General features: G+C 34.5%; 10 protein-coding genes, 2 long non-coding RNA genes and 4 pseudogenes across 32 annotated transcripts; 9 read left to right on the top strand and 7 right to left on the bottom strand.

The window, feature by feature from the left end:
- Positions 1 to 5,079: 5,079 nt before the first annotated feature.
- LOC104728394 (F-box protein At3g49450 pseudogene) lies at positions 5,080 to 6,175 on the bottom strand (annotated as a pseudogene).
- Positions 6,176 to 17,214: 11,039 nt separating this feature from the next.
- LOC104724392 (putative cytochrome c oxidase subunit 5C-4) lies at positions 17,215 to 18,673 on the top strand. Of its 7 annotated transcripts, none has more exons than XR_002033978.2 (4): positions 17,215 to 17,345; positions 17,831 to 18,044; positions 18,170 to 18,216; positions 18,431 to 18,673. XR_002033978.2 is itself a non-coding variant. In XM_019231693.2 (4 exons), exon 2 carries the CDS (start codon positions 17,840 to 17,842, stop codon positions 18,035 to 18,037), a length of 198 nt encoding a protein of 65 aa, XP_019087238.1. In that variant the 5' UTR covers positions 17,215 to 17,345; positions 17,831 to 17,839; the 3' UTR covers positions 18,038 to 18,044; positions 18,175 to 18,216; positions 18,431 to 18,673. The 7 variants fall into 7 exon arrangements, 5 of the variants coding, with proteins under 5 accessions (XP_019087238.1, XP_010441175.1, XP_010441174.1 ...); XR_002033977.2 differs by having other exon boundaries at positions 18,363 to 18,673; XM_019231693.2 differs by having other exon boundaries at positions 18,175 to 18,216.
- Positions 18,674 to 23,561: 4,888 nt separating this feature from the next.
- LOC104724391 (cysteine-rich receptor-like protein kinase 42) lies at positions 23,562 to 26,526 on the bottom strand. Of its 2 annotated transcripts, XM_010442871.3 has the most exons (6): positions 25,548 to 26,526; positions 25,326 to 25,439; positions 24,803 to 25,153; positions 24,467 to 24,701; positions 24,216 to 24,360; positions 23,562 to 24,126 (listed from the first exon to the last, which is right to left on the bottom strand). In XM_010442871.3, the coding sequence occupies exons 1-5, from the start codon at positions 26,284 to 26,286 to the stop codon at positions 24,264 to 24,266; spliced, it is 1,536 nt and encodes a 511-aa protein (XP_010441173.2). In that variant the 5' UTR covers positions 26,287 to 26,526; the 3' UTR covers positions 23,562 to 24,126; positions 24,216 to 24,263. The 2 variants fall into 2 exon arrangements, with proteins under 2 accessions (XP_010441173.2, XP_087326951.1); XM_087470825.1 differs by lacking the exons at positions 23,562 to 24,126; positions 24,216 to 24,360 and having other exon boundaries at positions 24,463 to 24,701; positions 25,548 to 26,512.
- Positions 26,527 to 28,351: 1,825 nt separating this feature from the next.
- Positions 28,352 to 30,316, top strand: LOC104724390 (glutaredoxin-C2). 2 transcript variants are annotated; one of them, XM_010442870.3, is made up of 4 exons: positions 28,352 to 28,793; positions 29,046 to 29,134; positions 29,733 to 29,831; positions 30,001 to 30,316. In XM_010442870.3, exons 1-4 carry the CDS (start codon positions 28,738 to 28,740, stop codon positions 30,090 to 30,092), a joined length of 336 nt encoding a protein of 111 aa, XP_010441172.1. In that variant the 5' UTR covers positions 28,352 to 28,737; the 3' UTR covers positions 30,093 to 30,316. The 2 variants fall into 2 exon arrangements, with proteins under 2 accessions (XP_010441172.1, XP_087326950.1); XM_087470824.1 differs by having other exon boundaries at positions 28,604 to 28,793; positions 29,046 to 29,184.
- Positions 30,317 to 31,469: 1,153 nt separating this feature from the next.
- LOC104774003 (transcription factor MYB115-like) lies at positions 31,470 to 33,483 on the bottom strand (annotated as a pseudogene). The gene is made up of 3 exons (XR_015570314.1): positions 32,669 to 33,483; positions 32,347 to 32,473; positions 31,470 to 32,182 (listed from the first exon to the last, which is right to left on the bottom strand). The product of XR_015570314.1 is annotated as a transcription factor MYB115-like (transcript).
- A 9,498-nt stretch (positions 33,484 to 42,981) lies between these two features.
- On the top strand, positions 42,982 to 45,250 carry LOC104724389 (dnaJ protein ERDJ2A). 10 transcript variants are annotated; one of them, XR_757646.3, is made up of 8 exons: positions 42,982 to 43,440; positions 43,540 to 43,720; positions 43,811 to 43,858; positions 43,934 to 44,081; positions 44,204 to 44,219; positions 44,313 to 44,434; positions 44,796 to 44,894; positions 44,972 to 45,250. XR_757646.3 is itself a non-coding variant. In XM_087470821.1 (7 exons), the coding sequence occupies exons 4-7, from the start codon at positions 44,149 to 44,151 to the stop codon at positions 44,975 to 44,977; spliced, it is 366 nt and encodes a 121-aa protein (XP_087326947.1). In that variant the 5' UTR covers positions 43,005 to 43,440; positions 43,540 to 43,720; positions 43,811 to 43,858; positions 43,934 to 44,148; the 3' UTR covers positions 44,978 to 45,250. The 10 variants fall into 10 exon arrangements, 3 of the variants coding, with proteins under 3 accessions (XP_010441169.1, XP_087326947.1, XP_087326948.1); XR_757643.3 differs by having other exon boundaries at positions 44,723 to 44,894; XR_015570311.1 differs by having other exon boundaries at positions 42,992 to 43,440; positions 44,728 to 44,894.
- A 13,506-nt stretch (positions 45,251 to 58,756) lies between these two features.
- LOC104724388 (transcription factor MYB24-like) lies at positions 58,757 to 63,610 on the top strand. Its single transcript, XM_010442865.3, has 3 exons — positions 58,757 to 60,520; positions 61,480 to 61,609; positions 62,714 to 63,610. Exons 1-3 carry the CDS (start codon positions 60,370 to 60,372, stop codon positions 63,066 to 63,068), a joined length of 636 nt encoding a protein of 211 aa, XP_010441167.1. The 5' UTR covers positions 58,757 to 60,369; the 3' UTR covers positions 63,069 to 63,610.
- Positions 63,611 to 63,801: 191 nt separating this feature from the next.
- LOC147934587 (uncharacterized) lies at positions 63,802 to 65,252 on the bottom strand. Its single transcript, XR_015570310.1, has 2 exons — positions 65,031 to 65,252; positions 63,802 to 64,165 (listed from the first exon to the last, which is right to left on the bottom strand). It is a non-coding gene; the product is annotated as an uncharacterized LOC147934587 (long non-coding RNA).
- Positions 65,253 to 65,476: 224 nt separating this feature from the next.
- On the top strand, positions 65,477 to 67,808 carry LOC104724387 (uncharacterized). 2 transcript variants are annotated; one of them, XR_015570309.1, is made up of 4 exons: positions 65,477 to 65,527; positions 65,752 to 66,108; positions 67,243 to 67,294; positions 67,404 to 67,808. It is a non-coding gene; the product is annotated as an uncharacterized LOC104724387 (long non-coding RNA). The 2 variants fall into 2 exon arrangements; XR_757642.3 differs by lacking the exon at positions 65,477 to 65,527 and having other exon boundaries at positions 65,590 to 66,108.
- A 922-nt stretch (positions 67,809 to 68,730) lies between these two features.
- Positions 68,731 to 70,961, bottom strand: LOC104724386 (E3 ubiquitin-protein ligase RSL1-like). The gene is made up of 3 exons (XM_010442864.3): positions 70,370 to 70,961; positions 69,195 to 69,943; positions 68,731 to 69,103 (listed from the first exon to the last, which is right to left on the bottom strand). Exons 1-3 carry the CDS (start codon positions 70,691 to 70,693, stop codon positions 68,872 to 68,874), a joined length of 1,305 nt encoding a protein of 434 aa, XP_010441166.1. The 5' UTR covers positions 70,694 to 70,961; the 3' UTR covers positions 68,731 to 68,871.
- A 3,061-nt stretch (positions 70,962 to 74,022) lies between these two features.
- Positions 74,023 to 78,077, top strand: LOC104724385 (PWWP domain-containing protein 3). Its single transcript, XM_010442863.3, has 2 exons — positions 74,023 to 74,543; positions 74,726 to 78,077. Exon 2 carries the CDS (start codon positions 74,751 to 74,753, stop codon positions 77,811 to 77,813), a length of 3,063 nt encoding a protein of 1,020 aa, XP_010441165.1. The 5' UTR covers positions 74,023 to 74,543; positions 74,726 to 74,750; the 3' UTR covers positions 77,814 to 78,077.
- Positions 78,078 to 83,193: 5,116 nt separating this feature from the next.
- LOC147934586 (uncharacterized) lies at positions 83,194 to 83,927 on the top strand (annotated as a pseudogene). Its single transcript, XR_015571057.1, has one exon. The product of XR_015571057.1 is annotated as an uncharacterized LOC147934586 (transcript).
- A 4,247-nt stretch (positions 83,928 to 88,174) lies between these two features.
- LOC104724384 (transcription factor MYB23-like) lies at positions 88,175 to 90,152 on the bottom strand. The gene is made up of 3 exons (XM_010442862.2): positions 89,944 to 90,152; positions 89,695 to 89,824; positions 88,175 to 88,853 (listed from the first exon to the last, which is right to left on the bottom strand). Exons 1-3 carry the CDS (start codon positions 90,074 to 90,076, stop codon positions 88,457 to 88,459), a joined length of 660 nt encoding a protein of 219 aa, XP_010441164.1. The 5' UTR covers positions 90,077 to 90,152; the 3' UTR covers positions 88,175 to 88,456.
- Positions 90,153 to 102,783: 12,631 nt separating this feature from the next.
- On the bottom strand, positions 102,784 to 104,223 carry LOC109127652 (uncharacterized; annotated as a pseudogene).
- A 4,584-nt stretch (positions 104,224 to 108,807) lies between these two features.
- Positions 108,808 to 109,275, top strand: LOC147934585 (uncharacterized). Its single transcript, XM_087472687.1, has one exon. It carries the CDS (start codon positions 108,808 to 108,810, stop codon positions 109,273 to 109,275), a length of 468 nt encoding a protein of 155 aa, XP_087328813.1.
- An 841-nt stretch (positions 109,276 to 110,116) lies between these two features.
- LOC104719656 (RNA exonuclease 4-like) lies at positions 110,117 to 112,878 on the top strand. The gene is made up of 6 exons (XM_087470835.1): positions 110,117 to 110,157; positions 110,423 to 110,574; positions 110,676 to 110,806; positions 111,151 to 111,578; positions 111,702 to 111,782; positions 112,638 to 112,878. The coding sequence occupies exons 1-6, from the start codon at positions 110,117 to 110,119 to the stop codon at positions 112,876 to 112,878; spliced, it is 1,074 nt and encodes a 357-aa protein (XP_087326961.1).
- Positions 112,879 to 113,552: the final 674 nt, after the last annotated feature.

The following is a 113,552-nucleotide window of genomic DNA, read 5'->3' as shown; positions in this document are numbered from 1 at the left end:
TCACTCGCTCAGGGTTTGGTCTTTGTCGATACTCGATCAGCTGCTTTACCGTACTTCTTTGTCCTCTATATTATACCACCAGTCTAAACCTACTATAAAAACTGGAATCCCTAAATAATCTCGCTCACGCTTTGTCGTTCCAGGTCTCTTCGTCTTCGCCACCATCTGCGTTGTCGAGAACCAATCAGAGGTATGTTTTCGATCTGACCCTTACTCAGCTTTGTTTTGTTTCTCTCTTTCTACAGATAATATTATTTACTTGCTTTACTCTTATACTCCAGTAATCTTCAGATGAGATAGTTAGATCTTCAACATTCTTCTGGTATGGTTTGTAAGCTTTAGGTTTATCATGTTGGTCTATAAGCTTCAGGTTTTTGTTGTTTTGCCTTTAAAGCTTTTGATTTAGGCTGTAATTTGTTTTTTTGTTTTCTCTCTAAAGTCTAAGCTTTAGGTTTCAATGTTTTGGATGGTGTGTAAGCTTTAGGTTTTATCATTTTGGTCTTAAATCTAACCGTTTGTCATCTGCTAATCTGCTATCGTCTGTAAGCTTCAGGTTTTTGTTGTTTTGCCTTTAAAGCTTTTGCTTTAGGTTGTAATTTGTGTATAAGCTTTAGGTTGTAATTTGTTTATAAGAGTATCGTATATAAGCTTTAGGTTGTAACTTGTTTTTTTGCTTTTGATTAAGGTTGTAATTTGTTTCTTTTCTAAATGGTGCAGATGGCGTCTTCTGATCATCCTCCACCTCCACCAAACAATCAGTCAATGGGTGATGAAGATGACAGTGGAACAGACGATGAAGTTGTTGGACCTAACAACAAGAGGAGGCAATGTGAGGAAGGTGCTGATTCTGGTACTAGAAAGAAATCAACAACATCGTAGGTTTGGAAACACTTCACTAAACAAAAGGCCAATAATGACTTATGCAATTGTCATTATTGTGGGAAACAGATGAAATGTCCAAGCAAGTCGGGTACCTCCAATTTATCTAAGCATCTGAAAATGGCATGCAAGACATTCAAGGTATGGCAAGTTGCTAATCTAGAAAAGAGTCAGAATGTATTTTCCTGATGGTGTTGGTGGTGAGCTTAGGTTGAGTAAAGTCTCTGAATATGTGGTTAGGGAAGCTTAAAATGAGTTGTTAGTTTTAGCTGAACTGCCATTATCTTTATAGAGTGCCTAGCTTGGAGACATTTCTGTGCTAAAGTCCAGTTGTATAAACCTCACTCTCAGAGAACAACAACAAGAGATATTGTGGATATGTTTGTTAAGAGGAAAGCAACTAAGAAGGTTCTTGGGGAGAATAAACATAGGTTGTCATTGACAACTGATATTTGGGTTGCTCCATATACTGAAAATAGTTATATGGTCATAACAACTCATTATATCGATGCTTGGTGGAAGTTAAAGAAGCTCATCATTGGTTTCAAGAATGTTTCGGATCATAAAGGGTCAACAATTTCAAAGGTTCTTATGGGTTGTATGGAAGAGTGGGACATCAAGAAAGTCTTCTGCATCATAGTAGACAATGCCACTGCTAACAGTTCAGCAATATGGAGATTCAAGGAAGCATTTAAACAACTTAATGGGAATGATGCATTTATTCTGAAAGGTGATTATTTGCATCTAAGGTGTGCCACCCATATATTGAACTTGATTGTTAAGAAAGGTCTGCAAGAGGTAGATGACAGTGTGGCTTCTATCAGGAATGGAATTAATTTTCTGAGAGCTTCAACGGACAGATTGAAAGCATTTGATCTTCGAGTGGAAACAACAAAAGTTAAATGAGGAAGCATACCTTTAGATGTCAAGACCAGATGGAACTCCACTTACCTCATGTTAGAACAAGCTTTAAGGTTTAGAGTGGCATTTGAAAAGATGGAGGCTGAAGATAAAGTTTATAATGACTACTTTGCGGAAAAAGTGGATGGGACAAAAAGGGTTGGACCAGCAATCAAAAAGGATTTCGATGCAGTTGAGAGGTTGGTTCAGTTTCTTGTCATCTTTTACAAGTCTACACTATTACTTTCAGCTTCAACTTCTGTGTGCTCCCATAAGATATACAATGAGATAGTTACCATCCTAAAAAACATTACTGCGCTAACTACAAGTACGGGGTCCTGATCCAAACTTAAGATGGGAAGCATTGGTTATGTTAGAGAAATTAGAGAAGTATTGGGATCCATTTGGAGAGAAGGTTGAAATGAATTAACTTTAATAGTAGCAAGTATATTCGACCCAAGAAAGAAGATGAAGTTTGCTCAGCTTTGTTTTGACACACTTTATGGTAAAAAATAGTGTTGAGGCTACTCATCTTCATGATTCAGTCTTGCAGATCCTCAAGGATATGTTTGCAGAGTACAGTGTTTTAGTGAATAGAAGTGGCAGTGGTGAATTAGAGACATATACTCAGTCCCAAAGAGCAATTTCTCAGTCTCAAGAGCAAGTTGGAAGTGATTATTGTGAGAGAACCGTTGGTTATGAAAGCATGGAGAGTATCTACAAAGAGGTGGTTAAAGAACTAGGAATTCAAGATTCATCAAATGAGCTGGATTTGTATTTGAAAGAAACTGTGGAGAATCCAAACCTTCTAAATGGTGTTGAGTATGATGTGTTATCTTGGTGGAGGATCAATAGCTCAAAGTTCCCGGTTCTATCACTTATTGCTAGAGATGTAATTGCAATGCAAGTGTCTTCAGTAGCATTGGAATCTGCATTTATCCCTAGTGGGAGAATATTAAACCCACAAAGAAGCTGCTTAACCCACTACATAATTGAAGTCTTGATGTGCACAGAGCAATGGATGATTTGTGAGATTCATGTCAATGAAAAGGGAGTGATAACAATCCAACAAATGCTTGCAGATGTGGAGTTGCAAGATGATCTCATGAGAGTTAATATCTTCTCTTAATCTCTTTTAACTCAAATGTGCTCTATACTTTCTATTTCTGAAAATTGATCTTTTGTTTTGTTAAGTAGAGTTTGATCCTGAGTTCAACTTGCAAGGACTGTAGAGTGAGTTCCAATTTCAAATCAAATTTTAAGTTACATGTCTCTTTCATGAAACACGTTCGATTTCTTACTACTGATTATAGAACTAATTGTCTTCTGTTTTGTTAGAGTTTGATATCCTGAAATGAATTCAACTCGCAAGGAGCCAAGCCAAGGATGGTTTCAAGTAGCATTCAAGTTTTAAATTTTAAGTTTCAAGTTTGAGTGTTTGACCTTTGATGTCTGAATTTTATCTGTCTTGTTGTTAGGAGAGTGTGACTTTTGTTTGTTGGTACTTGATAGGAAATAAGTTTGCACTTTGAAGTTTTGTTATCCGGTTCTTCTCAGGTTTTTGTTTTCTTTTTCGGGTATTTTGCTACATTTTCGGGTACAAATGGGTCCATTTTACCCGAACCAAAGGTTGGATATTCGAGTTTCGGATATGATCTGTGTCCAAAAATTATAGAACCCAACCTATCTGGAACCGAGAAGAACCGAACCGATATCCGAACCGAATCTTATCGTTTCTTAATTCTTAAATGGATAAAAAAACCCGAACCCGATCGGTTCCTACCCGGATCCGACCCGAGGAAAACACACGTGACGATTGAAGGCTATAAGAGAAAAGTCCACGTCTAGATTAGAGGCTGAAGTGAAGAGAAGAAGAGCCAATTACCGTTGAGTTTGAAGGTGAACAAGAGTTGCGGATGAGCCGAAGATATTTTCAGAAATTTGTCAATAAAATCTGGATGGCGGAGAATGGAAGACCAGAGCTTCGACACGCAACGACTCCTCAGTATAGTTTTCGCCGATAGTCTCGAGAATATTTCATCAAAAAGATCAAAGGGTAGAGTGTGACCATTCTCCTCCTCGGGGACGTGCTTCTGCCGTAGTTTCATGGCGTAAACATTACCACACCGGTTACGTCGCTTCTAACACGATTTTTCACTTCTTTTTTTAAATAGTGAAATATAAGATGCAAAATATATCTTTCTTATAATTAAACTATATGTAAGATTAAAAAAATATAAGATTCAAAATTTATCTTCCTAGCTAGAAGTTGTGAATTAATCCGAATACTTGAGACTGAGAGAGGGAACCAAAAGAACCAATCAGATTTCCAAAATACGAGATAGCAACCAAAAAACACATGTCATACTTATCAATGATTGATATTAGCATCTTCGATTATTAAGTGAATTATATTAACTACATGACAATTCTCGTAAATACCATGAAACATGGTTTTATCGCCTTATAAATACTATACATTCCGTTAATGTTCTTGACCCTAACGAGCCAAAATTATAAGGAGGTAGAGAAACACATTCCTTCTAAACATGTTGCCCCCAGCATATCATTGAGATGTATATATGTATATACAGTATTTTATTCCTCAAGCCTAATCACAAAACAAAATTTATTGCGATGTTTTCGCTTTAAGAGCATTCTTTACACACAGATCAAGTATGAGTACTAAACAGAGAGAAAAGGAATAAGGGTTCATAGATTTTGGATTGAAGGTGGAGTATGAGCTAAAGAAGATGAATCAGTGCACATGTATGAAATAGGCATTGTGAGACACAGAGACAACACAAGAAGCATTGGTGGAAAAGGACATAAGTTTTTAAGCAAGTGAGCAATTTAATGTTTAAGGTTAAGGTGATTCAAGAACAAAAAAGTTTCAAGATGCCGATATAGAAGGTCCAGATCATCAAACAAAGGATGAGAAACATGTCAATAACACAGAATGACAGAAGTAGAGGATTAAAATAATAAGCATTACGAAATAGTTAGAGAATATTGTACTAAACCGTAAAGACGACGACTATAGGTAGTTTAACTATAACAAAAGAGAAATGCAAGTGATTATTGTTTGTGTAGAAAAAAGGGTTTCATATGGATGATATCCATGTATAAATAATATTAAATCCTAGAACAAAGTTGAAATAAAATATAAAGAAACCCAGGGATATTTGGTCTTTTAAAATTTATTATCCAGAATAAATTATATTTTGATAAGCAAAGGATTACAAACCACAATTTTGCAAGACCATAAAGCGACTAAGAGTCTTATGAAATCCTAAGCACTCACGTTATAAGCTTCACATCTTCAACGTGGTCTACAAAAGTGTAGATGTCTTGACCACTAACGGGTCCAATTCCTTGGATTTTAACTCTTACGACAGTATTCTTATCCATATTGTAGTAGAAAATGTAGAAAGGATCAGATAAACCGAGCGGAGAAAACACAATTTCACCATTACTAGTCATGCCGACAAATTTCAACCTTGTATCCGCAACAAGATTCTTCCACAAAGGAGGCAATAGATTTTCCTCAACCATTTGTGTTTCTCAACATCATCTAGAACCCACAACTCAAGACTTGTAGTTGTTCCACCTAACTTATTAGTGTAATTTATCATAGTTGGGCACCACTTTGTTTTGTTGTCGAGAGCATAGTCAGTATATGTGAACTTCTCAGACATAACATCAAAGCAAACTATGGTGTAAGGTTTTACAAACCTACGTTCTGGAAAGTTGTTGTTTGGATCCGCTATATAGTACAAGACTCCGTTGATACAAATCTCAATATTTAAAGGGTGATGAGGTAAGGAGCATTCAATCATCCTCCAAGACAGTTCTCCTATTCCTAATGTCAGAACTTGATATGCCTGCCCTACCAAGGGTTTTTAGAAAGTGATACGCACAGTACCTTGACTTGCTTGTTGATTGGATCATACCCTAATTGGGCTCTCGCATGATTCCAACTTGTTATCAAGTTGGGTAATGTTATGGTCTGTCCTGTGCTAGGGTTATAAACCATTGCCTTGAAATCATTATATCTATCTTTGAGCCACATAGATGTAGTACATAGCAAGCCACGAATAGGGACATTGATCCGACATGAACCCGGTCTAGTGCGGAAACACATATGATGATTGGTGGCTAAAAGAGACGAGTTCTCGTCTAGATTTTGAGGTTGAGGTGACGAGAAGAAGAGCCACTTACCGTTGAGTTTGAAGGCGAACAAGAGATGCCGACAAGCCGAATACTTTTTCAAGAACAAATCACTGAAATCTGAACGGCCGAGAATGGAAGACCACAGCTTCGACACGCAACGACACCTCGCTATGGTTTTCCTCGATAATGTCCAGAATATTTCATCAAAGACATCAATTGGCATCAGCCCTGAATTATCAAGTAATGTCGAAGAAAATCGACGGTGGCGATTCTCCTCCTCGGAGACGTGCTTCTGACGTTATCTCATGGTATTGATAAACCCTATAGACAAAAAGCACAATGTTTGTTTTTTTTGTTTACTATGTTTTGTTTCTATATATCTTCTATCTAATTGTAAATTCCCATACAGTCCAATAACAACACCTACCTTCCTACACGGTTTTAGATACTTCCTTTTTTGTATGATGTATACTAGGTTTTACCCCGTAGTACACCACACGGCTATTATTTTGTTGATATATATACTGTTAACAGTTGTAGGTAGAGTTTTGTAGAAACTCTTGATTCGAAAGTTGAGAATATATATTTTACGATTTGTTAGTTATGATTTAGGAATGAATGATCTGATATATTCTTAATATGATTCTCAATTGATATTATTGGATTAATAGTGTACATTTAAAGCTAATAAGATCTTACCAAATATGTAATCGTTTATTAAACGCAAATTAGATATTTTCTAAGATGTATTCATCTTGAATTAGTTGCTATATTATAGGGATGTGATTACATAAATTGGGTTATCAATTCTTTTTGTCAAACTCGGTCCTAAAAATTCGGCATGCAAATTAGATATTTCCTAAGATACAATGGGCATTAATTGGCATTAATTGGATGTAAATAAGTATATTATGGATTAAAAACCGGCCAAAAATATTCGGCAATTTTAAGGATGATCCGGATAATTGAATCGGTTATAATTTTAGTTAAAAACCCGACCCGAAGTTGGCAAAAAGTGATGGCACCCCATTGTACTCCAAAAATGTATTCCAAGCTCTATATGTGGATATACTTGTTTGGTTACAAATATCCTAAGATAATTTTTAATATATATCCGTTTATAAAAATTCAAATCACATTATATGCTAAAAAAAATCTAAAATTTTATTAACTTTATGTATTGAATAGTAATTAAAATAATTAAATATAAGATTAAATATAAATGAAAGGAGAATTATATTTTAATCTAACATATTTATTTAAATTAGATAGATATATTTTAGGAAATTAATATTATCAAATAAAGAAATGATTGTGTTTGGTTGTAAGGATTGTAGATAATTTAGTTGAGACTTGTTTGGATACAAAGATAAAAGAGGATGACACAAAAATGTACTTCAAAAATGTTAAGATGGATAACACATGCAAATTTATCTTTGTAGTATTATATATGATTATGTATCTTTGCTATCTTTAAAACATTATATATATATATATTTGTATGGAGGATTCTAGAATTTAACCCGAGGTATACCGCGTGTATATAATTTTTATTATTATTTATATTTTATATTGTATTTGTTTGTTAAATATTGGATGCATGTTTTCCAAATATATGAATAACTAAATTTCTCGACCATTTGTGCGACTAAATGTTTATATTAATTTTTAACCCGCAATATACTTCATGACCATTGTTTGTTATATTTAGTTTGTTTTGATTGGTGTTTGAGATTCTATTTTGATTTTTAATTATTATAACAAAAACAAAGGATCTAAATACATAATAAGTCATTTCTACGCTATGATTAAGTCACATTTTTCGTAACGATTTAATTATTTTACACAATCTTAGTTAAATCAACTTAATTTTTATATGTCAAATATTCTAATATTAATAGTGTTGACAAATAATAAAATGAGGATTTAACCAGTGTTAGCACAAATTTAATAATATTTTATTAATTCCAACATGTTCTTTTTATAACACATCTACTATATAACCATATTATATAGTATTTTTAAAAATTTTAATTTTACATATTCGTAATATTTTAAAATTTTATTAGGTTTATAGATATTAATTCTAATATTTAAATAAATGTGAATCGAAGTTCTTCTTACGTTAAGAATCAAAGCTTACAAGTTTTGGAAAACAAAACCTGAATCAAATTGTTTTTTTCTTTGCTTGCAAAGGATTCAGAGATAAAATATCTTCAATACACAATAGAAGTGTGATTAAATATATCATGGTTTCTCTTTTCATATTGATTCTGTTGTATTTATTTAGTTGGAATGGTATGTAAAATATTTAGATTACAAAATCTGAAGTAATGTTATTTTTGGAAATATTTTAGGGATTAACTTTATAAATAAGTTTTTAAATAAGTATAAATATAAGGGTAGAACCAAAAATGTACTTAAAAAATGTATATCTTATATAATATGAGAAAGTTTTTCACAACTTTTACTAAGGAGATGACACTTGGCTTACTATATTTTTGACACCTGTATTTTTTTGTTTGGACCTAATTAACCACAAGCCCAAAAAGAAATAAATAAATAAAACATCAACATTTCCTTCCTTCCTTCTTTAATTAGAAACATATGCAGCCCCCAAGAATCTAGAGCCACCTTATATCAATATGTGGTTGGTTTCATCTTGGAACTATACAAACATTAAATTAAATTTATAGGTTTGAATTCTTTGGTTTAATTTCTGTGTTTATATCTTATATAATTTTCACAGACACAAACGAAATCAAATTTAAGTAAGATGGTGGGATGGTATTATTTATGTAAATTAGTTTAATTTTTAAAATATTGTTTATATAAAATTAAATTATTGTGGAAAATTACGTAAGATTGTGAGATGGTTTTGATCTAATTCTATAAATCTTTTGTTCGATTCACACTTATTGTTTCAAACGTTATGGTAGTTTTGAATTACATAAAATTTATAAATTTTCATATTAGGAATTTTAGAATAAATTATGAACATAATCAGTTATATTTTGATTTGAAATAATACCATCATTTTATGCATTGCCTTCTATCTACCACTATTTTCCTCAATTTTCATTTTTGTTTATATTACTTCTCATTTTGAACTTATTATTTTGAAACACTTGAGAATTTATGATCATTAATATTTGATTTCAATCCCTTCTCTCTCTTAAAGGCTCAAACATTCTATAAAGTTTAGTTTTCGAAAAACAACCTATTACCATACAAACACATCCTCTATCAGACTATTGTGAAAACTAAAACATTTACTTTCTATTCTATCCTCGATTCAATCTCAAACGAACAACAAAACACCGGTAACAATAGAATCGTTGTTCGGATCATCCGTTTTTGGAAAGTTCCTAACTTAAAAAAAAATATTATCTTACTAAGTCTTGAATATTTTTTCCAAAAATGTAAATTATTTTAACTATTATTCATCTTTTGATGATTTATGCAATCATTTTAAAATATTTATAAAAGAAAATAATTAATTTCATGTGTATTTGATTTTAAAAGAATTTAATATATAATGATGTTGGGCGTCAGATTCTTAAAGTAAGAGTTGAAAGAAACCTTACTATATTATATCATCTAATAATAATAAAGTAAAATTTTCTTTTGGAAAGCTCTAAAAGATTGCCATTCGATACTCTATTCTTTCACAAATGTCATTTTGTTTCTTTTAATTTTTAGTGTAACAAATTTATTCAATTGAATTTACATAATAAAATTTTCGCTTAACAAATAATTTGATGATTAAATAGTTTAAAAATATAAGATTATAATATATATATTTGGGTTGTATAAGATATTTCAGAGTAGTGAAGTGACTTTAGTGCAGTGGCAAATAGTAAGTCTTTAATGCACAAGGCACCATCATACCCGGGATCGAGTCTCGCTCCCTACGAATGTAGGTATTTGGTTAATGGGCCGGCCAGTTGTGGTTCAATGGTTGGTAAAAAAAAAAAAGATATTGCAGAGTAATAATTGGCTTTTTTATTTCCACACTTTAATATAAATAATTCACATGATCTTGATATCACATTATTTTAATCATTTTCAATCCATTTAAAATAAACTTAAGTATATTTTAATATATTATTCTAAATAACTAAATGAGAATTGAATATTTTTTTTTTGATAAAGAGATAACTGTATATATTTCTGTTTAAAGAGAGAATTGAATATATATTCAAATTCATGATTTGATCATCTTAGCATAGATGCCCTTTCATAGATCTATATTTATAATATATAACTCTTGAATATATATTTAAAACAATAGACAATTTTAGTCATTAATTCACTATAATATATTTTTATAAACTTGACACATTTTTTATTAATTTTTCTATTCCATCTCATCAATTCCATATTTTGTACTAACTCTCATTTTTGTAACTTTCATAATATTTATAGTACTGCAATGAATGATTAATAATAGTATTTAAAAATATTACATATAAGAAATATATTAATATGTAATGATTGCATATCTATAACTCTCACAGATTTTATGTGACTCCTATAACAATGAAATACTCCCTCTGTTTTAATTTTGTTGTCGTTTTAGGTTTTCAATAAAAATATTTGGTAAATATTCCTGTTTTATCACTGATGTTTTAAAGTTTTGACCAATGAAATATTTATAAAATATATTAATAAAAGGTGAAACAGACAATTCAATAGACTTTTTGTAATTTGTGTGAGAAAACCTTAAACGACAAGTAAAAAACGGAAGAAAATATAAATTACATTTACCTAATTGATATAAAGATTATTGTATTTATTATCCAATTAAATAATAAATTTTCTATATGCTATTAACTACAATTTCTCTTATAAATAGACAGATACATATTTTACTAACTCTCATATCTCAAATCTGACATAATATTTTTATTTAATTAATATTATCTCCAAAATTTAAAAAAATATCTATAAACAATGTAAACTAAATCCGTGCGTAATACAAAATGACTATCAATATAGATATACGATTATATATTTTTGTTATCGTGTTTATTTAGAGGAAATAAACAAAAATCCTCCAAACAATATGTAAAACAAGATAAATAAACGAAAAACCAGGAAACTAAATTCTAAATATATACGTCATGGTCCAGTGCTGAACCAAACTCATACTTCCACACACGTGGCTCTCACCGGCGCTTACTTGTGTTACACTTGTCAAACAACATACATGAACTCGCAAACAAACCACCGTTAATTTTCAAATCTTTAATCTTAACCGTTGTTCACGTCCTGTAAAAGTGATCACTAGCTACAAAGTCCGTAGCACTGGATTATGCCTCAGCCTTTATACTACATGTGAGATCTTTCTAGTCTCATGAGAGTCTTGAAGCTTCTTTGTGTAACTTCGATCACTGATTTAAATCTACAGGTATGGGTTCTAAAAATATTTCCTACTATTTTTCTGCAAAACTTATACAAATTTTCTCGCATCATTGTCGCTCTCGCTTGTTAGTAATTTGTATCATATTATCATATTTCTTGCTTTGCCTCTCTGTTTGTTGAATATCATAATATATTTTATACGGTGTAAAAACCTATACTTGCTTCAGTTTTTGACATCTTTATCAATTTTGTGTAATCTAGTAGTAATTATATATAATATAAGAAGGTTTTTCACAACTTTTACTAAGGAGATAATACTTGGCTTACTATATTTTTGATATCTGTATTTTTTTGTTTGGATCTAATTAACCACAAACCCAAAAATAAAAAAAAATAAAACATCAACATTTTTTCCTTCTTTCTTTAATTAGAAATATATGCAGCCCCCAAGAATCTAGAGCCACTTTATATCAATTTGTGGTTGATTTCATCTCGGAACTATACCAACATTAAATTAAATTTATAAGTTTGAATTCGTTGGTTTAATTTCTGTGTTTATATCTTATATAATTTTCACGGGCACAAACGGAATCAAATTTAAGTAAGATGGTGGGATGGTATTATTTATGTAAATTAGTTTAATTTTTAAAATATTGTTTATATAAAATTAAATTTTTGAGTCCCCGAGCCATCCTCGCGTTAGTGTCGACCGACACCATATTGGTGTCGACCGACACCACTACCGCGCAGTGATTTCCTTCGAACAGAACCTCTGAATCTCGCCTCCAAACTTCTCATTTTCATTCCACGCGATTCAGGAAACGAATCCAAACCTCATGAGCTACGAAAAACTCACAAACAACCAAAAGAAACAACCAAACAACACACAATATCACAAAAACAGAGATCTTAGCTTAGATAAGCCATGGTCATGCACTCACTTTTCTGTAGAAAGATTCTGACCAACAATGAATGAATCTCACACTCCCAGCAAGCTTCCCACACGTTCCTAGCCTTGAATCCTCACTCCCACAGCAAGATCTCACCCACAAAGCCTTGAAATCTCACAATCTCTCTCTAGAACCTCATGAACAATTTTCTCTCTTTGTTTTCTCTAAAAACGGCGAGACAAACACCAAAACACGACCTAGGTCGGTTTCCCCACTTAATAGTTCGGTTATGTCGTTTTCCCTAAACCAAACCGACCAAAATCGACGATTAAATCAATATGATCGAACCAGATAACATTGGTGTCGACCGACACCACTATGGTATCGATCGACACCCATCCCATAAAACCAATAATTGGTTTGCGGACGTTACAATTCTCCCCCATCAACATAGATTTGTCCTCGAATCTCGAACAACCATCAGCCAAAGACTCTTGTGCAACCGTCTCCACGGCCCGCACTCTTCCGACCGATCTACGGAAAGTCACCTATAGGCGATAGACTCACGCTCCATGCATTATTTGCTCTCGACTTTTGGACTTTCTTTTACTCATAGGCCTAAACCTTGAGTTTTTATTGACTTCTCATCAGACCTAAGTCTGCATGCCACAATATTGGCTCCTCATCAGACCTAAGTCTGCATGCTATAATATTGGCTCCTCATCGGGCCTAAGCCCGCATGCCATAATATATAAGGAAATCCAATACTCATCTCTCGGGTTGCCACCCTACAGTGTGTCCCCGGATCATCATCCGAAGTCGATATACCAACCATACTCTCAAGCCACAAAATCTCAGAATATGAGGGTACTAGGAGAACAAAAGTCCCCCAAGAGTCACGAGCAAACAATTCTGAACACGTCTGAGTCCTATCCCTATCTTGGTTTCCTTCCCGTAGCTCGCGTAAAACATCACAATGTCCTACCAACCACATATTCCTCTCTCTGGAATACCTCATGACCATACATGGATCATCTGACTGCCACTAGGACCAAACAAATGTCCTAAACAGGACCACCACAAAGGCCAAACAAATGTCCTAAACAGGACCGCCACCAAGACCATACAAATGTCCTAAACAGGACCGCCACAAAGGCCAAACAAATGTCCTAAACAGGACCACCACAAAGACCAAACAAATGTCCTAAACAGGACCGCCACCAAAGCCACTCGTCCCAAAGGACCGTCATGAAGACCACATGTCCCGAAGGACCGCCTAAACAGGCAACTCTGGCTAAACAGCCCGCCACAAAAGCCACACATCTGGCTAAACAGGACGCCACAAAGGCCACACATCTGGCTTAACAGCCCGCCACAAAGGCCACACATCTGGCTATACAGCCCGCCACAAAGGCCACACCTCTGGCTAAACAGCCCGTCACAAAGGCCACACATCTGGCTATACAGCCCGCCACAAAGACCACACATTTGGCTAAATAGCCCGCCACAAAGGTCACACATCTGGCTATACATCCCGCCACAAAGGCCACACATCTGGCTAAACAGCCCGCTACAAAGGCCACACAATGTCTCAAAAGATCGCCCACAGGGGCACATTGTCTCAAAAGACCGCCACACATGGGCATAATGACTCAAAAGTCCGCAACGAAGGCCACACTAGCCCCTCCAAGGCTCACAACCACTAAAAATGGACAATTCTTACTCACATAAAACCTTCCATTTTTAGAACTTTCCACTTTTGGAATCTTTCCTCTTTTAGAAACTTCTATTTCAGAAAACTTTTCCCCAAAACCCCGCCTCACGGAAATTTTGTACCCCGAGCACCACCTCATCTTGTTACTTAGTTACACAACCAACCATCCCAAGCGACCAAGTAAACAAGAGAGATGGGCTGGAATACTCCATTCCCGCTCCAGCCACGGATTATAGATGGGACCAGGCTAGACAAGCTCAAGTCGCGGCTTGCTTCTCATACCACTTCTGAAACCTTGCCTTCATCCTCGCCTCAGGCTCCCAAGACTGCTCCTCAACACCATCACAGTCCCAAAGGACCCTCATCAAAGGAATCTTCTTCCTCCGAAGTTTCTTGATCCTCCTCTCGAGAACCCTCACTGGTCTCGCCTCCAAAGTCATGTTAGGCTGAAGATCCTAAGGAATCTTAGCTAACAACTGATCATCCTCACGGAGACAGTTCCTCAACATAGAAACATGGAAAACTTTATGGAATGCACGCATAACCTCAGGTAACTCCAGTTTATAAGCCACTGGTCCAACACACTCAATCACTCTGAACGGACCCATATACCTCGGACTCAACTTAGTCTCAGTCAATGACCTTTTCGGACCCTGCAACATGGCCATCTTGAGGTATACTCTATCACCAACCTGCAACTCAAGATCTCTCCTCCTTCTATCAGCATAACTCCTCTGCCGATCCTGAGCTTCTTTCATGTTCAGCTTGAGAACCCGAATCTTCTCTGAGATCTCCTGAACAAAATCTGCCCCGTACATAACAGTGTACCCCACCTGAGTCCAGCATAACAGTGTACGACACGACCTCCTATACAAAGTCTCATAAGGAGCCATCTTAATACTTGTCTAATAATTGTTATTGTAAGCAAACTCTACCAAGCTCAAGTGATCTGCCCAATGGCCTCCCCAATCCAACACACACATCTTCAGCAAATCCTCCAGCGTCTGGATCGTCCTCTCTGACTGTCTATCTGTCTGGGGATGATAATCTGTACTCATAAGCACCTTAGTGCCCATCTCTGCTTGAAACGCTCTCCAGAACACTAAAGTGAACTTGGAATCCCTATCAGACACAATGCTTGCTGGCACCCCATGCAACATGACTATCTCCTTCACATACTTCTTAGCCAAGACCGCTGCTCCATCAGTCTTCTTAATGGCCTGAAAATGTGCTGACTTAGTTAACCGGTCATCAATGACCCAAAAAGCATCAAACGTCCTGGACACTGGCAAACCTACCACGTAATCCATAGTAATCATATCCCACTTCCACTCTAGAATGGGAAGACTCTTTAGTAACCCTCTTGGAACCTCCATTTTTGGAAAGTTCCTAACTTTTAAAAAAATATTATCTTACTAAGTCTTGATATTTTTTCCAAAAATATAAATTATTTTAACTATTGTTCATCTTTTGATGATTTATGCAATCATTTTAAAATATTTATAAAAGAAAATAATTAATTTCATGTGTATTTGATTTTAAAAGAATTTAATATATAATGATGTTAGACGTCAGATTCTTAAAGTAAGAGTTGAAAGAAACCTTAATATATTATATCATCTAATAATAATAAAGTAAAATTTTCTTTTGGAAAACTTTAAAATATTGTCATTCGATGCTCTATTCTTTCACAAATGTCATTTTGTTTCTTTTAATTTTTAGTGTAACAAATCTATTCAATTGAATTTACATAATAAAATTTTCGTTTAACAAATAATTTGATGATTAAATAGTTTAAGGATATAAGATTATAATATATATATTTGGGTTATATAAGATACTGCAGAGTAGTGAAGTGACTTTAGTGCAGTGGCAAATAGTAAGTCTTTAATGCACAAGGCACCATCACATCCGGGATCGAGTTCCACTCCCTACAAATATAGGTATTTGGCTAATGGGCCGGCCAGTTGTGATTCAATGGTTGATAAAAAAAAAGATATTGCAGAGTAATAATTGGCTTTTTTATTTCCACAATTTAATATAAATATTCACATGATCTTGATATCATACTATTTTAATCATTTTCAATCCATTTAAAATAAACTTAAATATATTTTAATATATTATTCTAAATAACTAAATGAGAATTGAATATATTTTTTTTGATAAAGAGATAATTGTATATATTTCTGTTTAAAGAGAGAATTGAATATATATTCAAATTCATGATTTGATTATCTTAGCTTAGATGCCCTTTCATAGATCTATATTTATAATATATAACTCTTGAATATATATTTAAAACAATAGACAATTTTAGTTATTAATTCACTATAATATATTTTTATAAACCTGACACATTTTTTATTAATTTTTCTATTCTATCTCATCAATCCTATATTTTGTACTAACTCTCATTTTTGTAACTTTCATAATATTTATAGTACTGCAATGAATGATTAATAATAGTATTTAAAAATATTACATATAAGAAATATATTAATATGTAATGATTGTATATCTATAACTCTCACATAGTTTATGTGAACTCCTATAACAATGAAATACTCCCTCTGTTTTAATTTTGTTGTCGTTTTAGGTTTTCAATGAAAATGTTTGGTAAATATTCCAGTTTTATCTCTGATGTTTTAAAGTTTTGACCAATGAAATTTTTATAAAATATATTAATAAAGGGTGAAATAGACAATTTAATAGACTTTTTTAATTTGTGTAAGAAAACCTTAAATGACAAGTAAAAAACGGAAGAAAGTATAAATTACATTTACCTAATTGATATAAAAATTATTGCATTTATTATCCAATTAAAAAATAAATTTTTTATATGCTCTTAATTACAATTTCTGTTAGAGATAGACAGATACACATTTTATTAACTCTCATATCTAAAATCTGACATAATATTTTTATTTAACTAATATTATTTCCAAAATTACAAAAAATATTCACTAATGTAAACTAAATCCGTACATAGCATAAAATGACTACTAGTATAAATATACGATTATGTATCTTTGTTATCGTATTTATTTAGAGGAAATAAACTAAAATCTTCCAAGTAATATGTAAAACAAAATAAATAAACGAAAAACCAGGAAACTAAATTCTAAATATATACGTCATGGTCTAGTGCTGAACCAAACTCATACTTCCACACACGTGGCTCTCACCGGCGCTTACTTGTGTTACACTTGTCAAACAACATACATGAACTCGCAAACAAACCACCATTGATCTTCAAATCTTTAATCTTAACCGTTGTTTACGTCCTGTAAAAGTGATCACTACAAAGTCCGTAGCACTGGATTATGCCTCAGCCTTTATACTACATGTGAGATCTTTCTAGTCTCATGAGAGTCTTGAAGCTTCTCTGTGTAACTTCGATCACTGATTTAAATCTACAGGTATGGGTTCTAAGAAAATTTCCTACTATTTTCCTGCAAAACTTATACAAATTTTCTCGCATCATTGTCGCTCTCGCTTGTTAGTAATTTGTATCATATTATCATATTTCTTGCTTTGCCTCTCTGTTTGTTGAATATCATAATATATTTTATACGGTGCAAAAACCTATACTTGCTTCAGTTTTTGACATCTTTATCAATATTGTGTAACCTAGTAGTAATATCAGTTTGCTTTTGCGGTTTGCTGATATTTGCTAATGTATTTGAATATCCAAAAACAGAACACTTTTATACTCCACCATGTCAATCATTTTTTTTTCTTTTCACAAATGCAAAATTGGAGTTGGAACGATGTGATAGTATTAGTATACACAAACATAAAATTAAATTGATGCCGTATTGTATATTAATGTGATAAAATTCAATTTTACTATGTTAAAACATTGCAGAAGGAACTTATGAATATGTACACTATATTATATTAGGCGACGTAAATGGCAAATGTTCCGAAGATCGGGAAGGCTATCTATAAAGGACCAAGCATAGTCAAAGAGATATTATATGGAATAGCACTAGGCATTGCGGTTGGAGGGCTGTGGAAAATGCATCATTGGAACAACCAACGACGAACGAAGGAGTTCTATGATTTGCTCGAGAAGGGAGAGATCAGTGTTGTCGCGGAAGATGAGTAGTATTCGTGTACGTTTCTCGGTTTTAGTCTTGCACTATATTTAAATCTGGATAGTAAGCAATTTTGGCGGCATGTAATGAAAGTGTGTCGTGTGCTTAACTGATCTGATTGTGTAATTGTTTTCTTGATGTAGGATAGCATTTGTTATACTACCAAATATGAATTCAAGATCAAGAACCAGTAAGGAATCTATCTTAGTTTGTTGCGTAGGGTATGAACTTTTGTAAAAAATGTTTGGAGAACAATGGGAGTTATTATAAAATGTTGGATATGTTACGTTGAAAGGGTTAGTGTTTTGCTAATAAAAGGATATATTGTTAAATCAGTTTGTGAAATTCATATTTGTGCTACCGCGGTATTCACTGATAAGCCCCATCGGGTCTATGTGAGGAAGAAGCAAAGGGAGATTGGAGCGCGTGTGGAAGAAGAGTAGAGCACGTGAGTGATAAATAAATGTATATAAGCCTGTAAATAAGAAAGAGTCGGGCATATCGTAAGAGTGGTGTGAGAAGAGAGTCGTATGTGATCTCTGAGGAGTGAGAATATGGCTTAGCTGCGTCTAAGGCTCTTACGGTTACAGTTCCGATAACATTGTATCTTCATTCATAAATACAAAAGAGTGTTTCTATTCTATCAACTGGTGCGCTTGTGATCTGCGATCGAATCGAATGCAAGAGAAAATTAGGTTTTCACACAAATTGGGGATTTTCTTAAATCGGAGAAATTAGAAGATCAAGATGGTGATGGAGCAAGTTTTGACACCGGTGAAGGAGTTTTTGATATCGGAGCAAGCATCCGTAGAGATCTTTGATCAGTTAGCTGCTTTGGGAACCAAGATTCGTGAATCTGAGAATCGCACAAGTGAGAAATTCGCGGAGCGCGAGATGAAAGAGATTCTTCGCAAGCTTGATTTCTTGATTGCTTCTGGTCCTGCGACAGAGACGGTTCGTGAAGTTGGTGGTTCGAGTCAATCCGGAGCCGCAAGACCTCAAGATCGCCGCAACCAGGTATCTTTCTATCCTCTGGAACCTTGCCTTAGTCAAATTAGGCCTGGGCTTAGAGAGAATTTATTCCGCAACGTGGAAATGGCTATATTCGAAGGCGTTGGAATATATGGTTGGATTGCTCGAGTTGAAAGATTTTTCAGAATGGGAGGTTACAACGAAGCGGAGAAGCTGGCTTTAGTGTCAGTAAGCTTACAAGGAGAAGCTCTGAGCTGGTTTAATTGGGAGGCTAACAGAAGACAATTCGAGAATTGAGAACAGTTTAAAGCTGCTCTGATGTTACGGTTTGGCAATCTGAAGATTCGAGGACCGAGTCAAAGCTTGTTTTGTATCAAACAAACAGGTTCGATTTCAGATTATGTGCAGAGGTTTGAAGATTTATCCTCACAAGTAACAGGATTAGATGATCAGAAATTGGAGGGTATCTTTCTGAATGGGTTGACGAGGGAAATGCAAGAATTGGTTCATATGCAGAAGCCTTGAGATCTTCCTGAAATGATAGCGGAAGCAAGAGCTATGGAAGATAGTTTAATGCGCATGGTGGTTTAGCGAGAGTTACAAATAGTTGATAAGGAACTTAAAGAGTCAAATGCTTCTGATTACAAGAGTAACTACAGCCACTTCAATAATACTTGGAAGTCGAAGATGATAACTACCGACGTAACACAAGGTCATGACAGACAAGTAAACAGAAATGAGCAGAGACCAAAGAGACACAATACTGGTGCAGAGTTAGATGAGAAGAGAAGGAAGGGTATATGTTTTAAGTGTGATGGACCTTACTCTAAAGATCACAAATGTCCGAATAAGGAGCTTAGGGTTCTCACAATATTAAATGGTTTTGAAGTAGAGGTATTGGAGGATAACAAAGTGGATACGGGGAATATGTGCATCTCAGAGCCAGTTGGAGAATGCATGGCCTTATCATTCACCTCGTACAGAGGAATATCATCTCCTTCAACAACTAAAACAAGAGGTACGGTGGGTACATCGGATGTGATCATCATGTTGGATAGTGGTGCCACTCACAACTATATCTCACCTGCGGCAGTCCAGAAGCTCAAACTGAAGTGTAGAGAAGACCCCAATTTGACAGTTAAGCTGGGAACAAGCATATTGGTTCAAGGATTAGAAGTTTGTGAGAAGGTTTGTTTTTCAATCCAGAACTTAGAGTTCACTACGGAGTTTGTTGTGCTGGAGCTTGGACAAGTTGACATTATTTTGGGAGTGTATTGGCTACGTACACTGGGAGATTGCCAAGTCAACTGGGAGAAGAATGAGATGTCATTCTTATATGAAAACAAGATAGTTACGATCAGAGGAGAGTCAGAGTTGGAAATCTCTAAGATGTCTCTGAAATCTCTATCTAGTGGTTATATAGTGAACACGAAAGGAGTGCAAGTTGCTCTGTATAATCAACACGTTGTTCAGGTAACACAACCTGTGGAGGGCGCTATTCAGGAGGTATTAGCAAGGTTCGATATGGTGTTTGCTATTCCAACAGATTTGCCCCCGATTAGAGGCAGAGAACATGCGATTAATCTTCTGCCTGGGAATAACGCAATCAGTGTCAGACCATACTGATATCCTCATGCGCAGAAAGAGATAATGGAGAAAATGGTGAAAGAGATGCTAGATTCTGGAATTATACGACCAAGTCAAAGCCCTTTTTCAAGCCCTGTTCTGTTAGTAAAGAAAAAGGATGGCAGTTGGCGATTTTGTATTGACTACAGAGCGTTAAACCTAGTCACAGTGCCTGATAAATTCCCTATTCCCATGATTGATCAGCTATTGGATGAGTTAAATGGTGCAGTAATATTTTCCAAATTAGACCTTCGCGCTGGTTATCACCAAATCAGGATGAAAGAAGAAGATGTAGTAAAGACAGCATTCAGGACTCATGACGGGCATTATGAATTTCGAGTCATGCCTTTTGGCTTAACAAACGCACCAGCCACTTTTCAGGCTTTAATGAATGAGTTGTTTCGACCTTACCTCAGGAAGTTCATACTGGTATTTTTCGATGATATCCTGATATACAGCTCGTCCTTGGCAAAGCATATCGAGCATTTGGAGGTAGTTATGCGAATATTGGAAGAGAACCAGTTATTTGCCAATAAGAAGAAGTGTCTGTTTGGCCAAAAACAAGTTGACTATCTAGGCCATATTATTTCGAATGAAGGGGTATCGACTGATCCAGAGAAGACAAAGGCAATGACTCAGTGGGTTACGCCTAAATCAGTGAAAGAGTTAAGAGGTTTTCTTGGGCTCACTGGATATTATCAAAGATTTATTATAGGGTATGGTGTCCTTGCGAGACCTTTAACAGACTTACTAAGAAAGGATAGCTTTGAGTGGAGTAGTGAGGCACAAATGGCTTTTGACAAGTTGTAGAGTGCAATGTCATCAGCTCCGGTACTAGCTTTACCAAATTTCGAAGAAGTTTTTACAGTAGAAGCAGATGCATCGGGCTATGGTCTGGGAGCAGTTCTTATGCAGAATAAAAGACCAATTGCATACTTTAGCCATGGCTTGTCAGCTAAAGAACAACTTAAACCGGTGTATGAGAGGGAATTGATGGCCATCGTTTTGTCCATTCAAAAGTGGAAGCACTATTTGTTTGGTCGACATTTTGTGGTGGATACAGATCAGAAAAGTCTGAAATTCTTATTGAAGCAGAGAGAAGTAACCATGGACTATCAAAAATGGTTGGTCAAACTTCTGAACTATTATTTTGACATACTATATAAACCAGGAGTGGAGAATACAGCTGCAGATGGTTTGTCTAGAATGATTCAACCCCAGGGAACATTGTCATCGATGCTACTATTGGCTCTGACAGTACCTACTGCGTTACAACTCCAAGAGATTTACGAGGAGATCGAGAGAGATGCACAGATACAAGCAGAGATAAAAGCTTGTGTGGATAACCCTTCACGTTATACGAAATACGCTGTCAGGAACGACAAGCTATGGGTGAAACATAGGCTGGTGATTCCTCGAACGTCTTCATCGATAAAGCTGATATTGGAGGAATGTCATTCTGGACTTTTTGGAGGACATTCTGGTGTTCTTAAAACATTGAAGAGAGTTCAACAATCCTTCCACTGGGATGGTCTGTTGAAAGATGTACAACAGTTTGTTGCTGAATGTGAAGTATGCCAGAGGCATAAATATTCAACACTTTCTCCTGCAGGTCTAATGCAACCATTACCGATACCACAACATGTTTGGGAGGATATATCAATGGATTTTGTTGAGGGTTTGCCAACTTCCCAAGGAAAGAATGTCATTTTGGTGGTAGTGGACAGACTCAACAAGTATGGTCACTTCTTGAGCTTGAAACATCCGTTTAATGCTTCGGACGTGACTAGTTTGTTCACACGCGAGATAATCAAATTACATGGCTATCCAGCATCTATTGTTTCGGACAGAGGAAGTACATTCTTGAGTGCGTTCTGGAAGGATTGCTTCAAGCTAGCTGGAACTAAACTGAAGTATAGTACTGCATTCCATCCGCAAACTGACGGACAAACGGAGGTTTTAAACAGGTGCCTAGAGACTTATCTTCGATGTTTTGCCTCAACTCATCCTCGAACGTGGCATCAGTATTTGTCGTGGGCTGAGCTTTGGTATAATTCATCATATCACACGGCTTTGAAGACAACTTCGTTTAGGGTGCTGTATGGACGAGACCCTCCTGCTATAGTCCGTTTTGAAGAACATTCTACTAAGGTGTTAGAGTTGGAGCGTGTGTTGAAAGAAAGAGACTCGATGCTAATCCAGATTAAGAACCATTTGCTTCACGCACAACAACTAATGAAAAACAATGCCGATAAGCACAGACGTGATGTGGAATATGAAGTGGGAACGTGGGTATTTTTGAAGTTGAGACCATATCGTCAACAGTCTGTCTCCAAACGAGCCTGCCAGAAGTTAGCAGCCAAGTATTTCGGTCCATATGAAATCATGGAGAGGATTGGGAAGGCCGCATACAGACTGAAACTACCGGATGGTTCCAAAATACATCCTGTTTTTCATGTGTCTCAGATTAAGAAGGTGTTGGGAGTTCATCATCAGGTCATTCCCTTGCCTGACATGTTTAACGACACAGAAGAGTTGATCATTGAACCAGAAGAAGTGTTGGAGACTCGTTATAATGATACCGGAGTATTGGAGGCTTTAGTACGTTGGAAAGGCTTGCCAGAGTACGAGAACACTTGGGAAGTGGTTAAGGAGCTACAGAAGCAATACCCGACACTAGCGCTTGAGGACAAGCTGCGTTTTGAAGGGGGGGGGGGTATTGATAAGCCCCATCGGGTCTATGTGAGAAAGAGGCAAAGGGAGGTTGGAGCACGTGTGGAAGAAGAGTAGAGCACGTGAGTGATAAACAAATGTATATAAGCCTGTAAATAAGAAAGAGTCCGGCATGTCGTAAGAGTGGTGTGAGAAGAGAGTCGTATGTGACCTCTGAGGAGTGAGAGTATGGCTTAGCTGCGTCTAAGGCTCTTACGGTTACAGTTCCGATAACATTGTATCTTCATTCATAAATACAAAAGAGTGTTTCTATTCTATCATTCACATGTATATCCCGCTTAGAAAATCAGATTACCCCAAAAAAAAAGGCTCGATGTAATGCACTCGTATGCAATCAAATGAATTTTGTGTACACCTACCTCACGAAATTTGTAAAATATGCTAGGGGAAAAAAGCATTAGCTTCTATGAGTAGTAGAAGATTCTGAAGAGGTATATGAAGCTTGATCCGTTTTGACCATCGTGTTAAACGTCGTAGTACTATTGGTACTATGAGATATAGTACTACTGTTATCTAGATCTGTAGTTAGAGGGCTAGTCCTCAAGAATGGAGGATTGGTTGGAGATGGAATCAGGTATTCACTCTCGGTTAACATGCGGATGACTTCTTCCATCGACGGTCTTAGTGATGGAGAAGCTTGCGTGCATAACAATCCCACGCGAAGAACTCTACAAGCTTCTGCTTCGCGGCCTTGTTCTTGACGAACCTCATCTTTTAGACATGATTCAAGAGCTTCAACCAATCTATTCAGTGTATAGAGGTTCCAGACCTAGAGAGACAGCAAACAATAGTGAATTTTAAATATCTTTCAATCTTAAAACTTTGTTAACGATGAATATGGTTTTTTGGGATTCTTACTCTTTGTAGGAGATGACCTGTCACTGGTACGAAAGCGTTGTTTCTTGTTCAACAAGAAATCTCGAGAACAAGAACTCCAAAGCTATAAATGTCTGCTTTTTCCGTTAACTGTCCTCTTACAACATACTCTGGAGCCATGTAACCTCTGTATAAAGTGACAAGTTAAACTCAGTTTTGAAATATTTACTTCGAGCTTAACACATAAAATTAGATAGGGATCCGAAGGTTCTAGTGTTTTTTGAGTCACTTACAGAGTTCCTGCGATGCCGGTACTAAGATGAGTTTTGTCCGGACCAAAACATCGAGCCAAACCGAAATCAGCGATCTTCGGATTGAGCTGTTCGTCTAGAAGAACATTACTAGTTTTGATGTCACGATGAATAATCCTCACTGGAGATCCACCGTGTAGGTAAGCCAGTCCCTCTGCTGTTCCCAAGATTATATTTAGCCTCTGGCTCCAGTTTAAGACCTTGCTTTTACATTCATCTGAAAATCACAAAGAAGTCACTTATTAGACTCTACTCTGTTTTCAAAACATTTTAAGATTCTTTTTCTTCCAGAGATCAACTTAAGGAGAATTTATTTACCAAAGAGAAAGTGGTCGAGGCTTTTGTTGGGCACGTACTCGTAGACCAAGAGACTCTCGGGTCCTTCAATGCTACAACCAAGAAGCTTGACGAGGTTTTTATGTTGGATTCCACTAATGAGATTCACTTCGTTGAAGAATTCTTCTACCCATTCTCTTGTGTTGAACACTAATCTCTTCACGGCCACGTTCTTACCATTTGGAAGAGTTCCTAAGAAAACGGTGCCGTTTCCTCCTTCTCCTAGTTTTTTCTTGGAGTTGAAGTAATCTGTTGCCTTCTCTAGTGTCTCATACTTGAACTTCGTCTTTGAATTGTTGAATTTTCTCGAAATTAAACCCAGGTTTTTCTGTTCTGTTCTCGAGGAGATGAGTGAGATAAATCAATCAAAAATTAGGCCGCCATATGCATTTCGGGTATGTGAGAGGTGACATGCCTAATCAAAATAATGTTCTAAACTAGAAAACTAATGTTTCTATATATGGATTCAACATATCACATATGTGCATTTAATTGAATGTTTTACCTTGTTTTGTCTTTGATACTTTTATCATAATGGCATACGTTGCCAAGAGAATGACCATGACAAACGCTGACGTTGTCAAGACAATAGCCACAATGACTCCTTTGTTAAAAATCACTACAAGCAAAACAAAACACACCATTAGTTTGGTTCATAATGTAGTTATTTTTTCAATCCATCTATCAAAAATTGGAAAATATGACATAATAAGTAGTAAAATCTTACCATGAATTTTATGATGCCCATCACCGTTGTAAAACTTGTGATCAGAGTATCTGAGATAACACCCTGTGTTCATAGCTCTTCCTTCTCGCCTCGAAACGCACCGTTTCACTTCTTTAACAGCTTTCTCCAAACAAACCCTACAATCTTCCTTCCCCAAACTCTCCCAACACTGAGCAAGCGCGTGCACACCACTCTCTCCGGCGACTCCGAATCCTCTCTGTGTAACCGCGACTCTCGCCGCCGTCTCCGAAACTCGAGACCCGAACTGAGGATCCAAAACGGTGTCGTTGCTGCAAGAAAATCTATCAGAAGTCGCGGAGACTGATTCGCCGTAGAACTCGTAAGTCTCGTAACGGAGGAAACAACCGTCGAGGAAGATTCTTGCCGAGGAGGAAGGGAGACAACGAGGGAGGCGCGTGCGTGCGATCGCGTAACAGAGCTGGCAATCAGACGGTGAGAGATCGTTGTGGCATTGGATCAGTGCGAAGACAGACGGCGTGGTGTTTAGAGATTGAGTTGCGAAACGTCGTGTGGTTAGTTTTAGAGAGAGTGAATGCATATCTTCGACGAACGTTGGGATGAAGTTTGGATCTGCGGAGGATCTGCTACGTCCGCCGCAGAAAAGACCGGATACGGTGGTTCTTTGGTCGTCGGTTGAGGAAGACAAGAACGGTAAAACGAAGAAGGAATATAAAAAGATGATGTAATGAAACGGTATTGTTTTTGTGAGGCAATGCATTTTTTTAATGTTTTCTTTTGTTTACTTATGTTGTGATGTTGGTGTTTAGATATAGGACTGCATTCGAATGCATTATACTAATCACTTAACTGACTAAAAAACATCTATTTGATTGAATTTTCACTAATCTATGATGTAGTAAACGAATGGATACAGATAAACGATATAGAGACATCATGTATCACAATAGAGGATTATGGATTTAAAGCGATAGGAAAACGTGTACAGTTGTAAGAGTCTGACTAGGTCCAAATTAAAAGTAGTGATAGATACGTCAGACATTCATACTGCTTTAATAATTGAGTATAAATTTTTAAAATTTTAATGGTTTTATCCTCGAAAATTTCAGGAAAAAGAAACCCATTAATAGATTTTTTTTTTTTTTTTTTTTCATTTTTTCTTAAAGGTGTAAGTAAGATTCTAAATATTATTGCGATTTGTGTGTGAACTATGTAACCAAGAGAATACTACACAAAGGATAATTTCAAATTGAGAAGTATCGTTTTCAGAAATTAAAAAACGGGACGTCCTAATTTATGCGTCGGTGGCTAACTCGTCAAGTGGGTGGGGTAGGGTTAGGTTTGGGTGCAGCTAAATTCAATAATCTTCGCCTCAGTATACTGACTCGAGCCGTACTCACCGGAATACAACGTTGCGTATTAATATTGGAGTCAGGTATATAAATATTGTCTAGAGTTTTGGGACACAAATATTGAAAAAAAAAAATATAAGACTTAATCAATCTAAGTTGATTCTTTACAATTGTTCTAGTTTGATATGTAAAAAAGTTAGATCTTAGTTCATTTTTAATATAACATTAACTTCTTGTTATGTGTATCAGTGTACGAGTGTATCTATCAAAATTTCATGAAAAAAAATATCGTATCTACAAATCCGTTGTAAAGTTTAGCAATAGAAGGTTAAAACTTGCAATGCAACTTAAGCCACATGATAAAAGTTATTTGTTGAGGGCCACAATTTCCAAACCTGTCTTAACGTTGGAAATAGTTGCACACATGAATCATTTCTATAGGTTTAGGCAGAAGCATTTAAAATCAAACTTGATTAATTAGTTCTAGTAATGATGGATAACTTTGTTCTTTAGTAGATATATATCCTCAAGGTGTGGTGTAGAAGTTCATTGAGCTACATCTGCTTGAAATTTATTTGTAGTTGGGTGCGTTGATTTGTTGTCCAAATTATTGTTGTGATCGAATTTATTGTTGCACCAAGAGGCCTAAAGCCGTAGGCCCGTAGAATATTGCGACCCTGCTTACATGTTAAGGAACACAGATTGATGTAAAAAAGAAAATAGAAATAAAGGAAAACAGATGAAATATTAGTTTATGTTGATTATTATTTCTCCACAACTCAGCAAATCAAATTAGAAAATATATAATAAAATAATGATTTCCTAAAATTTATATTACATTAAATTAGATTATGACTCGCGGTGGTAAATCTTTTTTTGAATTTTTTTGAATGTACTATGTTAATACTAATTTTGCTAATTTTGCTTATTTAAGAAGTACAAACGCTATTTTCACCAATTACATATTTATAGAAATTAAAATATAATAAAACGAAATCATGTGATAAACTTTTTATAATTAGTTTTTTTTTACTATTTTGTAATGCTCGGACTGTCACCTTTTAATGGGTTCCAAGTCCAATCCCACTCCATTTGTCTACTTTTCTTAATGAGTCTTACGTCCTCTCAGTGAGTCTATCCATATCCGACGGTCGGTTTGCTACGTTTAGGAGACTTTAAAGATTTGTTATCGTCCCTACAAATCAGCACATTTTTTTCTGTGTTTTGTCCTTACTCGTACAGTTTCGACAATCACTTCCCAGAAAGCCATTCATATTAAGACTACTCCAGCTCAAACACACTTAACTCTGGAGTTCTCTCAGGATTCTTGACCAAAAAGATAGATATATTTTAGTGATATAGATAACCAAATCAATTATTTTAAATTTCTCCCCGTGTCTCTAAAACCAGAGTTTCACAAATTTCTCTTTTCTTATAAAAAGAATAAATGATCATTACAAAAATGAAAAATCCAATTGTTTCTTGATTATTATTAACTCAGCAATGAAGAAAAAATAGAACGAAGGCTCAGTACTAAGCGCAATAACATAAAATGTAAATGAAAACATCGTTAAGTTGGTCAAAAGAAAACAGTTTCCCGTTTCGGAGTCGGACGGCTGATATCAAATAATAAAATCACCGTTTCAAAATCGACGGCTGATATCGAATAAAATCTTGCTTTGTTTTATTTTATTTTGAACGTCGTTTTGACTGATTCTACGAAGAAAAATATCTACCATCCAAATTGCGTTTTTTATAAAGCCTAAACTGATTCTTCTTTGATATATTTTCATTTCCTTCTTCTCCTCAAAAGATCAGATCGATAACCAAAACTCAAAGGTTTCTTAATCTCGACGAAGATGGCGACGCAGAAGGCTAAGGACATCGTTAACAGCGACTCAGTCGTTGTTTTCAGGTCCCGCTTCTCTTCTCTTTTCTCAATTTGCGCGATTCTCTCTGTTTTTTTTTTTTGTATTTTTGTTTGTGAATCTTCGAATCTGTGGTCTGTGCTTTCTTTATACAGCTTCGATTGTGTTGTTTTCATTGGAAATTTTATACGATTAGGAATCCACGGATGTATCTAGACGCTTTTGTGTACCAAAAGGGAGTAATCTGATCGGTAATTTTGTGTGGCTGTGGTTTTTTTTTTTTCTTTTGGAAATTGCAGCAAGACGTTTTGTCCTTACTGCGTGAGGGTGAAGGAGCTTCTGCAACAATTGGGAGCTAAGTTCAAGGCCGTTGAGCTCGACACCGAGAGTAATTTTTTGGTTTTATTGTGTCTTTTAGGATTGTGTTTGATGATCCAAGTAAGTATAGGTTTAGGAATAGTTCTATTGCTTGTGTATTGAGATTTGAGTTTTAGTTTATCGATCCAAGTATAGATTGTGTTCATAAATCTAACCTTGGAAATTTTCTCTGTTTTCTCTTGGATACTCATGATCATGTGGTTCTATGTTCCATGAGTCAAGATGGTTTCACAAAGCTTATGATCAATTCACCTTAAAAGCACTTTTAGAAGCAATGAGTTATGTGTATTACATTGATCAAAGTATAGGTTTTGTTCATTAACCCATCATATAAATGTTACGGGCTTTCTCTGGAGATTGGAGTTTGTGTTTTTTTTTATTCTAGTAGAGGTTTTTTTTTTTCCATGTTCCTTTGTTTCTCTGGGATCTCATGATCATGTGTTTCTTATGTCCTTGAGTCAAATTAGTTTCAGAAAGCATGATCTCATTTACCCTTAAGCAATCTTACAAGCAAGAGCTATGAGTTTTTACATTTACTCACTAGAGAATCCACACTCAAGCATTGTAGTGCTATTTTCTGAATTATTCACTGCTGTTGTTGAATACAGGTGATGGTAGCCAAATTCAATCAGCTCTTGGAGAATGGACTGGACAACGCACTGTGCCTAATGTCTTTATTGGAGGAAATCACATCGGTGGCTGCGATGGTAAGACATTTAGAACTTTTTTTTTTTTTTTTGAATGAAAAGACATTTTAGATATTTAGAACTATTCCCTTCAAAACTTTTGCTTTTTTTTTGTTTTTTTTGTTTGCGGTTGCGGAACTCTAGTTTTGTTATCCTAAACCAAATTTTCTGAATTTCATTGCAATTGTAGCAACATCAAACTTGCATAAAGATGGGAAGTTGGTTCCTCTGCTAACTGAAGCTGGAGCTATCGCTGGAAAGACTGCAACAACTTCTGCTTAAGAAGCACATCCATTTGTGATTGCTTCATCAGGAATAAAATGGTTTGAGTCGGGCAATAAGAACTTGTTTCGTTGTCAAGTTAATAAGTATTCTGAAATGTTTTATGATTGTGGTTATGTCGAAGTCGGTTTTGAACTTCTGATGCATTATGTTATCATCTTATGGATATGCGTTTGGTAACATTTTGTTATAAATAGAAATTCGAGTTTATGCTCTCAGGTAAATCAATTGAAGCGTCTAGTATATATATATTTTTTTTGGTAAGGATTGAAGAGTCTAGTATTTTGGTATATCATTAAAATATATTTCATAAAACCAATGAGCTATTTTAGTTAAAATAAATCATTTAAATAACATTTAAAATAACATATGGTGTTCCCGTAAACATGTACATCCACCTTTATAAAACAAATCGTATGTACATTATATCCAAGTCAATTTTTCTTTTACCAATAATAATATTTTTTTACCATAATAACTTTCTTACATGTCTCTGAACATTTGAAGAAATTTAGTGGTTAAATCTAAAAAATTCTTTACAAAAAGAAAACTTTTACAGTTAAAAACTTGCTTACATATCTAGCACGTGTTCGAATTCGAACACGCAAAATTCCTATAATGAGTTTAAAATTCTTATTATTTCCAACTCATAAATAAAAATAACTATTTTATCTTTGAAAGACAATTACTTTTAAAATCTTAATTGATAAGAATTATTGAATATTATTTATTGCGTGTAAATGTTTTTTGTTGCATTACTTTTAAATAAATTTATCAAAATTTACCAAAAATATATTTTTCAATGAAGTAATTTATTAATCTAGTTGACTACCAGTTTTATGAATGGCTACATGTTTGGTTGTTCACATAAACATTTTATCTTTTAAGACTAGTTTTTTCATTTTGCCATTTTAGTCAACTTTAAGGAGTGCATTACTTTTATGGATTCATCTTTGTAAAATCTCAAGTTCCGGTTCTGCAATTTTAATGTTTCGATTGGCCCAGTGGCGGAACCATGTTGTGTAAGAGGGCGGCATATGCCTAAATTATTTTTTTAGATTTTAATGCAAAATTTTAAAATTTTCAATTATTTTCCTTGATATTTGCAGTTCTGCCCCTTCCATTCTTTGAACAATTTTTTGATGTTGGCACTCCTGAAACTTGACATCACCACATGAAGGATTTGGACCAGTTGATGTAAAACGCTTTTATATGACGTGATGTGAACACATTTGTTGCGTTGCATGTTTCTGTAAAGGATCGGATGTAATTTTCAGTGGTTAACTTTATATTAAGAAAAGCTATTGTTCTGAGGGCTACAATTTCGTTGTATACAAATACAACAAAACCAAAAAAACAGTACTTGGTCACTTCTGATTTTAAAAACATACTCTACATATCATATATGTCTTGTCCAAATAAAACAGAAATAGCCTTTCATTAAGATAGATAGATGATCGATGATAGATGATGCTTAAAAAAAAAACGAAGATATAAAGATAGCTAGCTAGTTAGATAGATAGATGATAGATATGACTTAAACATGAGGTGATAATGAGAAAACATCTTGACCAGAGCAATCTCCTTCATCAGAAATTAGCTAGTTCCAGCCATTCATGAGCATCCATGCATGTATCATCCATGGGTTCATAAACTCTTGCAAAATCATTACCCCATGTAAACGTTGTTTTCTCCGGAACATAAACTGCGGTTGTTGACGCATCCATCGCCATTGCGGCAGTCTGCCTTCTAGCAACCAGATTCAGATTCACCCCATCGACAACATGCTCACATTTGTCATTCTCCATTTCAGCGTTTGCAATTATAGTATCAGCTCCTCTGTTCATGTGGACATTGTTGTTGATTGTAATAGACCATATATAATTTTCGAGGGCTTTGTTGCCAAGGGGGAGGGCATCGCTTCTCCTGTTCCTCATCGAGAGTAGCCGACGCTTTGTGGCGTTCCAATGGTTTTTCACCATATTTTCACTTCTTCCAGGGAGTCTCTTGGCGATTTCGGTCCATTTGTTGCCAACTAGCTTGTGGACTTCAACAAGTATTTGATCTTCTTTTTCACTCCAAGAATTTTTCTGAAAACACACATATATTCATTTCATATATAAATGGGTCCATATACAATTCTTTCAAGTTAGAAGCCAATGATAGTTTAACATAGTTTCTAACCTAGCTTATATAACCATATGTGAGTCGTTACTATGCATATATATACAGAAGATTATTAGAAGAGAAGTACCTTGATGTCCGGATGGAGATGGTTGTGCCACCTCTCTCTACACTGTTTACCAATTCGTCCTTGGAACATTTTTGCGATTGCTGTCCATTTTTTCATTCCATTACGTTTCACCAATTTCATCAACATCCTATATACGGCCCACCACACATATATATTAATTGTAATACAAAATCCTCAGCAATAATAATGATGTGCCATAAAACAATTATAATATTTTTGTAAGAATTTTAGAAAAGGATCGTCAAAAAAAAAATCATAGTAACTGAATTACCAATTAATTTTTCCATGATACAAAAATAAAATAAAATAAAATAAAACTTACTCGTCCTCGGTAGGAGTCCATTGTCCTTTGATACTGATGCCTTTCCTCTTCTTCTGATCGGTTTTGATAATCACCTGCTTCTCCTGACGCCTGTTAGATGTCTCTTTTGTTATGCTCTTATTGATATCCTCTGGCTCTGACACATTAAATTGTTGAGACTCAACCATGAAATGACCAAGGGCCGGCTCGTGACTACCGATGAAAAACCCTTGATTGTGAGAAACATCATCCAACCTAGTGTTCCCTTGAAAATCATGCATATTGTATGATGTACCTTCTGATATTACAGGGAACGAGGTGTAATAGGTCACTGGGAATTTTAGGTCGCTAGTTATGTTATTTTGAAATTCCTCAAAAGCATCGGTGTTTGAGTAGGAAGGATTACCCATACATGGATATTTTGAGGATATTTGAGCTGAAGGAAATTTGGGAAATAAATGATTTTGATGATCAGAATTTTGGTTTGGAATCGATGAAATAAGATTTTGGTGATAGATGTTAGGAACAACAGTCAAAAGAGAAGGTTGAGCCCATTCATTACCAGAAGAAAGAGTTAAACTATCACCAAGAGATTTAAGATGATCTTTTTGTACATAAGATACATCATCAATATGAAATTGGTGAGAGTTAATGAAATTATCATCGTAGATGTTCGTCGGCAATCCCATTTTCAACACCAATTTGAATTTTAAGACAATCGAAAAGTTGATTAGTTCTAGATACGAAATCTAGAAATATTTTGGTTGAAATAAAAAATTCAAGAGAAAAAATAGATAAAAAGAAAAATCATTGATAGGAAACTATATATAAATGTAGAAAGGGAAAACCGGAACTTGAGACTCTACAAAGATGAATCCATAAAAGTAATGCACTCCTTAAAGGTGACAAAATCTTAAAGATAAAATGTTTATGTTGAATAACAAAATCTTTAGCCATTCATAAGAATTGTAGTCAACAAGATTTTTAAATTTATTTCATTGAAAATATATTTTTGGTAAATACCGATAAAGTTTCTTAAAAGCTATAATGCAACAAAAAAACATTTACGTGCAATAAATAAAATTCGACAATTAAGGTACTCTTATAAATTAGGATTATACAAGTAATTGTCTTAAGAATAAAATAATCATTTTTTATGAGTGAGAAGAATGAAAAATCTTGAAATCATTATGGCTTATTAGGAATTTTGGGTGTTCGAGAAGAATTCTTTGAATTTTTAGACACGTGTTAGACATGTAAATAAGTTTTTAATGGTATAAGTATATTTTCATAAAAGATTTTTTGGATTTGAACAGTTATATATGCTTTATTAATTTTAGCAATGATGTCTATATATATAAGATGATTTATGTTGTAAATATCTTTTTTTGAATGTTCTGACACGTGCTAGACATGTAAGAAAGTTTTTTTTTTTTGTTCAACTGATTTATATTATATTAGTAGTTATGATCAAAGGAAATCCTTTGCTTGTCCTTACAAAGCCTTGGTAAACCTCTCATACCAACACCAAAAGGAAAGACCCTTCCCCAAATTAGTCTACTACTTACAAACCACAAGCCCAGTTAAGAGAACCTGGTTTTCACAAAAAGAATGGTTAAAACTACCTAACCACCGCATTCCCCAAGATAACAGCTATACAGAGGATCCTACTCTCTCATCTTCGAAAACCTGTTGTAGCCACAATGGGTACCCATACGCTACATACGACTGAATTCGACACTCACTTGTGACACTATGTGCAATGAGATGAGCTCCTCTATTAGCTTTTGGTCTTTCCACTTCCACTTTCCAAAAACCAAACAACTTTAGCAACCTCAATAACTCTCCTGATTCGTACGCATAAGAAGGCCAAGCTTTTGGTCTCAACACCCATCGTACTAAAGACACATCCTCCATAGCAAAAATAACCTTAGTCCTTCTATGACTGATCAAACTTTCCATAGCCCATTGTGTAACTAGAAAGCTTGCCTGATCTTTGTTTGGAACATTAGTGAACGCTCTGCGACTATGCATCAACACCAAACCGTTCTCATCCCTCAGGACCCACGCACCTCCTGCAAGTTGATTTCTTTTCGACCATGACACTCCCACATTACACTTTAAGCATAAACTCGGTGGAGCTGACCAAACTTATTCCTTTTCTGCAATTCTTGATGCCCGTACACTTGTTTCTGGGACCCTTGCTTCTTCGCTCTGTATCTCTACCCTCTTTTCTTTCCCTTCAGAATCCAGTCTCTGAGCTACAAACCATTCCTCCACATCCTCTCTAATCTTTTCTACCGATTTGAGCGGAGAAAATTGTTTTCCTTCGAAGCAAAGGATGTTTCTGTTTTTCCAAATCCTCCAAATGATCCACGGGAAGCTTCTTCTAAGCAGAAGTGGCCACATTTTATTTCCTCTGTTGACCAATAAATGATGCATATTTGAATATACCGATCCTTTATCAAAGCCAAACTCAGGGGAAGGATAATCCGATAAGGCCCATACATGTCTTGCTCCAATGCACTCAAACAGTACATGATTTATTGATTCCCCTTCCTGACCACACGTCTGACATCTCTCATCCAGCCTCAAGCCCCTCCGGTTTAGCTTAGATAACACTGGCAACGCTCCACTCAACACTTTCCAGAAAAATACTTTAAGCTTTGGGTCCGTTTGAAGCTTCCACACCTGTTCTTTCAATAAGTTAAGTGAAGGCTGGATATTTGCTTCTTGATAAGCAGATTGCCTATTCATTTGCCCTGCTAACCAATAAGCTGAATTAACCGTAAAATCTCCACTTTTATTAAACTTCCATACCAAAAATTCCTCATTATCCACCACCGGTTTTTGCTTTTTGATCTTTACTATGTCCATTGGCAGGAAATGATACTCCAATTTGTGAGCATTCCAATCTCTTCTTTCAAAGTCGATAAGATCCTTCACCCTGATGTTTATATCTATCAGCGAGTTTTTGATCCAAGGCGGTCGCATTACCTCATCTTCTACCCAAGGATCCATCCACACCTTTAACGAAGCACCGTTACCAACTCTGACTTTGAGCCCTTTTTTAAGAAAGTTATTATGGTAAAAGTTTTCTACTTGAAAACATACATTTTGTCCAAAAAACAAAGAACCCTTACATACACTTTGTTTCATAAAGGTAGATGTACATGTTTAAGGTTAGCACCAATATCTACAAGATGGTTTGTGTAGTATATAATATTAATTCTTTTATTTTAAAATTTCAGATTGTTATTTTTAATGTTATATAAATGATTTAATTTAACTAGAATGGCTGCTTGATTTTATGAGATATATTTTAATTAAATACCAAAATATTAAATTTTAGTTCCTTCAAAATAAATTTTTTATTTCAAATTTTTTATGAGCTGTAGGTCCTGTTTTAAAACGCGGCCGCCGAGGCGCCGGTTAATCGCTCGGCGAAGCACCGCCGCCGGGATTTTATCCAAATCGGTTTTAAAATCGGAAAAACAGAAAAATCAACTTTTTTGCTAAAAATATGACGTTATATGTTGGATCTAACATTTGGGTTATTAAAACAGTTGAATTAAACAAGAAATCGATGAAAAACATGTTTTAAATGACTTGGCGGCCATAAACTAGGGTTGCAGGACAAAAAATCGGGTTGGAGAAGATGATATGGAAAAAAACTATTTTGCCCTTCATTAATAAAATGACGAAAAATACATAAAATGGAATTTCAGGGGGTCGAACCCGTGATATGCAAGAGAGGTATATAACCAACTCTGCTACACCAAAATCTATTAATTCACACGCAAGAGAGATATATAACCACCAAACGTTTTAATATGTAATATTAATAATAAAAATATTTAAAATACCTTAAAACTAGTTCCCGATTAATCCCCGTATAATCTCCAATTGATCAATTAATCGCTAGGCCCTCTTCGACCGCCCGACTAGCGCCTAGCGATTTTTAAAACATGGGCTGTAGGTTAGCAAATGTTTTTTCTTTTTCTGTTTTAGATAACAAAATAGTACTAATTTAATACTTTTATATACCTAAAATTTGTAGTATGTTTCGGTTGTGATAAGTTTTTAAAGCAACAGATAAAATATGGTGTAAGTGTGAGTGAGGCAAATAAAAGTGCAGAAAATAAACGAGACAAGAAGTTTGTTAACGAGGTTTGGTTTTTCCTACCCCTTCTCCCTGTCCCCGAGAATAAGTTCAGATTTCGATTTCACTAGAACAAGAAAACATAGACAACTAATTTGCAAATGCGTAAATCAAGTCCACCCGTTTTGAACTACCACCCTTTTTCTATAACCTGAAATCTTTAGGATAAACTAATCCTAAGCTGAACCCCCCCCTGAGTCTAGCATTCACCAAGATAACCTTATCATGGGTTAAATTTGTAACATCCGTGTTCCATTTTCGAGATTCTAGAAACCATAGGTCTCGGGTATTTAAGTGGAAAACTCGACGACCTGGCTTTGGTCAGCCATTTTCACCTTGTGCAAAAGAGGGAAAACATCCAGAGAGTTTTCTGAGAGTTTATGAGCTTGTTCTTGAGAGATTGTTCCTGTGGTTGGAGATCTGAGTCTGTGAACGTGTTAGGAGCGTGCTGTTGTACTGTCTCTGGTCTTGTGTGATATATTTCTCTCTGTTTTGCAAAGGTGAGTACATGACCATGGTTGATCTAAGCTAAGATCTCTAGTTTTGGTGTTTTCTGTGAGTTGTGGATTGATTCCTTGCTTGTCTAAGTGATTTCTATTGCTTGGTGAGACTTCTGGGGGAACCTTGGCTGAGCTTGGTGCGGTTAGAGGCGGAAATCAGAGCTAGAGATCGATGGAGATCATTGTTGGGCATCGGTGTTGGTCAACACCAAGGTGAGGACGGCGCGAGGGTTTTGGTAAGTGTTGGACGACACCATGTGAAGGTGTTGGTCAACACTGCTAGGGTTTTCAAGGATGTCGAGCAGGTGTTGGTCAACACCAGTTGACCAGTGTCGGTCGACACGATCCTCAACAGGCAATGAAAAGGAGGGTGGGAAGGTTGCCTCACTGAGTTTTTGTGATAATATTGATGCATCTCAATTGTTGTTTGTGGTGCAAGTAAAGGCAAAGTGTGATAGTAGAATAAGGAAATGAAAAGAAAGATGTTCTAGCGGCTCGGTTATGTGTTTTATGCTTCTGTTAGGTTGCTAGAAAGGAATAATGTTGTCTAGAATGAATGTTAGTGTAACATCCGCGAACCAACTTTGTGATTTCGGGATGGGTATCGATCGAGACCATAGGTGTAATGCCCCGCACCAAGACTATGCGCAGACAATAAACCTGGCTCGGTAATGTTCGACCCAACTTCATTACAATTTAGCGCCAAGGAGTTCAGCCAACCTTCAGTCAAGTTTCCAAGTGTGACTGGTGACTTAGACATCCTTAGGTAATTAGAACTAGACTTTGACCGTTAGATTTAGGATCAGTTCGTTAAGGATCGAAAAGGTATGTTCGATGGTCAGAAAATCATTCGGTACGGCGACGACCGTGGGACAGCCAAGTAAGCTGCTTAAGGGGGCAAACCACGTCATCTACTGGATAAGGATGGCCTCTTTATTGTGTCCGACCGTGATTGGTCTGCGTCCTTAAGCTTATCCATCCGTCCGTGTTTATCCGATGTTGTTGTTATCTTATCCATCCGCCCATGCTTTTACTTTCCCAAACCGACCATATATATACCCCTACCCCCTCCTCCCTCATTCCTCACTTCTTACCTAAAACCTCTAGAGCCCCCTAGAAGCGGTAGCCCGCGAAGGAAGCTCCCAGAGAACCTTAAGCCACCCGCCTAAGCTCTGTGAGTTTGGTCACGTGTGGTAGCACACGAATAGGTTTTTAGTTTATTATTTTAGTATTTTAAGCTTGAGGATTGTAGAGGAGATCATCTAATAAAGAATAGAGATCATTTGATAAAAGATAAGCCTTTGGAGGATGATGTTTTCGTAATGGAAACACAGATTGCTGAGATGAGTTGTGGAATCATCGAAGAAACAAGAGCTGCAGACTCAGTATTGATCGATGCAGCTGTTGCATTGATCGACACACATCCGCGAGTCAACCCAAATTTGTACCAAAGATTCTCGAGTTGATTTCTTAGCTGCAATTCCTAGACCGATTGTGAAGCTCACATCTCATCATTCCACACTCCAGAGTCTGCAGGTAAAGCAAAGGTATGCATCTTCTAAACCCAAACCTCCTCCTATCATCAATAAGTCTTTCAAAGGTATAAAAACTGTTTTGTAGTTAACCAAGCCACAAGATTATCGTAGAGCTCTTGTTTCTTCTGTTGATTATTTTGCATGCCATAAAAGAAGACAATCCATACCTAAGTCCCGCCCTGCTATTGTTCCCCGAGTACTTGGTAGATCTCATGTACCTAACGCTTATACACCACCTTGGATGATGAGACATTCTCGGAGGCATTCACTGCCACTTTCCGATCCACCGGATGCCTGAACTCTAGCATAGTCTAGCTAATGACTGAAAATAAGCGCTTAGTGGAAGGCAACCCACTTATAGTTTTTTCTTTTCCACTTTGAGTCATTTTTATTTTTGATTTGAGTCAGTTTGAATTTGTATTGACTTATGAACTTCTATTTTTCATATTACATTGAATCTTGTGTTTAAGTGATTCTTAGCAGTCCGAACATCCAAGAAATGCGAGAAACATAATTTTATCGCAGCTAACTCAGGAGTTATGTTTGAACTCTCTGCATCAAACCAGTGAAACAGAGACATCCAAATTTCCGAGAATCCACCAATCCCTAAGCCAATTTCTGCGCTTTTCTTTTTACCTCACCAAGGAGACTGATGTTCATAGGGCTTGACTCCTCGTTCATACCTGACAATTAAGATTTCGGAAAAATTGGTACTCCTCTCCCTTATTCAAGTTTGAAAGATTTTCCTGAGAGCTTGGTTTAAAAAAAAATAATAATAAATAAAAGATGAGATAATTTTGATCAGTTTAGAGGGGTAGGTAAATTACCTGTAACCCCATTATTCTACTCTTGAGTCAGATGATCACACAAAGCTTGGAACCGAAGGGTAGGTAAATTACCGATGACCCCATTATACGTCTACACCTTTGATAAAATAAAAAAAAATAAAAAAATAAACCAAAGCTCAATGGAAGATAAGAATACAATAAGTCTGGGCGAGAGAAAGAGTACTTCAGGTTGTAATAAAAATTGTCTTGATTGTTATGATATTGTACGAAAATGAGTATAGAAGGTTCTTGGCATTGATCAAATTGATGAGACCTAGTGATGAAGGCTTAATGGAGGAAGTTGTGGAATTTGGGATGCTATGAATGTCTATAGAGAAGTACATGGTGGTTCGATTCAGATTTGTTTGCTAAGCATATGGATTATGGTTTGGATGATCATGACATTATTTTAAAAAGAAAAGGAGTTTCCCCGTTTTCAAATCTTTTCCACATTAAGTTCTTGATTTTCTTGAGGGCAACCAAAAGCTAAGTCTGGGGGAATGGATATGTCATGGTTTTTAGGTGTAGCCATGATATAAGTTCTTATTTATAGAGTCTTTTTGAGTCTTTGCAGAACTATGTACCTATTGGCATGGACTGGAGCATAATGGAGTAAAATAGGTGGATTTGGAGCACATTCGAGCATTGAGACTGATGCGGACATCAATCCTATAACCCATACCATTGAACCAGATCCTATACTAGAAGTACGAGAAGGCCCTATGACACGATCAAAGGCTAAACAGGTAAGGAAGAGGTTTAACCTAGCCGTTCAAGACATCGTAAGCTCCCTAGAGCTGAAGGACGTCAACTGGTCTGTACCACCATCATGCTGCCACAACATGTATGATCACATTGCCGAGGAAGAGCTTGCTGAAGCCTTCACCCAAATGAGCCTTGATCAACCCAGTTACCCAGGTATGAAACCTCTTTTGGCAGGTCAAGGAACTTCAAGAAGCCAAGAGAAGACATTGGAGCTGCAAGAGACATCTGATACAAGCTACACCTCTGAAAGCGATCAAGATAGTGAAGATCAAGACCAAGACATAGAGGAGATGGACGAGCATCAAGAGACTGATCAAGATACTCTAGAGGAACTCCAGGAAGACCCCTACTTCAAGAAACAAGCCAACAAACAAATACAAGACAAGACTCCTGAAGTAGTTCATCGAGTAGTACAAGAAGTGGTTCAGAGAACATCTATTGGGCATAGATCGCATCCAGGTAAGTTCTATTCAATATTTTTGATCCTTGCAGGTTCCACCAACCCCAACAACGGCTAGAAGGCATGCTCATCAAGAGAGATCAAGTCTACTTTAGTATTTTCTTTAATTAGTTTATTTACTTTCCAAAAACAATGGTTTTGTGTTTGATTTTATTTGCTTTCCTTTGTTGCATTATTTTGCATTTATTTTCGGCCTTAGGGCTAGCTGAAGGACTCTTATAATGTCCCCCTGCAGTAGTTGTATGATTTTTCACCTTTAATATTAATAAAACGCTGAATTTTCTTACTTTTTCTCTTTAAGTGCTCTTAAGAGAATAAGCTTGTTCTTTGTCTTGTGTGTGAGATTCCACAAGGCTAAGTTCGTGTACTGTATGAGAGACCAATCATATCTCTGTGGTGTACTTCGCTACGCCAACACTTCCCTTTACCGATCCCACACGAGAGAAGCGACCGCCATCGTGTCAGATCTACATCATCGACCATCTTTCCTTCACAAGAGAGAAGTGACCGCCAGCTTGTGAAGCCGTCATCTCTATCCCGGAACAAGTCTCACCACCAAGTCTTGTATCAGAGACTGAAGCTTGGATATGAGTTTAGAAGACTGCATTGATCGATGTAGATGTTGGCATCGATCTACGCACTATGCAATGCAATACAAGTCCGAGTTTCTCAAGTCTGAAGTTTTGCAAAGTTGCCCCAAAGTTTTTCCTATTTGCAATATTGAGTCACTGACGTGTCTTAGATATATAAGATTTTAGGGTCTTAGAAATCCTTAAGCTTATCAATTGGTGACAGCTTGTCCTGTGGGAAGGTTGTTAGAGGGTGGGGACCAGGGTTCGAGGAACAATTTTTATGTGACAACCCGTCCCTCAGACCCCACTAGCCCCCCCCTCCCCCGCCCGGCTAGCCGCCCCAACGGACCCCAAGCTGGCCCTGCAGGGCATCGATCCTAACCCCTCACCATGGATTGAAACTACTCATCCAAATCCACCAGTAAGTTATTGGTGCGCCAGGCGTTCCTCGAACCTTGGTCCCCACCCTTTAACAACCTTCCCACAAGACAAGTTGTCACTACTAGTGGATTTGGATGAGTAGTTCCATTCCACGGTGAGGGGTTAAGATCGATGCCCTGCACGGCCAGCTTGGGGTCCGCTGGAGCGGCTGACGGGGGGGACTAGTGGGGTCCGCAGGACGGGTTGTCACATGTAAACTTTTGAGAGAGAGATTTTTAAAGAGCTTTTGGAGAGACAAGTCAGAACTCAACCCTGCCGAGAGAGATTTCGAACTCCTTTACTTTACTATTCTATTTTTTAATGCAATTTATTCAGATTTTGATTTGTGTTTTTGCAATGATACTTGAGTAATTCACTTGTTAGGGTTAGAGATTCTCATTAGGGATTTTATGGTTTATTAGATCTGTTGATTTCTCTGGATTTATATTTTTTTTGTGTTCTTGATCTTTGGTTGCTCTTCATACTAATTCTTGATTGATCACCTAGAATTAATAACCTAGGAAAAATAATTGATATGAGAATAGAATTGATTCCTGAAAAAAACCTTTGATGAGCAAAAGTACTTTTTACAAAGAGATTTGATTTTGTAAATTTGTAAACAAACTAAACTTGTTTTCAAAAGCTGCTTTTTAACTTGAATTTTACAAAGATATTTGGATTTTCTGGTTTTAAACTTAGATAATATTTGTAGTGAGAACTGATTTATTTTACAATTGAGTTTGCAGTTCAAGAACGGTTTTTAATTGATTGAATCTTGTTTGATTGATTGATTTGATATTCCATAATTTTATGAGATCATTCCCTAGGCCTAACTTTTATTCTATTTAATTTTTAAAACTTTAATTACGTTATTGTATTGATATTTAAATTATTATTTCTGTTTAGCATAATTGAAAGATTATTAAGTCTATTTTGTGCATCTAGAGTCTCTGTGGATTCGCACTACAAGAAATATAAGTATTGATAGCACAAAAACATAGCGTAGATTTCGCAAATGCTATCGCTGATAAAAATTTTAAAATAAATATATATAATAACACTTATAAAACGCTACACCCCAAAATAAAGAAGCGGGAACCAAAAATCACTCTTTCCGCCAACACTTACTAAAAATTGACTAAAAATCAGTCTTTCCCCACTTTACTTAGAAATTGTAGACTCGAAAAGAACAAAAGAAAAAAAAAAAATTTCTCTTTCAAAATCCATGGAGAACCCTAAAAAAATCTAAATCTTATTTTCTCTTCTTCTTCTCTTCTTCATCTCCTTCACATCTTCTTCTTCTTTCTCCCTAGGGTTAAGAGTAGCGAGAAGCTAAGATTTTGGCTAAGAAGTCATAAGTGAGATGAGAGAGAACGAATTGAAGCTGCGATGAAGTGTTTGAGCTTGTCGACGACGGTGATAAAGGGTGGGTACGATCGACCAGGTACGGTGCGACAGATGAAGATGGAGGGGAAAGGTACGGTGCGACAGATGAAGATCTCGTGACTCTTCAAGGCATGGCGGAGGCGTCTCTTTCTATTAATCTTGCCGAGTAAGTTTATGAAAGGGGATCTAGGGTTTTTATTTAATTTTGGTTGATTTGACTTTAAGATCTAGCATTCCGATTATATTCCCAATCTGATGGTGATAGGCAGCCGAGATTTCCAATTCGATTTGTCCATGCTCGATTTCCGCAGAGATTCTCGTTAAGGCTTCGCTAAAGGCAAAAAAATCACAATCAAAAAGTCGACACTTCTCCAGATATCGGGCCTAGCGTGAAAGCAGCTGCCTCTTCTCAAATGGAGGCAGTCATCAATGCCTTGCAGCTCCTGGTTTCGTTCTTCTTTCTCTCCTCTTTATCTATTCATATCTGGCTTAATCAATCAAAGGTTACTTGATATTACCACTGTGTTTTCTTAAAGGGATCACGTTGCTGCTCAGGTATATTGTGTCCAACTCCCTATGTACAGGTATGAAGCGTTTAACTTGGATTTTAAGATTGATATATGTGGGATTTATATTTTGAACTTTGGCTGTTACTTCAGATTTAAGAAACTAATGATGGTAATTAGAATCGTTGATGTGGTGCCGGTGTCGTTTTGGTGTCTTTGCTGGTGAGGATTTGAGGAGGACTTTGTTTGTTTCCATGGTGTTTCTTCTACTCTCATCTGATTTGACGGCCAAGTAATAAAGGTATAAAGTTCTTTGGGTTTATTTATGGTTTGCCGGTGAGGATCTGAGGAAGACTTTGTTTGTTTCCATGGTGTTTCTTATATGGGTTCTTGTTTTTGGTTTCCATGGTGTTTTTTACTTAGACAGCAAAAGCAGCAGGTAATTTATTCTCCTCAATCTCATTACCTGCTGCTCTCTTGTCTTTTTCTCCCTCTGTATCCACTTTCTCATTTACCTTATTGGCTGCTACAGACTCAAGTTATTGACCCATTCAGTATTCTTGGACTGGAACTTGGAGTTACCGATTTTGAAATTAAGAAAGCATATAGAAGGCTCTCCATTCAATACCATCCCGACAAAAAATCCAGATCCAGGTCAAATTACTTTCTGTTCTCGCCTTTTTTCTTTTCTTCATTATGGTTGCAACTCTTACTCCTGATAGTGTTTCTTCTATTTTCATATTGTTGATTCATCTGTGTATTGATGAACTCTGCGGAGGCCAAGAAATAATTTGTGGAGTTCATATTATTATCTAATGAAACCCTCTTTGGCCCCTACGTATATTCACTCATACCCATATACATCCGAGTGATGCTATAGGTGCATGGCAAATCGATTTTTTGTTTGTTTGTATGACATGTTTTAAAATCTTTGTTCTTTAGCAAAGTTATGGAAGTTTTCACCAAGGCAGCTATGGAGATTCTAGTTCGTAGAACTGATGATAAACCTTTGCAGAAGCTCTTTATGTGTGTTAGGAGTGAGCTAAATTTGGATCTGAAGAACATGAAGCAAGATCAAGCTAAGTTTTGGAAACAGCATCCTGCCGTAGTGAAGGTGAATTTCAAATTAACGCAACCGTAACCTAGATATTTAATAAACTGAAATACTCACTTCCTATGTTTTATATATAGACGTAGTTGTTGATACATGCCCAGCTAACTCGTGAATCAAGAGTCTTGTCTCCAGCCCTTCAGGGCGATTTCATGCGTGTGCTAGAGCTTGCACCTCGCCTCTTTGAGGAGTTGTTGAAGGTCTAGAAAAGTCTCTAGGTTCATGTTTTTGTTGATTCTGGCACTTGTAATGTTAGGTTAAGACTTGGTTTGAGACTTGTAATATATGTAGTGTATTGTGGTTGAAATGTTTAAAATGTATATGTACGGTATTTCATTTTATAAAGTTTTTCTTATATATTGAATTTTTTGCAAAAGCTGTAGATAAATAATAATATAAATAAATCATAGATATTAAGCAAAATTTGGCTGCCTTGAAAATATATTATAACAATAATAAATATAGCTACAGTTGACAAAACTATAATACAAATATTTTGCTAGAATTTATTGTAATATAGCAAATAAAAACCGCTACTAATAATCTTAATATAACTATAACATAGTACTATTATAGAGAAAGAATTAATAGCATAGGAAAAAAACGCTATTGTTTGTGACCCCTCTAAGATGGTACCGACAAAAACAGCGTTTACGAAATCGCTATCAAAACGTTATTATAGTGTTTATCGTGTGTTAAGAATACGCATATTTCTTGTAGTGTCGACCCCTAAAGTAGTACAACATGCAAGACTGTTAGTACCATTAGCGTATTACAATATGAGCATACCAACACCCGTGTTCCATTTTTGGGATTCTGCAGTGAGTTTCGATCGACACCAAGCTAGTATCAAAAGATTTTGATCGACCGGTTCAAAAAAAGTTTGTTTGACCGGTCCAAAAAGAGTTTGATCTAACAGTGCGATTATGGAGGATTGCTTTAGTGCGATCAAAAGATTTTGATTCGACCGGTCCAAAAAGAGTTTGATCGACTGGTCCCAGGATCTACCAGTACAAAATAGTTTGATCGTACCGGAGCAATCCTTTTTTGGACCGGTCGATCATGGATGCTTCTTCTGCGTCTGTTCCATCTGCTCGGCAGACTGATCAGTCTTCACCGTATTGCTCATAACTATTGATCGCACAGTTGGATCTTCAACAACCCACATGGAAATAACCGATGACATCTTCATGAAGCTTGTGTCCAAAATTGATAAGGATCTAACGGTGGAAAATTCTTCGTATGAGGCCAAACTTCTGACACTTCAACTCGTCTTTTAGCTCCAAATGCATATTTTCATCTTAAAACGTCCAATTTCCCTCCAAAGCTACCTAACACCTACAAAAATTCACAAAGGACTAAAAAGACTCTAAAAGCACTCTTTGACTCAATAAAAGACTCAAAACAAATGTAACAACAATAGTTAAACTCTATAAAACACAGACACATCATCCGTCGACACCAGTTGGGTGTCGGTCAACACGAGGTGGCTAGTGTCAACTGACACCAGCAGGCGGCTGATGCTTTGTTTCCTTTGGTGTGTTTCCTGGTTTATTTTGTTGTTTGTTGATTGTGGAGATCTTATTGTTTGTGTGTATAGCCGAATAGATGGGAGATTGCCTTACTGAGTATTTGTGATAATACTCATGCATCTCAATTGTTATTTTTGGTGTAGGTAAAGGTAAAGTGTGATGGTGGAATCAATGCAATGAAGAGGAGGATTTTCTAGCTGCTCGGTTGTGTGTTTTATGCTTCTGTTAGGTTGATAGAAATGAATAATATTGTCTAGAACGAATCTTAGGTTGCTGGTTCTATGACTTTAGTTACATTATTAGCATTGATATAATGTTGTGATTCATTTAGTTATTATTAGATAAATGATATTGGTTGTTATCCGCTGGTTGTATTGATTGGGTTAGGCTGTTAGTGAGTATGAAATCACTAGTTATTATTTTATTAAGTAAAAAACCGGATCGGGTTGTTTCAAAACTTTCCGTTAGCCTAGACTTCAATTCTAACGAGTACGTTAACGGCAACGCACAAACACACTTGATTACACATACAAAATAATATAACAACTATACATTTTTCTTTTGTAAATTTGTAGGTTGGTTTTCGATTATTTTTGAAATATACGCTTTTTAAGCACTACACCGTGATACTTCATCACACAAACTTTCCAAAAGCTCTTTAAGATTTTTCTTTGTGCCTTAGCTTTCTTACCTCTACACCTCCTTATATAATCATTATGATTTCCTAATCACATAAGAGAAATTTTCCAAATTCCATAAAGAAAAGTTTTTTTTTCTTTTTTACTCTTTTTCTTTTCCTTGTCAAACTCCAATTTTATTAAATATAAAATAGTCCTTTTTCCAATTGATTCATCCTCCAAACCATCTCTTGTCTTGTCTTCAGAAACTTTCTAGAAACTAGACACATACACAAAACATCAACATCTTGTATAACTTCTTGTGTCACACAGAAGGTGCATCAGAAAAACAATTACATCTTCATTCTCCCCTTTTTGACAAATGGTTGTGAACTCAACAATTATAGCTCCAAAACAATATCACCAAGAACATCATCATTCTCCCCTTACTTGAGTCAAAACATGGTCAAAACACTTGAAAATTTTTCCCGCTTTTCAAAACGAGATCAATAGCCTATTGCACCATCTCCACACAAATCATCTTTCCTAATACAAATCTTCTTGCACATTATACCTTCATGACTGAATTCTCGAATGCATCTGAAACAGTTACGTTTAGTATGTCCTTAAAATTCATAATGATAACATGTTGGAACATGAAATCTCACATCATAAACCTTCTCCATTTGATTTATCTCCCTCAAAAAAATGTAACACTTTGGCCTAATATGCCTAACAACCCCACAATGATGATAAGTGAGACGAAAAATTTGGAGGTTGACTCTCCTATTCATAATTTTAGGTTTCAATTTCTTTCAGTGGGAATTTTAGGTCGCTAGTTATGTTATTTTGAGATTCCTCAAAACCATCGGTGTTTGAGTAGGAAGGGTTACCCATAGATGGATATTTTAAGGACATTTCAGTTGAAGGAAATTTGGGAAATAAATGATTTTGATGATCAGAATTTTTGTTTGGAATCGATGGAAATAATATTTTGGTGATAGATGTTAGGAACAACAGTCAAAGGAGAAGGTTGAGCCCATCCATTACCAGAAGAAAGAGTTAAACTATCAACAAGAGATTTGAAATGATCTTTTTGTTCATAAGATATATCATCAATATGAAATCAGTGAGAGTTAATGAAATTTAATCATAGATGTTCATCGGCAACCCCATTTTCAACACCAACTCGAACTTTAAGACAATCGAAAAGTTGATTAGTTCTAGATATGAGATCAAGAAATATTTTGGTTGAGATCAGAAATACAAAAGGACGAAAAGAGATAATAAGAAAAAACATTGAACGGAAACTATACATAAATGTAAAAAAAATACTTCATTGAAAGTGTATTTTTTTGTAGCTATAATGCAACCAAAAAATATTTACATGCAATAAATAAAATTCGTCAATTAGGCTACTCTTATAATTTAGGATTTTTAAAGTAATAGTCAAATTAATTGTTCAAGGATAAAATAGTCATTTTTACTTATGAGTTGGAAGAAATGAGAATCTTGAAATCATTATGGTTTGTTAGGAATTTTTTTCAGACACGTGCTAGACATTTAAGTAAGTTTTTCTCGAAATTTTCAGACACGTGCTAGACATTTAAGTAAGTTTTTAATGGTAAAAATTTTCTTTTTGTAAATTTTTTTTTTTGGATTTGAAATGTTAAATATGCTTTATGAATTTTAGCATTGATGTCTATAAGATGATTTGTGTTGTAAATATTTTTGTTAGAAATGTTCAGACACGTGCTAGACATGTAAGAAAGTTCTTCCTCTCTCTATATCTATGGTTCAACTCTCCCTTCCATGTATTACTACTTAAACACCTCCAGAATCTCCAAGGAAACAGTTCCATTGTTTGTCTCTCATCAAAGTACCATGGAGGCAACTTAAACCTATACTAGATTATGTTCGGCGCCCTCAGTCCTAGCCCTAGATTTTGCTCCTTTCAAGTGGTTTTGCGCACTACTGCATGCTCTCAACCCTGCGCCATGTGCTGTGTCTTGCACTGCGCTCTGCAGCTTTAGCCTTCTACTGTTCTACATACATTATACATGTTTCTTCAATCCTACCTTTCCTTTTATATATATTGAAACCCTAGTGCATATATTGGTTTACTTTTGCAATATACAAAACTTGGATCTTGTATGGGTCACACCTTAATATAAAATCAGTTTATAATTCAGACCAAATTATCTCATATGAACCAAACAGATACAACAATTTTAAATAAATACCAAAATATTAAATTTTAGTTTTTTCTTATTTTTATTTCAAAATTTTCATGATACGTAGATTAGCAAAACAAAAAAAATCTTCTTAAGTTAATAGAATGGTACTAATTTAGTACCTTTTATATTTTTAAAATTTGTAGTATGTTTGGGTTGTGATAATTTTCTAAAGCAATACATAAAATATGGTATATGTGAATACATATCAATAAGAAGGTCGTAGGAGCTTATATCTCTTGGATACAAAATGAGAGTAGAAAAGAAGATATATTTTTTGACTAATTCCTTCGCCAATTGGGTAAAAAAACAGTACATAAGAGCTTGTAAGGACAATGCGTTAGAGAATGTCACTTGCTGAGAGAGGTTATTTTTTCTTCCAAGCACGAGTTCCTAGGTCAACCGAAAGAAGCATGGAGTTTAAAAAAAAAAACGGATTTCACCTACTCTTTCGTCCTAAAAGAAGTATTATCACGCGGTCCGTTTGAATGTTGCACAATATCGCTGGATACTCACGTTCTTCTGGCAGCTCCCCCTCCACAAAACACCGGCCTCAACTTTCCAATTCTAAATTTTGGTAAGGCTATTCCCCTCCTCCGCTAACAACCTGTTTTTTCTGCTCGTTTAATCATGTTTAAGTCTTAATCCATTACTAAAAATCTCACCACCCTGTGAGTAACCCAAACCCTAGTCCTGTGATATGTCTATATTTTGTCTCTTCTTAACATATATTTATCATTCATTTAGCTAGGATAACTCATTGGTTTGCATCATTTTCTAGTCTTTTCTTTGCATTTTGCATGTCTAGGTAGTTCTTGCATCATCCTTGCATACATTGTGCATTTTGGAGTATTTTAGGTATTGAGGAGACGTTGGAAGCACATCCGTCTGAGCCATGCTTCCCAGCGCATCCGTCCGAGCCATGCTCCCCAGCGCGTCCGTCCGAGCCATGCTCCCCAGCGCGTCCATCCGAGCCATGCTCCCCAGCGCATCCGTCCGAGCCATGCTCCCCAGCGGATCCGTCCGAGCCATGCTCCCCAGCGTGTCCATCCGAGCCATGCTCCCCAGCGCGTCCGTCCGAGCCATGCTCCCCAGCGTCCGTCCGAGCCATGATGACATTGCATTCCATTCGACGCGGACGGACTCGATCGCACATGTCAGGAAGAAAGACGTTTGGTTTCACACGCTTCAGGAGATTACCGAACCGACGCTTTACCTTGTCGTTTTAAGTTTTAGGGCTTTCCATGTTGGACTAATATATATACATTTTGTTAAGTCTTTGCTGAGACATCTTATCTTTTATCTCTTATTGTTTTCTTTTCCTTAAGGTTAACCTAGCCACCAAATACGTTCTGAGACTTTGTATTCCGATATCTTTGAGATTATTCAGTTTTTGCATTGTATTCCTTCTACAAAGTCGTTCATCTTATTTTTATCTACCTAATAATGCTTGTTTCAATGTTTTCTATGTTTGCATCCTTGATGATGATTTTCGGATCTGAGTAGTGTGGTAGTTCTTAAGGATGGGATAGATTAGGTGGAGGATCTTAGGATGTAGAGTGTTTAGGCTTTGATTGTATGATTCCCTTCTGGACTAGAGTTAGAAATACTAGTTTTTCTCTGATCAATTGGAACTGGGTTTTAGACATTTCCGCATCCAAAAGGTGTTCGATGAAATGACTGACCAACTAGTGCCAGAGACTTACGTTCCTAGCCTAAGAGATTAATTGTCTAGGATGTTTGTTGACGTAAATGAACTTGTTTTTCATGCCATGTTTGATCATGTTTCTCTAGCGAGAGCTAGGTTTGGAAGTGGTTGAGTTTGAGTAGCTTCTGTTAAGAGATTAGATTAGCTAAGAAGTGATGTTCATTGTTTAGGGATGGTTTGCTTGTGGCATGTTAAATACTCTATAGACTAGGATACTCCACCGACATCAATTACTCCCATCCTTAGGAACTCTTTCTTTCTGATTTTTATTACATTCCTGAGACTGTTTCGTTTCTTGCTTTTTAGTTCATGCTTAGACTCGTTTATGTTTTTATTCATTTTCGCTTCTTGTCATGCATTCTCGTTTCTAGTTCTGTGACTCATTTCCGTTTTGTATTGTCATTATTCTAGGACTGTTAGACAAACACTCTCTTTGAATTGGCTTGACTTGTGATTTCTTGATTGCATCTTAATTGTTAGTAAATTTTCCCAACTGGATTGACACCTTAAGTAGTACAACTGCATAAGGTTAATTGAACTTGCTAGGATAGACACACAAAAATCCTAGTATCAACCTGCTACCCCTTGTTTGAGAACTCTTGTCTCACTATGAACAATGGATGGTAATCTTGCAGAGATGGGAACCAATCATCTCATAATCTTTCTCTTTGCAAATGCCTTTCTGGATCGAGATTCAAGGACTACCAAAACATTTATGGCAACCAGCTATTCTACAACTAATCAGAGAAGCTTTAGGTGAAATCATCGATATGGAGATTACCACCTCATCCCTCAAACTCAAAGTCATGATAAATGGTGGTCTACAACCTCGGAGAAAGGAAACAATTGTTGAATTCCTAGATGGTAGCTGAGCTCTAGTGACGCTAGAATATAAAAACCTAAAAAACCATTGCACGTACTGCTTTAGACTATCACATAAGAAGAGAAACTGCCCTGGCTATATAGCAGAAAGAGAGTCAAAGGAAGTATCTAACCCCTAAGAACCGACGCGGGATCAGAGGCAACAAAAAAGAAGCGTCTAATTCAGAATCTTCATTATGTGCTTTAGTAATACGTACTTGCTCTGCATCACTGTCTGAATCATCATCATCTCCTATAGATACAGAGTGATCATCAAAAACCACATTAACGGATTCCATAATAAGACTTGTACGTCTGTTGTACTACTATCAGCATAACCAAGAAACATGCGTTCATCGCTTCTAGAATCAAATTTGCCAAGATAATCCTTGTCATTCAAAGTGTAGCATTTACACCCAAAGACATGAAAGTAGCTCAGATTTGGTGTTTTTCCTTTCCATAATTCATAGGGAGTCTTTGTTGTATCTCTTCGCACATAGACTCTGTTAGCTATGTAGCATGTTGTGTTCAATCCTTCAGCCCAAATTTTCTTAGGAACCTTGTTTCAATGGATCATTGCTCTCGCCATTTCCAGAAGAGTTCTGTTATTTATTTTTACCACTATGTTCTGTTGTGGAGTTCTTGGTGTCGAGAATTGATGTGCAATCTCATGTTGTTCACAAAATTCCTTCATGGACTCATTTTGAATTTCTCCAACATGATCACTTCGTATTTTCTTGATTCCACCTCTTTCATTAAGCAACTGTAGAGCTAAGATCTTGAAACTGTCAACTGTATCTGACTTCTCACGAATAAAGCGAACATAAGTGTATCTGGAATAATCATCTACTAGCACAAACACATATTTCTTCCCTGCTAAGCTTTCAACCTGCATTGGTCCCATCAGATCCATATGAACCAGATTTAAAACTGACTTTGACTGTACCTCTGGAATCTTTTTTGTTGAATCTTGACTTGTTTTTCCTGATTACAAGGTCCACAAATCATATTGTCTTCTCCTTTAAGCTTTGGTACTCCTCGAATTATCTATTTGTTCACAAGAATAGTTAGGTTCCTTATATTCATATGACTAAGTCGTTGATGTCGAAGGTTAATACTTCCTTTAGCACTGTAACATTTGATTGAATGTTTATCCCACATGTAACAATTGTTTCCTCATCTCACACCATACAACTTGATATTGCTTGATTCATCCAGTGCTTTGCAATCTACTTTCGTGAATAAAACTGACAATCTTTCGTCACAGAGTTGACTAATACTTATCATATTAGCTTGCAACCCTTGAACTAGATAAACATTCACAAGTTGTGGAAGCTCTGTATCATGTATTGCACATTTACCTTGTATGACTCCCATCTCCAAATGTTACTTTACCACCTATTAATTTCTTAATATATTGTAAGTTACCTTTTGTTCCAGTCATATGTCTTGAGCACCCGCTTTCGAAGAACCAAGGATCCGAGTCTTCTTGTTCTTTTGTAATCATGGCCATATTGCACCTAAATCCTGATCCAATAGTTCGCATCGCTCCTTATTGATATAGATCAACTTTCTTCATCCAAACTTTCCAAAAGCATCTTCCTTGACGCTTTAAGCTATAAGCATTTTCCCAAACTTTGTAGCAATAACGTTTGTAGTGCCCAATTTTTCCACAAAAATAGCAGCTTAAGGACTTATTAGAGACAATTTTAGGTGTTTCTATCTCAGAATGACATACTCTGGCAGATACAAATTTGGTTAACCGTGGTTTGACTCCTCTGTTTTCAGTAAAACCTAAACCTCTATGAGTTTTCTCAGTTCTTCCATAGCTCAAACTCTTGTCAAGTTGCTTTGTACCTGCAAACATGTGAATCTTTCTGTGTTGTTGATCTAATTCAGACTGCAATTCTGAAGATTTTTTTCTTTCTTTACATAGTTCTTCTTCAAGCTTGTCTGCTTTTGCAGATAAGACTAGCTTTTCCTTTATCAAATCTATCGAGTCTTTAGCAATTTTCTTCTCATCCACCAGCTCATTCTGTAAAGATACAATTACTGTCTCAAGATGAAGCTTTTCTTTGATCAATCCTTGATTTTCCTTTCTTAGAGCAATAAGTGTCTCTCGTACTTCCTTGTAGCTTTGAAAAATATCGAGAACTTCTTCATCTTCTGATTCTGAGTCAATTACCTCTTCTCCGTTCTCAAATTCAATAATTCCCACCATAGCCACTAGATTTATGAGCTCTTAATCACTACTACTGTTATCATCTGATTCGTCCTCAATGTTCATCATAGATTTTTCTTTCTTGGTTTTAGGATTATTCACACACTCGTCATGTGTATGTCCTGTGCCTCTGCAAATTGTGCACTTTGCCTCTCGTAGCTTGATTGTTGGACACTCACGAATAAAATGTCCAAACTCTTTACATTCATGACACTGCATATCAGCTTTCTTGTCTTCACTAGTTTTTTTGAATGAACCGGTCTTCCTTTGTCCTTGACCCTGTTCTATCTTTTTTAATGCTCGATCAAATCTCCTCACCAATAAACTCACAACATTTTCCTCTCCTTGATCAGATGCGTCTCTACTAACTGTTAATGATATCCTCTTCGGTTTCTTAACACCGTTAAGCTCCATCTCTTGTGCTTGTAGCATTCCAACCACCTCGACATAACTGAGACTATCAATATTTTGAGATACAGTGACGGCTGTTTTGCATGCCATGAACCTTGAGGGAAGACATCTAAGAAACTTCTTGACTATCTTCTAATCCTTGAACTAAAGTCTGAAATTGATTTATGGTCCACCATCCTTAGATTCTCGAATCTAGAAGCTAGCATATCTTTCCTTGAGCTCTGCACTTTCGTTGTTCCTTCGTAATGAACTTGAAGAATATCCCATGCTTCTTTAGTAGTTTCACATCCCTGAATTAATTCAAACTGCTTTCTGCCAAACACTACAATGAATAGCACTTAATGCTCTGGAATTTTACTTTGATCTCTTTTGTTCTTCATCCGTCCAGTCTGCCTCAGTTTTTGGTATTTGTTTCCCTGTTACATCTTTGATTGTCGGTTCCTCCCACTGTTCTAGGGCAGTCTTCCAGGCGAGACGATCAATTCCTCCTATTATCGATTTTATCCACGATTTCCAAAAACCATAGTTTCCATCATCCAACACAACCTTATTGTTGTTGATCAGATCTTCGTAGCTCTCCATCTTGTCCGCAGAATATCACTTGTAGTATTATGAACAAATGCCGCTCTGATACCAATTGAAAGTGTGAGAACTAATATATTATGAATGATCAAAACAATAAGATAGAGATTTCTTTGAACTCTCCTTTGATTAATAGAAAATCTGTTTACAAGTTTATTCTAAACAATTTTCTAATCTCTCAAAGCTCTCTTTCTAAGACTATTCACCAAATCTTAGAACCCTAGAGAAACCTCACAACCCTCTTTAAGTTCTTCTTAGCTCTTCTTTATTTATAAGCTAAAACTTATCGGCTAGGTAAACTTTTCTTGTTTGTGTTGAAGCTTACAATCAGCCTTCACACCCTATTTATGGAACTAGGACTACGCTATACAACAAGCAAACTGCCTATTCTATTTCTAATAGGAATTGGACAATTTCCTTTTTCTTTAAAGTTAAGGAAATTTTCCTCTTTCTTCATGGTTACATTCCTAATGTAAACATGAAGCACTTTGATCTTCTAGAAGCATTGAGTGTCTTCTAAGCCTTCGTGAAATCTCCTGCTTCTGGATCCTTTCTTACTAATAGCTGACATAGATATCTTAATACTCTGTTCTTGTAGAAGTGCTCTGTCCTTTTGAAATAGTTCATCCACTTGTTTAAATGCTGCATTTTCACAATTGGCTCTTATAAAAAAATTAATAACTCAATTGATCCCTTGAAATTTTTTTTGACATTGATGAACTGATTTCTTAGCTCAACCATTGGATGTCACAAGACACTTGTGCCTTATTTAATCATGAAATACATGCTTTACTTCGATGAATGTGATGTGTTCACATGATTAGCTATCTTGCCAAGCCAGGAATACTAATGTTATGTTCCATATGTCAAAAACATGATTTAGTTGACGGCCTCAACTATTTGACAATCGGTCAAAGAATATGTATTCCATATAGTAAAAGAGGATGGGCTAGTGGAATGAATTCTCGATCTCACACCCACATACATCTACAATACTGAAAGAGATTTAAACTGACATCAAAAAGTTTCTCACTATTATGTTCTTCATTACGCATAAAAAATTGTGCGAATTCTAGTCCATCCGCTCATTTCTCCATCTCGGAGCAACTAGATCTTTTTCCAATTAAACTAATCCTACATCCTAAGTATCTACATAGTCTACTTGAAGAGTTGAAGACAACTCTCATTTGCCCTGTCTTTTACGTTAGCGCTAGAAAAAAGAGTGGACATAAAAACTAACCTTAATTCGATAATCCCCAAGTACCGAAAAGTATCATATCAAAATCTGCGGCTCCTGAGTTTGAAAAAATTCATTCCCTTATGTATTGGATTATTTTTTATTTTGTTTTTATTTAATTATTTTAAAGATAATTTTTATAAGTAATTTGCAATAATAATAATAAAAAATCAAACCGTGTGTTGACTGATTATCATTTTTTATTTTTTATTTGTCTTAACAACATGATTTGTCAACATTAAAAAAAATATAATATTTAAATAATAAAAAATTCTAGGATCGCAAAAGGCCAAAACATACCAAATAAATCTCGTAATGAAATTCTCTGAAACATAATCCGGCTCAAACCCAAAACCAAAAAATATTTCAATATCCACCTCTGTCCCATATTCAAAATCACATCATAGTTATGCTTATGTAGCATTAAAACTACGAGTAAATAAAAAAGAAGAAAAATGTTTCACATATTGGTTCCTAATTTCAATCTCTTCATCAAAGAAACATCTTCATTATTCTTGCTCCATCGTGAAGCATTTCGAACAAAGATATGTATTTTACTCTTGTGGTCTTTTAGTTTGCAGTTTAGTATTTGTAAAACTCTAACATCTCTTCTTCCAAAACAAAGATATATACTTTACTCTAGTGGTCTTTTAGTCTGCAGTTTAGTATTTGTAAAACTGTAACATCTCTTCTTCTAAAAGATGAGTCTTGCCTACAATCACAAGTTAACCTCTGACTCTTTATCTTCCATCACAGCTTTTTCAGTCTCAGCATTGTCTCCATTTGTCTAAACCTCTGACTCTTTATCTTCCATCACAGCTTTTTCATCATCTTTTTTTTTTTTTTTTTTTTTTTATCTCAGCATCTATCTCAATTTCTTTGGTTCAGACACATCCTCATCTTTCATAACTTCTTGTGTTTCATTATCTCGAGAATTATCCTCCTCCTTTGCCACTTAAATGTTGAAACTCATTTCTTCTTTCCCATGTGAGACCCAATATTCAAGAACACTCATAAAAAGCTTCAGCTCCATCCAACCTCATTTGTCAAACCAAACATTAAAATGTTACTATTTACTCTATACAAATGTCTCAAAACACACCAGTGAAAAACCACAACTAACCGTTAAAATCACAATCCCACCGTTGAATCTGTAGCCAGTAGTACCCTGAAGCTCCCCACCAAATCTCAGCTCGATCGGGTAAGTTTTGGATTACAAAACACTGTTCCAAGGAGACAACCTCGAATCTGATTTCTAGGGCTTCTGGTTTGGACAGTTCCAATATTTTTTTGCGTAGGAAGCAACCCATAGAACTTCTTGAATATAACTCTGATCGGACTTCTATCAGTTGCTACGAGCTATGGCTTGATGGTGATCACGGAGGTGTTTTTTACTTTCTAATCTGATGTCACATCCGGCGCTGATGAGCCTCCAAAGGTACCTCTCCAAACTGCTTTATTTTCTTATTCCTCTTTCTCGTTCTTCTCTTCTCCAGCTCCTATCTATTATGTCTTTTCTCTTCCACCACCACCACTGTGGCCTGTCATAGTAATGACTACCAGATCCACCACTCCGCAAGGTATTCTTCTCCGTTGATTGTCATCTGGTTCGCCGCTTCCCACCTCCATCTCTTGGCACCATCTTTTCTTCTTCCTTTTTCTCTATTTTTTATACGATCTTTCTTGCTCTCCCATACTCTGTCTCATGGCTACCTCTCTTCTCCTCTCTCCTTCTTGCGGTGATGATAGGGTTCAACACCAACTCTCTCTCTCCCTCCTTGTTGAACGAAGTCGGCGATACAAGTGTTTTTCACAAGATCACACAAACCTTTTCGTTACACCAGCGAAAATAACGTTGAATCCGCAATGTTGGTGATCTCATGGCTCTCTTTGTACCGATTAGATCAGAACCAACGGTGAAAGCTAATTAGAAAGAAGAAGAAATCGAATCATCCAAGAGAACAAATATGTGTCCATCTAGACAAAAAAAGCTGATATGTATTAATGTTTTAATTTGATAGGTTAGTGAATGGTTATTATTGGAATAGAATGATGAGCTGTATTAATTAAAATGTTTTCATTGGTTACCTGTTTTAATTGATGTGTCATATCTAGAATGTTTCACAATACTAATGTGTCATGCTCTGGAGAGAAACATTCAAGTTTTATTGTATTGATTCATATTCTTATTCATAAACTATATATTATTTAACTTTTGTTTCAACAAAAAAAACTGTACAGTTATATAAAAGACTCAGTAATTTATAAACCATAACTATGCGAGTAAATGCACTTAAAATGAGGTGTACATTAGGATCTAGCGTGTTCAATTTGGTTTTAGGTTATTCGTTTTTTTTCTTTAAGATTTTCAGTATATATATATATATATATGATGGTATCCAAATAAAAATCGAATATGTTATAGAGGGGTTGGTATAATTTTGTTAGTTTGGGAATTTTTTTTTTTTGAATTACTAAGAGGTTTCGGGCCTAGGCCCGTACAGCCCCTCATGCCAGGTACCAAAGCATTTTATATGGTCCCCTCCCAAACGCCGTTCTTGAACTGGCGACCTCTAGACTTTGCCAGAGAGTCTTTACCCATTGAGCTATCGACGCTTGGTAAAACTGTTAGGGTAAACTTTTTATAGTGACTAGTCCCACCGCAAAGCAGCCCCATATCCAGGAAAAACTTCACCTCCGACTTGGACCTATGGATTAGTGTACACCGCTTGCCCCTACTCGTATGGAGAAGTTTTTATTTGGAGAAGCTAAGTACCACCGTGGTGGCAGAGAGACTTGAACTCAAGACCTCTGACACTCATCTAGGGCCGGGCATTCGGGTAACCCGTTCAGGTTCGGGTATTACCCATTCGGGTTCGGGTAAACGGGTTTAGAAAAATAGAATCCATTGGGTATTTTTAGATATATGGGTTCGGTTCGGTTTGGGTACTATCGGGTTCGGGTCAGTTTGGATTACAAATTTTAGAACCCGATTAGTACCCGAACTACCAGGTACCCGAAAAAATATAATTAAATTTAAATAAATTTAGTTAAATTTTGACTTACATAACAAAATATTTGAGATATTTTGATTATTTTTGATATTTAGGTATAAAACTAAATGAAATATTCAAAATTATAATCATAATTTTGGGGTAATTGCATTATATTAATGATAAATATTATAAATATGTTTATATGTTCGGGTTTAATGGGTACCAAACGGGTACTGGATATTACCTGACTGTAACCCGAACCCACGGGTATTAGAAAATAAAACCCAATAGGGTTTTATAGGCAAACCCGTACCCAACCCGAACCCGGTTTTTTGGATCGGGTTCCAAATTGGGTATTTGGATACGGTTTTTATGCCCAGGCCTACACTCATCTGTAAGAAGGAAGTACCACTGACATACAATCACTTCTCAGTTATCAAATAGATCATCAGTTATCAAGAAAAAATGGTTTTAGATAAATTTTTTTTTGTTTTTTACCGTTTGGCTAGGATTGTGATACTCATAAATAAAACAAATTATTTTTAAACTGTGCTATTAGATATGGTCCGATGTCCGGATTAAGTATTTGAGTTCGATTCACAATATTGGTTTATTTGGATTGTACTTGTACATCGAAAAATGAAATTGAATATTATATATACATATGCAAAAATCATTATATACATATATACATGCATATATGTGCATGTAGGGTGAAGAGATATTGATAGATATCATACAATATGATCATACACTATCATAATTAGGTCGTGAGGCTATATATCTTCCCATGTGATATTACAATTTCTGTAAAATAAAATAAAAAAACGACAAGAAATGTGGCTAATTAGTACTATATCTAAAGTCATTTAAGATTTTAATTTGGACTTAAAAGTAACAACGCCTTAAATTTAGAAACCCTCTCTCTATAAAAGCAGTGGCTAGCCCACCACTATATTACCTCAAAATATCAACTCTCTCCCAGACTTTCAGAACTCTCCTTTTCTATTTCTCTTTCTAGAAATTATCTTCATCTCTATCAATTATATAGTAGAGTTATTAAGAGTAACTTCATAGATATGGAGAAAAGAGTAGGTGGTACTGGTGGGTCGGGATCAGGAGATGCAGATGTGAGAAAAGGGCCATGGACCATGGAAGAAGATTTGATTCTCATCAATTGTATCGCCAATCATGGTGAAGGTGTTTGGAACTCTCTCGCCAAATCTGCAGGTCAAATTCTTATATAAATTACAATTGATCACCAATATTTGTTAGTTATGCATGTGTGTATGTGTGTGTTGATGAACTAGGGTTTTGAGCTTCACATGCGAAGATTTTATATTTCAATCTCTAAAATATGTTTCCATAGGATTATATAAGTTTGTGACATCCTCTAATATATATATATGAATTGGGAATTTTCGTTCATATTTTATTTTATTTTTTTTTTGTTTTTGAACAAAGGGAATTTTCGTTCATATATTTTAAAAAACATGTAAGCAAAAATCTATCTCAAACTATTTGAAATTCAAGGATAATATTAATTTTAGTAAGTTTCCCAAATTTGTACACTTATAAGCAAACTCAATAAGAAAATAAAGTTTTGAATCCGGATCTTAAATTGAATGAATCAATTGAATTCTCTAAAGACGTGGTCTTTGACGGGAACTAATCATCACTTTTTTTTTTCTGAACAACCACTTTAAAATCTCTGTTATATGTATGAACTTAATTTAGAAATTATTTTTTTGGCTGTGGAGAAAAATATTGTCTTCCATAGATCGACAGACCTTGTTTGATTGGAACTCTTTAGTTTTATCTTGCTAGGGTTTTAAAGTTTTGACCTTAATTTCTTCTCACACTCTCGATGTATATAAACAAAATTATCCTAAATAATTCGATATAAAACACTTAATATCAACGTTTGTTAGACCTGACCTAATCTGTCTGGTTAGAATTTTTACTGCAGTCCAGTAAAGCTGATATTATGGTTTAAAAATCCGAATAATACTATTAATTATATTAAATAGCTGAAACACACTAATAGAAAATGACAAAAAAAATGATATATTTTACCTAAGTAGTACATATATGTACGATATATATATATATATATACACACATGCATGCACACAATCGATAGTCTATTTCTTGGTAATTGATTGTAATTATAATTTATGTAAATATAGGCCTAAAACGCACCGGAAAAAGTTGCCGGCTCCGGTGGCTGAACTACCTCCGACCAGATGTGCGACGGGGAAATATCACAGCAGAAGAACAGCTCACCATCATGGAACTTCATTCCAAATGGGGAAATAGGTTAGTAATTTGTTCATATATATACCTCAATATACATATATAAAACTCAAAACTTAATAATATATAAGGTTATATATATGTATAAAACGAGAGAAGCAAAGCTAATTTTTCGAACTTTGAATCGGTTTTATATATTCTTGAGGCTAAAGACTGAAAGGATCTTTAAAAAGACATCAAAGCAAGACATTAGGTGAAGAGGCGAAACATATTGGTGGGTATAACAAAACTTACAATTCTTTTCAACCATTTGTTTGAGTTTTCCACACGTGTCGAAATTTCTTCACCACTAGTATTAAACCTCGTGCCAATTCTTCCACGTACTAGTTGTTATGATTAATTCTTTTATACGACCATGTACAAAGACAAGTACCAAATTTATATACATCTTTTTTTTCCACACGAAAATACTTATTGATAGGGAATCGTATATACACGCGCATAAAAGTGATGTATACCGAAAGTTAGATATTTCATAGATATCGTCTTATGATTGAAATTTTGATTTAAATACTGAATGTTCGGGTCTAGCTCTCAATTTTGTTTTAAAAAAAAAAACTCATTCACACCGTACCATGCATATGTAACAGTAGCAATATTTGGCTAATGTTGTTCTGATATGGAAGCTTTAAAAGTCTCAATGCAAACCTTATTTTGGTCAACGTATGTAGCTGTTTCCTTGCAGCCACAACTTAGATCTAACCTTAATATAATCATTTGTGTTAGTGGAAAATATCCCACGTCGGAAATATGTGAAGGGATTTAAATAATATATATATATATAGGTTTTAGAGCTTCTCCATTCATTGCCAATTGGTTTTGAGTTGGAAGCCCACAGTAAAACCTAAATTTAGTATAGTATCAGAAATTGTTGGACTACCTCGTAGATGTTGTTCCCACATATGCCCACACTTCAGATGGTCATGCCTAAGCATGAGGTGTGAAGGAATTTAAATAATATATAACGGGTTAGGATCTTTCCACTTATTGCCAATTGGGTTTTAGTTGGCCGCCCAAGATAAACCTAAATTTAATAATTTGGTAAGTTTTAACACAAATACATAATTATTAAATTATTGATGATAAATCATTATTGATTATGATTAGGTGGTCGAAGATTGCAAAGCATTTACCAGGAAGAACCGACAACGAGATCAAGAATTTTTGGAGGACCAAGATCCAGAAATACATCATCAAGAACGGAGAAACGACGACCGCTGGATCACAAAGCTCTGAGATCATAAACCATCATGCCACAAGCACAGGCCAAGTCTTGAATGATACTCAAGAACCCATGGATATGTATTCTCAACATGCCAACAATATTGATCATCAGCTTAGTTACAACACTTATGTGCCTGAATCGGATTCGACCATGATACCATTATCAGTTGATCAATCCGAACAAAACTATTGGAGCGTCGATGATCTTTGGCCCATGCATTTATATAATGGTAATTAATTAATAAGTTATTTAAATTGCGGTCCAAAGAGGGATATAAATATTTTATATACAACTATACGAGTAAATAAACGTCGATCGGTTATTTCTTGGCCTGATATGCTTAATATAAAGGTAAAACAGATATGAGAGTACTATATGGGTTTGTCTCATATCGTTTAGAGGTAGGTACTCAAGATCAGGTTGGAGACTTTTATGGTATCCATTCGAGGTTATACCTAAATTAAATAAAACTACGGAAATGGATCATATATATACGTATTTTGAAAATAATTGGTCAGTGCTTTATTGTTGATGTACAAGAACACCCTTCAATTTATATTATGTTTGTGTCAACATACGATTATCTTTTTTAATGTATGTGTGTTTTTTTGTTTAAGTAAGTGTGTTGAATATGTTTTTTTTTGTTTTTTTTTTTGTTTTTGGGTAAGAAATGGGATCTAATCGGGAGTTCATTGTGTACGTACTTATGTTACCGAATAACTCTATTTATAGTACTTCTGTTAGAAGAAAGTTATGGGAAATAATAATTTCTGACCTTATCTATCTTTTCAATAATATGCATTATGTATGTTTTAAAACGACTAACGATACAACGACAAAACTAATACAAACAGTTATGTTACATATGGAGATAAAATGGAGTTCTGTATTTCTATTGCAACGACTTAAAATGGAGTTATTTCTATTACAAACAGTTATGTTACATAGTATAGAGAAAAAAATGGAGTTATTTCTATTGCAACGACTTAAAGGAGATATATCTCTTCGTCACTTATATATTTATTTAATTTTTAAAACTTACATAAATAAGCTATTTAAACAGTTAAATGGAAACGAAATCAGGGTAAGATAATTTAAGAGTACATCAAACGTTTTTTACAATATTTGAATTTCTAAAAAACGTAGACCCGACTTTGATACCGATTTATTGGGTGGATATACATGTACATGTGGATGAATGAAAGCACATGGCACACATGATGACATTTATCAACATGCATAACCTAATCCAACATATATATAGTCATAGAACATGCATCACAGCTATACACTTGCGCCACTTCTTATTACCCTTATTTCCATTGTATTCAATTCTGTGCAACATGTAGAACCCGACGTTAGCCTAACTCTTTGAACCGAACTTTCAAAAACTCAAATATTTCTAAGAAATTTCCATTATAGAGTAAGGCTCTATGAATGAAACAACTGTTTATAATAATCGATCCAAAGATACTGTTGATGTAGAATAAACAAAGTGGCTAAATTTTCTGTTAGTATATTAGAATGCTATACCAGTTAACGTCTAGACTAACTTGAGTTTTAGCATGACGAGATCATATTCAGGATGATTGACTTAAAATTTTTAATCCAAAATAAATCTGATTATGAAAAAAAGAATAATCGGACCGACAAGGATATTATTCGTGGACGACAAGAAGTTCGGTAAGGGAGTGAGTTCACTATAGTAAGACGGCATAAGTATTTAAGGTTTACCAAACTTTTTGCTTTATACAATGAAGCCTTTTGTCCAAATTGCCATTAATACTTGCATACATATATAACCAAATATATGTATATATCAAACTAAATATAATCCATATCAAATGTTAGGTTTGCATATACACAAATAATTTCACATATGACGTAGTGGAGTCGTGGAGATTATCATCTTAACTGAGTATAAATCAAGTTTGCTATTGCAATATGGTTTCGCTCTTCTTCTTTTACCTGTTTATTGAAATCATATCTTTCTGAACTGGTCCAAATGAAAAGATATACTCCATAATTTAAGTTACACAATCAAGATTTGGATGAGTAGAAATGGAACTAAGAGTAGATGCATTGGTTTTATGGTGATCATATGTTTTCATCACACGATTCACACCAAAGAGACTTGGATCTCATCTCAATCCATATTTCCATATTGACAAATAAAAAAAAACTTATAAGATGACAAACCGTTGATGTAAGATTTCACGTCCAAAGAGAATAGATCACCTCAGGACCAAGTTGCTTATAGTGTTTCGGTTGTATAGCATTCACCTCATGACCAAAGTTGTTTATTATATAGTGTTTAGATTGTATTGCGTACATATTCTAACTGAATCTAGAACATACGCTCAAATCATATTTGTTTTGACACATCTTCAATCGTAATTTATAGATATAGGCATTAGATGCAAGTACTCTAAAACATAAAATTTATTGAATTAGGTTGCGTATCCTTTTAGTTTTTTGCCCACATGTTTTTCGTGTGAAAAATGTGAATCTCCCATGTGAATCATAAATGAAAACATGACATGGTGGGTCGTGCAGCACAACTTACAATTAGGTATTATAGAAAACGTGCATGGATTTGAGTTTCATCTACTTATTTATATTGTCTCTTCTATTTTCACTGTAATGGTCCGTCAATCACGTAACCTTGGGTCTTGGACTTTTGAGATTGATTGATGGTATACCCAAAGTTGGGTTCAAGTTTATTAAGCTTTCTTTTAGGGCCTGTTTGTTTCCTTATGGCATCGTCAAAATGAATTCAAGAGCACTATATATCGACAGTTATATAACATTAGAGCATCTCCACTGGTGTTGCTCAATGGGTTGCTCAGTATTTTTGTGGTTCAAAAATAAATCAAAAACTTTTAAAATAATGCTATTTAACATAGAACCGTTGCTGCAGGAGGAATCAGAAGCAACCCGGAAGCAATCCGGAAGCAACCCAGAAAACTCATACGTGTCAAGCTCTGGTTGGGTAATGAGAAAATAGAAAAGATAAATTTTGTTCTTCCCGTTTTCTTCTGTTTTTTGCGACTCTCTTGACGGAAACAACGACTCTCTTCCCTTGAATCGATTGATTTTTGACACCAATTTTACACTTTCCCCTCTTTGAGTTGTTTCGTCGTCTTCAGCTCTTCATCGGCCGTTGTACTTTCCAGTGACAAGAAAGAGAGAGTTCGGAGAGAGAGAGCAAGACAGATCCTCATCGTCTTGGTTCTTGTTTCTTCCTCGATCTCTCGATCTTCTCCTCTGATTTAAGGTAAATAAACCCTCGGATCTACTACTTGCTCTTGTGTTGGATCTCGATTACTATTCGGATTTGATTTTGGTTGGATTTATATCCGTCAAACTATTGGAAATTGTTTCGATCTTGGCTCCGATTAGCTCAAGGATTGGTGTTCGACTTGATCTTAGTTGATTTACACTTGTGATCTCATTGTATTTTTTGAGGTAGCTGCTCTCTGTTAACAAGAATCACCATGTTTGATGGAACACGCGGTTAAGATTGACCTGAACATTGATACAGATTTGGCGGCTCTGTTATCTTGAGTGAATGCATGTTATCTTGTGGGTTGAGATGGATTGCTTTGTTGTTTGTGTATAGATACTTTTAATGTTGTGAGTTTTGAAGATTAGTACTTTGATCGTTGTGTTGGTTATCTTGGAGAACTTGATAGCTATTGGTCTGTTTGAGTGTCGGAGTTCTCTATTGTCATGGAGCTTAAGTTTGTTTGGATGGTTCAACATTGTGTTGATTGTTCGAAAATTTGATTACTTTTTTGACATTTAGCTCTCTGGGTTTTTGCATTTGTTGTTGAATTTGTCTAATAATGTTAAGGTTTTTATTTATTTATTTCAGGTGTGGCAAACGGCTTCTCTTTACCATTTGGTTCACATTGCTGCTCTTGTTTCTTTATAGTTGAAGTAGTCGAGACCAGAATCTATAGGAGAATTATATAATCTTGATTAGTTGATTGGGTGATTAGTTCCATTTGCGTTTACTGAACCATCATGATTTTGATTTTGAATTCCCTTTGACCATTGAGTTTCCTTGAGCAAAGAAACTTGTCATGTCTCAGTATCTGACTTTTATTTAGACCTTTCACATGATGATGATGATGATCTTGTGTCAAGTAAAAGGCAGTTTCTTTAACAATTCTATATATATTTTTTGAAGCAATCATACATATTTGATGACTCTTATTTAGACCTTTCACATGATGATGATGATGATCTTGCACAAGTCATCTGTATTGATATATGATGATGTTTTGCTTCTGTGCTTAGTCGATGCCCTGCAGCAAATCGCTACCACATTAGGCTGTTTTTTATAATTTAGACTTAAAAGAAAATATATTAAGAAAGCTTCTTCTAATTTCTCTATTTTGTGCAGACTGGAGATATGATATGGGTTTGAAGAATGAAGAAGATTCATAACCAAAAAGGTAAAACATCAAACTGATTCTTCTTGTTATAGGTGTCTTTGACTCAATACATCTTCTGTTCTCGTCCACTTTGAAGCTAAGTGTAAGGTATGAAAAAAACATTTTGCAGTAAAATTGTGTATAATACTGATGATGAAGATGATTATAATGATCTTGATGATGAGCTTGTACCAAGGAGCGTGAGCAAGAAGCTTAAAAGACAGAGGATTCGGAAATTGGGAAAGAGATGTTCGTATTTGCAGTTGAAACCTGGGTGTGCTCATCAGCTCATGACAAGCATGGGTTTGGCATCAATTTCAGATGCTGATTCAATTTCTTGAAAATTTTCATCAATGAAACGGTTTTGATTACTCATGTGTTTTGTGTGTAAATGGTAGTGTTGGATCTTTGCTTATTGATTTGTTCTTGGATAGTTCAGTTTATGCAATCTTGTAAAAATAGATCTTTAGGTGCTATATGAATTGTGTTAACTTCAACTAACACTCTTTAGTCCATGAATAGTTTCTTCAACCAACCCTCATCGAGTGATGATGATCAATTCATTCATTCATCTTATAAAGCAAAGAATCAAATTGTGTAATATGGCATTTTGGTTTTAATGATTAAGCAACTTGATAGGGGTTCTTTAGTGGAAGGGTGATTTTGTTAAAGTTGTTAGTGGATTGCTTTGATTAATTTAATATAAATTATATAATTAGTTTAATTATGAGCAACTCATATGAGTTGCTCTAGTGGAGATGTCTTACAATGTCAAATTTCTCTTCGTCGTTTGTTATATTCTCCGGTGTAGCTCTATTTTATCGCTACGTTGAGGACACGAACATGGCCTTAAACGATGGTTAAGTGTGGAATTATTGATTTATAAGTTTTAGTTTGTAAAAGTTAAAAAAAACTCTTAGGTCAAGTGCGATACGCAAGATAAGTGTAATGTGTTTACTCTAGACTGCTCGTGCCCCATACTAAATGAAGAAGTATTAATAAACTCTTGGTTAACCATCGGAGCAAAAGAACTTCTATAGTATAATGTATTATTTTAATTTAGAACTGTGAGAAAATTGCATCATTAATTATTTAAAAATATATATTTTACAAAGAGATAATGGGCCGAAACGAACGAATATTACCCACCGTTACCAACACCTAAATACTTGATTAACGATCCACTAAGACATGGAAGCAGAGAGTATCAATATCATTGGTTAATCAATCAGCCAGAATTGGTTAGTAGGCCTAAGATGGATCTGGATATCCGGGTTTTTCGGAGGTATCCAGATATGGATCTGTATCCGGCGGATTTATTAAATTAGTTTCCAGATCCGTATCCGCCGATCCCAGATATCTTGTGTTTTTTTTAACACTTAAATATATTATTATAATTAAAAAACTAAAAAAAAAAAAGGTCTGTCTCTTCGAGATCTTCTCCCTTCCATCTATACTTTCATCACCAAAATCATCTTTGCCCTCTTCCAATAGCAAAAGAAAAAGAAAACAGAGCAATTCAGTTTACTTCAGAAATGATCAGAGCAAATCCAGTTGCTCTTATCTTTCTGCTCATTTGACATATCAAGGTAAATAGCCTAATAGATTTGGTAAACAGCAAACTCTTCGAAGTCAACATCTCCGTCATCAGGCTCACCACCGTCATCGCCATCATCATCATCATCATCATCATCTTCATCATCATCATCATTATCATCATCTTCTTCATCAACATCATAATCATCATAGTCATCTACGCAACCAGAAGGGCATTCTCGTTGAAAATCCATCCATTCGACCCCACAATCGTAGCAAAACTCATAATGACATCTACAAAACAAAAACAAAAAAAAAGACATTGTTAAATAATAGTGTATATATATGAAGTAGCTAATTAATCGGATTTGATTTATATCTATACTTGCACTTGATTTGTATGCAGCCCCCAACGCGTTCAATAAAGAGCCTGCACTTGACACATTGACGCCACATATTCTCCTTTGCTAGAGACGTGAGCTTCATCTCATTAACAAGAGTTTCACGGGGAAGGTTCTTGTAATCAGCACATGACAAACCAGAATGAGATGGTACTTTGCAATCAATGCAAAAGAGTCCAGAGCATTTAACACAAGCACGGACATTGAACGGGTGGCCTTGAATGGGAACAAGATTGGCTCTGGACATCACCGTTGAGCAGCTTGGGTATGGGCAACAGATTCTTTCTACAGCGGGAATCAAGTCTTCTTTCATCCTTTGTTTCCACAGCCCCTTCAGCTTTGGTTTGAAAAGCATGAGCCAGCTTCCAAGGGTGAGCTTAGACATGCATCCATGCTCAAGGCATGTTGGAAAGACTCCGCTGAGCAGCTTCACTTCCACATACCTTTTCACACAGGTAAAGCAGTGACGGTGACCACAGTTGTTAGTAAATAACATGTGGTCGTCAGCATCGTCATAACAAATGGGACAAGTTACTACTCCCTGTGTTGCCTCCACATCAGTGTTGCTGTTGATTTGAGAAGCTATCACATCTCTTGCAAGTCTATAAGCAAACTTAACATCATTTGGTGCAACCAAGACAATCTCACTTGAAGCCAGTTTCTCTTTATAGTGTATGAATTCTCCAACGAGATCCTCCATCATTTGCGTAGAAGGATCCCCTCTACCATTTATCTGCAGTGAAAATAATTAGAAACCAAAGCCAATAATTTAGTTTATTCTAGTTCTCATTTACAATCAAATTGTTTGGAACTATATATAAACTCTACCAATCTCTCCAAATGCAATTACTAAACCTAAGTTAGTGGTAGGAAAGTTAGTTGTACCAAAAAAAAAATTGGTAAACGAGAATATGATATTATAATAAATAAAAGGGTCAATTGACCTCTCCTCTCCAAATACCTCTGCCCATGCTATCAAATCAGACAAGTATTGAAACATATGGTAGATCAATTCATGAAGTTTATTCAAACAATATATCTCTAAAGCAAGATTTAAACAAAAAAAAAAAAAAGCAAACAATAGCTACCATTCAGACTATTTTAACCTAATTAATTCTTAAACTAACCAATAAAAATAACAGAGAAAAGAAACACTTACCAATTGGTAAATTCGATGGTCATCACAATAAATCACCACATTTTTTATCCCCAATTGAATTGTGTGATTTATGCCACAAATCGCTCCTAGAATCTCTACTCGGCTGAGAATCTTGGTGGCGTCAACAGATTCCTTCATTTCATACAGCAAATTATCCACATCATCGCAAATCGCAACGCCAATAGCAGCAAATACCATCTTTTCATTATATGTCGTCATTTTATCACTCACCAAACCTTTGAAGTACAATCTGTAAACTGTACTATCAGCAAATTTGTTTGTCGTACAGATAGATTCGCCGACCTTAGAACTACCCTCGCCCATAAGGTTTGGGATATTTTTTGTTATCGTAGAATCTATCCGTCGTTTTTTTAGAAATCGAAGAATCTAAATCACGTCTTTCCATGATTGTTTAGCCTCCAAATTTTCTCAATGAAATGTTATTCCATATATATAGAGGAAGAGAGTTGGATCCAAGCGGAGATTGCAAAGTTGTGAAAGAATAAGAAGAGAGTTGGATCCAAGCGGAGATTGCAAAGTTGTGAAAGAATCTTTCATAGATTGTGATCGTAGTTTTTTACAAGGACAAATTAAGTTGTGGGTCTGATTGGTGTGACTATTCATAAAGGCATAGTTTGACTGAGATTTTTTTTTATCATATTTACTTTTGTTAACATTAATTATTTTTTGTCTTTTATTTTATTGCCAGCATTTATTTTTATAAAGCCGACAAAACAAAAATTTAAGGCAAATTTAACTTTAAGACTATTATTTTGTTTTCTTTTAAAGGTAACCTTTTTGCAAAATTAGCCATTTTGAAAAAAAAATATTAAATATATAGCATCATAGTGAAAAAAAGAAATAAATAATACGTGTATATTAGAAAATGACTAATTAAGCCTTCTCTTGAAGGCATGAAAGAGAACTATATCCGTGAGTCAGAATTGATTGGTTGTTTCATCCTTCTTCGAGATTTGTTCTTCTAACTAATTTCGCTAGACTTTTTCGCTGAAAACTCCACACAAAGACATAGATGATCGATTTTCCACATGCTTAGAAAACATTGCAACTGTCGATCAGTGGAGACATAAACTGGTCGAGTATCTTACGACATATGTTTCATAGCCTTGTTCGAGATCATGTAGTTCAGCATTAGCTGATGGCTCAACGCGTTCAATCCGTAGTCATCGAGAACTGACATCACAAGCTTGTCGTGCGTTGTTTACGCATCAATCTGCACAATTGTACACCCTCTATTGTTGGTGTTAATTACATATTTTTTGTTTCTTTAACCAATTACTGGAAACAACAATTACTTGAACATCCATCATATATCAGAGCAGGATGAACAAAAATGAAGAAGAATGAGGAAGACGATAACGAATTGGATGTTCAAAAATAAAGTTCTGGATATCTCTGTTGATGTGAAGAACAAGGTGAAGAACATGTAAATATTTTTTGAACAAGGTGAAGAAAAAGACGAGTAGAAAAAAGACGTTTCGTATTTCCTTTTACGATGATGACATGGAATGATGCATCCGACATCATTTTTAAATTGATGAGGTGTCAAGTAAGCCACCAAAGGAACATGTAAATCAGCCTAATTAAACCACCAATCAAACAAAACTATAACTCAGTCGCAACTTGAGTGCTATTACAATATTTAAAAAACAAAAAAATGGCTGCCAAATTCAGCCGTTTAATGTCGTAACTCAACGGAAAATCTTTAACTCAGTCATATCGTTTAATAAGTCAGTCATAATTGCATGCTACTCTGGTAATTAATCTTTCGCTAATAAGTCAACTGTATAATGGCCGAGTTTTTTGTTAATTCAGCTCATTACGGCTATATTATGACACTTAACCGTAAATTAGCTGTAACGACATCCCATAAGTAAGCGTAGTTAATAACTCAGCCAACCGGAGAAAGTTAATTCAGCCATGTCAAAGTATTAACTCAGCCAAATTTTTGACAAATCAACCATTAGATAAAAACTCAGCCATAATTACGTATGGGTTATGCTCGAAACTCAGCCATTTTCTCATAACTCAGATAAATTTAATGAAGTCATCCGTAACTCCAGGCTGGGTTATGATCGTAAGTCACCCGTTTGATCATAACTCAGCAATTTTCCTTAAATCAACTGCAACATACCGTAACTCAGTCGTCATTGCCGTTGTAGCGCTTTACAACTGATTTTTTTTGTCAACCAAACATTAATTAGTATACGACTCCACAATTGGTATCCCAAACAAGAGGAAATGAGTTTACAAAAGAAATTTCAGAAATTAACAATTTGGACGACCGAGTTAGACAGTCCGCCTTCAGATTCGAGGAGCGAGAAATCTTGGATAAGGAGAAGAAAGGAAAGGAAGCCTCAAGCTTGTGAAAATTGTCTAGAGGAGTAGAGAAGGCAGGGCAGTCTTTAGGGGTTTGAATCATCACGATTAGTTCCGCACTATCCGTCTCAAAGTTCTGGCAGATGAATCATGTGGCAAGAATACTCTCCATGGCCCAAAGCAGGCCTTCCAACTCCGAATGAAACAGGGAAGGAATTCGTCTTGGACATTGAGCTCCAAACAATAAAGTATGAGTTTCACCATTACAACACCACAAACACAAACCTGAATTAGACTCAAAAACTTTCCAAGATCCGTGTATTTGACAATGGGGACCCTGACCCTAGCTCACTCTAGGAACCAGAGAGATCAATGGATTTTAGTGACCAGAAAAAGCCTCTACCCGAAACTGCACCTCTTCCATAATAATTTTGCACATACAACCTGATTAATTACATCAACTGGTTCCAGCTGTGTGCCTTGAAAAACCTTCTTATTCCTATTTTTGCAAAGCAACCATAATTTCCAGGATAACTGATGAAGATAATCTGGATCTCCTGAAGGAGAAATTCCTCTCCAGTAAATACAATCCAAATTCGAATACACTGACTCATAAGGAAAACCTCGTAGTAATACATATATATATAACCAAGACTTCTATAAAGAGTTAATTATTCGAATGCAATGAAGAAAAAAATTATTGACTAAAAAGCATGGTCTACTTAATAATAAAATAAAAATACCGTAGGACCTATGGTCTAGGTCCTTTTAATTGGTAGATTCTCTTAAACGGATCAATGATTGATAAAAGAAAAATGACTAATCAACAATAAGCACTAAATTTTTTATACTAGTCATTTTTACTAAAACGAAACAAAATTAAGAGATACTAAGGGTGTGAATGGTTGTCAGCGGTTGGGATGAATAAATATATCTGTAGATTAAACCGTTTTTTATTTACCCTTCATTAATTTTACTCCGCAGTGGTGCGGTCCAAAAGAAACAAAGACAAAACCGCAGCGAACCAATTACGGACCGCTTTTATCTGAAAATAGAGTTGGAATGCAGCGGTTCGTTATCAACACTTAAAAAAGAATGGTCCGATCCACAAATGTATTTGTCCGCTCTGACTGTGGTTACCATTCAGATCCCGAAAGACTTAGCGGACCGAGTATATCCATAAAAATTAAAACAATATTTTCTTTGAGAAAACGGCAAATATAAGTGTCGTTTCATAGACCACTTGAAAAATCTCACTGCTCTTTTACTACTGCAACTATAAATAAGCCGTCGAAGCACCACATATTACAGCTGTCGATCATCTAAAGCTTCTGACGCGGCTCTCAAATCTTTCACCTCAACTCGCCTCTATATCCGTTTGCTACTCACTCTCTTCTCCGATTGCCGCCACGTAAGACTCTTGATAACATAAGTATCACACAGAGAAAGCGAGTAAAGTTACAGTTCTCTACTCTCGAAGGTTGGTCTGGTATAGTCGTGAAAGTGACCACAGGCTTATTTTGGGAAATTTTTTTTAAAAACGTTGTCTTTATTCTTGAGGTAAAAAAAAAAAGACATTAATTACGAAAGTACCCTTTAATTTCTCCGAAAAGCTAAAACTTTTTTTTTTCGCAGCCGCGTTTCACTTTCAACGATACCTCTTCATCTTCCTCCCCTCTCTCTCTCAGAAATCCCAAATCCAGAGAGCTCCTCTGAGTCTCTCTATCTACCTCTCTGTTTGTTGTTACTAGACTTTTTTTTTTTTTTTTGCTTTTCTTTTTGAAGATTCGCTCGAACGTCGTAGTTTTCGTTTCTCTCGGAGCTCAAAAACTAGGTAAATCAGATTTAATTTTGACAGATAATTTTTATAAGATTTTTAACCTAATTTATGCTTTTGGTGTTTTTTTTTTGGAGAAATCGTTGGTGTTTATGCGTAAATTGACTACTAGTTAGGTTTGATTTTTTTGTCGTTTTCTGAATTTTTTTTTTTTTTCTTTTTTTTTTTTAAATCTACAGTCGGCGAGGAAGTTAGGGGGAAAAAATGGAAATGGAAGTTGTTTTGGGAATCGGAGAAGAGGAGAAACCTAAAGCTAGTTGTGCTTCGGAGATTGAATCGGCTAAGGAACACGATTCAGGTGAGGATACGCTAAAGGATGATGGTGTTGTTGTTGTTGTTCAAGAGAACGGTGTTAGGGTTTCTGTAAACGGAGAGGGTGAGGGTGAGAAGGAGAAGGTAAACGTTGTTGAGGCTGAGAAGAATTTGAACGAATCTGGTGTTGTTGTTGAAGATTGTGTTATGAATGGTGTTTCTTCGTTGCTGAAATTGAAGGAAGATATGAAAGAAGAAGAAGATGGTGGTGGTGATGATGATGAAGAAGAAGAAGAGGAAGAGGAAGAGCAAGAAGAAGAGCATGGGTACTGTGTTGGAGATTTTGTGTGGGGCAAAATCAAGAATCATCCATGGTGGCCTGGTCAGATTTACGATCCATCTGATGCTTCTGATTTGGCATTGAAGATTAAGCAGAAGGGGAAATTGCTTGTGGCGTATTTCGGTGACGGGACGTTTGCTTGGTGCGGTGCGTCCCAGTTGAAACCGTTTGCGGAGAGTTTTAAAGAGTGTTCGAAGGTGAGTAATTCGAGGAGTTTCCTCGTTGCGGTGGAAGAGGCGGTTGGAGAGATGGGGAGACACGTTGAGCGTTTGCTGGTGTGTGATTGTGCTGAGGGGAAGGATAAGTTTGATAGCCGTGCGGCTAACAATGCCGGGATTAAGGAAGGGGTTTTGGTGCGCGATTTGAGACGGGAAATGATTTCGTCTTTGCTGGTTGGGAAACATGGAGAGATTCTTAAAGATGTTAAATTCTCTGCAGAGACGGTTAGCTTTGGTGGGTTGCTTGAGCTGGAGATATTGAAAAGGAAGGTATCTGCGTTTTATCGGTCTGGAAGAGGATATGGTTTGCCTGAGTATCATGAGCCTCAGTCAGTTCCAGGACTTGAAGACAAAAACAACAGTGATGATGAAGAAGAAGAAGAAGAAGAAGAAGAAGAAGAAGAAGAAGAAGAAGAAGAAGAAGACGAGAATGTTGATGATGGGTTAGAATTGCGTGCTAAACGTTCTAGCGTAGAGGAAGCAGAAGCTTTGGATCCTGAAGAGTCGTCTCTTCAAGGATCGTTAGAGAAGTGTTCCGGGTTTCCTGATCATAGGCTGCTCCACAGAAGGAAGGAGAAAAGCATTGCTGATATTATGGAGAATGAGTCTTCTGCTAAGGTGAGATTTGAGACAGAACTAGTGAATGGAGATGTAAAGTCAAATGTTAAGTCGGGTAGGAAAAAAACAAAACGCTTTGATGAAGTTAATGGTGAGCTTGAAAATGTTACCACCACTATACCGAGGAGAAGAAAGAGTGAAGTTTCTACAATTGAAAATGCTAGTCAGAAGCAAGTGGAAGAAGGTAGCAAAAGCGAAACTTCAAGTAAGAGAAAGAAAAGGGCTGTGGATGATGATGATGGGAGTGGAAACAGAGAAGAGACAGAGAAAAACGAGGCTTCGAATATGGATATAGATATTGATTCAACTCCGTTGGCTTCACTGCGAAAAAAGGTCAGGTTTGATGCTTCCAGTATTGAAAAGAATGATGCAAGTGGCGAGACCGCCACACAATCATTAAAGAGGGAGAGGAAGAAGAGCAAGTACCTTTCGCCTGATTTCTTGTCGGATTTTTCACGCAAAAGGAGTAAAAAGAGTCAGGTTGTATCTGAATCTTCTAACATTTCAAGTCAGAGCCAAGTAGGAGAGCAAATAACCGATGCTAATGACAGCATCATGGCAGTGGAAGAAGATGAGTTGGATTTACCATGTGAACCTTCATTTGATAATGGGTTAGGTCGCGAAGAACTGTCAGAGGAACTAAGTAACGCTGTCGATTTTCTGAGGTTGGGAGCTACACCAAAGGAAATGCAAGATCTAATTCGTGTATCAGCTCTTGGTACACAATATCCAAAAGACAGTAGCTCAAGAGACATGGTAAGAGAATTCATGACCATCTATAGAAGCTTCACATATCATGATGGAGCCATTCACAAGATTTTAGGGGGTTATGATAGTTCAGATAAAGAAAAAGATCACCTGAATGAGATGCCCAATCCCGAGACTAAGGGGAAAGAGAAAAAAGATAAGAAGCGTAAAGTGAAGCAGCCAGCAGAGGAGGTTAAGGAAACTCGGAAAGAAGAGCATGAGACAGACAAGAATGGGACAATGAAGAAAGAGCGAAGACATAAGAAGTCTAAAACAAAGAAGCAAGATGATGAAGGAGAAGAAACCGGGAAAGAGTCAAGTGAGTCAACAAAGAAAGAGAGAAAACGTAAGAAGTCTGAATCAAAGGAGCAAGCAGATGGAGAAGGAGAAATTCGGAAAGAGGCAAATGGCTTAACTAAAAAAGAGAGAAAACGTAAGAAGTCTGAATCAAAGAAGCAAGTGGAAGCGGTTGAAGAAAAGGATACCCAGAAAGAATCGAGTGAGCCAACCAAGAAAGAGAGAAAACGCAAGAAGCCTAAACATGACGAAGAAGAAACCCAGAGTGAGACTGTGAAACCTGAGAAGAAGAAGAAGAATAAGAAGAAGAAGAAGAAGAAAAGAGAAGGAAAGTCTAAAAAGAAAGAAACTGAAAAGGGATTTGCAGGAGCTGAGCTATATGTTACATTTGGTCCTGGTTCGAGTTTGCCTAAAAAGGAAGAACTGATTGAAATATATGAGAGGTTTGGGACATTGGACAAAGAAAGAACTGATATGTTGGAGAACATCTCGTCTGCCCGTGTTGCCTTCTTGGATGTACCTGATGGAGAAAAAGCTTTTGAATCCTCACAAGAGAAATGCCCGTTTACTACTAGTTCGACCGTTAAATTCAGGCTCAAGTATCCTAATGAGAGAACAGAGGAGAAGAAAACTGAAGCTGAAGTTGGAGAGACGACAGTGGAGGTGGAATATCTGAAGAAAAAGATGGACGAGATGAGAATGTTACTTGACGGATGTGAAGGAGGAATGACTGAAGAAGTGAGAGTGAAATTTGAAGGTGAGATAGTAAATTTGTTGGAGAAAGTGAGAAAGTAAGAGAGATGAGATCTTCTTAGGATTATGCTATTATGTTTTTATTTTGTTGGTTGAGAATTTTCAGGAGACTTCTGCAGGTTTTAGGATATTTATGGTTTCTGCAAAACAAAAAGAAAACTATTTTGAGAAGATGATGATACTTATGAATTTTGTCATAGGTTAGAGAGTTAGATCGATGTTCCTTTTTGTTTTTTTGTGTAGACTTTTTCAAGTTTACAAAATTTGAAACTAAATCGGTAAACCCTACTACACTGGGCTTTGGTATATCACTCTCTTGAGTTTGGGATACTGTGGTAATAAACCCTACTACACTGGGCTAGCATGCAATAGTTTTAGGCAATTGTCGTTTTGTTAACTGAAAAATGATCATATTACAAAAGATCAAAATCCATTAATTAAGCAAGTGTTTGGATTTTGAAAACATCCAAACCATCGCTTGACCAAAAATACTTGAAAAGCTTAATGGATTTTGATCTTCTCTTTCAAGCTAAATGATTATTTTTTTATCTTCTCCGACGGACAAAACAGATTTAAAAATATGAACATTGGTTAAACTTATTAGAAGATAACTGAAAAATGATCGCACCAATCAATCTTATCCACTCATTTCGAATAAAATCAAATGAGATTTTGAAGAGATTGGTAAACTTATTTTTCCGCAAAACTGAGTTTTTGTCAAAACCGAAAATTGCGTTTTATCACTAAAAATGAGTTTTCACAAAACCATGTTTTATGTCAAAACCATGTTCTCGTCTAAATCGCAAAACTAGATTTTACTGCCAAAACTACAAAATTTTGTTTTAACATTGAAAATGTTTTCACATAAAACCGTGTTTTTCGTCAAAATCGTAGAACTACATTTATGTAAACGTAAAAGTTTATTCTATTTGACTAATGGACATCCCATTTGAACATTGTTGTTAATTGATATTGTTGTCAATGAACATGGCCATTTATCCGCAATCAAAATGTTCAATATTGCAGTATTGGATAGGTCTAAAATGGACGTAGACAACCCATTTGAAACCCTTGGGAACTAATAGCTAATTAAGCACATAATAATTGTCTCTAGTGTTTATAATATTGGGCTTTATAATCTAAAACTGTCAGTGTAGAAAGAGACACAAAAATTTTAACGAGGTTCAGCAAATGCCTACGTCCTCAAACTTTGTTGGTAATACTTTTTGAGCACAATTACAGTTAGTGCTCAATATTGGACTTACACAAACCTAAGATTTTTTCTTAACTTGTTTCCAATCTATTCCCAACCTACTAAAAGATCCTTAAGATCAACAACACTGATCTACACCCAGGACTCTTACTTGGAAACAAAAACCCTCACCATTTTCCCCCAAAGATGCCAAAAGGCTTACAAGGTTTTTCCTCTTTTTTCACGTTCTAAAGAGATAAGTTTCTAAGTCCTATACCCTCTATATTAATATAGGGATTTCGTGTCTTTCCCAAGACTATCAACTTTCCTAAAATCAAGAAGAAATATTCCATTTAACTTTATTCTTTGTTAAACGAATATTTCCTAATCCCACTAAATCTTCTAAATATCTTCAAGCTTCTTTTTTCTTCGTGCTTTACCTTCAAGTAATATCCCAAAACGTACCTTAAATATATCTTCATAAATCTTCAAAACCGAGACAGATAGACAAAATCAACAGGGTTCTAATGCTCTTTTGTAGGACAAAGGTTTGAGCATACATCAGATGCATGTGCCGAGATAGAACTTTGTGCAGACATATTTTATACAGCTTCCTGAACTTCATCTTCAACTTGAGCTTGCTCACATACACTTACAAAAACCACACTACTACTACTTCTTTTCAATTTTTTTGTCGACATATACACTACCACTTTGACGTTAACTTTGCGTTATTGTTACCTGATCATGCCTATATATGAGTTATACGAGCCAATGCCCAAAAAACAGTGAAACAATGAAACCAAACATATGCGAGTTGACGTCCTTAGCCATATATTTAATACCACTGTGTCACCCACATAAAAAAAAATTTAAACATCCCTAACTTAAGAGGTCGGTAACTATGTTTTTTTCTTTTGGTAACTACTAGTATAGTTTAGATAATGCATAATCTTTTATAACATGATTTAATACTACTTATTGAAAAAGATTACTCTGTAAGTAACAATTAAATTTAAGATTAAAGAGTTGTTAGAGATATAGAATGACTATTAGTCTATTATGAATTGTTCTATTGATTAGTTTGATTTGATTTTGTGATCGATACATACAAAAATTGTCTTTACCTTCGGCCTTAAGATTTGTCAAGGCAACCAATTATTACTACTAGTAAGTATATAAAATAGATTAGATAGTATCACAATACACATAATATCTATTTGATTTTAATAAGCCTACTCTGTGTTGTTGGGAGGAGAGCAAATAAATAAATGCTGTAACATTAAGAAACTGAAGCAATCAAACCTTCGTTTTCCAGAGGAACAATAATCGTTGGAGTACAATACAAATGTAGTCCTGCTTCTTGTTCATTCGTCAGCAATTACGTATGCATTATTTTATCTGATGTTTCCTAACGAACGATATTTATATCTTTATCGAACAACATTTTGTTTGATGGCTATATTCTCAATTTTATTTTTAGTTTAACTAGGACTCAGACCCCTCCTCTCCCCTGTGTGATGTTGGGGGAGAAATTTTTTAGAAAAAAACAATTAAATTTAAAATTTAAAATTATACGTTATGGAATTATTTGAATGTAATAGAATAGTTTGAATACATAAACTGTTACTAAAAACACAATCATCAAAATATATAAAAGAAAATATTATGTAGAATAGATGCAATTTTGCAAAACATATTGTTTAAAGTATTATGGTAAAGAATTATGGTAAAGAGCTAAAATTAAAAAAAAAAAAATCATTATGAAAAAGTGATCCTTACTGAAAAGTGAAAATATTAAACTAATGGTTATAATGAGTAATGTAATTTTCTATGAAAAAACTATAATTAAAAATTTATTTAACAATGAGTGAAAAAGTATCAACAAAAAAATTAAAATTAAAATACATAACTCTTAAGAACAAAATAAAATAAATTTTAAATATTGAAATTGTTTTAACGAAAAGTTACGTTTAATAGACTCAACTGTAAATTCTATATTAAGTTTCATTAAATTTCTATATTACTATAATCATTTCTAAAATTTTAGTTAGATTATAGAATAACGTTAAATATTAGATATTAATATTCAAATTATTTAGATTTAACATAAAATGAAAAATTTGTTTCAACGAACAATGATTTGTAAGTTATTGATGAAGAGACAAATATATAGAGAGTTCAAAAGATATGACTATTTAAATAGACACACCTATTAGAACGAAAAATTATGGTGAAAAAATATAAATAAAATATAGTGAAAAGACACAACTCTACAATGAACAAATACAACTGTTTGAGTTTTTTAAAAAGAACAAATAAAACGAATTTTTTTTACAAAAAAGTACTACGAAAAGTCGTAACTGTTGTTCTCATTTATTCAGATTGTTATTATATTTTTTAAACGGAAAGTTAAGATAAATAGACACAACTGTAAATTCAATATTAAATTGTATTTTTCTCTATTGCTATAATCATTTCTAAAATTTTAGCTAGATTATAGAATATATTCAATTATCTAGATTCAACATAAAATGAAAAATTTGTTTCAACGAACTTGTTAGTTAGTGATGAAGAGACAAATATGAAGAGAGTTCAAAAGCATGACTATTTAAATAGACACACCTATTAGAACGAAAAGTTTTGATGAAAAAATATAAATAAAATATAGTGAAAAGACACAACTCTACAATGAACAGATACAACCGTTTGAATTAAAAAAAAAACAAAAAAAAACATTTTTTTACGAAAAGGTGCTACGAAAAATCGCAACTGTTGTGTCTGCACTTGATTATACCTACAAACTCATATAAACTGATTTTAAATAAAAGACATCTTTATTACCATATTCAAAAGTCAAATCCAAAAGCTCATTATATAATCCATCTAACTCTTGGAAAAAGACTCTAGGTATAAAATTAACTAAAAGTTGTAAATTATATTTATCATTCCAAAAATCTTTTGTGAAATCAAGAATTGGAGGAATCTCTTTACTTTTAAAATAATGAATGCTAGAGAATAATTTAGAAATGTGTAAAAACCATTGAGATTGAAATTTTATATTATTTGGTGTCATGGCAAAAAAAAATGAAAACAGTTCAAACAGACAAATATATATAGATTTCAAAAGATATGAATATTCAAATAGACACAACTCTACAATGAACAGTTGCAACTTTACAAAGAACCGTTACAATGAACAATCACAACTTCTTGTAAAACACACAATTCAAATTTTCTACAGATTTTTTTGGAAAATTATCCAAAAAGTACGATTGAAAAACACAACTTTTGGTGGCATTTATTCGGATTGCTATTATATATAGGTATTTTCATTAAATTTTTATATATGAAAGCATCTTTTTTAGCATATTGAAAAGTCAAATCTAAAAACTCACTATGTAATCCATCTAACTCTTGGAAAAACACTCTTAAGTATTTTCATTAAACTTTTATATTTAAAATTAACTAAAAGATGTAAATTAGATTCATCATTCCAAAAATCTTTTGTTAAAAGAATGAATGCTAGAAAATATTTAGAAAAATGTATAAACCGTTGAAATTGAAATTTTAGTTGAATTTGTGTCATGGCAAAAAAATGAAAACATTTCAAACAGACAAATATATATAGATTTCAAAAGATATGAATGTTCCAATCAACACAACTTTACAGTGAACAGTTGTAACTTTTCATAAATAACCGTTTTAATGATCCATCATGACTTTTCAGAAAATATCCAAAATGTACGATTGAAAAAACACAACTGTTGGTCGCATTTATTCGGATTGTTATTATTATATAGATTTTCTCCTAATTTTTTTACAAAAAGGTTATACAAGTTGCCTAAACGTTTTTCTTGATTGAATTATTTTTACATTCGATTTTATAAAAGAATATGATTGATGATAAGGATTTTGTATCAATTATTTTATTTTAAATTTGGCATTAGCTAATTTTGTTTTTGAAAGCTTTTGCCTCTTTTTGTTGAACAATTTTATTTGCATCTTAATTATTAAGGACTCAGTCTTACAGCATGTTCGTCCTTATTAGGAATAATTATATGTGTTACGCGTAATTAATACATCCAATACAAAAGAATCAGGTAACATCTCATTGTCAATTAATCAATCAGAAAAAAAGAAAAATATAAAACTCCACCTAAACTATTGATACAATGATACATTACCATTTCTTTAATTAATCTTTTTGTTTTTTTTTGTTAAATTCCTTAATTTTATCTGAATTGCCATTTTTATTAGCCAATAATATTTCACGTATATATATACACCGAAAGATACAAAAACACCATTAGAGAGACAAGCATGGAGAAAGAACATGATTACACGGCTTCGTTTTGCCTTAGCTTTAACAGTTACACCACCAACGACCGAACCGCTGAGACCATCGAGCGAGTTCGACTCGAATTTTCGGATGAACACAACGATGATGAGTTTGAATTTCCTGTTTTCAATCAGAACCTCATCGGTAAAGACGAGTCGCCAATGCTGCCAATGGCGACGGTTACAACTCAGCTGAGAGATTTATTCCTCCACGAAGATCAGTCGTATTCATCATCATCATCTTCGTCAGATGAAGAAGAGGTTCATGAACCTCGAGTGAGAAATCGCTAAAGAGAGGTTGGAGAAAGAGCAGCTCGACGGGAGCATCATCGTCGACGTCGTGGAGGATTAGTGATTTGTTGAAGAGAAGTTATAGTGAAGGGAAACAATCTCTTAAGCTCTTGAATTCGAATTCAAGAAACAGAGACGAGTCTACGAAGAAGAAGGAGAAGGTTTGTGCACATGAGAAGGTTTATCTGAGAAACAAAGCGAAGAAGAACGAAGACAAGAGAAAATCATATCTACCTTTCAAGCAACATGTCGTTGGGTTTTTCTTTACTGTAAAATAGTAATGCTTAATTAGTTAATTTCCATTAGTGAAACAATAACGAATTAGTTTATTACTGCATGGGGGAGAGACACCGTAAATCTAAATAATCAAAACCTAAACGAACCGAACGGAACTAAGTAAAAAATACAAGCTAAACAGGCTTTGCCCAATTTTAATTGGAAAGGCCCATTAATAAAATTTTGTTTTATAAATTCAAAAAAAAAAATATTTGAAAAGTCTTATAATTTTTATTTTTCTACTGAAAAATTAAAACAAGACTCTACCGGAAAGGGAAATAGAGTTTCCCAACAAAATTCGTGTTAATTTTTTTGGTATTGAAAGAATAATATATAAGTGAAATTTTAAAAACTACAATAAAGAATTATATTGTTAACTAAATACTTTTGATAACTTGTTAAGATTATTTTTTATATAGAGTTTTTTTTATGATAAGTTAAGAACTTTTAGTTTAATATATACATATATATTACTCGCTCTATTTTATAAAGAGTGTCATTTTGATAGTTAGCAATTAACAAAATTTTGACACGTATCAATTGTATTGATAAGATATTTTGATACAGTGCACACAAATTAAGAAAAACTAGAATTATACAAATATATCCTTATTTAATGACTAGTTAATTATATAAGTTTAATAGAAATAGCGTTAAGGGTAAAATAAGAAATTTGATGTAAAAAGTCACATTGAAAATGTAAAGTTACACTCTTTGTGAAACAAATAAAAAAGTACAGAATGACACTTTTTGTGAAACAGAGGGAGTAGTAAATTTAGAATTGATATTTGTTGATTTCTTATCAATACAATTGATACGTGTCAAAATTCTGTAATTGCTAACTTTGAAACCAAGCTTTATATAATAATAATTTTTTTTCTTCTTTATTTGCAAAGGAGTTGGATTTTTTTTTGTAGATTTTTTAGATATATCTCAAATATTTTAGTTAAAGCTAATCTTACGATGTTCTTAATTGATTACTAAAAAATATTTATCTATTAGTTTTACACTAATTTACAATAGCATTAGATATCATCAAATACAAGTTTATTTTTCATTACTAAAAAAAACAAGTTTTTTTAATAATGCTTCTCTTTTTAGAAAATTTCTTTTAAACCATCATGGATTTCTGATTAAAAATCAAACTAAACTAAATAATATAATTAAAATCTAAATATAATATAACTTAGTGAAACTAAAATATGTAAAAGAAGGAATAAACAAACTGTATTGATTATACATATCCTTAATTGAAACTGAAATTAAAAGAAAAAACATATAGAATTTTATTTTAAATCATCATGAATTTATAATTGAAAAATGAAACTGAAATAAATAATATAAAATTATAAGTTAAATCATGACATATGTCACAATCTTTTATATAATATTTTAAGAATATATAACATAAAATAGATTTTTTTTTTACATGTTTCGTAATCTCAAATCGATAAATTGACACGTGTCAACATCTTAAATTTATAACTTGACACATTTTAAAATTGTTAGTTTTCTTTTCTAAAATTTTTGACGTGTTAATATTTTATCGATAGGCTTGACACCTGTCGCAATCTAAGTTAATGACTAATTTTTTATTTCCGTTCCTCGGAGAAGTATGGCAGAAAGAATATATATTTTTCAAAGTTGTGATGTTAGGCGATTCCAATGTTGGAAAATCAAGCCTTTTATCGCAGTTGATGAGTTCGAACCTGTATCACATTTGACGATTGGCATTGAGTACCGGTCACAATACGATTACATTGGCGACAAGAACATCAGGGTCCAAATTTGGGACACCAATGGTCGAAAACGGTTTGGCTCCCAAAAGCAATTTTTTTTTTTTATGTTTTACAATTAAAAAGCAATCCACAATAAATACATTAATTTATCGGTATATATTTCCTTCATTTTAAAATATAAAATGTTTTATCTAAAAGAACGCATATTAAAAAATAATTATTTTTTAAAAATTCAACCAATAATAAAACAAGACTACATAATATAAATAATAATCAAATATTAAATTAATCTAAAAGTTGCATAGAAAAATGAAAACATCATATATTATGAAACAAATAACATTTGTGAATTGCAAATTCTTTTTAAAGAAAATATAGTAATTATAAACGATAATAATTAAAGAAAATAATATAAGATGTTATAAAAACATAGAAATTTTATTTGTATATGAGCTTAAAATAATATAAGATGTTATAAAAACATCTATTGGTTTAGAGTTATAGAAATTTTAAATTACAAAAAAACAAGATATTTATAATCAAGTTTTAATATGTTTTATTAATATGTGTGAAAAAAATCTAAAAATGGGATCAATTAGGAACAAAGGAAGTACAACAACTTAGGGATTCATCATCTTTCAGTTCCATAGAATCTGCTGCATTTTTCAACTCTGAATCAAGTTCTGTGTTATTAACAGTAAAATTCCTGTGTTGAGTTATTACACAAAAAGTTATTACAGATAGTTTTTGTACAACTTTCTCGTTAACTTGAGCTTGTCCATTACACTAACAGAAGGTACACTGCTATATAGTTTTATATCCTTACGAATGAGATAACATAATTCGATTAGGACGAGAATCCAGTATCCATATGTATTTATAAATCATTTTTTTTTTTTGTTATTTTAAGAAAGGGAGTGCCGGAGTGGAGAAAAGGTTGGCCAAGCCGATAGGCTAAAATACCTATCAAACCCATCGTTGTTCATTATATATATATATATATGCACTTGTCAAATAAAAGAGAGACTGATCATGTAGGCGAGGACGATAAGCTTGAACAACCTTATGTTAGATTAGATATATGATATGGTCTTCGAATGGAGAGTGTTGACACACACACACACACCAAGAGGAAAATAAAAGTCTTTCCGTTTCATTGTAAATGTAATTTATTGTTTTCAACATTAAAAAAAGAAACAAATTGTACTTTATCTTTTTTTTTTTTTTTTTTTGACAAAGAACAAATTGTACTTATCTTTGATTAGTTTACTGTACAACTTTTTCTTTGGTCAATTTTTTATTTGTATATGAGCTTGTCCATAATCGATCTATAATATTTTGAATATGAATGGACCATAGACGACCCCGCCTATTTTAAAAGCTCTACCTCAATTTTTGGATATGGATGGACCATAGACAACCCTGTCTATTTTAAAAAATCTACCTCGATTAATAAATAAAAGATGAGAATTCAAGATATCCATCGCGGTCAAGAAATCTACCAAGTCACCTTTTATGATTTGTTTCAAGAAATAAATACGTTTTAATGATTTGGTTTACTTTTTTTTGTTGGAACAATTTATATTCACGTCAACGAGGAAAATAATCTCTAACAGTCTTGGCGTCCTCAACTAACTTTCAAATTCCAACGTACGAGGTCTGGTCTTATTTATATCATGAATGTATGATTTATTAAATTCGTGGTTAATCGTCACTGATTTCAGATTACAATGCCAACTCTAACACTTGTCTATGTAATTAATGTACGTAAGTAAGAGACACAAGAGCCTAACCTGACAAGACCTCATTCTCCTTTAAAAATCTTTCAAGCCGTGATGTGTAGAATCAAGGTTGTAACAGCTGTACTATTATAGCATTATTATGGTCATCTTTGTTTTGAAGGGTTTCAAATTTTTTTTTTTAATATATATATTATTTATTATTTAATTAAATTTATTGTCTAACACCACTAGAATAAAACAGTTGTAAACTTTTTTTCTCATCGGTGCCTCTAAATGTCTATGTAGAGACATTCTATCTGAAGATTTAATCTTATCTCTCGTTCTTTTTATTTATTATTATTATTATTATTTTATACTCAATGGAAAACACTACCGATGGGAGTGCCTTTATCTTTGTTGACCGTAATTGCTGACTTAAAATGTCAAAATTTCGACTCCTTGTGCAAGCAAAGATTATATATTTTGTTTTTGGTGGAAAGCACAAGCAAAGATTATATTATACTCTCCTTTTATCATTTTAGATTTTCTTTTCGTATATTATAAACTTTATATAAATTTAGTTCTACCAAATATATTACAAAATGTCCGAGTATATATCATATTTTAAAGCAAAAAAAAAGGTAGTCTGTATTTTCCATTCTAAAAGTTGGGATTGAATTTTTGTGGAGTATCCCAAATTGGAAAAAGAAAAACCCAAGAGATAAATTTCACAGCTTCCTAACAATCCACTAGTTACCCACTTCAATTTTATTTGTATTTTGATTAAATAATAGTATTATTTTTTGTTCTATACCAAAATATGTATGAATGAAGTACACAATATAGACACATAAAATTAAACTAATAAGGGATTTAATTTGGTTACATTAGGGAAATAACCAAATAAGTTTCTATAACTTGCTTATCAACTGATCATCCTTACTTTTAACAACAACAAAAAGGTCCTACCAAAAAAAAAAAAAAACAACAAAAAGAAAAAAAGTACAAAAGCTACAAGCAAATATAGAGAAAAAAAAATCGGTTGTATTCATATTCTTATTCTTGTTCATTATAATCTAATAATCGATGATTAATTACTTCTTATAAGCTAATCATATAAGATATTCAGAGGCAATACCCATTAGTAAAATCCATCATAGTGAGTGAACTGAGCTCGAAGTCATCTTCAAGAACCCAAAAGGTGTCGAATAGATTGGGAACCGTTGTTGCAACTTCTACGTCAGTTGGTAATGAGTGGACCGGTTTTGGTTTTGGCTTGAGTTTAGACTCGTCAATTAAAGTGTCGAGTCTTACAGTTGAAACTTTTTCGCCGGCGATCTCTTGATGATTAGAAGAAGTTGTGGTTATGAGGGCCAAAGATGGTGGCGACTCTGCATCGCAAGCCGGTTTGGCCCCAGATAAATGGTCTCCCAGACCAAGTTTCTTGCTGAGATGAGTGTTCCAGTAATTCTTTACTTGGTTGTCTGTTCTTCCCGGGACTCTTTTAGCTATCAACGACCATCTAAATATTTTAAAAAGTACGGTATCAATTATTATGTTTATTTGTGGTTACACTTCTTCAATAATAACAAAAAGTAAATAGATACTTATAATATTGCATATGAGGATTTCGAATGTTTTCTAAAATATGTGGCAAAACTTTTGAAACAAGCAATTTTGTAAATCGGAGTAATTTCTATACCGAGGTGGAGTTAATGCCTATGGTCCTAAAATAGAGCATGTGTGTAATACATGTAGCAAGATCATGTGTTTATATGTTGTAGATGTTACATAAGACAGGTATCTATATGCAGATGATCCATAAATGGCTACAATTATGAGTCATTGTAAAAGTTCGAGAAACATATTTTTTTGAATAAAAACCTAGCTATATATAAATTAATGGCCGAAAAACCAAAGGACAGATATAAGATTTTGATTCAAATTTACGATCCGTTTCTTTCGACTATACAAATTTGAATAACCATCATATGATTGTGGACGTCTGTGTAAATAGATTAATAAGGTACACTTATATTATATAACCTAATTGATATGTATATGAATCAATCTGATATATCATATATGAGTTATATATAAGTGATATACGTAGCTAAGATGTGAACATTTAAACAATTTAGAAATTACCGTGAATTAAGGATCGAACACGAAGTATATATTACATATAAATTAGATATATGTTATATATACCTTGGTAGTTGTACATTTAAACAATTTAGCGTGAATTAAGCACAGATCTCACACACATATAATTAATTGAATTGTATAAAAGAAATTAATAGAGCCAGATAATCCCTGGATATATAGATTAAAAGGAAAAGAAAAAAGAAAAGAAAAGGAACCTGTTGCCGAGGAGCTTGTGGAGTCTGATGATGAGATCTTCTTCTTGGTCAGTGAAATTGCCTCTGTTTACGGTAGGGCTTAAGTAGTTCATCCATCTCAACCTACAGCTCTTCCCACATCTCTTGAGCCCTAGTTATCATCCAACAGTTTCAAATTCGATCTTTAGTACTTTTCTTTTCTTGCATCAAGAAACAAGATAGAAGAAGCGAGAAAGAGAGAGAGAGAGAGAGAGAGAGAGAGTAAAAGACCAGTTTTCTTGGCGATGCGGTTCCAGTGGCCTTGGCCGTGAGTTCGGACATAGTCCATGAGAATCTTGTCTTCTTCCACTGTCCATAAACCTTTCTTGTATTCTTGTTCTTTTCCATCTCTTGTCATTCTCATCCTTTTTCACTTTTCTTGATCCCGATGAGAGAGAGAGGGAAGAGAGAGAGGGAAGGTGGCTGAGTCGGTGATGCATGATTAGTCGAGCCTGGCTCTATTTATATATATTTATAATTCCATGTGACGTATATACTAAATTGTTCTGTATATATGTATATACAGAAGGCATGTTGTATGCTGCTGTCTCTCCGAAAAGTCTGTATATGGTAAAGTCTACATTCTTTTACCAATAAGTCAACCTAACGAATTAAATTGATTTACCCATTTTAACGGATGTAGATATATATTTACATTTTTCCATAAATAAAATTCATAGAATATAACAGTATCATAAAATATGTTTAGTTATGGTGAAGTAAAAGATATATGTAAAAAAATCAGCGGCCAATATCTACGAAAATCATGTTGCTAAGTAGTTTGCGACAATTGGATATAAAGATGATACAGCCGCTGAGCACATAGAGAGTTTAAAGAGTTAACTTGATGAGATAATTACTGTAATAGGTATTGTAAACTATACTACAACATGTTAGAAGGGATTGTATATCCCATAAGGTTATATATGTAGATTAATGAAAACGGTTTAGTATGTTTCTAACCACCCATATATAATTTCTTATAAGATAGGTTCGGGAGATCAAATATTCTTTAAAGAGATAATCTAATATGAATGTATAGTTTGAGTTATATAATCTGACTGAAGTAAAAAAAAAGAGTTATACGTAAAAGTAAAACCAAAAAGACATGCAAAGAAATATAACAGACATAACAATATACCACGTACGTCCATAATATTTTTTGTTCTTATTTCACAATTCCTTTGAAATAATAAAATCCCGATATTGGAGAGTAGTTTATCCTCTTGTTGTCTAGCAAGAAAGAACAAAGTTGAACTTTTAATTCAACAAAAGAAAAAGGAAATAAAAAACGGAGTAAATTTGAGAAATGATACTTCATATTCTGAGTTTTCAGCTGTTTTGTTCGTTATTCAAAATATATTTTACCCAACTATATGATAAATCGAATGCAAGTATTATTATATACACAAAAATCACATTTAATTCGTTTTAAAGAAAGGGGTTGAAATAAAATATGAAATGTAGTTATAACCGAATTTACCAATATCTTATAAAGTATGTAAAAACTGTAATAAAATTTGTGTAGGTAGACATGTTTGTGTATATCCCAACTAACAAGTTAAGTGGAAGTGAAAATTGAAGGAAAGAAAAAGAGGAAGGAAGGTAATTACTATTGGACATATATAATGCTCCCTTGGGGTAGACACACTAGACAGATGCTAGCAATTTTTTAAACTTTTTTATATTAATACCAAACATAGTAGATCTTCTGTTCATCCAGCTAAGCTAGATGTGTAGCTATATTTTATGTGTGTATTATATGTTCAAAGTTCAAACATATAAGTATTATTTTTTTTCTCGAATCCCAATGTAGGGACAACTCTTTTGAATTCGATATATGAATTATTTAGTTCTGATAAACGACCAAACCTGTCCAATTTACATTAATTTGTTTTATATATATAGTTGAATAAACTTGTTTAACACCAAGATCAGATTTGTGGATTCTGTTTGCAATACCTAATACAGTAATACTGTCTAAACTCTAAACGTAGTTACTATTCCCTTCAACTGAAATTTTGCAAACAAAATTTTTCTAAAACTAGACTATATATAAAATTAGACATCCTTGATAAAAAAAATGAAATTAAACTCTGGACAGTATTATATCATGGTAATCACTACACTAAATATATTATTATTATGTAGTGCATATGAATTATGTAAGTATATAGATTATAGCTTCTCTTGATTTAGCCTACTTTATTAGATTTAATGGATAATTAATTATGGGACCTATAGACCTTTTAATTCCTAACCTTACATTCAAATCATCCCAACTAGTTGATGTTGATCATCTAATCTATTAACTACATTAAGATCCATACATTGTAGAGATTAATAAAAGAGAATACTACCTCTGTTCTTAGAAGGAGGATTTTTTTTTTTTTTGGACTTTCTCTTGTTTCACAAATATCGATTTCTACACATTTTAAAATAATTAAATAATTTGTAAACTTCACAAAGTAATAATTAGAAATATTTGATTTTTATAAAATATAATTTTTTATAGTTCAATAACTATTTTTGGTGAGAGAATAATGTATTTATGATTAGTACTTGTTATTTATTAATTTATGTAAAAAAGTCCTAGATATCAAATTTTTGGAAACAAAGGGAGTAAGTAACAGAGATCATTGTTTTAAATCTCTAGTATGTTAGAATGAAAGCTGTTTTTTAAATTAAACTAGTACCATTTTGCAAATTGTATTAAAATGAGAAATTTGTAAGGAAATTTATATATACAAACTTTAAAATGTAGGGCAAATCATGTTAAATCATTTTACTCATGTAATACTATTGTACAAAACAATCATAGTAAATATATATATATATATATATATATTCAATAAAAATAAATATTGAGAAACATTAGTTAAGATGCACAAATTAGAAACTACTCTTCATATAAAATGTTATTACATCTCACAATATCATACCATGCCATTCACTTATTACATTACTGTACTTTATTAGGTTCTTATAGACTGATTTCACATATAAATTTACATTAACATTTCATAGTTTCTTTTATATAATTTCCCATAAATCATCATAAAAAATAAATATTTTCTGTATATATATATATATATATATATATATTTTTTTTTCATCATTTCTTGGTGTACTTTCAAGTCGTTTAAATACAGAAACTCAGATTACTCATCTGCAATATCTCAAATTCTAAAAAATGGTAGTAAAACTAAAAAGGGTTAACAGAACATTATCTTTACATAAGATACTTCTAAATTCTAATGATTTATGATAAAATTATGAAGTATTTATGGAATTTTTCTTTTATATTACCAAAGTAGACATAATTGTATTCTGCAACACTTTCAAAGAGAACTATGCATTAAGAAAATTAGTATTGTGTTAGTAAGGATGGAACACGAAATATTTGTTTTGTGATGTATGTAAAATACTAATCAAAACTGTTTTTTAAAATCCATCAACCGGTGTTGCATGCATATTACCAGTACGTTGTTGGATGAAGATGAGGTACACAAGCCGAAAGTGATTTTGAGTGCTTACGGACGGTGGACTGTAGAACCGTTTAAACATTTCGATTGGTAAAGATGATGGAGGGGTTGTGGTGTCTTTAAAAAAAAATAGAAAAAAATAAAGATTATAGACACTCATCTTTTTTTTATATAGTGTCTTTCTATAGACAAATAATAAACTAATAATTAAAAATCCATATTGAATATCACCAACAAAAATGCTCTCATAAGTGGTATGAGTCATACTAAAAGTAGTGTAGAGCATTGTAGACTGACGCTATTGGGAGTAACAATGTTGGTTTGCAATGAAGATATATTGCTCTTTGCAAGTGAAAGTATTGTTATACCTATATTCTGAAAAATCGTCGTGCATGTAGAGATGTTTAAAATTATTAATTTGACTATCAATATAACCAATTGCATATATATTTTATTTAACTCAACTAGAGAGAATCCAATACGAATTAAAGGATAGATCGATCAACTTAAGGATGAGTCACGTATTAATTATGAAGTGTTTTGTAATACTAATGTAAGTGGTTTTGCGATACTACGTAAGTGAGAAAGAAAAAACACACGAATCATCTTTTTATTTATCTACAGAGCTAGTTGAAAAGTTAACTTATTTGAACTTCCATGACAGAGAAATTAACCGTCAAGAAAATAGTATGATCCAAAAATCGAAAGTGGGTATAGGGGTCTACAGAAGATGATGACGGATATCCTAATACCTAGAGGCGGGGAAAAAGGTAAATTTCAACCTATACTATTTTGAAAGTGTAAATTCCTACACAGACAACAGATTCGTGTGTTTTTCAACCTAAACTCTTACATAATTCAAATTTACTATCTAGACTTCGAATCGTTACCCATATTCCTACATTGGCTCAAACAACGTTAGTCAACCGTTAAATGTTTTGATCAGTTTGACACGTACGCGATGATGTGTGAAGGTCGTTGGACTCGAAACCTTAAAATGACGTCGTTTGCAATGAAATGTTAAAACAACGTGTTTTGAATTGGGGGAAAAATCTTAATTGCAAACGACGTCCTTTGCAATGAAAGGTTAAAACAACGTGTTTTGAATTGGGGGAAAGATCTTAATTGCAAACGATGTCGTTTTAAAGTTTTGAGCCCAATGACCTTGACAGATCATCGCATACATGTCAAATTGATCAATACATTTAACGGTTGACTAACGCTGTTTGAGTCAATGTAGAAATATGGGTAACGATTCGAAGTCTAGGTAGTAAATTTGAATTATGTAAGAGTTTAGGTAGAAAAACACACGGATCTGTTGTCTGGGTAGGAATTTACACTTTTGAAGTAGTACGGGTTGAAATTTACCATTTTCCCACCTAGAGGCTAGAGCTAAAGAAATTGAGACATCAGACCAGTTTTTACACCATATATATAAATACTTGTAGTACGTAGTTTCCTGCGGTTAATTGGTTTCATAATCTTAGTTACAAAATATGTGAGCTCGCAAACCAATATCATGAGGTGGCTAGAGTTTCTAGTGAACTTTGTTTGTTGGGATCTGCTGTGTAATGGATTGTAAGCTCATAAAACCAATCATTGTAATCTTTGGTAAAGTAGCACGAAATCAAACTAAGAAAGGGAGCATAATGAAATTTCAAATGGAAAAATTATTAATTTTCTATAAGTTAGTGATATAAAAATCACAGTGTAGGAAATATCAGTTTGTTTTACTGCTCGGAGGTCAAAATTCAAGATCCCTTGACCCTTGCACAATGACCTTTCGTTCCTTTTTATAGTACGTCTTGTGTTAAGTGAACCTCGTCTAGCTTTCACATGACTACGAGGTGAGCTCAGTCTTTGGTCATTGTAAACTTTTGAAATTTCGTCTAATTAACTAGGCTTTACTTCATATTGATTTGATGACAATGGGGTTTTCTCTTTTCTTTTGCGTTAGTACGAGATTTGGTACACAAATATTTATGTGGTTCACATTATTTTCATACAGATACTTTTTTTTTTCATACAGATACTTACGTAACGTAGCTGCATTGCATTGAATAAGGTAGTCGGGTTGTTACATAAGGTTAAGAAAAGAAGGCAACCATCTATCATTAGCATAGTCAAACTCACAACACGCTATTGTCTAACCAAGCCGTTGGCAATCTATCGACATGTTTTATTTACATTCACACATTCCCTTTTTTGTTTTTGGAGTTTATTTTATGTAAATGTTCACGTGCATTTTGTTTAATACATTCAATTATTTATATAACTTTATTGTGTACTTCGAAATTTCGAATAAAGAGGAGGTTTCCTAATCATTGATGTGTCTATCGAAAGTGGTTCGGCATAAATAGAAATCCACTATACAAAAAATCCAGGACTCTTAGCCCCACGAATTTTAATTGTCATAAACTCTTTTTTTTTTTAATTTTTTTTTCACGAATGTTTGATTAGTATATGTAAACTGTAGACATGATTTGTGGAGAGGTTTTGACCTTTTTCAGTTACAATTTTGTGTAGTAGCAGTTTGTAAATTATAATGCTATATAGAATTTATAGAATAGGAAATTATTTTCTTTTTGCCATCATTTTTATTATATAAAAAAAAAATCTGAGGATTGTGAACTCTGACTACTCCTGCCGACGTTGTAAATTCTTACAACAGCTTAGTAACTATATTTACTGCTAGATAAATTTTTTCATTGTTATTCTTTAACTTACTGATATACCACCAATTACCACTATTTTGAACAAACTTGACCCCAAAAAAAAACTAATTTTATGATATTATTTTTCAAGAAGTACCACAAACAAAATAAATGTTTATAATAGTAATACCTAGATATAAATTTTTACAAACTTATAACAATGTAAGCATGTAATAACATGCGTTATAAACTTATAATATTTATAAAATTTTCGAAATCTTCTAATAAGATTTTATAAAAGTTAATAAATTGTATATTGTGGCTTTTCTTTGACAACCGTATGTTGTGGTATTTCAAATAATAGAACAGACGTATTTTAGAAAGATTTAATTAACAAATGGTATCTTCAAATTTCTCCAATTTTTCATTGTCCACACTGTTTTAAACGATTTTACCACAACTAATTAACACAATACTTATTTATATAGTAATATATGTCAATTCAATTCACAATTTTTTAAAGTTTCCGATTACATTCTTCTTACGAAAATGAAACAAATTAAAAACCATACTTATATAATTTGGTTAGTTTCGGTTGTTTTGGAATTTATACGTAAATAAAAAATTAAACACAATAAATTGATTTTTCCGTTTCATATTAGTTCAATTTAGTTTCGAGGCCGGATTTTAGGGTTTCTAAAAAAATTGTGTTCGGGTTTGATCTAGATTTCTATTACGTTTAGTTCATTTTTTCCCGTTACTTTCATTTCACTCGCTTAAGTACGTAATCAACATTGTTTTCTGTTTGACTACACTAACACATGCGGTCATGGGCTAGTAAAAAAAGAACCCTAGAACGAAAGGGTCGAACTTTTATGCCATGATAGGTTCTCACATAGTCAGATATACACGTATTTCAACTTCTGTATAATCTTTATACGAATACTAACTGATGCATGATACGTTTAAAAAAAAAAGGATCATTGATAACATAATTTAATCTCTTCTAGTACTATTATGGAACACAAGAGTTTCTCCTTTCCATAAACATAAAAGAGAACAAACATAATTATCAGTATAGTCTACGCTCACGGCAACTAAAGGTCCCTTGCAACGAAAGCCACACTTGTAGCATCCCGGTCGATTTATACCATTCAAAGTCACTTCCCATTTCATTTTATTGAACTCAAAATGAAGTTGAGGCTTCACATACCTAAAATCTCCGAGTAGACACTCGATATGAACAGTCGGGCCAGAACTTTCACAAGTGTAGAATATTATCTTTTGATCCATTTCTCTCTCACATATCTCGCACCAGTAATTACCGGTCATGTCTTTGTCTCCATCGCAGCATAATTTGAGAGGATTTTTATCGTATTTGTACCTTACTGTTGAAACTCCTATTAGCTCATTTTTAACAAAAAAAAAAAAAAAAAAAACTCCTATTAGCTCATACTTGGTCTGTGACTTAATCTTATGTTTGTGTTTGTTGTTTGTAGGTTCGACAAGAAGTAAAGAGACACAGGATTTACGAGTTCCCAAGGCTTAGACCAGTCAAGGTACGTCTCGGTGAGCTTGACCGCTCACTAGAGGTTCCTCTATGAACAAAGAACATATTACAACCAGAGAATCACACACCCTTGCTGAAAGATTAATCATTTAAGAGAGAAGATTGAAGATGATGAAAAACTCTCACCTAAACCCCAAAAACCCTCTCAAACTCTCTCTGCACAAAAGGTAACTCTCTTATCTTGTCTTACTCTTCTGTCTGCTTGTCCCCTCTTTAAAACCTCTTGTCATCTTTGTTAATTCCCATTCTACCCTGTAACAGAATCCCTTGAGCCGCACGCCGAAGCTTGTCGTGATCTGTTACTCGACAAGAAACAAAGACCTGTGTTCGTACAAGTGAGGACCACTTCATTCCAAAACTGATTTCTTATCGGGCCTAACACAGCTAAGGCCCAAAACACGGTTTCAAGTCCACAAGTCCATAAACCCATAATTGCTTTTGACATTCTCCACCTCGATTTTGGTTTGGACACAACCTGAGAGACTTTATTGTCTCTTCTCCTTCCCCGACATTAGCCTGCCGGATCCATCCTCCGACATCTACCTGTCGGAACAATAGCTCCTCAACCGGAGCCAATTCAGTCTCTGAGCACTCTCAGACGACTTAAAGCTTCTTCAAACTTCAACACCAGTACCGATTTCGTGAGAATATCTGCCAGATTCTCCTTAGTCCCGATCTTCGTCACAACCACTAGTCCATCCGCCACTACGTCTCGAATGAAGTTAAGACGAATAGCCATATGCTTAGTCCTCGAATGGAACACGCTATTCTTCGCCAAATAGATCGCACTCTGAGAATCGCAGAAGATCTCTACACTCTTTTGAGGAAATCTCAATTCTCTGGTAATTCCCTTTAGCCACAACGCTTCTTTCCCTTCTTCTACTAGAGCCTTCTATTCATCTTCTGTTGATGACATGGCTACTACCTATTGCAGCCCTGAGCGCCAGCTGATTGTGTTTCCACCTGCTTGAAACACATACCCTTTGATCGAACGACTTCTATCACGGTCAGCTCCATAATCACTATCGCAGTACCCTCTTACTTTAAATTTCTCAGATTTCTTGAATGTCAGACTCAAATCTTTAGAGTCTCTTATGTATCTGAGTATCCATTTAACAGCTTCCCAATTTTGTTCATTAGGTGCTCCCATAAAGCGACTGACCATGCCAACTGCATAAGCAAGATTTGGGCGTGATCCCACCATTGCGTACATCAAACTCCCAACAGCACTAGCGTAAGGTAGTTCTTCATCCTGGCTTCAGTCTTAGCTTTATCTTCATCCTTTGTATTGCATAGTTTAAATTGACAACCGAAAGGTGTTTGAACTTGCGTAGAATTGTCCATTCTAAATCTTTTTAGAATCTTTTCCAAATAAGCTTGTTGTGACAACTTCAACACACCTTTGCTTATGTCCCTCGAAATGTCCATGCCTAGTATTCTACTTGCTGCTCCTAGGTCTTTCATTTTGAATTCACTGCTTAGGACTGTCTTTAGTTTGACAATCTCTGACATATCCTCATCAGCCACCAGCATGTCATCTACGTAGAGTAGTAAATACACAAAACAATCCTCCTTGTAACATTTGAAGTACACACACGTATCAAATTGACTTCTTGAATGCCCTTGTGACTTCATAAACTGATCAAACCTCAAATTCCACTGTCTTGGAGATTATTTTAACCCATACAGAGATCTCTGTAATAAACACACCTCATTATCACCTTTTAAAAAACCCTCCGGCGGTTCCATAAGTATCCTCTCATCTAACCTTCCATGTAAAAAGGCAGTTTTCACATCTAATTGTTCCAATTCCATATCACGATCCACCACCATTGATAAAAACACCCTTATAGTAACATGTTTAACCACTGGCGAGAAAACCTCATGATAATCAACTCCCTCAATCTGTGAGAATCCTTTAACAACTAATCTTGCTTTGAACCTAAGCTTCTCAACCCCTGGAATCCCTGGTTTGAACTTGAATACCCACTTGCAACCGACTGTTCTTTGCTTCTCAGACCTTGAAATAGATTTCCAAGTGTGATTCTTCTTATGAGATTCCATTTCCTCTTTCATTGCTTCTATCCATTGCTCTTTGTACGGTCCACTGATAGCTTCTAGATAAGTATTAGGCTCATCATAATCCATTAGCTCCGCAGCACTTAGAGCGTAAGCAGTTATATCTGCCTCAATATACCTATTTGGCCTTTTGACGTTTCATCTCACTCTATCTCTTGCCAATAGGTAGTTATCTAGAGGTGAATTTGAGACTCCATATTCAGACTCTTCTTCCGAGTCCTCTTCTTCCTCTTCTTGATCAGAAACCGGCGTAGCTCCACCTTCACCAGAAGTTTCTCCTGTAGTACTTGATTCACCAGAATTGTCTTCCTCAGGAAGTTCGAAAGTAACTTTCTTTTTCTCTTTAGGATTTGATATCTTGTCTAGTTCAGTAGACTGTTTGCCACTATCCTTGTAGACGATATCTTCACATAAAATAGTGTCACGACTGTCTAGTTCAGCATTGTCTTCCTCAGGAAGTTCGAAAGTAACTTTCTTTTTCTCTTTAGGATCTGATATCGTGTCTAGTTCAGTAGACTGTTTGCCAATATCCTTGTAGACGATATCTTCACATAAAATAGTGTCACGACTGACAATGCATTTTTTATCCTCAATACTCCAAATTCTGTAACCTTTCACACCTTGTGGAAAACCCATGAAGACTCCTTTCTTAGCTCTAGGTTTGAGCTTCCCTTGATCAACATGGTAATAGACTAGACATCCAAACCTTCTCATGTGTGAATAGTCTGGTTCTCTCCCAGACCATACTTCTTCTGGAATTTCAAAATTTAGTGGTGTAAATGTTGTTCGATTGATTATATACACCGTAGTAGATGTAGCTTCAGCCCAGAAGGATTCACCCAATCCAGTCTCGATTAAGAGACTTCATAATTTCTCCAGTATGGTCCTGTTTAACCTCTCAGCGACTCCATTTTGTTGAGGGTTGTGTGAACACGTCTTGTGCCTTAAGATACCATGAAGCTTGCAATGTTCATTAAAGGTCTTGTTGCAGTATTCAAGACCGTTATCCGTCCTTAAGGCTTTCAACTTCTTTCCACATTGATTCTCAGTGACTGTCTTCCACTCAACAAACTTCTCATAAGCTTCATCCTTAGTCTTGAGAAAATATACCTATACTTTTCTTGAGAAATCATCAACAAAGGACATATAGTATTGGCATTTTGACAAGCTTGGAGTGACATTAGGAGAACCCCACAAATCCGAATGGACATACTCCAATTGTTCCCTGGATGTATGAGTTCCTGTTTTGAATGATTTCCTGTGAGCCTTTCCGAGAATGCAGAATTCACACTGTCTAAAATCTATAAACGTGCTCGAGCTGATTAGCTCTTTCCTGACTAACAATTGTAGTCCTCTTGCATTAATATGACCCAGTCTACTGTGCCACAAGTCAGTTGTACTTACAGACTTGCCAGCTGCATTAGCCTACTCCATCTCAGGTTTACCATCTAGGAAGTAAAGAGTGTCCTTGTAATCACCAGCCAACACTTCTCTCTATTTATAGAACACTTGCATTCTGAAGTTCCTTGATTGAAACCAACACCTAAGCATTTCTAATTGTCCCAAAGAGATTAAATTTCTCCTAACCGTCAATGAATACTTGACCTGTGTTAATATAACTGATGTGTTGTTGTAGTTAACAATCTTTATCTTCCCAATAGTTGTTACTTCACAATAGGAATCATTTCCCATTCAAATTTTTCCTCCATCGATTTCTTCCACATCAAACATCAAGTCTTTTCTGAATGTCAGATGGTATGAACATGCTGAATCCATAATCCACTCTTCTCTAGCAACATTCACCGAGACTAATAGCATCACAGGTTCTGCCCATTCAGCTTTTGCAACACTAGCTTCTCCAACCTCGTGTTTGCTATTGTTTGATGACTGCATCTTCTTTGGGCAATCCTTTTTAAAATGTCCTTCTTCTCCACATATCCAACACTCTCTGCCTTTAGGTCTTGACTTAGACCTACTGTTGTTTTGATTTCCTTTACCTTTCTTATATGTTCTTCCTCTTGCCTGAATGACCAACCCTTCATTCTCAGACTATAGCTTATATATTCCTTTATCCTTCAGCTCCAACTCAATAGAGTAAGCTGTCCTGATAACTTCCTTCTTGGTGATTGTACTTCTTCTGTTGCTGTACTTGAGGGTGTGAACCAGGCTCTCAAACTGCTTCGGCAAGCTGTTCATGAGAATTGCACATGATCCTCGTCACTCATCTCAACATGCACACTCGACAAATCTGATATCAACTTGTTAAACACGTCTAGGTTCTTGTCCAGATTCTTTGAACTATCCATCTTAAAGCTGTAAAACCTTTGCTTCAAGTAGAACCTGTGAGGCAGCGTCTTAACTTGATAGTCAGATTCCAGTGCATTCCACATGTCGTATGTTGTAGGTTCCTTCATGACCTTTCTCAGAACAATATCGTGTAGGCTCATGCTCAAGATATTTCTCACCCTCCGATCCTTGTCAAGCCACTTTGGATCAAATCTAACTCGCTCTTCTGCTTGTTTTTCATCTTCCCCTTCCTTAACGTTGTCTTTAGCATCTCCAGCTTTTACAAACACCAAAACTGGTAACAAAGCAGATTCGAGTCCCAAAATCTCTAACTGAGCCTGGATCTTGTGTTTCCACAAAGCAAAATCTCCTTCCCCATCAAATTTTTCTACTTCAAACCTTCCTTGAGTGGGTTCCATACTCACCTAGTTCTTCTACAAGATAACTAAGTGAATAACTTCCACTACAAACCTAGGAGTTTCTGATCTACAAACCCCTATAGATCTACTACCCAGAAAACCCACAAAGTTTGCACATTTCTTAGATTTAATACCTTAGACACGCTTGAGCTGCAACCTGAAGCTATGATACCATTTGTTGAAACTCCGATTAGCTCATACTTGGTATGTGACTTAATCTTATGTTTGTGTTTGTTGTTTGTAGGTTCGAACAAGAAGTAAAGAGACACAGGATTTACGAGTTCTCAAGGCTTAGACCAGCCAAGGCATGTCTCGGTGAGCTTGACCGCTCACTAGAGGTTCCACTATGAACAAAGAACAGATTACAACCAGAGAATCACACACCCTTGCTGAAAGATTAAACCTTTAAGAGAGAAGATTGAAGACGATGAAGAACTCTCACCTAAACCCCAAAGACCTTCTCAAACTCTCTCTGCACAAAAGGTAACTCTCTTATCTTGTCTTACTCTTCTGCTTGTGTGTCCCCTCTTTAAAACCTCTTTGTCACCTCTGTTAATTCCCATTCTACCCTGTAACAGACTCCCCTGACCCACACGCCGAAGCTTGTCGTGATATGTTACTCAACAAGAAACAGAGACCTGTGTTCGTACAAGTGAGGACCACTTCATTCCAAAACCGATTTCTTATCGGGCCTAACACAGCTAATTAAGGCTCAATACACGGTTTCAAGTCCACGAGTCCATAAACCCATAATCGCTTTTGACACTTACCGTAGGTGGTAAAGTAGCACACTTAAAATCCAAAACAAAATCGCAATCCATACAAGTCAAAACATAATTCGACTCTTGCTTGCAAGTCACACATACCTTGCTATCTAGTGAATTTTGGAACAAAGGATGCTGATGACAATCATAGAAAAATGGTTCGGATATCGAACCACATCGTACATCTAATATGATATTGCAACATTCGTACCTGAAACCACTACAGAGTCGGTGACAAGCAGAACATAAGAATGCTCCACTAAGCATCAGAAAATCCATGACTATGTTGTCGTCAAGGTATAACGTAAGTTGATGATTGTGAAGTACATGTCGCTTCTTTCGAGGAAGGTTAGCATACGTTTCGTGGAGGACAAAATCTTCACATTGCATACAACTGTAGAAAATGTCAGAGTAGACAGGACGGACGCATGCTCTGCAACGCCTGCATTCATCTTGGATATTAGTAAGACCATCCTCAAGTCTTAGATTGTGCTCTTGATGACTAAAGTAATTTATCACTCTATCACTCACAACTCTAAAAGGTTCTTCACATTCATCATTTTCTTCAGGCTCGTCCTCGAGTTCTCTCCCTTCCCACACATCCCTCCTCGTGGCACATCTTGAATGAACTGCGTAATCCGGACAAATCAAGCAAGCATACGCCCCATATCTCCCATCTATTCTTCTGCGACAAACTCCTCATTTCCATTCTCCATGACCAAGAAAATAAGTGCGGGGGATACGATGTACATGGCGTATAATGCTAATGACGCGTGGTAAGTAGATACAACCTTCATGGATCATAAAATCACATTGAGGACAAATGTAAGGAGATCGATCAGATTCAAGACCACATGCATTACAAGTGAAGTGTATGAGCCTTGGCATGAGAGTGAGTGTATGTTCATGACATTTCGGGAAGTAAAGGATGAGCTGAAGCGGGTTACGTGCACAATAAAGATCTATACTGAAGTCACATATGGAGCAATAATAAACTAACTTTTCAACCTTTTCTCCACATAGACGATATTTGTCATCTTCAGCTACTAGTGGTAAGCCATGTGTTAGGAGCGTGAGAGGATGTCTCTTGTGAGACGGATGGTTGATCTCTGGTGATGATTCTAAACATTCTTTGTGGACGGCGAAGCCGCAAGTATCACATTTGTAGCCGTGGAGACCGTTTTCTCGAAGTTCGGGGCATCCGATAACCGGTGCTGCTATAGTGGCTATGTAAAAGATGTTTGTGAAATGGTAGCATCAGAGAAGGTCGCATGATCTGGTCAAACACCATGGATGGGGTTAATGATCCATCATCATCATCATCACCATAGGAACATGCTTGATTTTCTTCATGTGTAGGTGATGATGATACGTCAGAGAGCTCCTCAACAAGGACTATTTTTGTGAACTTGACGTAGATCTCTATGTTTGTTTGCTATCTTAGGAAATATGAATTGAGATAAACAAATGGAAGAAGAAGAAGGGAAAAAATATAGCCGTTAAGGATATAATTTTTTTTATGAAGCTTTTTATTTTTTTGAGGTTATTTTCCCTTAATCTTATACACTTGAGATTCGAATCTTTGGGTTATAGTGCTTTTAGACCTGCAAAAGTTCGATATTTGTGCTTGTAAATATATTATTAATAGTTTTTGGGAAGATAGCTAAGAAGATCCATACTTCGACAAATAGTGCTGTTTTTATGAAAGTCGACCAGTTTTGTTCAAATAACATAAGTACTGTATACTTTCTTTCTTTTTTGTGCACAAGTACATTATATTTTTGAATTACATTAGCTCGATAATATATAACACCGTCTACCATCTGTTAACAATGCTTACATAAAGCATCCACGTGGGATAAGACAAATGTTTGAAAAGACCTCAAGTTTTCGTACTATATCCAAATAACAGACCTTAAAACTTACGCTTTAGTTTATTGCCCTAAAATTAAGAACTCAGAATATTGATTTGTAGATAACAAAAGTTATCTATTAAAACTAGAGATGTGTCCTGTGTAACCCCCTAGCTAATATTATCATGTTCCCATCAATCCACTACCAAATTCTTCATAACAAATGTTATTACTAAAATTAATTTATGGCTGAATAATTAATCTTGGATCGGAAGACATGAATCCAATCTTCTCTCACTACTATTTCAATCTATACTGTATTTTTACAGCAGTTTTTGCTCAAAAATGTTTTTTGGAAAGTTTTTACATTAAATGCTATTTAATTTAATGCTTATATTCGTAGCCAAATAAGTTTAGTTAATTTTCTCTACTATCCTTATAACCAAACACAATAAAAATATTTTAAATATTCATATATATAATGTTCTATAATTAATATAGATATTTAGAAGATTTATTCCAGATTAATAAAAATTATTCTTCTATCATCTCTTTTTGATTTTAAAATTTAAATGTAGTGAATTATCATATAATACATAAAGTTAATAAAAATGTGTATTTTTCTTGCATATCTTGTGATTTGAATTTTTAAAAACAAACATATATTACTCAATTAATATAAAAGTGTGTGTTCAACATACATATATAGTAAATTTACTGTATATAGTAAATTATCAAATTTTAAGAAGTTTATAATTTATAACTGATATATCTAAACTTAATAAAAAGTTTAAAATCATAAATATTTAAACATATTAAATTTCCAAAATTACACAAACGAGTTATATTACATGACGGGTTATATGACATTACATGATTGAATTGATAATACTAAAAAATAAACTATCAGTAATATGATATTTCAATACGGGTTATATCCTCATTTTAATGTTTTAACAACACCAATATAAAATATGTCGAATTATTTAATTAAGATTATAGTAAACAAAAATTATTGTGCAGTATACCACAGTTTATATATTAAATCATGAAAACTAACAAAAGAATATAGTAGCAAAATTAGTATTAAAATAGTTACATTAACAAAAAAAATTAAAAAAATAAACTTACGGTCGTAATCTAGTTAAAGGTATAACTATTGTAATTTGTAAATGCGTTAAATTATATAAACATTCTCCCTATTACGCTTCACAACTCTAGAGATTAGTCGATCTTTGCCTTGAGATTCCCCGATTATTAACAAATTAACTTATTTTTTTAATTAGTCACTTAACGTGTTGCCAAACCATCCCTTGTACCAAAGAGTGAAAAGATAATATACCAGATTACCCGAATCAGAAGTTGTTACCAATTCCTGTAAAAGGATAATAAATCAAAGTTTCTATTGAGGAAAATTTTTTAACTGGTTACAATTTTCAGGATGGTTTTTCTTTGGTCAAAGGGGCATCATTTTAGCTTTTCTAAGGTTTTCCTAAAGTTTCAAATCTTTTCTTCTTTTTATTTTTTAATTTGAAATTTATGTTTTTTCCTTTTTATTCCCTTTCTCAGGAGAAAACAAAGGAAGACAACCCATGATGTCTTCATGTTTATTCCCTACGTACATTTACTTTTAATAGTGGTATAGGAGGTTTGACTGTATCATGATTCATGAATACATGATGTCTTCATATTAGTCTTATCACTTATGAATCTATATATGATCAATTCATTCTTATTTGGATTCTCGGTGTGGAAAAATAAGAACAGTATAATCTCTTTAAACTAAAAATAAAATAACTTTCAAATTAATTAATTTGGCATCTCCTAGGAGAGAGAACAAAGAAACGTTTTCTGGTTTCAGAACTTTTGAGAAACCATGGATCGGAGACACCCAAATGCATGTTACAATCTAAATAAATAAAAAAATAAAAAATAAAAAATTACAAAATTAAATTACAATAAAAGATTATTATGTTTTCCTTTAGATACTCCTTTTGGGTATGAGAGCGATGGAGATGCTCTAATATATTTGAAATTGAACATTATAAACATTTCTACTATTCATGTAAATCGAAAAATAATTAGTGGAGATTGTTCCAAATCTTCTCTCTTATAAGATTTCAAATGATACAGAATTATATATGTAAACCGAAGGTCATTATGTTTTTTTTTTAAGTCTTGTTCATGCAGTTGGGTTAAACTATGAAAAGAGACTTGCCCATCAGCGCAAGGAGCACAATTTGAATAGTTTAGCTTAGGTTCGGTTGATATATCAAAAGATAAAAATACTATTAACTAGATGCATTAAAAATGTTTACTCTTACTAGCACTAGGTATAGTTTTTTTTTATCTTCATAACGGTTAACATGTTGTCGATAGTATTTCCATAAATGAATCGTCAACAGATCACTTTATACAAATCTATAAAGAAAATCTTCAAGATAGTTTGAATATTTGTATCATAGTGGTCTGGGTATAGAAAATGAAGTAAAGATGAATGTACCGGAAAAGACTTATGATAGACATTAAAAAAAAAAAAGATAAAAAAAAGAGAGAAATGAGTTGAACATAGATGATTAAATAAATAATAATTATAAATGAAGAGTTTTGGATAAAACTAATTTAGAAAATTTACTGAAAATGATGTGAAAATATATTTATTGACTTACTAGAATTTGGTGATTTAGCTACAAACTGAAAATGTTTTTAGAATGTCTTCCATAAGACTAATATATATCCTTATTTAAGGAACGTTAAAGCTTTTTGGAAGAAGTCTACAGTCAATGATGCTCCATCGAGGTGGTTGATGGGTTTCAAAGTCTTCTACGAATGAATTAACAGAAGAATGATTTAGCTACATTGTACTAAATTTTAAACTTTTAAGAAGCTATCTCTTAAAAAACAAAAACAAAAGACAAAAAACTTCTATTTTAGAGCTAAAATCAAATTTTGGCAGTAGTTACAAATAACTTTTTTTCTTTTCGCTTCTATGTTACCCAAGATAAAAAAGATCTAGTATATATATATCTTTTTTTTTTTGGTTCAAAGATCTAGTATATATATTATGTTCAATTTCATTTATCTTGAGAGACAATCACTTTCTTTTTATTTGTAAATTATGTTCAAAGTTTATGTTTGACCATAGGAGTAAGAAAAGTGATGAGTGTACATACTTGGCGTTATACCACAGTGGACCATTTACTTTCTTGTCTTTCATATAAATTGTGTTCATGAATATTTTTTCTTTTTGAATGGAATTTGTTACAAAAACTAGAATATTTTTGGAGCAGAAATGAAAAAAAAAATGCATATAAAGAATCTTGAGTTGGCGCCCACATATCGGTCAAAAGATAGTTTTGCTTAGATTGTAAGACCAAGATACGTCAAAACCCAAGTGTGTCTCTCCTAGAAGAATGTTGAAACAGATCGAATGTTTATATAAGATAATAGTATATATAATGGCAATTATGATAGTACTTCGTAAATGAAAGCAATGACTATGAGAATAAAGTGTCAACCCTAAAAGAACAAAACTCGAAACCCAAAGATTACCAACCAACCATTGTCTTCAGAATATGCATGATCCTTGAATAGTAAGATTGTATTGTAAGTTTCATTTTCAGGGCTTTTAACTAACAAAGAAAAATCGTTTCAAACGAGAAAAAAAAAACATATAGAAAGGAAAAAACCTGTACTCTAATTTTAGTGAAAATAGATTTCAATTTGAATAAACGTTAAATTAGAAAAATTGATTAATGTTTATGCAAATTTTTTGGCATGCTCTTTAAACGATTGAATTCTGAAATTTTCATAGGAGGCTGAATTCAACTTGTCGACCTATTTTTTTAAAAAGGAAACAATTCCTAAAACTACATCAACACAAGTGCATATTTATGCGGATGAAGCAAAAGTATGGGCTCTCGCTCAGACGGATGATGTGGTCTTAGCACTGGCTATTGCCGGTACGGCGGTCCTCTGTGGGAGGATGAGTTTTGGGGTTTCTCAGCCTTTCTCAAGTTATGTTTGTTATGTTGATGGTTCGTGGAAAGCAACAGATTTTTTTGCGGGAAGAGGATGGTTTTGCACGTCGCCTTGGGACGATGCCCCCACCATGGGTGCTGCCAACTTTCGCTGCAGTCTCTCTCCTCTTCATGTCGAAGTTGAAGCCCTTATCTGGGCTATGCGATGCATGATTGGAGCGGATAATCAATCTGTCGTTTTCCTCACCGACTGCTCTGACTTAGTGAAGATGGTGTCTTCGCCTTCTGAGTGGCCAGCTTTTACACCCTATTTGGAGGACATCCAGGCGGATAGAGAGGAGTTTGTCTCCTTCTCCCTAGTCTATGTCTCTCGCTCTCAGAATGGTAAAGCGGATAATTTGGCACGACGTGTTCGCACTGTTCCGCACCTAGTTACCTATGTAAACAATGTTCCTTCGTATTGGCTCATTTGAGCCAATCTTATACCCTGTTGTCAAAAAAAAAAAAAAGTGCATATTTTTAGGCAAATAAGAAAATTATATAGTTTTATAGAAATAATGAAATATGTATGTTGTAAAGAATTGATATATCAGATTTATATATATATTATTTTCTCTAACGCCAAACGTACATATTATATGTAACAAAATTTTCTAGCTTTGCCACTAGATATGAGCCATTGGTATAGTACCTTGTGAAGAATCTCGATTCATTCATGTTGCTAGGTCCAGCTTACTAATAAGGTAGTTAAAGGGCATATATATGACTTTGTAGTATTTTTTTTTTTTTTTGGTATATACTACATCTGGTGTTTGTAATTTGTATATATATAATAACAATTTTTTAGTTTCTATTGTGTGACAAAAAAAAAATTCCTAGTTATTATTATAAAATTAAGCATTCAACTTTATACAATAAGATATCAAACTCATGGTTTTAGACCGAAAGCAAAGTCAATGTCCAACAAAGCTTAATAAGAAACTGTCTTCATCTCTGATTAATCTCATATACAACATTAGACTGAAACCACAACAGAAAGGCATATCCTCTTTCACTTTTTTTTTTTTTCATAACTCTTATACAAAACCTCAAAAAGAAGTATGTCTGTCAGAATAGTTAGGGAATCATCTAACTTCGCCTTTATTTTTTTGGTTCTTTTATTCCCATGATTTGCCTATATAAGCACATGTATTCTCATATATTCTCAAATCTCCACACACAGATCGACATTAAAAAAAAAACAAATAACAAAGAACACAACCTATCTATTCAAATTTTCCTCACTCAAAAAGTTGGAGCTTGCTGTTTTTTATAATGGACTACAGATTGTCAATGGAGTCCTCAGAGACCCTAAGGTATATATATATTAGTGTAATTCTTGTTTCTTTCAATCTAATTATGTCACCATTTGTCTACGTAACGTGCGTTTTGTTACGTACGACCGATATCCAATGAGATTATGTGCATGTATGCAAAAGAGTACTCTTTGGAACATGAACAATTCATAACGTTAACTAGCTAGTAAAATTTGAAATCAACTTATTTAGTGAGAAATTTTACCTAAGATTAATTCTAATAATGAAATCATTTATGATTAAAAACATATATCCATATTCGCAGGAACAAGTGTGGAGGATGTTATAGGCAATTCAACAAGAAGGAACACTTAGTGGAACACATGAGGATCTCTTATCATTCGGTTCATGAACCTATTTGTGGCATTTGTAACAAGCATTGCCGATCTTTTGACTCCCTCCGTGAACATCTCATTGGTATATTAATAAGAAACGTATTGATGAGCGTCTAATTTAATTATAACATCGTAATTAATTTCCTTTTTCACATTACATTTTGGATTATATTTTATGTATAGGGCCATTGCCGAAACAAGAATGTAAGAACATTTTCAGCATCCGTGGCTGCAGATTCTGTCTTACGATCCTCGAAAGCCCCAACGCTCGTAGGATCCATCAAGAGAGATGCCAGTTCTCAAACGTCAATTCAGTAATTATAATCTTCCCATAAAATACATGTCTTAATTCTTTTAAACCTGAAAACAAAGTTGTGTTAATGTTTATTCTTCCATGTGCAAGAATTATTTAACAATGTTTTTTAAATATGGTATATAATTTTCAAATTATAAGATTTTGATGAACTTTTATCTTTAGTTTACAGCTAACTTATGCATCTAAAATATACAGAAAGAAAACAATATCTTTGTTCAAAAAAAAAAAACATCTTTACAAAATTACTAAAATATATATGGTCTTGTTGAAGAAAAACGCATTAGTATTAAACGTACATGCATGCAGACGGTGAAACTAATTAATATTCTTCCGATATATTAGGGGTTAACAACTCGTATGGCGGCTTTAGGCCTAAGAGACAACGCTATAATCGACTACACTTCTTCGAGGTCACCTCGTGTGGTCGCGCTCTCATGCAAGATGGTTGGAGGAGGTAGTGACGGATCGCTTGACCTATGTGCAAGGGTTTGTATTACGGATGAGAGTGAAAACGTTGTGTTCCACACTTACGTGAAGCCAACGATGCCCGTAACGAATTATAGGTATCAGACAACAGGGATAAGACCTGAGAATCTAAGGGATGCAATGCCATTGAAGCACGCACAGAGAAAGATTCAAGAGTTTCTTTGTAATGGAGAACCAATGTGGAAGATTCGTCCAAGAAATGGGAAAGCAAGGATTCTAGTCGGACATGGACTTGATAACCATCTTGACTCTCTTCAACTTGAATATTCCTCTTCCATGATAAGGTAAATAAATACTTTTGCTAGACACATAATATGTCTTAATTTCATGATAGAAAAAACTTACCACTATATATTTTATATGAATTCATATGAATATATTAGAGTATATAATATCTTTTTTCGTAGAGATATTGCGCAATACCCTCCATTGATGAAATCAAGCAAGCTAAGCAACTCTCTCAAGTACCTAACGCAAGCCTATCTCGGGTAAGTTTTTTTTGTTTGTAATTTCCATAGTTAGCAAGTTAGCATTCTCCATCTCCATATGATATTATAAATTACTGAAAAGGAGTATTAATTGATCATATCGAATAATTCGACTTTCCAATATTCCATGATTATCTTAAATTAATGATTCAACTTGAAGAAATATAGTATATCTACTAAACCATGAATGCATACATATATTTATTTGTAAATAATAATAAAAAACCTCGTATGTGATGATGTTCGGACGCAACAACTACGAGCTACTAAGCTCGTAAAGGAGGTATCCGATGGATACTTTTGACATCATTATAAGTGTTTTTGATCGACGTATACGACATGCGTATAGCTTAAAAAGTTTCTTAAAAATTCGAATAAAATCAAGCGATGATAATCTTAGGAATATCTCGTCCATATCAAAGTTTGATTTATCTGTCTCTACTCTCTACCTCATATTTTATATCATTGATTCATGCATAACCAAAAGTTTATCCTAATTAAAATACTTTTATAACCAAAACTGAAAAGTCTAGTGTATTTATTTTTTCCTAAAGAGGTCCATGAACTTTAAATCTGAACTGTTGCACTTGATGTAAACAAACTCTTTTTATGAATAAATTTTACATTCATACAAAAAAAAATAGTTTATTACTTTTGTAAATAATAGCTGATTTTTTATATTAAAACTAATGAATTACACTATTTTGGCTAGGTTTTAATGGTTAATATTAAAGATTTACGATTTAAATTAATTTTTCAGGACATAGAGGTTTGGTTTTTCTTTATAGTTTAAATTTTTAAGATCTGAAATAATTACCTTTAATAGTAATTTCCATTTTTCTTGACCTTGTAAAGGTATGATATTCATGTGGGAATACAAGATCCTTATGAGGATTGCGTCGCGACCATGAGGCTATACACAAGAATGCGGTATCAGAAACACAGGATCGAGGCTTATCCACTAGCCTCAGACCCGCAGAACCGCAACAATTACGGTGCCTGGAGGCAGAATGAGCTAGAGAGGATGTCTCCGGAGGAATTGCTCGATCTTTCACGTTCAGACTACTACTGTTGGTGCTTGGACTCGGTTTCTTGAAGCATTAAAGTTATATACGGTGCTTGATCATCTACGAAAATAAAATGGATGCAAGGAATTATATACTATAATTAAAATCGAATAAAAATGGTCTTGATTAGTGATTATGTTGGTAATTAATGAGATAGAAATGACCGCATTTGTACGCCTTTTTAAAGTAATACTAATTGGTGAACTTCTTTGTTTCCTATATGTCAATATGTGTTTGGTCACTTTATATCTTGATGGTTTAATCTTAAAGTAGTACATACTTTTGAGATTAGTTGGCAGTTGGCACTACTCCTCATTTTCATAGAAAATAATTATGTGGCTTAACATTAACCTTTTTACTTTGAGATTAGTTGCCAATTTTTTTTTCTTTTGAATGTTTTTATTAGATATTAGTTTTAGCCACATACTTTTACATCAGAGGTTTGCAATAAAAATTTAGGTAACGCTAGATGCAAGACTGCAAAATCATCAAATTTTGCATTCTTGTATTATTGTTGTTTTTTTTTTTTTTCTGAAATAATGTTAAATTATATTCAAAAGTAAAAATACTGTTTTACAACAAGTGCTTCATACTGTTGAGAGTTTAAGTTAAATTTTGTTTGAAAAATTTTAAAATCAAAATCTAGTGCTTAACCAATGAAGGAGGCCAGAGTCGTAGCGCCTATCTCCCTTGAGACCAATTG

Source organism: Camelina sativa, chromosome 11, assembly GCF_030686135.1.
Source record: "Camelina sativa cultivar CO46 ecotype springtype chromosome 11, ASM3068613v1".
In the NCBI taxonomy this organism is placed as follows: Eukaryota; Viridiplantae; Streptophyta; class Magnoliopsida; order Brassicales; family Brassicaceae; genus Camelina; species Camelina sativa.
The sequence above is the reverse complement of the archived record's forward strand: the minus strand, read 5'-3'. Positions and strand labels throughout refer to the sequence as shown.

What these genes read in the sequence shown, in the direction of transcription:
- LOC104724389 (XM_010442867.3), top strand. Translation starts at nt 44,149, where the DNA reads ATGGTGTTTCTTATATGGGTTCTTGTTTTTGGTTTCCATGGTGTTTTT. An exon ending in TTAGACAGCAAAAGCAGCAG is followed by an intron (nt 44,220 to 44,312) that starts GTAATTTATTCT and finishes TGGCTGCTACAG; the next exon opens with ACTCAAGTTATTGACCCATT. An exon ending in GACAAAAAATCCAGATCCAG is followed by an intron (nt 44,435 to 44,727) that starts GTCAAATTACTT and finishes TCTTTAGCAAAG; the next exon opens with TTATGGAAGTTTTCACCAAG.
- LOC104724384 (XM_010442862.2), bottom strand. Translation starts at nt 90,076, where the DNA reads ATGAGAATGACAAGAGATGGAAAAGAACAAGAATACAAGAAAGGTTTA. An exon ending in CCGCATCGCCAAGAAAACTG is followed by an intron (nt 89,825 to 89,943) that starts GTCTTTTACTCT and finishes GATGATAACTAG; the next exon opens with GGCTCAAGAGATGTGGGAAG. An exon ending in CACAAGCTCCTCGGCAACAG is followed by an intron (nt 88,854 to 89,694) that starts GTTCCTTTTCTT and finishes TAAAATATTTAG; the next exon opens with ATGGTCGTTGATAGCTAAAA.
- LOC104724390 (XM_087470824.1), top strand. Translation starts at nt 28,738, where the DNA reads ATGGCGACGCAGAAGGCTAAGGACATCGTTAACAGCGACTCAGTCGTT. An exon ending in GATTGTGTTTGATGATCCAA is followed by an intron (nt 29,185 to 29,732) that starts GTAAGTATAGGT and finishes TGTTGAATACAG; the next exon opens with GTGATGGTAGCCAAATTCAA. An exon ending in TCACATCGGTGGCTGCGATG is followed by an intron (nt 29,832 to 30,000) that starts GTAAGACATTTA and finishes TTGCAATTGTAG; the next exon opens with CAACATCAAACTTGCATAAA.
- LOC104724391 (XM_010442871.3), bottom strand. Translation starts at nt 26,286, where the DNA reads ATGCATTGCCTCACAAAAACAATACCGTTTCATTACATCATCTTTTTA. An exon ending in TGGGCATCATAAAATTCATG is followed by an intron (nt 25,440 to 25,547) that starts GTAAGATTTTAC and finishes TTTTGCTTGTAG; the next exon opens with TGATTTTTAACAAAGGAGTC. An exon ending in AGTATCAAAGACAAAACAAG is followed by an intron (nt 25,154 to 25,325) that starts GTAAAACATTCA and finishes CCTCGAGAACAG; the next exon opens with AACAGAAAAACCTGGGTTTA.
- LOC147934585 (XM_087472687.1), top strand. Translation starts at nt 108,808, where the DNA reads ATGAGTTTTGGGGTTTCTCAGCCTTTCTCAAGTTATGTTTGTTATGTT.
- LOC104724385 (XM_010442863.3), top strand. Translation starts at nt 74,751, where the DNA reads ATGGAAATGGAAGTTGTTTTGGGAATCGGAGAAGAGGAGAAACCTAAA.
- LOC104724392 (XM_019231693.2), top strand. Translation starts at nt 17,840, where the DNA reads ATGGCAAATGTTCCGAAGATCGGGAAGGCTATCTATAAAGGACCAAGC.
- LOC104724386 (XM_010442864.3), bottom strand. Translation starts at nt 70,693, where the DNA reads ATGGGCGAGGGTAGTTCTAAGGTCGGCGAATCTATCTGTACGACAAAC. An exon ending in ACCATCGAATTTACCAATTG is followed by an intron (nt 69,944 to 70,369) that starts GTAAGTGTTTCT and finishes TTTTCACTGCAG; the next exon opens with ATAAATGGTAGAGGGGATCC. An exon ending in TGCATACAAATCAAGTGCAA is followed by an intron (nt 69,104 to 69,194) that starts GTATAGATATAA and finishes TTTGTTTTGTAG; the next exon opens with ATGTCATTATGAGTTTTGCT.
- LOC104719656 (XM_087470835.1), top strand. Translation starts at nt 110,117, where the DNA reads ATGGACTACAGATTGTCAATGGAGTCCTCAGAGACCCTAAG. An exon ending in TATTCCTCTTCCATGATAAG is followed by an intron (nt 111,579 to 111,701) that starts GTAAATAAATAC and finishes CTTTTTTCGTAG; the next exon opens with AGATATTGCGCAATACCCTC. An exon ending in CTAACGCAAGCCTATCTCGG is followed by an intron (nt 111,783 to 112,637) that starts GTAAGTTTTTTT and finishes GACCTTGTAAAG; the next exon opens with GTATGATATTCATGTGGGAA.
- LOC104724388 (XM_010442865.3), top strand. Translation starts at nt 60,370, where the DNA reads ATGGAGAAAAGAGTAGGTGGTACTGGTGGGTCGGGATCAGGAGATGCA. An exon ending in CTCTCTCGCCAAATCTGCAG is followed by an intron (nt 60,521 to 61,479) that starts GTCAAATTCTTA and finishes ATGTAAATATAG; the next exon opens with GCCTAAAACGCACCGGAAAA. An exon ending in CATTCCAAATGGGGAAATAG is followed by an intron (nt 61,610 to 62,713) that starts GTTAGTAATTTG and finishes GATTATGATTAG; the next exon opens with GTGGTCGAAGATTGCAAAGC.